The 143482-nt window shown below is 39.2% G+C and overlaps 6 protein-coding genes across 8 annotated transcripts; 4 read left to right on the forward strand and 2 right to left on the reverse strand.

Moving 5' to 3' along the window:
* Nucleotides 1–474: 474 nt before the first annotated feature.
* DNAAF4 (dynein axonemal assembly factor 4) lies at nt 475–8415 on the forward strand. Its single transcript, XM_059823988.1, has 9 exons — nt 475–597; nt 1174–1321; nt 1735–1868; nt 2882–3119; nt 3864–4009; nt 4670–4779; nt 5481–5634; nt 6807–6912; nt 8300–8415. Exons 1-9 carry the CDS (start codon nt 475–477, stop codon nt 8407–8409), a joined length of 1269 nt encoding a protein of 422 aa, XP_059679971.1. The 3' UTR covers nt 8410–8415.
* A 2235-nt stretch (nt 8416–10650) lies between these two features.
* On the reverse strand, nt 10651–11025 carry PIERCE2 (piercer of microtubule wall 2). The gene has a single exon (XM_009808218.2). It carries the CDS (start codon nt 11002–11004, stop codon nt 10651–10653), a length of 354 nt encoding a protein of 117 aa, XP_009806520.1. The 5' UTR covers nt 11005–11025.
* A 1712-nt stretch (nt 11026–12737) lies between these two features.
* Nucleotides 12738–37557, forward strand: CCPG1 (cell cycle progression 1). Of its 2 annotated transcripts, XM_059824181.1 has the most exons (10): nt 12738–12774; nt 17460–17531; nt 23076–23190; nt 24177–24256; nt 24445–24652; nt 28852–29106; nt 29982–29993; nt 32591–32712; nt 33999–35395; nt 37361–37557. In XM_059824181.1, exons 2-10 carry the CDS (start codon nt 17472–17474, stop codon nt 37539–37541), a joined length of 2430 nt encoding a protein of 809 aa, XP_059680164.1. In that variant the 5' UTR covers nt 12738–12774; nt 17460–17471; the 3' UTR covers nt 37542–37557. The 2 variants fall into 2 exon arrangements, with proteins under 2 accessions (XP_059680164.1, XP_059680165.1); XM_059824182.1 differs by lacking the exon at nt 29982–29993.
* Nucleotides 37558–38440: 883 nt separating this feature from the next.
* Nucleotides 38441–47591, reverse strand: PIGB (phosphatidylinositol glycan anchor biosynthesis class B). Its single transcript, XM_059824183.1, is given in 12 exon segments — nt 38441–38584; nt 39147–39327; nt 40093–40303; nt 42603–42667; nt 43894–44105; nt 44539–44590; nt 45022–45162; nt 45780–45910; nt 46088–46192; nt 46825–46945; nt 47273–47420; nt 47477–47591. Coding segments are annotated over 12 exon segments (1626 nt in total).
* A 2335-nt stretch (nt 47592–49926) lies between these two features.
* On the forward strand, nt 49927–84480 carry RAB27A (RAB27A, member RAS oncogene family). 2 transcript variants are annotated; one of them, XM_059823732.1, is made up of 7 exons: nt 49927–50008; nt 61291–61407; nt 75961–76133; nt 77827–77912; nt 78686–78789; nt 79548–79671; nt 82094–84480. In XM_059823732.1, the coding sequence occupies exons 3-7, from the start codon at nt 75981–75983 to the stop codon at nt 82290–82292; spliced, it is 666 nt and encodes a 221-aa protein (XP_059679715.1). In that variant the 5' UTR covers nt 49927–50008; nt 61291–61407; nt 75961–75980; the 3' UTR covers nt 82293–84480. The 2 variants fall into 2 exon arrangements, with proteins under 2 accessions (XP_059679715.1, XP_059679716.1); XM_059823733.1 differs by lacking the exons at nt 49927–50008; nt 61291–61407 and adding an exon at nt 73109–73129.
* A 5092-nt stretch (nt 84481–89572) lies between these two features.
* On the forward strand, nt 89573–96442 carry RSL24D1 (ribosomal L24 domain containing 1). The gene is made up of 6 exons (XM_059824008.1): nt 89573–89670; nt 91809–91922; nt 92996–93068; nt 93806–93869; nt 94353–94438; nt 96047–96442. Exons 1-6 carry the CDS (start codon nt 89590–89592, stop codon nt 96118–96120), a joined length of 492 nt encoding a protein of 163 aa, XP_059679991.1. The 5' UTR covers nt 89573–89589; the 3' UTR covers nt 96121–96442.
* Nucleotides 96443–143482: the final 47040 nt, after the last annotated feature.

The following is a 143482-nucleotide window of genomic DNA, read 5'->3' on the forward strand; positions in this document are numbered from 1 at the left end:
CCCGCGCCGGGCAGGGCCGGCGGCAGGCTCGGTGGGAGCCGCGGCTGCCCTTTGCCGCCGTCGCTAGCAGGTGGGCTGGCTGCGGCGGGGCTGGCTCCTGCTCCCGGGGCTCCCGCGGCGCCTCCAGGCCGCCGCTCTCCCGCACCGCCTGGCGCCCGGCGCGTTGCGGATCGCGCCGCTGCCGCCGTGTTCCTCGGCAGCAGCGGGGAAGGGGAACCGCGGGGTCCCGGGAGGGGGCGAGGGGCCCGGGCCTGCGGTGCCCCCGAGAACCCGCCGCCTCGGGGACCACAACTCCCAGCGCGCGCCGCGGCCCGCCCCGCTCTGCACGGGGCGCCATTGGCTAAGGCCGGGGGGTTGGGCCGGCAGGCGCCTTCCGGGGCAGCGCCGACGGGGCCCGGAAGTGTTCTCGAGAGCACCGGAAGCTCTCCTGGCCCTAGCAACGGCGGCGGAGCGCCCGTAGCAACAGGCGCAGCCATGCCGGTGTGGCTGCGGGAGTACAGCTGGCGGCAGACCGGCTCCGCCGTGTACCTCTCGCTGCCGTTGCGCGGCGTTCGGGTCACCCCCGCCAACATCTTCTGCACTGACCAGTACTTGAAGGTGGGGCGGCCGCGCACCGCGCTCTCGCTCGTCTCATGGGCCTTCCGTCCTGCGGTACCGCCGCTTTGAAATGGGATGCGCCTGTGGCTTGGCGTTACTTTATAGCTCTGTTAACAAGCACATACTTAATACACCATTGCAGCGCTGTCAAGTTTATAGTCTTTTATAATATTTAATCTGTAATCTCCCTTTCTGTGCTGCAGGCTGTTAAATACCTATCCCACTAGAGATAATGACCTTACCACTGTTCTTCTCTGCACTAGTGCTCTTGCTGCTTAATAGGTGCCAGCTGCCTTTTCTCTCATAAATGGCCTGAATTATAGGCATCTGCTTTTATTATGAATAATTCTAAATTTGAGGTCCACGGCTTCTGCTGCAGTGCTGAAGAACTAAATTTTTCAATCTCTTTTCTGGTCTAATAAAATATATAACTTCCGTACTGGATACTAAGCAAATTAGTTTTGTCAATAGCATGTATTTCTTGAGGTTTACTGTATGCTTGTACCGAGTATTTTGAATAGCTGAGATTTACTTAAAAATTGTAAATATTAGTACAAATTAATTATGCTTTTCTAGGTAAGCATCCCTCCCTTTTTATTTGAAGCCATTTTATATGCACCTATTGATGACACAAATAGCACAGCAAAGATTGGAAATGGAATAATTTTCTTCACTTTGTATAAAAAAGAAGTGGCCATGTGGGATTCCCTAACTCTAGCAAATGGTAAGTTCTCTATTGTGAAAAGCAGATTGCATGTAAGAAACCCAAAAAGTTTGTGCCAAAACTACAAGCTACAATAAGCAATGTGAAACTTCTGCTGCTGGATGTCTGCTAAGTTAAACCTTGTTGTTTATTGTTAAAAATAGAAAGTATATGAAAACAGATGGAGAACATCTACTGGCTCTAGTGCACACAAAAAACCCCAATGTTTCTTGGAGAACTTACGTTTTGTGTGTAAGCAAATGTTAGTTTTTCTTTTTTAGACCCGGGCTTGATAGAGGCTGCTTTGTGGAATTTGAACCATGTTGCATTTTCCCAGACAAAGTAGCAAAAGGAATCCTGGTTTTATGAATATGGTACACAACAGTAGAACTTCAGGCCTAAATTACTAAAATAATTTTGATTTGTTTTTTAAGCTAACAAGGAGAAACTGCAATATCTAAGAGAGAATGCTGTTTTAAAAGCCCATGAAAAGGCAAAAGAGGGGACAGAGGCAAAAAAAATTATGAAACAGGAACACAAAAAATACGCTTTGGAGGCGACAATGAAGGTAAGCTTAGAAGGAACTCTACAAGATATGTATATGTAAACAATTACCAAGTAATCTGGCAGCTGCTTGGTTAAATGTACCTTAAAAATATGAAAAGTACTCATTTTTATTACAGTAGTGGAGAACCTTCTTACTTCTTTGTACTTAAAACATATCTATTACCAACTATGAAAATGATACAGAAAAAATACTTAGAAGTTGCCATTTTTCATTTGTAATACTAATGAAAATTTTTGTTGAGGAGCTCAGATTTTTGTGAGTTGAAAGGAGACTACAGTAATGTGGCAAAACTGTAATCTTTTGTGGTCTTCGCATCAGCGCAAGTGTTTAGTCATTTAGCACTGTCAAAATACTGAGTTTTTAAAAAATCTTTTGTATGCATTGTTATATTTTATATCAGACTTGCCGTGCATCGCCTTTTGTGTGTATGTATCTGTCGTTCTGCGTTTTATGTGTATTTTCTTTCTTCAAAATTTTCATGTATATAAAAAGTCTGGTCACTTCATTTGTGTTTAAAAGGATTTTTTAAAGTATACAATGAAATTTTGAGATTGCATATGCAATTTGGACCAAAATGAACTGCAATTAGTGACTTTGTTAGTAGCGACATTGTACCTATTCTGCCCATGTAATAATCTCAAAGAGAAAAGGAGAAATAAGAAATAGTGTATTAAAATGAAACCTTATCTTTTACAATTCTGTATATTCCAGAGATCTGCTTTGAAATATGGCTGGGATTTTCACTGTTTAAAAGTAAAACTTATTTCTGAATGTTTCTGGATCATACCCTAGTAGAGGTAGTGAAATAGTTAAAAAAAGGACTTCTAAAAGCTAATCAGAAATCTTTACTCTCCCAATCATTTTTAAGCATCTTTCATAACTCTGCTTGTACGATCACATTAATGATGACACTATGTTTGGGATATGAAACTGGGAAAATAATGGTAACTTTTACATACTTGTCTTAACTATTGTCAGATGTTACATACCTCAGAGGTTTATCATTCAAACAGCTAGAAGAAGCAGAAAGAAAAAGAATTGAAGATCTGAAAGAAAAGGAGCGGCAGAAGGTCACTGAGGAGTTAGAGTTATGGAAAAAACAGCAAAAAGATGCTGAGAACCAGAAGAGGGTACAAAAAGAAGGGGAACTACATCAAGAAGTAAAGCAATTAAAGAAGAAAAAGGAAAAAATGAACAAAACTAGGATTCCTAATGAAGGAACTTCTAAGACCAGACTCAAACCTACTAAAGGTTGTATTATTGAAGTGTATTTTATCATTCTTTAAAGTGTGGATATAACTTTATTCCTAGATGTCTCTAATTCTTCATTTATCTTTGTCTCCACCACATGAACCAATTCTTTTAGTTTGCGGTAATTTTAGCGTCTTTATGTTCAGGCAATTTGTTCAGCTGAAGCGTGTGAGTTCTTAGCTCTTGTTTAAGTCTTTGGAAATACAAAGGCAGGTTTTGTTCTAAGCTTTAGAAAAGTAAACCAGAAAGCCTTTTTGACAGTGTAATACAGACTTCCTGAGGGTGGAGTTCATGTTACCCTAAGTTACCTAACTGCTGGTTTTCATAGAAATAGGCAATCTCCTTTCACTCTCTCTGTCCCATGTCTTGGCCCCACAGAGGGCCAATTCAGGGAACTAAAACAACAGAAAATATTTTATTTTTATTTTGTTTGTTTTGGTGAGGTTAGTTTTAGCTCTTGTAGTTGTCCTGTCAGAGAATCATATAAGTGACAGAGATAGTGGTGTAAGAGGCATTTAAGTTCATTTGTGACAGGTAATGTAGCCAGTAAATGTATGGCATGGTACAGCAAAAACATACGTTTTTTGAACCTTCCCTTCAAAAGAACAAGTCTAAACCTTTCTCAAGCTATTAGAGGTTTAGTTCTAATGTGCAGAATTTCTGAATTAGACGGACTTTGGTAGAAAACCAGAAAAATCCCTTTTGCTTCATCTTTCATTTCCAGTACTCCATTTCTCTTCATAGGTCATGGTTCCTATAGTATGTTTTCAGAAAATTTAAAGGAAGAGCAGTTACCAGCTCCTCGATCTGCTGCTACAATTAAAATCAACTTTACATCACGAGTTTTTCCTACTGCTCTGCGAGAATCTCGCATCGCAGAAGAGCAGGAGGTAAGGATTGCTCTCTGTTTTAGTATGATGCTTCTACTGTCTTCCAAGGTGGTGAATTATTTACTGTTTATTCAGTAAGTTGAGAAAAATGTTACCTGTGCCAAAGAATGTTACCTGTGCAATATTCTTATATTCCAAGGAAGGCAGTCTTATTTAAATTGAGATTTAAAGAAACACTTCTATGTAAAAATTATTTTCACCAAGCATGTGATTGTGAAGATTAATAAATAGCATGTTCCTTTTTTGGGGAGGAAAAAAAAAAGGCAGCAATATTAATTTAATTCCTTGAAGTACAAAATTTGAAATCTCTTTACTCTCATACTTAAGATTCTTTAAGTTCTGCCTTCTTAAAAAGAAGCTCACAGTTAGCTCTTTTGACCTCTGTTGAATGAACACAAAGTGTTATTTTGGAAGTTCCAAAACAAACAAGCAAACAAAAATATATTAGTGATGCAGTAACCTTACTTCTCACATAGTAATAACACATTTGGGGAAACTTGGAAGTTTTTCATATATGACGTTATTAAATATTTTTCTCTGTCCAAAATATGTGGCAAATAGAATTCTTTTGATCGTAGTGAGTGAATAGATGAAAGCAAAATCCTTTTTTAGATTTGAATTTTCCTTCAGAAATAATATTTGCACGTGGTATATTTACAGTGGCTATGTAAACAAGCAGAAGCTCGAAGAACAATAAGAGCTGATTTGTCTGAGCTGGAAGATTTAAAAGAAGAGGAGAAGAATCCAGACTGGTTAAAGGACAAAGGAAAGTAAGCTAGGTTCCATTTGAAGGTGTATTTAAAATGAAATATTAGTTGTATAGTGTGTGTCTATTGTTTAGTTTTGGTATTTTCTATTTATCCTAGACACAGATGGTAAATGTCTACATAGTAGAGAATTTATTGACAGCTTATGGGGTTTGAATCTGGTAAAGTCATGAGATGCAGTTGCTGAAGCTCATAATGAACAAAATTATTGTGAACATATAATGCATATTCTTCTATGAGGACAGTTAAGTCAGTGCAATATTATACTTAGGTGGATTTTCTTTCATTTGTACTTTTTATTGAGAGGTTAAACATCTGTCTGAGACAAACTTTAGGAATTTGATAAAAATATTGGTATGTTTATATAGCTGTGTTATACAGAAAGGCAATCATAATCAGATACATAGCTTTCAAAATTAGTCCTGTGTGGTGCATATATATGTCCACCTCTTACTGTTCTTAATTGCTTTTTAAACAGTGACTATTTTTTTTAAGTTATGTGTCTATTTGCTATATCATCAGCATTGAGTTTGACTGAACTTCAGCTATGTTGTTCTCAGGAAAGGCTATAAATGGCCATTTCTGAGGAAAAGCTGCTAAAACTTCAAAATTTTGAAAATGAATTGTTAGCAATAAGTAGGTATTTATTTTGTGATGTATCACCTTGTTTAAAGTGCATGTTTCACTTTTTGTTTTATACTTAGCAAAATGTTTGCAACGGGAAACTATCTTGCAGCGGTAAATGCATATAGCCTCGCAGTGCGGCTAAACAATAAGCTTCCCCTACTGTATCTGAATCGTGCTGCTTGCCACCTTAAACTGAGAAATTTACATAAAGCTATTGAAGATTCCTCTAAGGTATAAATATATATGTTCTCAGACTGCCATCTTATACATGATTGTGATTTATTACTGTGATGCTTCTGTTTCAAGCAGATCTGTAAATACTTATTAGTGCGATTCAAAATTTTTAAATTTAAAAATTGATATAATGAAGCCATGGTGAAATATTAAAATTTGATAGTGATTGATTAATGAACTTTCAGAAATTTAAAACAAAACAACAACAAAAAACCCCCCAAACCATGCTTCCACACATTTGAGCTGCATGGCCATATGTTGATTCAGTACGTGATTCTTTACAGGTAAAATATTGTAGCAATACGTACACTAGAAAAAAAGACAACTTTGAGCAGAAAAAAATGAAAATATCCACAGATACCTTTGGTATTATGTTGTGTTGTTCTTCATTTGTTGGGAAGAAAAAAAAAAGGTGGTGGATGAGGAGGATACCTTAAAAAAAACCCCAACAAACCAGACATTTTTAAAGAAGGGCTGTATCATCTTGATGTTTTAGCCACCATTATTTGTGTAATGAGAGAGGAGTGATCTCATATGGCACCTGAATAATTTGGAGAAAGTTGTCCCAGAATTATTTTTTTTAACAAGTAAGTAATTGAGGCTTGAAACTTGTTTTTTCTAGTAACTACTGCTACAGCACATGTGCTTCCTGAGGGCTGCTTTTTCTCTTCTCTTCTCTTCTCTTCTCTTCTCTTCTCTTCTCTTCTCTTCTCTTCTCTTCTCTTCTCTTCTCTTCTCTTCTCTTCTCTTCTCTTCTCTTCTCTTTTTTCTCTTTTTTCTCTTTTTTCTCTTTTTTCTCTTTTTTCTCTTTTTTCTCTTTTTTCTCTTTTTTCTCTTTTCTTTTCTCTTTTCTTGCATGGTATATCATATCATATATGAAAATAGAATACATTATTTGACTGTAATAAACATCTAACACAGTATTTGTTACTTTTTAGCCATGGCAATGAAACTGTATTTAGCAAACTGTGGGGTGACAGATACAAATCTTAATGACTAGATTCACAAGCCATATAGTTGAATTTGAATAGTTATTTTTCTATTTGAATAGTTATTTTGTTACTGTGTAATAATAATAATTAGGTGAGAGAAGTGTGTGTAAGTTAGAAAAACCCCACAAATTATAGAAAATCTACCTCTAAATATTTTGGGTGTTTGCATTTGTAAAGGCACTAGAACTGCTGACACCACCTGTTCCTGATAATGAGAATGCTCGAATAAAAGCATATGTGAGACGTGGAACAGCGTTTTGTCAGCTGGAATTATATACCGAAGGTGAGACCTTGATTTTGTGAAAACATGCACATGGATTTATAGTGACATGCAGGTAATTCTGTTTAGCTCAGTGAGACTGCTCACACCTTTCTTTTTTCAGGAGGGATGTTAAAGGAGGCCTATACAATCTATGTCTCTTTTTGTTATGAAATGTTATACCACATTGCTTAATATTTTTATTTTTTTTAAATTTACTGGCTAATTGCAATTCCACTTGAAACATCTTTACGAGTTTTAAGAAAATTGATTGTACTCCTAATTTTATAAGTACATTTCCTCCATTGAGAAAGAGGCTTTAGCAAGTTGTGTATCCTGTTTGGTCTCTTGGGTAATCAGTCTTTCTGTGCATAATGGCCAGCTACTGCCCATAGCAGCTTGGTGGCCATGGAAGGTATTGGTGAGGAACGAATGACAGGCGAGAGATGAGGTATTTGCATTGAGAAGCATACAAATGTAGCATACAAACTGATATGAAACTAGGTTGCACTAGTTTTGCTGTTCATGAAGCAATGTTTTATTGGTTTTGAGATTATATTTACAGTATTTCCAACTATAGAACAAATTAACTTAAAATAACTGGAAATATTTCTGAAATATTTGCTTGTGAAGTGCTTAGTAACATATCTTTGTAAAATGTTGTATGAAACCCATATTGATGAGCAAAATGTTTCGTCGAGTATGTGTGATTTGTGTGAAAATACCTGAAATAAGTGTCCCTACTGAGTTCTTTGAAGAGTATCTGTTTAGTTTTGTAAGGCAAATTTACAAGTGAGTCGATAATAGAAAGTGAAGAATATTCAAAATGTCAGTGTTGAAATACTAAGCTTTTCACATTGGTTACCTTTTTCTATCTATGAGAATGCCGTTGTTGTTCCTTTACAGCTTCATTTGCATTTGGAAACCTTGTAAAAAAGACCATAAAACAAAATTTTATTTTACTTCCTGTACTCATGGTTTGCTTTTTTCCCCACCCCCAAGCTCTAGTATTCACAGTTCATGTATTTTTTCTTTTTTTTTATGCACTTTCATTCTGTCATTTGATTTTTCTCTCTTCTGCAGAACACTTTTGAACATTCCCCTCATGCACACGCATGTATATATCTATATGTGTGTGAATGAAGAGGTTCTGTTTTCATGTTTCAATACCTGAAAATGTTTATATAGTAGAGTGTTTCCACTAAAATGTTTTGTAAAATAATATAAGCAAAATATAAATTTATTTACTGACAAAAGTTAAACCTAATGTCATTCTGATTCCATCTTGCTCAGCAGCAAAACTCAAGGTCAATACTTCATGCGTGACTAGGGAGCAGTTATTTCCAGTTAGTTGCTAAAGACGATGCTCTTGCATTATTGATTGACATTCATATTACTGTGTCTATATTAGGTCTCCAGGATTATGAAGCAGCTCTCAGGATTGATCCTAAAAATAAAACTATAGAAAAAGATGCTGAGAAGATTCGACACCTAATTCAAGGAACAACGCAAGATTCTTAACAAAAAAAAAAAGAACTTTTTGAGAGGGATGCCTTTTGAGAGCATCAGAAAGAATCTCAGTTCTCTTCAGTATGTTGTTAACTAGACATTTTTCTGTTTCACTCAGAACACCTACAGAATTGGTAAAAGATTGGATATATGAATTCCTGTTTTTGGAAAGTATAGTATTATAACAAATATGATTAGATATATTTTATATCATTTTGATACGAAGTTGTCATTTTTGCTTTCTGTGAAATATTGGTGGGCCGAATATTAAAACATGCTTTTGGTACTTGATTTAAAGTTACTCATAACTAAATGAAATATTTGTTTGGAAATATCTACTGAATCTAGACAATGGGTTTTCAAACAAGTTCAGTAGCTCCATATAGTCAACGCCTGTTAACTTCTTATCTTTCTGTTCTGCACCAAAGGTGAAACAGTTATGTGTTACATGGTTGTGCTTATATGCTTTCCTCTTATTGTTCATAGTGTTTGGCGCATCTGAAACTAACACAGTGAATTTAGATACTCTAATTTAGGCATCCAGTTTGGAAGACCTCCACTTGGAAGCATAAAGGTAGATCTTATGTTGTGCAGAACATTCTTTTTAACGTTAAGTAATGTACATTGGATAGTTTCAGGCTATTTTGAAACATTTGTTTGGGCTGAACAAACAAGGTAATTGGAAAAATTATAAACTTGTAGTGTGGTATTACAGTGTAGTGGTAAATTAATCCTGTGTTAAATTGTTCTATCAATGAATATGACTTACTTCTTCCATCCTACTACAATTAGTAATCTTACAGTGTAGCTGTAAAGCATATTCTAAATCAAGAACATTGTTATTTATATGAAAATATACATTTTTCTTGAGCTGGTATTTTAATTTGTACTCTGTTGACTTTGACTCAGGAATACTGGTTTGATTGATTCTCAAAAAAGGAACCATCCTGGTGAGGTTACAAGTGTTGTAAAATGACATGAAGCATGACACTGTGCTTTCAAGTCCTGCACCTGTTGTTTTGGATAGTGGAAGAATGTAATACAGAATTGATTGCCTGGAACACTGGACTTGAAGTGGTTCTGTTTAGTTAGGCATTCTATCCAAATTGTGACCATTTTAACTACACTCCTTTCAGTAGCAGTTTTAGCAGACTTCGGAATTATCCACATCAGTCTGTTTCCTGAATACTGTTTATGACTGATTTCTGTCTTTAGAAGAAAATATTTATTATGCAGATACATGTTATTCTGTGTAAATTTTATACTCTTGGAACAGGGAGAAGGTGGAAGGGGTTGCTTCCAGTTGCTTTACTTAGAGCCTTGAGAGGAGGGCTGAGGTGAGTCAGAAATGTCTGGGGTAGCCGCTGTTCCTTCTTTCCCACAGATACCTGCTGCATTGCAATGGAAGGGGGTGAGAATACTTTATTTATAGCAGTTGGAAGGAGAGCACTGCAGGAGCTTTAGTGCCTCCATGGACTGTAATGGTGTACTTGCCAAAATATGGCTATTTTCTGAGGGGAAGTGGGGGCTAAGGAGGAGAGACAGTGGCAATGGGAAAAAGAAAATGCAAAGAAGTAGACACTGGTTCCAAGTTCCTCATTTTCTGTTTTGGGTCCAGAGCCTATTAGAACAATCTATATACACCTGTATAGGCTATTTGTATTGTAGTGTAGCTACTCAAGGCTATTTCTGATGCAGACGGGCACCTTTTTCTACTGCTGTGACACAGAAACAGCGCCCTCTTTAAAGGTTAGGGAAACCACGTGCTTGGTGGCACAAACAATATCTGCCTGTTTCCTCTGATTATATTGGGAGCAAATGGATGTTAAACTTCTGACTTAATACCTGAGCTGACGGTGGGTACACTGTATCAGTCACATGCCTTATGTTGGTATTAGCGTCCTGAGATGTAGGCATGTGGAGACTGACTTTAAGTTTTAAAACCAGAAAATACTTTAAGTAAAACAAATAAACCTTCAGGTCAATGTGTCTTGCACTTAACTCCTATAAAATTGGAGTTCTACATTTACGATACCAGTTTTGAAAATTTTTTCTAATGGGTTTAGGTCTGATTGAGAGAAGTGTATCACCAAATGGGCTGCATCCTTTTTTGAGACATCTTATTCACCCCAGCAAAACCCAAGTAGATCAGATATTGACAGTTACTCCCAGAATGACTGAAATAAGTCAGATTTGTTTTCTTAAAGCTAAGTGTCTAGTCTAAGTCTATGACAAAAAGATGGATATGCATTTTTACAGAGTATGCTGTAAATTGGGGTAGTCATATACCCTACTTCTGTCAATGGCAGTGTTTAAATAACTATCTTGAAATGACCCACGAGTGAGTAAGTGTTTTGAAAAGGTTTGATCCACTGGGTGGTAAGTACGGGGTACCATCTGTGAGATAGGGGTTATAGCACCGTATTCACTTGAAGTTGTTCTAAACAGTAAAACCTGAGGCTTTGTCAAAGAACCGTTGGTCCCGAGTGTTTTGGGGTCCAGCATACAGGAAAACACCGGATTGCCAGGATTTGCGCAGAGAGGCAGATGAGGAGATTGGTTTTGCTCAGTGTTCGGACTTGATGGCAGTTTCTTGGCAGAAGTCATCTTCTTTCCTTACTAAGGAGACAGATTTTAATTCAGTCCTTCAAATAACACGGCAAAGCATTTAAAATTTTTTATATGTTTGTGGTCAGAGCAGATGTTGCTCAAGATGTGCATTGAAATACATGCATGGCAGAGAGTGAGGAACTTAACACTGCTGACTTTTGACCTTATTTAGTAAACTGTGGACAGCGATAAATGGACTCACGTTGACAATGAAGTACAGGAAAAATTGGAATTTGCATCGGTTTCTGCATTAGTGACAATCTTGAGCATAGAAAATATCTTAATATGTGTGGCAGAAATAATTAGTATGTATAATAAAAATATGAATGAGAGTAAGAATATAGTGAGGCTTTGTGGATGGTTTGTTTTGGTTTTCACTTTTCTAATATGCAGAAATATGTATGCTAAAATAGAGCCCTAAACAAACCTCCAAATGACTGTACTTCCTCGCTCATGTTCACATGCATGCAATTTTTTTTTCCTCTGTAGGGAGCAAATTAACATATGACAGATACTTCCTAGTACGTTCATGGAAAGTGCTCTAATACTGTATTGATGAGCATGTGGTAAAACTGCACCGAATAAGGTACCTCCCTTAGTTCTGCTGAGCAAGCCATTCCAACCTGCTGTTCTTCAGAGGTGCAATGAAATCTTTTTTTGTTTCACTACCACGTAAGAGACGAAGAAAACCTGTAAGTTGCTAGCTTAGATAAAGCTCAAGTAAGAAATTCTGACTTTTCCTTTACTTTGTTTATTAATGAGGCCTCTTGTTGTCTCCCATTTATCTTTTGCACCAGTATTAGAGCAGTGGTGGGGCCTAAATCTCCGGGCTTTAAGATCTACTCCGTACTGTGCCTGTTGATGAGCTGTGGTCTGGGAGCGTGGTGGGCGTAGGAGCTGCCTTACCCCCAGTTGCGAGTGGCTCTCGGGAAAGGACAGCTTCTCCTGAAGCAGTGCGGCCGCAGGCGTCTGATTCCCAGCCTGTGCTGTTGGGAAACTTTCCAAATTAGTTAATTCACAGTCCTCAGAGTTCTCCCACCTGTCCAAGACTAGAAGGATCAAATAGTTCTAGTCCGTATACTGCTCTTCTTTTTTTTTTGGTTGGGGGTTGGGGTGTTCTTTGGTGGGGCTTTTTGTTTTTGTTTTGGGGTTGGTTTTTGTTTGTTTTCTTTCCCTTAGTACAAGCGTTACTCGCAGGTAGCGGACTGCGTCCCTTCGGCGCGCGTTGTCCCTTTGCCTCGCTGTCTTGGGATTACATCTGAAAAACGTCCCCCGCGCTGCAGGGGCCTCGGGGCGGCCCGCAGGCCCGGCTGCTGCCCTCGCCCCTCCCGAGCCGCCCCCGCGCCTCCTCCGCACGAAGCTCCCTCCCTCCCTCCCTCCCTCCGCGGTCCCGCCGCGCCGGCCCTGGCTCAGGCCCGGCCCAGGCCTACCCGCTGCCGCTGTCCGGGGGCGCCGCCGCTGCTCGGCCCTGAGCTCAACGGCGCGGCTCCGCCACTTGCGCGCGGCGCGGTGTTGCCATAGCAGCGGGGGCCCGGCGGGGGCGGGGCGGAGCGCTCGCCGCGGTGCACGCTGGGCGCTGTAGTTCGCGAGGCGCGCGGGCCGACGGGCCGTGGCGGGGCGCGGACTACGCTCGCCAGGGTGCTGCGGGGCGCCGCCGCCGTGCGCAGGCGCGGCCCGGGCGGGTCGGTGTTGTTTTTGACGGCGTCACTGGCGGCTGGAGCCGGCGGCCCCTCGTCTGTGCCGGGCCCCGCTCGGGGCCGCGCTCAGGTAGGCGGCGGGACCGGCCCGCGGGGGGCTGTCGCCTTCCGGCCTGGCCGTGGAGCGCAGCCTTCCGGGGAGCGCGGCGGCCGGGGGTGCGGAGGGGCTGCCGGGAGCGGGGCAAAGCCCGGGGCGCTGGGGCCGGGGCAGCCGCTGCTGGTCGCAGGGAGCGAGTAACCGGGGCGCTGCGGGGCGGCCGCGCCTCTCTGTGGCGGCCGAGCGGGCTCCGCGGGCGGCGTGCCCCGCCGTGGCCGCCCTGGCCCTGGCCCCGGCCCCGGCCGCTGGCGTTTGCCAACTTCCTTCTCTTTCATCATCTGCCTGTGTCTCCCCGGCTGATGCAAGGTGTTCTGTTTCATAAATCGCGTTATTGTTGCTTTAACTGTGCTGGCACCGTGCCGCCTCCTGTTGCAGGGGTGATACCCCACCTGTGAGAGAGAAGCAGTGGGTGCTGAGCAGGGAGAGCCCGGCTCTGGGGAGGGTTGGCTTTGAGAAGCCACATCTGCCTTGCTGGAAGTCACAGCAAGGAAATAGTCTTTATGGGTTGCTAAATATATTCGTAAAGAAGAGCGTTACTTTGGGGAAGAAATCTTACCGTTTAGTAGAAATAATAAACTTGCATGAAACCCCTGAAGCATACCGCTGTAACGTGTTTATTTCTGCTGTGCAGTAAAGAAGCTACTGTAGAAGAGAACTGTGAGTTTTTACTTGGAATGACAGCACAGCAAACTCTAAAGAACGCTGATTCCTATGGGTGCCTGGTTCATCTTTGTCAATGCTTATTGAGGTTTTTTTAGTCTAGGAAATCCTCTTCTAAGATGGAAGAACGTAGGGGTTTGTTTAGACTTGAATAGTTATTCTTTCTGAGACTGGTATTTATTGATTCTGCTTCACAGTGGACAAGTAGGATGTGGAATCTCATATTTGTTTTTATATAGCCACATGGGATAACTTGGTATTATGTTATCAACAATACATACGTCTGTAAACTTTTACACCTTATGCTTCTGGTTTGCATTTCACTAAGGTTAGGAAAGTAGGTCACATTTCTGATTCCTGCCCCCCCCCCCCAAATACATAGAGGTTGAACTCTGACTATAACAGGTGTTTATTTTGTCTGAATAGAAATTTAAAAGGCGATGTCACTGAGAGCGTAGGACATTTGTGGGCCTAGAATCAGCTTTGCAGTTTAAACTGGAGTATGGAAGAACTTGAACTGTAGCTTTCTTTTGAAAAATAGTGGCAGTGAAGGTACATAGTGAGGAGCCAAACCAGTGAAGCTTTTGGGGGGGGGGGGGGGGGGAGTGTTTTTCTTTTTTTCAATCTTTCCTTTTGGCTTGGCCTGACATACAGGAGATCCTCCAGTTGTCCCTGCTGTTATTGGACTAGAACCCCATTAGTACCATCTTGATGCGTTAGGAAGCTTGCAGTCCTCATGTCTGTTTAGTTCTTGCCCAAAGCAACTTTTTTTTTAACAGTTTGCATTCAGGAAGACAGTGTCAACCGTATCCAGCACCTTTGGGCGGGTAGGAAGAGCCTCCTGGTTCTTAGTGGGTCTTTGTCATTTGGTGGGAGAGAATACAAGCTGGTGAAGATTTTGTGAGTAGGCCAGTTTAGCCACTGGGCTCAGATAGTCTCTGTATTTCATTTTACTTAAGGGACTGGATTTGACATCAGATTTAGTTATGACTCACTTTTACAGAAATAAGCTGTTTACTCTAGCTGATGATTGAAGTTTAGGAACACTGTACATAGGTATTTTTTTATTAAAGCTTTTTAGGCTGTTTTGCTCTTTTAGAGCTAACTAATAATCAATAAAACGCTTTACTTTTGGTAACTGTTTTACACATGTATGTTTGCTGAATGTGCTTGTGAGCTATAGCGACCCTAGAGATGCCCTTCAGTCTAATGCCATGCTGCCTATCTGTCACCTTTGATAAATTTAGCAGCTCTTCCCGTAAAACGCAATGATTTTGAATTCTTGTTTTATTCCGTTCTTTTTCTTTATATTAAAAACTTTTTTATTTTAGAGATTGATCGCCTGTATGCAGTTAAATATGCAGTATTAGAATAATATTCTGGTAGAATTTAAGATAAGTAACTTTTAACTCAAGGCCAGCAAGTAATAGAAAATAATGATTGATTGATTGTCTGCTTGTTCCTCTTGTTTTTTTTTTTAATTATTTTTTGATTATGCCGATATCCACATAGTTAGGTCCTGAAGCTTTCGTTTTGGAAGGGAAGACATGTTTAATGCTCCATGGAGCCTGAGGCCATGGTTGTGTATTCAGTAGAACTGGTTTTATGCAGTGCTCAATTACCTGTCAGTCTGTGATCTGGATGGAGAAGGAGAACACGATAGCGTTTATGTTGAGTTACCAGGGCCCACGATGAAATGCTGAGTTAGCTAGAGGAAGACAGACATTACAATGTCCAGCACAGAGTCTGCTGTTAAAACTTGTCCTTTCAAAATTTTTAAATGCAGTTGTATCAACAGATCCTTTTTTTTCTTTTTTTTTTTTTTTTTCCTATTAAAGGATTTGCGTTATGTGACTTTGTTGTTTTTCGTCCAGCATTGCCCTAAAACTGGCATTGCCATGTTGTGAAACCACAGCCTGAATTTCTTCCACGGTGGAGATCAGACTTGCTAGTAAGGACTGTGTAGCCGCCTGTACTATATTTGCCCCGAACTGTATTTTTTGTGGTTTTGCAAAAGGCTTGGTTTTCAGTGACAATACATTTGGTACTCTTAGGATCATTCTATTCACTGAACTGTAGAGTAATTAAATGGGAATGTTTTTATACTGAAGAGAATTCTTAAAAGATAATTTTGGCTCACCGGTACAGTTTTTGCAACGTAGCCAGCAATGTTTCCGATAGGTGGCAAGTTCTGGTGCTGGTATTTACCTTTCTCTGAAAGGAATGCTGCTGCTGAATGCCTGGTCAAACTCAAAATAATTTAATGACAGCAAGCAGATGTTACTGTCTCATGAGAACTCTAGAATGCAGCCTTTGCCATTTGGGCATTTGTTATTTTGATGACTGAATACAGTATGATTAAAAAAAAAAAACAAAACAAACGCCACAACCCCAACTCGAAACAAAACACGGCCCCTGCGCACCTCCCCCTGCCCCGACGTTCTCTAGCTGAGATTCCAGGAAAAGCACTAATGACGGAAGAAAAAGTTCTAAAGGAAAATGACAACCATATTCAAAGTAGGGCTTTATAATAAATGGAGATCCAGTTTCTCTGTAAGTTTGCCACCTAAGTTGATTGTTAGTGAATATTTTTGCTGTATAAACTGTGGTTGTGATTGCCACCATTGCCTTTTTTACAGAGGAACCCCAGATATATAAGTTGAAATTGATGAGGAAAAAGGGTTAAATTAGAAAAACATGTGATAACTACCATAATGCAGAGATATGAGACAAATGTTCACTGTATTTTTTTTTTTAAGAAGCCTAAATGGAATTGGAAGTTTCATATTTTGTTGTGCAAATTTCTAGCCACACTGGCATATTTAGATATTCTAAATCTAGGTTTGTGTGTATTTTCTGTATTAACAAACTGGGAGTAAAGACAGGATTGATAATAAAGTAGAGGGTAAATAAATTCAAACAAATAGGTGCTTTTCTCTGTAGTAACTGAAGTAACTTTGTGTGGGAAATAAAGAAGATGTCTGAAGTTCTCAGAACTCTCTGCTTTTCTGTAAAATGAGGATTATATTGACAGCTTTATTGAACTATGATTTCTTTTGCTGCTTTATTACATTGGATGCATAACGTAATACATATTTGATTGGAAATTGTTCTATTTTGGGGAAGTTTTTTTTTCCCCAAGATAAATCTATATTAAATTTTATTTAACAACTTGTTATATTTTTATTTTAAGGAACAAGAAATGCATTAAATGTCTTTCTGTTAGTTAAGAACTTTAAAAAATAACCCGAATGTGTAACAATGATGAATACTTTGTATTCCTGGTACAGGAGAAAAAATAAACAGGCAGCTGCAGCCAGACAGCGCTCTGCTGTCGCATCAGCGAAAATAACTACCAAAGTCATCTGGTAGTATTGTAACAAGTAAAATTTGTACTGAAGTTTTTTTCATTCTGTTTTTGTACTCTCCAGGTACTCTCTCAATTTTCTTCAGAATCAGTATTTTTAAGAGTACCTGAAAGGAGTGAAAGAAACATGAAACATTGTTTTGCCCAGTAGTTGAAGAGAATTAGTTCCAAAAGATCCTGCGTTGTGCCTTCTCCAAAAAAAGGTGTTTTTCTTGAATAAACTGTAGTTCCTGTGCATGTAACAATTCAGAAATTACTTCACCTACTGAAACATGCCTTAAACTATGATGCTACAGAGAAACTTTAATTATTGATTTATGGGCTAGCTGTGTGTGTGTGTGTGTTTTAGCTGGTCTAAAAGTGTTTTGGCTGGCTAAGATAGGTATGTACCTAGCAAAGCCATATTTGCTCCAAGTATAAAAAAAGATAATAGGAAATATATACAAAAGAATATATGTTCTTTCTAAACTTTTATTCTATCTTTTTTTTTCAATTCCAGAATAACAGTTTGTGAGTTAGTGTAGTGTTGTGTAACATCATGATTTGGATTCTTCTGTTTTCTTTATTTTTTTCAAGAGAGCAGTGAAATTATGTTATCTTGTGTGTTAAAAGAATCTACTTTTACTTGTAGGGTGCTGTGAAAATGTCTGAAAATTCCAGTGACAGTGATTCATCTTGTGGCTGGACTGTCATCAATCATGAGGTACCCAATCTCAAATTAATAAAGTTCTGTCAGCTTAAGACTAGCCATATACAGTAAAATATTATTTCAACTTTGTAGTTTTTGTTTTGTGTGGATCTTGCATATCAACAGAGAATATAGAAGAGATATTTATAAATAAGAAAACATAAAACTGCTGTTTAAAAATGTGTATCCTTTACTATAGCTGATGTAACTTCTGTTATTTAAAAGAATAATTTTTTTTTTTCAAAGGTTTTACTTGAAGAATAGCTAGAATTTTAGTGGAATGTTCTCCTTTGTTCCATCTTTCCTGAAAACATCGACTTTCTATGTTACTTGTCTGTTGTTGCTAATATATTTCTTCTTTTCCTTCCAAATCCCTTTCCAACACCCTCCCCCAAAAAATCCCCCAAAATGGTTAGGAATAATGGGCAGGAAGAATATCTCATGCAGAAGGAAATGATTCCATGATTTCTCCAAGTGTTTTCTACCACTAAGCTAGCTGATCCTAGCTTCAACAGTTGCTGTTTAGGAACAGCCCTCTGTCCTTACATTCTGTCTTTCTTACTATGAAAAATAGTAGAAAGACAAGTTTATGCTCGGTGACTAGAATATTAGTAGAAGTCATTTTCAAGGCTTATGCAAATGCTATAGCCATTATCTTTCTATTTCTATTTGTGCATGACCCACTGCTTTTGTTCCTGACTGGAACAGTCTCTATGTTTGAGCTGAGCCTCTGAGCTCAGGGGGTTGAGGACTGGCGTAAAGATATCTGTGAGATGCGCTGTCTCTAACCCTTTGTATTGCCTCACTCTGCTTACAGAATGCTTAGACAGTTTGGAGAAAGATGTGCATAGGCCTTTTGAGTCTTATTTGCATGCTTTTAAGCGCTTTCATTTGTGTGGAATGCTGTTCTGCATTGAGAAGGAAAGGTATGGGGAGTTGAGAGGGCCTGGGGTCTCCAGAAATCAACAGTGTTGCAAAGACTGGTTGGAAATCCCTTGGAGAGGGTTATGTTGCCGAGAGTACGTAGTTATGTATTCCATACTCAAGATGCTGAAGTCTTCCCAGGCTTTCTTCCCCCAAGTGGAATCTGGGGGTAGCTACAGTGAGTAAGGGAATGCCAACAATTTATTAGGTTTATTGGAAATGAAGGTGATGGGAGGGCAGGGCACCTCTCCTTACATCTGTGGTGTAAGGTCAGGAATGAGAAGAATAGCATTCTCGGAGCTTAAAATGATGATTGGTGAGGGCTTGCCATACTCAGGCTTGGAGGGTCTTGAAAACTGTAACAGCCTGAAAGAACCTTGGAGGTGGTAAGAGATTCTTCTGTGAGAAGGGTTGAGTTTTGAAGTGATTTTCTTTTGTGTTTTCCAGGGACTTGCAGCAGTTTTTAGCACAAGTTCTTTGCAATTCACACTGGAATTCTGGGTTTCCTTGGCCCCTATTCTATTGTTCAGGCAGGAGAGCGTAAGGCATAAAACGTGTAGAAATAACCTGGATGTTGGCGCCTTGCGGAGGAGGAATTCATATGGCAGTGCAGGACTGAGCTAGTGGCAGCAACTAAGAGAATGACAGTTTGTCTAATAGAAAAAAAATACTGAAGCGGTATCTTCCATAAGGAAATATAGACAAGCAATCTAATTATTGTGTAAGGAAGTTGTGATGGTAGATTGTGTGGCAGCAGATGGAAAGAGGTAACAGACTGTGTGCATGGCAAAAAAACTGTTCTTGGTTCAAAATACTTGTTGCCTTTTAAAACCTATTCATTTGATGTGTGGACCCCTATCAAATTTGTATGGTTTCAGTTGTGTTTCTGTCCATCTTTTGATTTCCACTATAGCTTCATTTATTAGGCATTCTTTTATCTGGGATGAAATGCTAGAATTGCCTCATTCTTTGGTCAAGTCTTGGGGTAAAGCTCTTTGTAAAGTCACTATTATGTCTGTGTAGCCCTGGTTTAATTTGTGTTTGTTTCCTATCTTCCGATGTTTGACTACTTGTATAAAGTGACAATGGCTTTATTAAAACAAAAGTAATTTTTAATTCCTAGTAGAATAAAGCTTGAGACAAAAGAAAAAAAAAAGTGAAGCAATTAATGGTCTGTTGGGATGGGATTCGTTGTTGCCTAGGTGTCTACAGGGTAGGCGTCTGAATCTGATGTTGGTTTCTAAGTTCACATTGTACAGATTAAATCAAGACAATCAATGGAGTCTAGAGAGCGGTAATTCTTATGCTAAGGTCGACACTTATATTTGATCAAATGACTTGCTGTCTTGATTCCACGGACTCTAAAGGTGCCTTCAACAATTTGCTTGAGGTGTAGACACTTGAAGTTAGGCAAGATTAATGTTTTATCTTACTTTCTCCTAGCAGCGAACGAGGCAGGCCTAAGTTGCTCAAACTCTGAGGGGCCCTATTAGTGTGCATCTCCAATATACTTTTCTCCTTGAGTCCCGAGGATTTTTGTATCTCTTCAGACCTTGGCTGATGTGTGGGTGTAGTATGGGTTTTTTTTTTTTTGGTTTGTTTTGTTTTTTAAGTATTTAACATTGTCTTGTAAACTGAGCTGGTTATTGAGCCAGAATCCTCGGAGCAAACAGGCTAACTATTGTCCTGGAATGACACTTGCATAGTGGCTGTCTGTATCTTCTTGTTGCCTGTGCCAAAACATTTTCAAGGAACAGTACTCAAGATAGTTCATTCGTAGGAGGAAAATAGGAAATCATGGGAAGAAATCATGGGTAGTGATCAGCTGTTTATCTTTCCCTGCACACTCCCCTATTTGCAGCCTATAACAAAAATCTAGATAATTTGAAAGGCAAGTCATCACAAGCTTGTGATTGTACTTGAGTTTTGAAAGCTCGGTTCAGTTTCAAAAGCAAGAGATATGGTTTGAGGCTTATAAATGTTGGGCCGTGGTTTCATTTCTGTTGGCAACAAGGTGGTGTTTAAGAGATGCTTCAAACTTCTTTTCCTTGTTTTGGGTTGGGTGACAAGTTGGGAATCCTGTCACCAAAAGAGAAACAGAAAGCCCGCTCACTTCAGTCCCAAAGACCGAGCAGGATACAGGAGTGTCTAATAGAAGACAGATGGCTAATAAAAGTGAAAAGATTTAGGACACAAAAGAAAAAGATTTAAAGTGAAAAGATTTAGAACACAGTTGTGTTACTCAGATGTGAATTGCAGGCTTTATTTTCATACTTGAGATGGTTATTTTACACTGTAACTGAAAATGTATTATGCAGTCTGAATAAATTAACATAATACAGGATTATAGGAAGGCAGGGATTTGTGTAGCCAAAGCAGAACAGATTGCTATTGTGTAGAGACTTTTCTGTTCCCGGTTATTCGTCCCTAATTAAAAGAAATGAAATAATTCTGTTCGGGGTGGGAAACGACTGGTGTATAAGAGCTTCCGTTATTGGCGTTCTCCTGGCAAGACAGCCTTGAATCTGAGCATGAAGAAAGTAGAATGAATGTGATGACTAGTTACCCTTCACACGCTTGTAATCTGGGGAAGGGGTGATGTGGACTACTGTGTACTTTGGGGAAATGATTTGGATATTTAAGAAAGGGATAGAGCTAAGGATTAGACAAATTTGGCAAACTACAGTATTACTTTCTTACATATTATTGCGACCTGTATTGATGATGACAAAACGGAATCAGTTTCTGCATTTCTTTTGCCATTTACAGAGGCACCAAGTTAAGAGGGGCAGGAAATGGCAGTTGGCTAGATGGTGATTGCAGAGAACTGACAGCAGTGTATGCTGAATTTAATATCTGCTTTGAACAGAGGAGTGATGGTGTGTATTGTTGGACTGCTCTTAAGAAAGGACTTGCTAATTTTGCGTAGGAGTGTAGGAAATGGAGTGTAGTGAGGAGGCAATATCCTTTCTCAACTTCTTTGCTGTTGATGAAATGGAATGGTGATGGAGTTCTAGCAACAGATAAAGTGAATCGGAGAGTTCAGACATGCAAACTATACTGCACGTGTTTAAAAAGGATGGCTTACCTTGTACTCAGCTAGCCCAGTTTCTTGGCATTTTAGCTAAAATTTTAATCTGTTTTAAGGTATATTCCTGATGTTTGCCTTTTTGTGGAGCCTGGGCAAACTAAATTGTTCTTATTCTTTTTCTTCTTCACAACTTAGAAATGAAAGTAATGGTTCTATTACACCAGAGAACAACTGTCACATAATAAATCTATATACCTATCTATAAAACCCAACCAAGCCAAAACCCCCAAATAATTTTGTGTTTTCTTTCCTGAGACTTCATTCAGATTTTAGTAAGTTACTTATAGTTGAGTGGCGAATTTCTGCAAAACATTTGAGATTAAGTGTGATACTTTTGTAGTCAAAAGAAAAAAATACAAAGTATTTGTCAAATTACTAAAGCAGTTAATTTTTGAAGCCTTTTAAAAAGGAACATAACTTTGTAATGTGGTTGTAGGATGTATTTTATGCAACTCTTCTTGAGGTATCTAACCTTCCTGAAGTACAGTCTCCTCTTAAAAACAAAAACATACATGTTTGCTTGAGTCCTGAAATGAGGCATCTAGGGAAACTGATCTGGAAGTATTACTATGACTGTAATTTCACACCTGCTGTTGCAAAAATAAATGTGTTTACAAAAACAGCTCAAGTTATTTAGGGATCAGAGTGACTTAGTATTTCTCAGTTGTGTTTTGCCTGTTTATAGTTTTCTAATAACCTTACTTGTGTTCCATCAGTTCTTTTATACAAAAATTACAATGTGAAGATTAAATATTTAGAGTTGTCAACCATACTGCTTGCCTTTAGTGCCCTGCAGTCTCTGAGCGTTGTTTATCTTCAGCTCATGTTTTGCTCTGAGGTTGTTGCTGACTGGCAGCTGACTAATAACTAAGACTCCTTTCTGGATTAAAGACCGAAATCCAATTTAGAGATTTTATAAATATTTGTTTTCCTGGTGTCAGAGATGTACTATTAAAACAGCCATTCAAATTTGCTGGGAGGAGTTGAGATGGAGCAGTTTTATACGTATTTTTTTCCTGGTACTAGTACTTTAGAGTTCATGGTGGTACTCTTGAAGTTCCACTTTTGGGGGGGTGGGGGGTGGTGTATTTACATACACTACATGGACATGTGTGCAGGAATTAGAACCCATATTCAAAACTCATTCGACAACCTCTGTTTCTCTAAATTCTATTTAATAAATAGGTCTAATAAATCTAGTAGAAAATAGTTATTTGAAATACTTAGCGTAGTTGTTAATTGGTGCCTAAATTTTTTTTATTTATTTTTCCTAGAACTGTTGTCCTCTGTCTCTTTTCTGTCGTGGTCAGAAGTATTACACACTGACAGTTGTTTCCCTCTAGTTAATTACTTGGTATTTCTCTTGCTTTTCTTTGCTTAAAATCTTCTTCGGTTTTAAAGGTTATTATTCTTCTCTTCTGTTGTTGTTATTATTAATGTCTTGTTTTCTTTGTAACCCTTTCCTTCTGCTCTACTGGTGGAAACCCATTATTAACATTGCAGTTATTGAACTGTAATGTTCATTTAAAACTCTTCAATTCCAGGGTTCTGACATAGAGACAGTGACTTCAGAAAATGGAAGCACAAATGATAACCATGAGTTTGTTTCAGAAGAATATGTTTCTTTGCAAGAAGAGGAGCAGCCAATTGATTTGCAAGGTAAGATATTAAAAGAGGAGCAGTTCCATAAAATAGGTAAGTGTCTGTTGTAGCATTGGCACAAAATTAGTATTTTTAATAGAGTTTGTATACTTTGTAGGCCTCTGTCAAAGTACTTGCTTCATCAGTGTTATGGAAAATATTCAGTCATCAACTTTTATAAAAAAGTATTTTTTCTTGAAATAGATGGAATTAGTAGAATGTCTTGCATTCTGTCAATACCTTAGATGTGTTATAGAATAGTGTGCACTGGTGTTGCTGGAAAATAGTTTATAGAAGTGTTATTGATAAAAGAAATTTACTATATTAAGCATTCCTTAATAATGTCATAGATCAAATAAGAGTAATTTGGAAGGAACCATCAATGCTTTTACACCTAAAAAATAACATTGTGGCATGGTGTTAGCATTTCTTGAGTTGGAAGTCTGGTGCATATTAATATGATGAAAATCCTTCCACTTAATTACTAAATTTAATCCTCAGTTTGTTAATATTGGTATAAGAACACAGACTGACAAGTTCAGTGTGCAGTTGAGTAAATTGGAGCTTGGCCATGTTTCCAAATTCATAACCTCTCCTTGTAGAAACAGAACTAGACACTCAAACTCCAATGACTATCTGGAAAATATTTTAATTATCCTAGCATACAACTGTACTGTGGTATCAACTTAGAGTATGGTGCTGGTTTTTATCTAACTGTGCTTTTCACTTATAGGTTACTTGCATTATGATCAGTATGAGCATTTGAATTTAAGTATCCTCCAAAACATTGTATTACATAATGACAAATTGGATTCTGGTGTTAGTTAGAGAGATATTAAAAATGAGACTTAGTGTATTTTTAGAAAACCTTCCCTGATACGAGTAGATAATAGAAATATGTCACAATTACACATATTTTAATATTATATGGGAGTGGGCATAATTTACGGAGTTACTGGTTTTAATCCCATGTTTGTTTGTTTTTTCTCTTTTTATTTATATAGCTCAGTGCAACAATGATGGAGAGATACCAGTGGTAGATAGTACTCTCTCTGCTTTTGAGGAAACTCAGACAGTTCCAGAGGTAAATTATGTTATGTTATTTAGAAGCTTCTGTAAGCCCCACCTGACAATGCCAAGTGATGTTTTGAAGGTATTAAAATAAAGATACTGATCTTTCCTTTCTTTAAAGCATTAAGAATTCTTGCTGTTTTTTAAAATTACTTTATATTGTATGTATCCGATTAATTTTTACATTGTCCATTTCTCTAGGGAAAGAAAGAAAAAGTCCCTGATGATGCGTCCTGCATTGGAACTATTAGCGATGATTCTGACATTGTTACACTTGAAGCTCCAAAACCAGAAGAAACTCAAAGTCAGGAGGAAGCTCCAGCTGATGGGGAAGAAGCTCAAAGTTCAGAGGATTTTAACATGGGTTCCTCCTCTAGCAGTCAATATGCATTTTCCCATCTAGAAACTGGTAAGAGCAATAAATTACTAAGTAACTGTGTGCAAAAATGTCACCAGGGGATAAAAAAATAAAAGACCTTTGCTTAGGGAACCTTCTTTGTGTGGAGAAGGGAAAAAAATGGTCTTGTTGAGTACATGTCCAAGTATTTGCAGTCTCTAGGACAACTCTAGTTGCCTTAACTCTAAATCTTTGTCCAAATGTATGTCTGTGATCTTATTTGAAAGCGTCCTCTCCCATTAAGTGTTCTCTATTTTAAATTGAGAGTAAATTTCTAGCATATTTTGGAGAATTAAAATGACTTCTAGTTCATAGAATAATTGCAGGTTTTCTCTTGGCAATTTTTTTTGCTTTTATAGAGTTGGCTTAAATAACTAGCAATCGGGAGAGAATTGATTTTTGGGGCCATGAGGACTAATAGCAGCATGACTACAAAAACTTTTTGCTTACCTTCATAGCTACATAGAATATATATATATGATTTTTTTTTTTAAGATACTCCCAGTACTTGGCAGAAATGCAATGCATGATATTCAGGAGGAAGGATATGAAAATTTGGCCAATTAAAAACAAACAAATGAAAAACCAACAAACCCAAACAAAAAAACTTACTGTTGTGTTACTCTTCTCTAGTTCTCTAGTTTTCCTTTTTAATTCTGTTTGGCTGCTTATTTGTAATCTTTTCTGTTCTCTTTGTGTTACTGACTTTCACCTTTCAAAGTGAGTTTATTACAAGAGCAGGATTTTTCTTAAAATACTGTTTTATCTTAGAAGTACAATAAAGCATCATTAAAGGTTCATGTATCAGTATAGTATCCATTTGAAACAGAAAATGACAGCTTGGCATCTAATTGTGACCGGTGACGACTTGTAACAAAGCTGTCGCTTTCTTTAAGTCTTCTGGGTGACTTGACTTAATTTTTAATTTAAAATTTAGTTGACTTTCTAGGGCTGAGTTCTAAAAATGTTTTGTTTCCCCCCCCCCCATGTTTTTGTACACAAAAGTCAGTTGGCTGGAGAAGCTGAGGAAGATTCCTGATTGTGTGAGGGGATGGGGAGGTGAGGTGAAAGAGCATGTGTCTCGCAGTCTTCCTTTCCAAGGTGGTGTGATTAAATTTGATCAGCTTGTGTAAAGCTGATTGCTTATGGCGTGCATGGAGTGTTCTTAAAATTATCAGTAGCAATCTGACTTGATCTTATACTAGTGATATTCCAAACAGATGCTGAAAGCCAGTCCTTACTGAAGAATTTGGCTAAGCTGTCAGTGTTTTATTTGCTTTTTTGAAAAATGTTAAACTTACATGTAAATTTGGAATGGGCGTCAGTAAGCTTTGTACTACATTTTAGGATGTATACTTGACCATTTAAATGAATGGTTCTTGCTGGATTCGAAATCTCTGTGTTACTGGCAAAAATAATTTCTTCCTTCTAACAAGCTGATTTTAGCATGGTCTTTAGTGCTGTGCATTTGATTGACCAAGTATTATAGAAAATGTCTGGAGTGCTTTGGTATTTATTTTAAATGCCAAAGTTTTAGCAGTCAGAATTTTCATGCCACTTTGTGGGAATGGAAATCTTTGCCATCCACTTCTTGTTGAGTTTTCTCTTGTATTGGAAAAGGATGAGCTTCAGATTTTCCTAATGTAGATACGAAAATGTTCTACAAGGATTTTCTGCCACTTCTACTTGCAAACCAATTCCTGTTTAGGCTGTCTTCACCATGCAAACAGAAATGCTTTAATACTGCTTCATGAATGAAGTTAACTCGCAGAAGTGCTCATGTACTGAAATAAACTGCATCTAGGCTTGAGACGTGTCTGTGCAGAAACGTCGAAGAAAATCACATTCTTAACTAACGTTTTTACTTCATCTGGTTTCTAGTGTAGATCTGACACTTCAAAATCATAGCAGAAGCTAGAATTTTGGACTGCCGCTGTGGTCGCACTTTGTTTCATTTAGACTCCTTTTCATCCTGTGAATGTCAGAATACAGCTTTGTACTGAATTCTTAGAGCAGCTGTAAGGCAATGCCATTCTTGCCTGAAAGTGTAATGCTGTTGACAACTTGCCAGAAAGTGCTTATGAATGGCTCTAAGTGTCTTACAGCTTTTTCTCTTTGCTTTCTGATTGTCTGTTTTATGTTTTTGGTTTGTTTTTTTTTCCTTTCCTATTATTTGCTGTCCAGTGTATATCAAAGAATTTCCCATTTGGCTAGAAGCAGCTTTTTCCTTAACCACTTTTGTATTCCATATGTGTAAGCTTCTTTGGTTGTTGAAAAAACCCTGAAAAACCAAATAAGCAATAATAACACTTGTCTTATAAAGGATTTTACAGGTCATATTTAATAATGTCTGACCTCTGCATTCTAGTAAAACTGCCTCTCCCCTGTCTGATTTTTTGAATGCTTGTCTTTATTGTCCAGGATTGGGGAAGTATGCATCTGCTTAAATGACTGATTCTAAAATAGTGTCCTTTTCTACCGAGCTATATAAATTCATTTAAGAATCTGCATGTCAAGTAGCTGTTTAAGTGATTTGTCTTTATTGCAGTGTCTGCTTGGTCAGTCTGGTTTGACTAATTGACTAAAATGGATTTTTTTTTTTAGTAAGAAGGGAAGTTATCTTTCATTATCTGATCTGTCCACGGAGTTAGAAATTAGACATGTATTCCAGATACTAATTGGTAATCTTTTCTGGGGTTGATGCAATCACTTCTATGAAGTTGGAATTTATTTTCAGTGAAGAATCTTGATTGGTAATGCTTTTCATAGATAATGGCTAGCACTGCTTGGCATTCTTGTCTGTTCAGTGATGTGTGCATGGTTTTGCTCAAACAAATGATTTTCAGTTGTGAAATGTTCAAGGACAGTAACTCTGTATTTATTTTTTTACATTTGAGTGATGATCTCTGATACGAGAATGAGCAATCATATTTCTAGAAGGGGCATTAGCATTAATTGCAGGCATCAAGTTTAGAACTACCCAAGCAGGAACACTTTGTCATGTGCTTGGAGGCTTCATTGATCACATTGAGTCTATTTCAGGCATGTGAATTAGATACATGAACATAGATATTTGAAAGCTTCTTTTTCACCCTGCTACTGCTTCCCCTTGATATTTGCTGTCAAGTGATGCTGTCAAAGGAGGGAGATTAAATAATCATTACTTACATTAAATTTATTTACAGTATATATAATACACAGGTTTATATAAACTTATTTACAGCACATGCAGCAAGCATTTGTACCACTAACAGCAACAAGCAGTTAGAGCTCTGTTGTTGTTTTCCCAGTTAGAATACATGGCTTTTGGACCATGGGAACATGAACATACAAATGGTATTACAAATACCATTTTACAAAAATGATATAAAAGATATTTTTTATAGTTAGAATGTGTTCTTATCTCAAATCTTGGCTGATCGAATCTTCCAAAACATCAGTCAGGTAATAGAAGCCTTTTGGATTCAGAGTGTTAGGGAGGGACAAACACAGAAGCACCTGGGTGGTTCTTTTCCTGTGCAGTAGTGGTTGAAAATGGCTTTTTTGAAAGGTGGGTGAAGATGTTAATAGGTAGTACATGGTAGATATTAAAAATAAACAAAATTACATATTTCAATAAATTTGCAATGTAAAGCTTTGTTTGGATATTTACAATACCTACATTAATGGCACTTTAATGGCATTTTGTCTGCAGCTGCATGTAGATCACAGAATGAATGAGAATATAATAAAACCATGTCTGTCTTTTAGGAGGCTTTCTTTTAGCAAGCCTTTTTGTTGCTCTTTTGTTGTTAAGTAGTTCAGTCTCAATAGTTGTAAGATAAGGAAAACAATTCTTAACCTTTCTACTTCACAAGAATTTGCAGAGGCAGTACATGTAGGTGCTTTAAGAGGCAGGATTGTCTGAAAAAAGCACTTTCTAATGAGTGAATGATAAGGTACGGGGAAGTGCCATACAGTGTTTTGCTGATGATTTCTTGATTCGCTATCTTTTCCTTTTAAAAAATGGATTTTTAATTTTGGAGATCAAGTATTCCTTGCCTAATATCCAGCATAAATTATCACACTGAGAATTTTTATTTTGTTTTATTAATGTTCTCTAAGATAAATGCCAAATACATTTTGCATAAATATGATGGATTTGGGGACTCAAATTGATTTTTAAAGCAACAATTAATGCATTTTAAAGACTGTTCTGTGTTGGCTTTCAGTTTTTTCATCTCAGGCTAGCAATGATGAATCAAGTAGTGATGAAACTAGCAATCAGTCCAGTCCCACAGTACGAAAACGTCGGGCTAAGAAGAGGCTGATCTCTAGCTCCGAGGCTGAGGGTGGGTCACCTGCTGAACCGGAGTCTGAACCTCCCAGAGAAGAGCGGCACAACCGCCAGTTCAGTAGTGGCCTGAACAGATGCATCATACTAGCTTTGGTGATTGCAATCAGCATGGGCTTTGGACACTTCTATGGTGAGTTTATAGAAACCAAAATAAATAGCCTCAACATCTTGCATAACAAGTACCATTTTATTGTGACTCTGATTTTTTTTTTCTTGTTCTCTGCTAACAATCTAAACCTAAAAATGAGAAAAAGCAACTGCTAATGTATGCATAATATAGGGAGGCCCTTCAGCGGTGCAGTTGTATTTAATGTACACTACTTTAAAGTAAATAAAAAGAAATAAATTTTGATTGCCCTTCCAGATAGCTATTTCTTGTTGTTCTCGTAATGCAGTGTGTACCCTTCATTTTTCACATCTTTTCTTTTGAAATATATTTATGGTAGTGCTTATCATTCCTTTCAGCATTCACAGAGTTGTTTCAGGCTTTTGTTCCATATGTACTCATCTGGTAAATGTAAGAGCAAGGCATGCTTTTTACAGGAGTTCATAGTATCGATATTTTTCTCTCTCCAGTGGAGAAAAATATGCTGTTCTTGTCCTTGCAATTCTAGAGTGGTTTAGGGAATCAAGGATAGCAGCAATTTTTCTGTGTTTGGTGCATTGCCAAAAGTTAAGCATAACACAGATTGTTACTATATTAACAAAACAGCAGAACTCATTACAGATCTAAATTACGTAGTGCAATCCTGATCTTCTAAGATCCATGTGTTATGATAAAAATGATAGAGGGCATTTACTCTTAATAGTAATTTTTCCTGAGTAGTTTTAGTTTTATTTGAAAATGTGCCTTCATAGGAAGACTTGTGATTCAATTTGAGACTGGGAATATGATTCTAATTGGGTTTGATTTTGAGTAATTATTAGGGGTCTAAATTTTGACATTTATTTTGAGATTTATACTAATTTTCACTCGACCCTGATTTTTTTTTTTTTTGTTCTTAGGTAAACCTGAAGGTAAGAGTCATGAGTGATGTATTGTGGATGCTGTGCTTGCATTCAGATTTCCTTTTTAAATTGTGCGTCCGTATGTGTACACACACATCCATATATGTATGCATACTTACATTAAAAAAAATAAATCAAGTCTTGAGAATTACTAGTTTATGTGGGATTATAGGAATGACTAATCCAATCGTGTAAAATACTTTTTATTTAGCAGCTGCAGCTAGTAGTAGCTGGTGTAAAAACTGATTGGTGTATATTGGCGTGTGAGAAGCAGAGAGGAGCCCAATGGCTAGACCAGTCTTTGATAGTGCTTTGTGGTGGTAACTTGAGGTTTCACTTCTGTTAATCATTTTACTATGTTTAAATTGGGGTTAATGATAAATACTATCCTTTCAAAGAACTTTGAGATCTATGGATGAGAATTAGATCTTGGAAATGTCCTCAGGGTCATATCTTTATTAAGGGATTCACTTTGACTTGTTCATTCATTGAATCTAAATAAAAATTGTCATCACTTACGACAGTGCTGACAGCATTCTTAGCAGAAAGAAGGCAACTCTGTGTGGTTTTAGTTTCTGCTTCTTCAAGTGAAAGTTCTTCATGGTTATATGATAACTAATCTTTCTACCACTAGAAAGGAAATCAAACCCTGCTTTCCATCTTCCTGGGTTTTGTTTGTCTTATTTTAAACACAAACTTGCAAAGAGAAATCCATCTCCCTAGGGGATTACTTTGCATTTTTGGGATTCAGCTTGGAGTGAATGTCTTGCACAGCAGTCTTTCAATGCTAGGCTAATTGTCGTGTAAAAGGATTGAAAAGGGTTACTTTTTATGAAATGACTTTTTTATTTTTGGGTCAGTAACAGGATAGTGTTTTCCCTTTAGCTAGAGCTCCAGGACCCCTTTAAGACTTTTCAAAGATGTAGAAAGCAACTAGGATTAGGTTTTAATCAATAACTTTATCCTAATCAGTATTAAACTTAGTTGGCTTTATGATGCCCTGGGAAGGAGATCTGAAAGAGGGCAAGCTTTCCAGGAAAACAGATAACTAGAAAAGCTGAAGTTATGAAGCCCTTGCCAGGAGAGTGTCTCCTTATGGACATTCATATATTTTTTTTCTTTAACCAGAATCTGCAAAAGGGAATATTGCTGTAATGCTAGGGATTTGGGTAGGTTACTTAAAGAATCTGAAGAAACCAATTACTGGGGAATGGTACCTCATTACGTGCATTTTCAGTGTCTTTGCCATCCTTTCTGTGTTGCTAAGTGTCATTTTTGCTTACTGTACCTAAATTATGATTCTTGATAAGGAGAGAAACAGAGTTTAAGTGTTTTTCTGCAATTCAGGTTCCTCGTAACATGAACCCTTTACACTAAATGATGATTTTTTCAGAGGCAGCCTTCAGATTCTTAGGATCAATGGACTTCTTCAAAAGTATCTATAAGACATAAATATGAAAAACAAATTCACTGTCAGTGTACTTAAATCCACTTATGCAAGGATCTATGCTTCCGTTAAGTGTTTATTAGGACTCTGCAAGCTTAAAATCATTGCTGTAAAAGCATTGTTTTCCCTTAGCTGAATCGAACTGTTGAGGTTCAACTTGGTTTAATAAAGCATTGTCTGTTTTTAAGTTCATACTTGACAATACATTAAATAGAAATTAAGAGAGTACAAAAAATTCCTCAGTATAATAGAATTTCTTCTGTTTAATAATACACCCTCCCTTTAAATACAGAAATAGAACTCTGCATATGCTGCATTGGTTTTAAAAGAAATACCTAAAACTTTGTATTGCCGTGTGCTTGTAAGGTCAATTCAAGAGAATCTTAAAAGCACAGAAATAAAAGCTACATCAGTGTTGGGATTTATAGAATGCGTATAGGTAGGGAAGTACCAGTAAAGAAGTTTTACTTGATGGAAAAAATTGGTGGCTAGTACAATAAAGATATATTTTTTTCAGAAAAATAGTGTGTCTCAGCCTTTATCTGACAATTGAAAGATAGGATATTTGCTTACTCTTCAGCCTTCACTCATGGATAAGAATGACAAGACAGGCCCTGCAAATACTTGCTGCTTTGCGAGCAGTGTGTAATAATTGTGTTTCTGCATGGAAGTTTAAATACTGTTTTAAGATCCTCTTATTCATGTAACTTTACTTAACAGTAAAAGTTGTAGTTCTGAACTGGATAATGCATGGACTAATGGTCTCCTTTTTATCCTATTGGCTTGCATGTTACTAAAAAAAAAAGACAAAAAAATCACACACATCCTTTCCTGTGTAACTTTTGTTGTTTTGTATCTACCTTACTTCTACGTAGTGTTCCAAAATTCCTTCATTTGTTATCAAATAAAAGACAGTGAATTTTTGGGTCTGTTTGAGAAATTGTTTATCATTGGAAGAAACAGCATCAGTATGTAACAATCTGGTTTTATAATCTTTATTTTGTTACAGCTAGACATTATTAGTAAGTATGGGGCAGAAATTGCAAGGTGAGAATGCTTCTGAATTTGCAGAGAAAATGAATATGATGTTTAGGTTCATATGTTCCTCTAACTACTTAATGTAAGTCAGACTATCAAAAGAAAGTTTTTGTCTTTGTAGGTACAATACAGGTCCAGAAACGGCAGCAGCTGGTGACAAAGATACGTGAACTAAAGGATATGAAAGATGACCTTTACCAGTGCCAACAAGAGCAAGGAGATAAAGTGCATCATAAAGTGGGGGTAGGTGTGAGTTTAGCTGGAAGTCATTGGGTTATTCTGTCATTATGTGTGTAATTTACACAAAGTGAAATTCATCACACAAATCCATTACATTTTTTTCTTTAGTAAGTTCTTTCTGAGAATATAATTTTTCTTTCCTCTGAATTCTTGACAAAGATTTTGTATTTTGGTCAAATTTGCTATTGGGACGTGTTTAAACATACTGGTTTTTATATATGTAGTCTAGGAGTTGTCTGGGCACAGAGACTGTCTCTTTCCCTATGACATATTGCCAGATTGTCATTAATGAAGACAGCTGAAGTAGAACATGCTGGTAAAAACCTATTACAGGTTGAATCATAGAATCATAGAGTGATTTGGGTTGGAAGGGACCTTAAAGATCATCTAGTTCCAACCCCCCTGCCATGGGCAGGGACACCTTCCAGTAGACCAGGTCACTCAAAGCCCCATCCAACCTGACCTTGAACACTTCCAAGGTTGGGGCATCCACAGCTTCTCTGGGCAACCTGTTCCAGTGCCTCACCACCCTCATAGTGAAGAAATGAGGGTGAACCTACAGGTTTTGTGAATTTGCTTTATAAATTGTCAATGTTTATTAATTTTTAAAATACTTAACTGTTATTTTAGTTTTTTACTGTTAGATCATTCAGAGAGAAGATTATGGATTGCTTTGTGTGTGCGTGTGTCTTTTTTTTAAAGTTTTCTTTTATGTTGCTGATGGCAGCATTTATACATAATTCAATATGTTTAGTTCTAGAGTTTGTCAAGGATGCCAAGAGACTGGGAGATCCTTTTGTGTTAGGATATAGTTACATGAACATGTATTTTCAGCAGCAAATTCAGTTCAAAATCAGCTCCTGAATTTCTGCCCCAACTGTTGAATGCCCTTGCTTCTGCTAATGTGTTTGGTTTTGTAATCTGTAAACCCAGTTTGCTGAACACAAATCAACAGCAAATATGCACATTTTAATTTCATTTTAAGGTGGATCAATTAATGTACCCAGTTTGCTATCCTTCAGCTAGTTAAAGCAATACAAGCAAGGGGTTATGACCTCTGGTTGGAAGGGGGAACCTCTCAGCTGGTCTTTGTTGCCAAGAAAGTGTTTGTGTATGTATCTGAGATAAACAAACTAGCTCTGTTTTTGCATCTTTCTGCAACGTGTGTCACTGCATCCAAAATTATAAGGAAACTCAGTCTGGGCTACCTTGGTCTTTCATCTTTCTAGCTAAAGTTGTAACAATTCTAATTGTAGTATTTTTGCTTGCGTTCTTTTTGTTTGTATTAGTCACTCAAGGGGGATCTTGCCACGTGTTTGACCTCTACTGAGGTGGAGAAGAAATCCTTTGAATCTCAAAAAAAAAGTCTTGCTGCAGAAAATCAGCACTTAAGAGAATCTCTAGAGAAGGAAGAAAAAGCTTTGGCCTCACTTCAGGAAGAATTAAGGAAGCTAAGACAACAAATTAGAAACTTAGAAGATAAAGGTACGAGCACTGAGTCTATTGTAATGGAAAATCAGAAACTAAGGGAACATTTGGAAGAGGAAAAGCAAAGAAACCACAACTTTCTTAAGCAAAAGGAAACACTCTTTGCAGAGGCACAGATGTTAAGGAGAGAACTGGACAAAGAACGTCATGTTACAGAAGCTCTAAAAAAAGAACTGGAACAGTTAAGTTCTCGTCAAACACCTGACAATGCTGATGATGATACTTTAAGAGAAAATCAAGAAATAGAAACTCTGCGAGGAAGACTAGTAGAACTAGAAAAAAAGCTAAACTTTGAGCAACAGCGCTCTGACTTATGGGAGAAGCTGTATGTTGAAGCGAAAGACCAAACTGAAAAACAAGAAATGAATGAAAAGGGACAAAAGAAAGGTGCTAAAGGGCAAAGTAAGACTAAAAAGAAATCAAAGGAGTCATTTTTTGGTTCAGTTAAAGAAACTTTTGATGCTATGAAGAATTCCACAAAAGAGTTTGTAAGACACCATAAAGAAAAGATTAAGCAGGCTAAAGAAGCAGTGAAAGAAAACCTGAAAAAATTCTCTGATTCTGTAAAGTCTACATTCAGACACTTCAAAGATACCACAAAAAACATCTTTGATGAAAAGAAGTCAAATGATAAAAGACACGAGGGAAACAAGAAAGCTCGAACTTTTTACCGAGAACATAACTCTTATGAGAACCTGAAGCACATGCATTACAGGGGACCTAACATGCCAAAAGAATTCAAAGAAGGAAGAAAACATCAATTTACAACATTTGAAAAAGATACAGATTCACAGAAATGTCTCAGTGATCCTTTGTGTAATAGAAAACATCAGTTTGTCCTAAAGGGCTGCTCTGGTATTTTTGAATGTGCTCATCAAGAATTCATTAGTCTCTTTAACAGAGTATCGGATCCTATCAGGGTGGATGAATTTAATCGGCTAATGAAAAAGTATTTGCAACAAGTTGTACATAACTTTCATCACTGGAGAGAACTAGAAAATTTCATCAATAAGTTTTTTCATAATGGGGTATTTATACATGACCAGATGCTGTTCACTGATTTTGTTAATGATGTCAAGGATTACCTGGAAGAGATGAAGGAATACCAAAATAATAATGAAAAGGTTTTTGAGGATTTGGACAAATACATCTACAGATACTACTTTCGTTATGATAATTTACCCCAATATGGACCCAGGTTTGTTGCCATGTTTCCTGAACTTGTAAACACAATGAAGTAGTCTTTGTAAAGACAGCTAGTGTCCTTGTTCTAATAGGTGATCTTCTAGCATGCGTATATATGCGTATATACATATACCCACAATAGAAGACTTTCTGAAGGACTTGGTGGAGATACTAGATTGTGTTATATAAAGTGGATCTGTAGTACCTTATATGTATTTTGTGTGTGTGCTATGTTAGTTTGGGAGGCACTACAGATCCACTGTATATAGCACAATCCTAATTTCTACGGAGTTCTTTAGAAAACTGTAACTGCAAGTAGGATTACTTTAGACTGAACAGCTATGATTGCCTATCTGATGGAATGAATAGCTAGCTCAGGAGAGAAGCATGAACTAGGACTTCTGTTGTCCTTCCCTGAATGAGAAGGGTTTTGGATACGTTTGAGCAGTCTCAATGGGCTGTTCTGGCAGGTATACTCCCTGCTGGCTTTTCAGGAATTTCACTACTCTCTTGTAGCTTAGTATAATACTGAGTTAGTCTGTATGCCCAGAGCAGAGCTACTCAAATGGTAGGCTTTAGTTCAGATCCTGACCCTGACTACATTTTGTTCAGACCTGCTTACAAAGGTCCTTGGCATGAATTGTTTCCTACATTACTTTCCTGTATCTAATGGTATTCTCAGGGCTTCTACAGAGCGGTTGCGGTATGCTGCCTTGCTGGCCCAGTGGAGCTAGATATGGTGGACTGTTTCAACTGGATAGACTTTGGTGAAAGAAAATTAAGCAAGCAGCCTTAATATATTGTGTGGAACTTGCTCTTTCTGGAAGAGTTATGTATCTATTTTATGTGGCTTTTAATATCATTGCTATTACAAAATTGGCTGTATAGTCTCTTTTACTAATGTTTATTCTCATCAGGTAAGAAAAAATGTGATATATTAACTAATTTATAATACACAACAAGTTGTCCTTGTAGACATAACAGAACTTTTCCCTGTGCTGGTATTCAGTGCAAAGCATATTTAGTATTTAGATCAAGGTGCAGTTCTTCAGTCAGGTTTCTCTTTTGGACTTGTATTGTTTATTATTTCACATGTTTTATTGCAGCAGGAAGACTGAATACTTAACTACTTTGGGGTTACTAAATATTACATGAGGTAGTACTTTCTCTTATGAAAAGTTGAAGGACCAAAAAGGCTACCAAGTAGCCTTTTTAATGTGTAGTTTTGGCAAACACATGACAAAAATTTTGTTTCTATTTATAGTCCAAGTATGTCTTACTAATTTATTAGTAAAATTAATTAAAAATTAAAGTTACTTAAATTTTTGAGTACATTAATTCAGTTTGCAGAAAATCAGAATTTCAAATTAGTTGATAGTTATTATACAGAAGTTTGTATGATACTGAGTATGAAAATAGCCTTAACTCAGCTTAGCAGAAGGCTAGAGATGCTAGTCATGTGGTATCAGCATGTAGTATAATGGGACCGTTTTCATCAAAAACTGCAACAGTTGAGCAAGTGTTTTGTTAGTGCCCCCTCTCTCTGTATAAATGTACTTACTGTACATGAAAACCTCTGAAGTGCCTATGTTTACATGAAGCATGTTTTCCTAAAGGTCTGTAAAGTTTTCACTGTTTTTATAGAGCAGAATGTAACAGAGTAACTGAAAAATAGATTGAGACCTCACTCAGGCATCACAGTAGGGATAATCAAACAGCTGTAAGAACTTGGGGCAGAGTGTTTTTATTTTTAGAAATAATGTATTTCAAATATACCAACTTACTGATGATTTAAACAAACAAATAAACCCCACCCCCATTTTGCTTACAAGAGAAACGACTACTTCTTAATACTAATTTTGTTTTCTTTTCAGTCAACCTCAGCATGTTAAAAGCAGTTCTTGACGATTTGTTTCAAAATGCTTTTAGAGAGATGCTTTCGTAAGAGTAGTAATAAACTTCTGTTTACTCCTTGCAGTCGACCTAAAAGGCCTTCTTTTACACAAACTGAAAATTCCAGACATGAAAAACAAGCTCAGAAGTACCACCACCGTAATAAAAGAGAAGGTAAATGGCATAAACATGGTCGCACTAATGGAAGACACATGGCAAATCTTGAAATAGAATTGGGGCAATTACCCTTTGATCCAAAATATTGAGTAATTTATGATAAAAATAAGATTAGAATTAATAATTCACATCCTCTCCGGAAACTAATCGTTTTTCAACAAAGCAGCAAGATGCAAGTTTTTTCTCCAAATAATTTGATTTTTACACATTTTTGTTAAAAGGCAGAAGTCAAGCTTTCTAATTTGCATATTTTGTACTGTTGCTATAACTGTTCTTTGGAAGTGATGATGGTTTGGGTGCCCGCAGTATTGTTGCAGAAACCAGGCATGCAATGACTTGTATATGAAAAATATGCTTAATTGCATTCCATTAGTGTAGTTCAAGCTTGAGTCATGCATAATGTACCAATAATTAACTCCAATGTTTGATATACTAACTTCATCTCATCCTTCAAAAAATAGGTCTACATTATGGTAATGTATTTGTTAGCGTTTTGTAATCTTAGGCTTGCTTCTTGTCTTTGGGGGGGTTCAAGAGCCTGTTGAATTGTGAAGAATTTGCTGTGCCGCATTCTAATCAGCTTGCTGATTTAAGCACTTGAAATGTCTTGCATATCTGCATATTGTAGAAGAAAAATAAAGAGACATTGTGGGTAAAAGTCTTTATTTATAAAACAAACCTAGCAGACTGTACAGTTCTATAAAAATGGTCCAGTCTTGTCCAATTTCTTATTAAGCAGTCATGGTAACTTTGGTCTTCCTGATGTTTTCTAGTGTTGTAAGGTAGGTCAACACCCCCACCCTCCCATACTGCTACTGGAATTGCCTTCAGAAAGAGGTTTAGGTGTTTCCAGACATGCAATGGCTGCCCAGTCTGACTTCCCCATTTGACTTACCCTGTTTCAGACTCACTACTCTCTCCGTTCTGCAGTACAAGATCATCTAAGCATAGTACTACTATGCAAAACTTATCTCATTAGCTCCTAAGTCTAGAAACTGATCTTCAGGTGTGATTCATTTCAGTTTTTTCTGTAGACATAGATGTGGCTTCCAACTCGTCCTTGAGGTACGTGAGTATGAAAGACAGTGGCTGTTTTCTCATAGCCCCTTAAAGCTAGAAATGATGATATTTCCTGTAAATGAACATACATTAGTTTCCACAGTCAGAAAGTGTAGTTGGGAGCATCAGAACAGTGTTCCAAAGTCTTCTGAAAACCATCAATTCAACTGTCCCCTGGAAGTTTTATCCTTTATTTTAGTAAAGACTGCTAGAAAAAGAGGTACCTCTCCTGTTTGATCCTGTCGAGTGGATATTCACCTGACAGTGTTGTTTGAGTACGTGAACTTCATAAAAGAATTGAGGGGAAAAGGTACTCTGACTGCAGGCATTTGTGCTTGTCATTGTTGCTTACTTAGGTGTATGGTTCTGGGAACAGACTGTGCATTTGTTTTAATAAAACATTACTTTATGGCATGTAGAATTTGCACAGAGGAGAGGGAATATATGAATGTTAAGTATATATCACTAGAATGGTATCTATACTATATTATGGACTAGAGGGTTCAATTCTCATTTAAGCTGTGTTTTAAGAAGTTGTGGACAACAATTTTCAAAAATCTTAACTGTAACTCTCCCTTAATTTATTTTGTAACTTGACCTCAAAAGTAGTTTGTTTCATCCTACAGTTACCATACCTGTTCTAGCACACTGAAGAATATCAAGTGACTGGGTAATAACGTATCATTGTAAAACTCCTTATTAAGCCAGCCAAGTGGATTAGAGTAAAATACATCTGCTTCATCAATATAGCTCTCATTTCCGGTTAGGTCTGGGGGACACTGAAGGAATCTCATTTTTAGAGGACAGTGAACGTGACTAGGGAGAAAAACAAAACAAACGCTTCAGGATAAACTGATCAGTATCTAAGATTTGAAATGACTCATCACTTAAAGATGCCTCAGTCAAAACCAAAAACGAATAATTACTTTTTTTCACCCAGAGTAATATTTTCTTCCCTTCTGTACTTCATACGAAAGCAAAAGTAGAAGTGGATTTCGCTCCAAACTGCTGTGACTATGTTGTTAGTAGTTCATAGAAAGCAGACTGATCTTGATAAAAACACCATCTGTAACATCAGTTTCTTAAAAAGGTACTTTTCCATATCAGCTTCATTATTTATATCTGCTTTAATGTTTTCTTTACTTGCCAGGATCTATTGCAAACTTTTTGGAATACTGACTTCAGTCACTGTATGTGTAATTATGTTTCCTTACTCTCTAGCAGCAAAAGTAAAGGTAAAATGAATACATTTTGACTGTAACAATTAGTCTTTAGTTTTTCTACAAAAGTTACCATAATGAAGCAGTATGAATTACTTTCAGAAGTCCTAAGACTTACTGCATATCCTCATACAAAGCTATTTTACAAAACCTGAATAAAGCTTAGGTGCTGAATTTTATTCTGTGGTATAAGCATTTGGCTTATTTCCCCTACTTAATCTGTATTAACTGTATGAAAAACCAGAACTCTTCCTGTATACATCTATCCATCCCAATTTATTAAGCTTAGGAAAAAAAATTATCTTAATTTCTGCTTAAGTATATGGATTTTAACGTAGTACACTGTTAAGTATTTTAATACCTGTAAAATGGAGTAGAGTGGCATGGCATCATGATGAAGACAAAAGCTTGTGACTGGTAAGAGTTATTACAGAGTTGTTGTATGTGACTCATAACATCAAGAGAGCCTCGCTGGTGAATCAAGCCTGTATACAGGGCTGGAAGTAGGTTTGATAAAAGCAGGAAAGTTGCTGCAGATTTCTTCCATGCTTTCAGGTGTTTCAAAGAATATCCTAGAGAAACATTTGAGAAAGTTTTAGAGATGAACAAATACTAACAGTTCCACACAGTATTTTTGAAAGTACCATAACTTACTGGAAAACCATTACTCGGTTGATAACAATACCTTGCTTTGAGGTATTTTAATACAGTGTTCTTTCAGTCTTTACTCTTTAAATGGAAATTCCAAGGTTAGATTTTGCCCTTATTAACTCTTGGATTTGACGTGTGATGTTGTGTAAATGTTAAACCCATACTTGTCTTTTGAAGTACAGAAGTACTATTTCAGAGCCAGTGCTTTGTCTCTTTAGAGCTTAAGTTTAATTTCTTGTGGGGGGAAAATAGTCCATTCGCTAGTTTGGATGAGTGATATGTGGCAACTTACTGATGTGTTCTGATTCACACATGTTCAAGTAGAGCCAGAATAAATGGTAACTACATGTGCTTTGGTATGGCTGTGGTATTCTTTTTCTCCAACATGCTGAAAGCTACAGCATTCCCTTATTGTTACTCATATTTGAGCTACTATCCTTGGAAAAGCTTACTCCTCCATCTTTTCCCATCTCCCATCCCTGCATTTCTTGAAGGAGCTAATAATAGGAAGGTACATTTCTCCTGGTGGGAGATAACTGTATAAACCTGTTTCTCACAACCACAACTTAGATGAACCTGGCACAGAAGACAGCTTCACGTTGCAACCAGTCTGGAAACCCTTATTAAGTCATGTGCTTGTCAGTAATTAGGACATACTTTACGCAGCCTAACTCTGTGACCACCTTTACTGAATCACAAGAAACAAGTTAGAATAGGCCTGTTTCAGAAGTCAGTAACAAGTAAGTTAAATTAGTCTTCAGCTGGTCTTTTCTGACAAATTGCAGATCTTTATCTCAGATGAAAACAAAGTCTGCTAATTAGTCTCTGGTTTAAACATGAGTGGAAACATTCTATTATAGGCATTTTTTACTGTTTTTGTGAAATGCTCTTAGCCTATCCTTAAGTGTGCTTGGAAAGGACTTTGAAATTCATGTGGAGTTTTTTCTACTTTTATTTATAATGTTTTGAGCAATTTAAAGACCTCTTTGTAACCACTGAGTTATCAAAAATAACTTCTGTTATTTTTTTTCTTTACTAAAGTATCCAAACAGATGATAATTAGCTCTTGATAAATTGAGGAGATGACCTCCTTCCCTTATAGACATGACAGTTAAGACGGATATTAACAAAAAATAGTGGTCTGATTGGAGTTTTTCCTGCATGTGAGGTAGAACTGGTTCATCTTAAATCTGCTACTGAACTGAACACTGAACTAAGCCAAGACATACTACATATTTGATCTCAGCAGAGAGCAAAATTATTGAAATAAGATTTACTTTTGTTTAGACTAGCAAAACAAGTTAAAGAAAATTATAATTTTCATTGATTCATCTGTTTTAAACTTGTATTTAAACTAAAGCTATACAGCTTCATGTTCCAGAAGTTTTAATCTTCCCTTTGTAACTTTTCAGCATACTAGACTTTACGTTATGACTTACTTTTCCTATAGATACACGAGTGTAGTTAATACCTAGTTTTGTAAAATATAAAATACTTCCTTATTAGGCTCTTTTTTGTGTTTAAAAGAAAAAACGCAGGAAAAAAATGAAATTAAAGTATCAGAAAAGTCTTTGTTAGCAAAAGCAACATGCTTTCCAGTTTAAACTGTGGACAAGTTTTCTTTCATTAATTTTTAAGTTAACCACATCAGTTTAGGGACCTTATTCCTGTTTTAACAAATTCACCTTACTATGCCTGAAGGAAAAAGCTATCACATTAACTGCTCTAGAACTTCTGTGGGAAGTAGCCTCCAGCTCGTGGCTGGTCAAGAATAGACAGAACACTAGCATCATCTACAAACACACCTGATTCTAGAAAAGGATAATTTTAGGTTTTGAATACTTCAGGTTTTTTTGTTGCATACTCAAAGGCATTTGTCAGGCATATTTGAGAGAAGCGGGTGGAAAAATACTACAAAGGACTCAAGGAACAAAATTCAACGTAAGGGTGGCATTGTTAAAAGTTAGGAGTCACTAAGGCAATTTTCATATTTTTTGCAGGAAGTACTTCTATCCATGCTAAGGATTCTCCATCTGTATTTCAGTCACTTGCTGTTCCTCATAGTTTTTTCTTTTTTTGTTCCCCCCCCCCAGCTGTAAGAAAAGGTTAGGCTGGTTCTAAGAATCCTTTGTTAAATACCTACATTGACTATTAACAGTCTCCCTTTAGTTAAAAATTATATACCGGGAAGGTTGCAAGACATGTGAAACCAATGCTTACCACAAAAAAACATGCAAAATGGTAGTACTGGATAGATGAACCTGAATTCTTTATGGCTCAGCGTGCTGTAATAAAAGATATAATACTACAGCGAGAAAGTTAGATGCATCAGTTCTGTTGACAAAATACGTTTTAGAGCATGGAGGAATGGAAGAAAAGCACTTGCATGTACTAAAAAGGTTTTGGCATTGAAGCAGTTTAGAGTAAAAATGCAAATTGTCAACCTTTAAAGAGCATAATGAGTACACTGAAATTTAAGATTATTTGGTCAGTTTAAACCAAGCGCTAATAAAAGTACCTGGCTACTACTCTAGCAGTTAAGCGGTCTGGTTCTTTGACTACTAAATATAGCTTAGGCAGTAGTTCACCAATTTGCTTTCTGTAATAAAATGCAATAAAAAGTGTGGATAGTAAGCTAAGATTCAAGTACACGTTTGTATCTAACAAAGTAGCATTGACTTCTGCTAACATAACTTTATACAGTTTCCCATGCCAACTTTTGGGGATTATTGCAAGACTTGTGTCATGGGAACCAAACAGGTTATAACAAGACTGAGTGAGACAAAAAAGGCCTAAAACCAATAGAGCTACATCCAGTTTTGAGTTGGACTGAAAGAAGAGATGGCTTTTGTGGTCTTGCTACTGTTTTGCTATATTCAGTTACTACTGTTGTCCAACACTATTTATTACTTTTTATTTATTAATTTGTCATATCTTTTCTTGCCTGAAAGTGTCTCTCTTGTTTAATCTAAAGTTAATTCTGATGCTTTAGAAACAGCTTACCTTCTCTTCTACTTCTCAACTTAAAATGAGACATACAGTCCTCTATGATAAATGTTAAGAGCTGTGTGTAGACTTTTGAATGGAGTAAGTTTTAGAGGCCTAAGAACCTCTTGTCTTACTGGGGATGTATTAAAGAACCAAATGAAATGGTATTTTCATTAACAGGCATCTAGTAAACACAGTTTTATAACTAGTTCTATTGTTGCTTAAACACCTGTAAGGTGATTGAGTGTGTTTTTTTTCATTTTCGATTGAATTTTGTGCTTAATTATTTTATTCTTTAAGGGTCTAATCAATTCTAAAAATACATGTTTGGTAATGATACAAGAAGTAGTATTACATAAAATTCTAGAAACTTGTGTAATTGACTGCATTTCTTGGAGTATTTGAATAGTTTAAAGTTTTTATCACTTAATCTGAGTATTATGCTTTTTTGTTCTAGAGAGGACATGAGCTTTGAAAAGAATACAACTAGTGAAAGATAGTAGCTACACTTAGGAGAAATTACCTGTATACCAACACTGTCCAGATCACTGCCATTAGAAAGATGCGATACCTTTTTGGTGCCAGCACACAGCCATGAATAAAGAAAGGCAGATGGGTACCCAAGATGACTGGTAGTCCCTGAGTGAAGTACCAATGCCAAGGATGAGATCCGTAAAATGTTCCCAAATTCTGCAGCACGTTGAATTTCAAGAAGTTCAGCTGAACCAGTACCCACTGGGATATTTAGGGGAGGGGGGGAGAAAAAGTTAAATACAAACCCAAAGTGAAAACCAACAGCTAAATTGAATTACAGAGTCATCACTGGCCTTAAATGATACAGCATTCTCATTCATACTTATGTTTTTTCTGCTAAGACTCATCACAGACTTCCTATATTTAGCAATTAAACACTGAAGTGTGTAAGTTTTGTCATTTGTTGATAACCATTGATTTATTGAGAGCTGAGCATACTGATTTTAAGTGACAGTCTGTCATTTAAAATAACTGAGAAGTCAGTGTCTAAGGGTATATGGCTCAGGATATATTTAGAGATCATAGGCCAGACATGGTCACAGAAATAACAAGTTAGAGAAGGCTAAAACATCCGTCCATGTTAAAATGCTGAAAACCAACCTTTTTCTTGTAAGTCAAGTTTGAAACAACTTACCTCACCAAAAAACACACGGTCAATTATTAAAGAGGTTCCTACTGTGACCAATCTGCAAAAAGGGAAAGTTGGTTGCACTGATATTGCCTGAATTACTTTTGTATCAGATTCTACTCTTCTCCAAATAGCTGTCAAAACTCCCTGAACAGATATTTCTAATCTTTTTTTGAGATTATCCATACTCATGGCCATTTTACAGTGGCCAGTTGCCATCACCTGGTATCCTTGGCACAATCCCAGATTAAGCTGGAATGCTGTTCATGTCTCATCCTTATGAAATTTCTCCTAGTGTTTTTTTTTGCAGCATATCCATTAATCTAAAGGAAGCATGCCCCTTCTTCAAACTTGCGCAGAAGGACCCTATTTTTTTCATTGTTTTTTTACACGAAATCAGCTTTTTTGGGTTGTCTGCCTTTGTAGTGGTAAAATCAATCTTAAGATATAGCTATGCACAGTCATACTTTAAATTCAGAAAGAACTTACCCAACTGGAATGCAGTTGTGTAGGATAAAGTCTGCTTTCCTCTGTTCTTTCAAAAAATGACTGAAGACCAAAGGTATCCATGGGATAACAGCAGTGGGACGAATAACAATTGCAAGTGCTATCAAAGCTAAGTATTTGCAACTAGAATGAGGGAACGTAAGAAAACCAGAAGTTTATCAATAGGTTTGGTCAATTCTTTTGCAGACAGTGACATTTCAACAATTTAAATACTGTCATGTCTCTGACCAAAAGTTTTTCATCGTGCACATAACTTTGATTCTCTCTGTGCAGATACTGTTTTGCTTGAAAGACTGCCAACTATATTAATTGCTTTATTAGCAACGGAGTTGCTAACTAGAAACGCATAACTTGCTTTAAAATAGATAGCCGATAAAGAAAGTTTTGACCACAAATTCACCTATGTCTGAACCCAAACAAGCATTTGTTATCTTTTTTCCAAGTTACCACAAATTCTAGTCCTTTAAAGTTTAAATTAAAGTTTCCCATAAAGTGATACTTCGCGTAAGGGAACTGGAGAATAGTCATTTTATATACAGCTATTATCATAGCTTCAAAAAAACGTTTAGAGGAAATACCACAATGCTGTTCCCACCAAGATCTGGAGTTCTTGCTACATGAATGAGGTGTTTCTAGTTGCCTTATATTTTAAGACAAAAGTTAGCATTTTAAACAGTATCAATAGATTGGTGTTTTCCCAAGCCAAAAATTATCAGTACTGTTAGTAGAAAGTTTCTCACCTGCTCCCCATCTTGGAACCTTTTATCGGATAGTAGGAAAGAGCAAAAATGGTAAGAAGCGTTTCCATGGTGTTTGTTAGAGTTCTGGTACAGGAATACCATGTAAACCAGGAACACAGCTGGCAGAAGTACTGAAAATGATTACGAACAACAGGATGCACAGGGAAAAACGTTAAAACAAATTCTGTAATTTTAAATGAAGGTGGTAATTCTTCAAGGTGTGACTTACTATCATTTTGCTGTTGTTTACACTGCAACAGACAGTGTTTATTAACATGCGTAAAATTTTTTCAAAGGCTGAGACTCACCACGCACTTTGCTGTTTCTGCATTTTCAAGGTGTCGCACTAAAGAGTAAAGCTTCACATCAGCAAAAGCCGCCAGCGCTGCCTGTGCAAGTCTAGGGACCCATATCTGTGTAAGCAGAGAAAATTTTACTTGCAACAAACCTGTTAAATTCCAAGTTCAAAGAGAGGACTACTGATTTAGTGAATGACTGTTCAGACATGAAAACAGTAAGTAAGTGAATTAGTGAATATTCTCTACAGCTTTTTACTATTTTTTTTTTTTAAATAGTAAGATACTTTGGTAAGACTAATATTTCTGCCAAAACAAAGAAACTCTGTAGTTCAACTGAAAGTGTTCAGAAATTGAAAGTAGCATTATTTGCCATTTATCTCCAATAGAAGTCAAAAGGGGCTGTTGTTACGGAGTTTAGTACAACTATATATTATTAAACACTCTGGAAAGCTGAACCACTGAGCAATTACAATGTAGCGGCAAGCAGTATCAGTATGACACTCAAGGAGATTGGAGGCCAAGAATAATCCCTCCCCAGTCACAGGCATCAGTACCGTGACTGGAGATCTACGCATGTTCTCCACCCATGCAAAACACTTCACTGAGGTCTCGGTGCTCGTACATCTCTAACTGCCAGATTCAAGGCTTTGTATTTTACCTGGACAACGATAAAAATACGCTGGATTTAAATACAATGCTTTTAAATTGAGTTTTAGTAGCAGATGAGTTCTTTTGATTATACTCACCAGCAGCTGAACATCATCCTTAGCCAGCAGCTGTAAAGCTTTGTAGATGCTTGCAAAGATCAGTGGGTATGAGTAGCCCCTTAAGCCATTTGCCCATTCCCAAGTCAGGTGGCCATAATTATTAATATTAAGGACAGATCATGAACAACTGAGACAAAAAGTTCTGTTCGAGCTGCGTTATCCTCAGCCTCGTCCGGGCCGCGACATTGGCCCTTGTGGCCGTACAGCGGTGGATTTCCGTCCCTGGGTAAGCTGGCGCCTCGCGGCCGCGCACATCTCCTCCCGAGCGCTGCTCCCACGCGCGACATTGCGGCCGCGACTCTCGGGTCGCGCCGGGGCGGTACAGAACGCGGGAAGCGGGGCCCGCTCCCCTCCGGCCCGCAGAAAGCGGTGGCGCGAGCGCGGGGGCCGTGGGGCACGGCGGAGCGCGCACGGCGAAGGATATTTGAAGACCATGCGGTGCGCCACCTCCAGCGACTGCCAGTACTCGTCCGGGACGAAGCTGGTCTGGACGAGGAAGCAGTTGAGCGTCCGCAGCACCACCGCGAGCGCCAGCGGCGGCGCCGGCCCGCCGGCAGCGCCTGCGGAAGGGAAGGCTGTCCGTCAAGGGCCCCTCCGAGGGGCACCCCCCGCCCCGCCCCGCCCCGCTTACCGGCGGCTCCGCCGGGGGCGCTGTACAGCACCGACCGCCGCTTGCGGAGCCGCACCGCCTCCGGTCTCCGCGCCCGCGCCCGGGCTCGCGCCAGCAGCCCGCCGGCCGCCTCCATCCGCGGGGGCGGGCCTCCGGAGGCGGCGGCGCATGCGCGACCTCACGGCCGCGGGGACACCGCCGGCACTTCCTTCCGGTCACTCTAGCGAACGGGAGGTCTCCGCTCTGTAGTTTCCCGTCTCTCAGGTGAGGGGTGCCGGTCCTGGCACGGCGCTGCTTGGGGCCGTGGGGCGAACTGGTCCCGGGGCGGGGAGCGCCGAGCTTCCGGCTTCCGTCCCCGTTCCCCGTCTGGGGGCGAAGGTGCCGCCGAGGAGCGCGGAGAGGCCGCGGCGCCTCGCGCGTGCCTGTGGGCGCAGGTGCGGCAGCGCCGTCTGCCGGCATGAGGGGGCGGCTGCCGCAGGTGGCGCTGGCCGTGGCGCTCGGCGTGGCCAGCGGGTTCTATATCTACCGGCCCATCTTCCAGCCGCCCGGGCCCCCCCAGCCCCCCGAGGGCACGGCGGGGCCGCCGGCGGACGCCGCGCCGGAGAAGAGGCCCTGAGGGAGTCGTGGAAGCCGCGCCGCTGCCCTGGCGCCGTTCCCCGGTACCGCCTCGCGGCCCGGACCTCCGCGCCTCCCGTCAGAGGAAATGGCGCCCAAGCCTCTCACGAAGTCGGAGCGTTCGTCGCCTGCCGGGGAGCGTCCCTTCTGCGCCGTGCGCCAGCCGCGGCCGTCCCGAGCGGCCTCCTCTGCAGCCCGGCCCTGCTCTGAAGCGATCCGCCATCAGAAGATGAAACTGCGTGCGTGTGTGTTTGGTACCAGCCTGTAGAGACATGTTGAAATATGTATAAAATTCTGAATGTTTAAAGGTACGTCTTCACATCTAAGCTTAAATAACCACCAGGGAACTGGAAAAAGAAAGTCACTGTTGTAAGTTACACTTCGTGGATTGTTTTGGATTGCCTCCGATCTGATCCTCCAAGTGATAAATACCATTTTTATCTACTTGTCACGGTTTCAGTTCTTAATGCTTCAGTTCTGTTGGGAATGCAGTTGTACTGATGGCTGAGAAGGGAACTGCACCCAACTTTGGTGTCCTTGGCTTATATTCATACCTGTGTGTGTATACGTATGTACACACATAGACATATGTACACACATGCACATACACATCTTTCATTCCTGAAGGAATGAGGCTTCAGTGACTATTTAATAGATAAGGTCGCCTGAAAGTCAGGTTGTACTTGGAGAAGTGCTTCAGCATGTAGCTCAGTAGGACGGCATTAGTCCTGTAATAGGTGTGGATCAGTCTGACAAAGAGAATGGAATCTGAGACTCAAGGAAAGCAGATCAGTAGATATTTCAAGACTTCAGTAAAGCCAAAAAGAATCCAAAACCTGCAGATCTTGGGAGGAACTTAATTCACATTTTGGGTTTAACACAGAATCTTGTTTGGACAGCATGAGGGAAGAAATCCTTTCCCTGGATGTGCTTTTATTTAAAGCCAGGAATGACATGACAGCTGGTGGCAGTGGATGGACTACAGGAGCCAAGACGAGAGGAGAGCAGTAGAAGGTGGACTGGGAGGTGCAGTTGAGTGCGCGATAAATCTAGTTTGGACATGAAATGCCACAAGTCTGTGATGAGTGCAAACACAGAAGAACTGCTGTGGTGACTCCAGCAGTTTCCTTTGTAAACAAAGACCATTATATATTGAAAAGGCTATTTTAAAAAGGTGTAACTGAAGTCTAGTAGGCACTTCCTTTGTAAGCATAATGGCTGGAAGTCTGTCCGTAAAGCTGGCAGTTGATTTTGAAAAGTCTCAAGAAGGGGGATGTCTGAACTGATGCAGACAGATGCAACGGAGCTTAAGACTGTGCTTGCTGAATTCTGGGGGCTGCTGGGTTGAAAGTGGGTGTATTGAGCAGCTGTAGAGGGAGCAAAGAGGAGGTACTTTCCCCTTGCCAGGGAGGGTAGCCAGCAGGCGGCAGAACCAACTCCCTGAATCCACAGTGGTGGACGTTACCTGGCACCGCCTATTTTCTCTTCAAAACCCGTTTTGTCTCTCATGAATTTTTATTAAACGGCCTGTGATCTTTCAGGAAAGTGAGGAGGAGTCCGACAGAAGAGCCTGCCTGTTGAATTAAAAATGGCCTTCTGAATTTGAGCAAGGGCAGTAGCAGGAGGCAGTGCCTGAGCAATCGCGTCGTAGCGGCGCGGCGCTGCCCTCGGGCACTCGGCGCTCGCCGCAGCGGACGCCCGTTTCGGTGGACGGAGGGGGGCCGAGCCCAGCCACGCCGGGGCGGTGCTGCCCGCCCTGCCCAGCCCAGCCCTGCCCGCGGCTGCCCCGCGGCCGGGAGGGGCCGTTCCCGCCCCTACCTCGGGCCTTACGGGAAGTGATGTTGCCTTGACGGAAAAGGCACGCTTGCAGCCCAAAAAAGGACAGGTGCGGAGGGACGCGGCGCTGCGGGAGCCCCGGTGGCTGGGGGAGGCGAGCAGGTAGGAGGGCAGCGAGCCGGGCTGGGGGGCGGCGGGGCGCGGGTCTCCTTCTGCCCTGTCACCCTCCGAGGGGGCCGCTGCAGGAGGCACGGGGCGGGGGGGGTGCTTCCGAGAAACGCCTCGGCTGCAAAAGGAGTTAATAGATAATCTCAGGACAAGTGTTTTGGGCAGGGAGCTCGAAATACTGGGGAAGAGGCTGATTTGCCCGCGCTGCAGAGCCTGGGGAGCGGGCCAGTGCCACAGCCCGCCGGCTGCGGGACCCCCCTCTGACACAGCGGGAGTTCAGAGGGCGCACCTGCACAGCTCCGCAGCCGCCGCCTCCCCGGCCGGCGGGGCGGGCCGCTGCTCCGGCTAACGGCGTGGGGTTTTTAACGAGGGGGCCTCGTTCGGGGCATCAAAGGAAAAAGCCTGAAGCCTCGGCCTTTCGACTGCCCGTGCATGTGCTTAACTTTACAGCTGCTGCCGTGAACACGGCTGCACAAATAACCCCTCTCAGGCCTTCACATGTAGCAGCTGTAAGACCGGCAAGTTTCCCACAGCTCAAGACATGCATTTCTTTCGTAAAAAAGAGAAGTGGATTGCGTGTCTGATTTAAAAAAAAAAAAAAAAAGGCCTTTAAAAACGGTAAATTGTTGAGGGAGCAATATAAGTGTGTTTTATCTGTTTAGCCAGAACTTAAATCTTGTATTTGAGTATCAGCAGATCTGTTGCTTCTTTCTGAACACTGCGTGTTTGTCTGACAGAGTCTGCTTGCTGAGGGGGTTCAGGAGGTCCCTTCAACCTGATTCTCAATGCTTGGGCTAAACTAACGCTTTGATGATCTTGGATCTAAAGAAAGCTAAATCCGTCAGAAAAATGTCTTGGTTTTTCTAGCTCTGTAAGTAACTAGATTATATTAATACATAAGTAGTATTTTTTATGGTGCTAGCAAAGTATAAAGGACATGCCTAGAACTGTCAGAAACACCCAACTTTAATTTTATCTCTCCTTAGAGATGCATCAGGTGTATTTTGAGCTTTCTGATCCTGTGACTCCTCAAACACTTTCCCTAATGATTAGTGCTTATGAGTTTTTCATCAGGATAACACATATGTGTGTTTGGAGTTGGGAGTTCTGCAAGGTATTATTGGCAAGGTGATGTTTCTCTATGCCCATAGTTTTTATTGAAACTCTACAAAACATTTATTGATTTCCGTGTGTAAAATGCATTAGTGGCACTAATTCGTTTCCAGAAACTATTCTGCCTGCCTTTTCTTGGAAATTTATTCTTACATAGACTTGTCTTCTCAGCCCTTGTTTCTTTTCAGAGACTTATCCTACTTTTGTGACTGTTCCAAATATTTTCCAGCCAGGGAAAAGCATATAATAATATGCATTTCAAATGTTGATACGTAATTGTAGGAATAGTATTTGTGATGCTAAACGGGTGTCTCAAAAGCATGGTTAAAAAGATGGAAAATGTACAGCAAGTTCCTGTGTTTCTAGTTCAGGGTTCTAATTTTACCTCTATGTAATCTCTTGCACTAAGGAGTTCTCGGTGGGGAGAATGTGCTACAATTTACACTGTCTTATTTTTGCAGTTAATAAAATTCCTCATCTGCAACCAGATATCTAAAACCAGACTGTAAGTTTGTTTTCATCACTATCGTTAAACATGGGAACACATTATTTTATCACTTGACTACACATTTCCTTTTCTTTCAAAGAGAAGATTGGTGAGATAAAAAAAAAATTTAAGCAGCTTTTGGTATTTACAGAAACAAGTATTATGAGCAGTAATCCTTGTGTGTCTTCTTGTCGTGATAGTTAATCATCAAATACTCTCTTCTGTACTCCATTGCACATATGATCTGATCCTGCAGATAGTTAAGTTTGTTCTTCAGTAATTTCGAAGGGTTACTTACATATTTATAGCTAAGCATTTGCTGGGCTGGGCATGTCAAGTGCTCAAGGACTTGCTTTCGCTCCTCTTGTCTTGCAGATACCACTCATGCTGGAGATACAATCATGTTTACAGAACTGACTTCAAACATGGCTGAAAAGTTGTTTAAGTGCAGCATGGTTTAAGAAATACTTACCTAAAAGGCAGCTTTTTATAGCAGAAACACATTTTTTTTCTATTTATACAAATACATTCCCAACCAGTCTCCCTCTGGGAATAACATCTGGTTATGAGATTTCTTTTCCTCACTTCTTTTTTGGTCGTCTTAGTCTGAAAAGTGCATCCCTCTCAGGAGGCAGGACTGACTTGAACCACATTAAATCAGCTGAGATCATACCCTTTTATCTCCAGTGGAGGTAAAACCATAGTGAATGAGAAGTCCTAGCCCCTAATTTCTTTCCTGGAACATCCTTATATTGTTTTGTTTTCATACATAATATAACAGAATTTACTTTTGATTATCGTAATAAGTAGTCTCAAGGTCTGTGATTTATTTTCCAATCTAATAAGCTTTGAAGATTAAATTTTGGCATCTAGATTAAAATATGACATATAACCAGCATAATTTTTTCCTGTGATGTTGCTGTGGGGTTGAAAATACTCTGATATTTGTGTAACAGTTTTGCATAGAACTGGGTGTTGGAATCCTTTTCACATACTGGCCAGCACTTTGGAGCTGACCTGACAAGTTCTTCCATATTTTAAACTACTGCAGGGATAAAAAAACCCTATAAATGTCCTTGCTTTTATGGCTCTGAAGATGGTATCAAAGTGTAAACCAATGCAGTGCTGTTTTCCTGAGTTTGCAAACCCATTTCCCATAGCTGTTCCCTTTCTCTGTGTCTGATACTTTTACTGATGAGAAATGGGCAAGACTAAACTGTATTAGATAAAGGCACTTCTGGAAGACAATGTAAAGACTGGTAGTAAGGTAGGAAAGGGGCAGGAAGCAGCAATGAAGATGCAAGCTTAGTAGGAGAAGTACAGCTTTTCTAGAAATTTGTGGTTTGCAGTGGAAAAAAAGGAGTTGGTAGATATATGAGCAGTGTTTTTAAATTTAAATTTGTGGGCACTTGCAAATAGTATTTTGAAAATCACTCTACACTTCTGCAGTGATTCTTTGTGTAAAAGAGTTATGTGAATGAAAGGACTGTAAGGAGTATATCTAGCTGAAATATTTTATATGCAAATAAAAGACTGGATGGGGTATAAGGTCAACTGCTATACAAATCAGGTAGCTGATTCCAGATTAACTTTGGAGTTTGTGATTGCAGTTTTGCATCTGGCCGTCTTGCTGCTTGTGTGTACAGCTATCAGTTGAAAAGGTAATAAAAGGATAAAGGAATAAATAGCAAAATAGTTAAGTATTACTCAAGATTCAGTTTTTTTCCTTTCAGGTAAGGTGAGCTCCATGGGTAAAAGTAATGCCTTTTATTAGACCAACTTATGTTGTTGGAAAGGGTAGGTGAGTTTTCAGGTATGTAAGTCCCTTTCAGGTTTGAATTAGAAACAGCAGAATACAAAACAAATTTGAAAACAATTGATACATGATTTTTATAGTACTTTCGTTAAGCATATTAACCCATGGGGCAGCATATGTCATTAGATGGTGATGAAGGTTCTCTTTTAGAAGTACTACTGTTTTAAAGGCATCCTCCCATTTCTAATTAAACACTTTAAAATGGCAGTGCTGTCACAGTAGCTGCTATACAACCATGAAAGTGAACAGCATGTGCTCTCCATAGTCAACCAAGTTTCACTCTGAGGGCCTATCTCATAATTTTCCTAACTGTTAGATACTTCATTTGGTTCTCTTAGCTGCTCAGTCAAAGAGCTGTAAGTAAAAAGGTTGCTCTATGAACTGAAAAGGGAGAAAAGAATTCTTTCCAATAACGTCCTTGGGGAACGGGAATATTTGGACTAGACTGAAGATGGCTATCAGTGATAAGGACTAATAAAGCATGTATGTTGGGTAGGAGGAAAAGAATAGTTGATTCATTTTTATCACAAAAAATGCAAGTTTTCCTGTTTTCTTGTGTGTCTTCACCAGTCTTGAAAGTATAATGTTTCATATTAGTACTTGCTGAGGGAAGTTATATTCCTCCTGCAAATCGTTTCTGATAATTGCATGACTAACATGGAATGTGATGCCTTTTGAAAACTTCAGGATATCACCCAAAGCTAGCAGTTGTCGGAGTTGCTGCTTGTGCTGTAAAACTGTTTTATGCAATGTTTGCATAAGAGATGAATTGCTGTTACAGTTACTGCCAATGGGTGGTGCTTTCCAAGTCTGCTTTGAAGCCTGGCTTACATTCAGAGTGTGGATTATAGTAAAAAGTTGGATAGTTTGGTTTGGGGTTTTTTTGTTTGTTTTTTTTTTTTTTTTTTTAAATTGCAGATGTTAACCATAATTCGTCTCCCCCAACTTGTTTGGTTCCAAACCAGACTTCATGCATTCATGCATGACCAAATGTGACCCAAAATACAGATACCAGGTTAGGTTCTAGCCCTGCTGGTATCACCCATTTGCAACAGAGTGTTTCTCATCCAGCACTTTAAGATCCTGTGCACGTAACAGCACATGCTCCGCTGACTTTCTCCTCTAACAATGATTCAACTTGACAGGTCTTTTCTGCTGGGGCATGAACTGTCTGGCTATACTTAATTTTTCCATATTCTTTCTTGCATCAGAATAGTGTCAGGATAGACATCTCTGTACAGAGATGGTGTCATCCAAGTTTGAAGATGGTACTGTCTGAATTGCGTTGTATTTCTTCTGAATTTGATAGCAAAACTCCCATAATTTTAGTTTGGATAAATGTAGCCCTAAGTTGGAGTTGTTGAAGTAGTAGTTTTTAAATGTTCTTTAGCTATGAAGTAGAAGACGTGACTATAAATCTTTATTTGACAGTTTTCTAGAATTGTCAGTTTGGATATAGCACGCAATGCACAGGACAGGGCCTGAGATCCTGCTGTGTGTCAGTAGAAGCAGGCTTTGGAAGACCTATGAAAAGAGCATGCTGCAAAAGTAGAATCATGCTTTCTAGCAGGTTTAAAAACAAAACAAAACACAAAACCCCCCAAAATTTGAACTGCTGATACAGTGAATCTCAACTAGTTTTTATTCTATTAACTATTTATTTTTAATAATAGATGTGCTTAAATTTAATTTGCTTTTAAATAGAAAATGTCTTTAAATCCAAATTGAAAGTAAATGTAAAATTGAATGATTGTGGCAGTATGTGCTGTGGCTAGCCTGGAGCAATGCGTGTACAACTTGGCCAGCTAGTGGGTGCCCCTTTTAGAACTGAAAAACTGTAACTGCCAGCTTTCAGCGGAGGCGTGCATCTGACTCTTTCCTTTATCCCGCGGCCAATTTTTCACAATGTGGGACCTTCTTATCTTTGTGGCTTCTTCCCCTCTGTGAAGGAGGGTTAAAACCGATCAACAGGCTCAAATGTTCGGGGAGAAGGCAGAAATGAGAGAAATCCAATGCCGCTGCCCCTCTCTCTAATAAACAACTTTGTTTCCTTTAGGAAATGAGGCTAAAAGGCATGTCCTCATTTCAGCTTTGTTTTTTGCATTGCAATTTTTGAGTTTTGCTCCAAGAAGTCCTTATTGCATTTGCAATCTCCAGTGTGATGTGTTGAGCCTTACGGAATTTTTCTTCAGCCTAGCATCCTGAGGGATCACAAGGGAGCAGTAACATTTTTCTTAATTGGGAGTCACACAGGATGTGGAATAGGGCCAATGGAACTGAAAGACCTACTTTGCTAATGTACTCTGGAGCCACCACCTTTACAAGCCCACCCATTCCTCTTGCACACTTTGAAGGACATAAGATCAACCAGTCAGGTTAGTCATAACCTAGGGAGTCACTGAATAAATGTGGAAATGAAGGAACTCCGATGTTAATGATGTTCATGATTTAAGAAATGGTAGAAGGGAAAAATAGGCATCACAGGTGTTTAATTAGGTTTCATATGCTTCATTGCATGAAAGATCGAACAATAATATAGGACAAAAGGAATACTTTTCTGTAGCTCAGAAGAGGCATGCTTCTATATCTGTCAAATAGTACAAATAACTACCCTTTCAATTTTTCCTCCTGAGAGCAAATTTAAACTGGAAAAGACACTGTTACCAGCTTACAGGGGGAATGAATGACCACTTGTCCAATTAAGTAGATTTACAAAAGATGTGAACAGGGTCTTCTTGTGCTGGGAAGGAAGCCCAGCTGTGTCCAAATTGGAACTCTGCTGAGATCAGTTTTAAAAAGCAGTGTCTTTTACTTAGCAATGACATACTGGATCAGGTAGTGCAAAGAACAAATGCATATCGATTAAGCTTAAGCATGAATAAAAATATCAAAGCAACATTCAAAACTATTAATATTATAGGATTGTGAAACAATGAAAATCCTTTCTGAGGAAGCTGTAGTGCATATGTTCCTTTACAGTGGTACAACAGCTTCCTGTAAAGCTACTACAGTTTTTAATTAAAAAAAAATACACTTAGTCATCAACCCTTTTAATACATAGATAAAGATCATTGATCTAAAATGAGATTTGTAACTCTTCAGACTGAAGATAGAGACATCAGATTATTAGCGTGCTTTTATAGCTTCTTACCAAAATGCAGAGACACTTCTGTCTGCATGCATTACTGTTCTAGGTGCTCTCTTCATGCAATCAGGCACCCACTTCATAAGTTTTACAAAACGTGGAACCAGCATAAATGTCACAGAAGAGCTGTAGCATGTCGAGTAATTAATCCATCTTTAGGTTAAATATTCCTCTTTTGAGTACAGATGATGTAATTTGAATAGTATGAATGTTGCCAAAGTATCGTTTCCTATATGCAAAAGGATCAAATTTGGTCATTTCAGTAAAAATGAATAATCATGTTTGTTTTTACCCTAATACATTTTATTACCGTTTTAAATATAGAACTTTTTATTCACCGTTTCTTGGTGTCTTAACACCTTGTACATGGACGCTGTACGTTTTTGTGTTATTTTCTTTCTAATATTTCAGAACTGTAGTAAGAGAGAGAGAACTTGATTCAGGAATTAAATTTTTTTTCCTTTTTCATTCAGATCTGGATCAAGCACCTACACTCTTGGCTTTGCCTCAGGATAAACTGTGCCTACACTGACGTTAATAGAAAGTGATGTGGGGGCAGTAAACTTGTAGTTCAACAGAATTGACAAATCAATTAGATTCGCTTGTTTGGGATAATTTTACTAGTCTTTTCTGAGATATTAACAGGTTCTTCAAATATAAGCAAATTTTATTTTGGGAACCAATCTTTTGACGTTTTTCCTATGAAAAAGATGACAAGAGTTTTCCAAAGTGCTGGTGTTGAAAGCCTAATTGCTGGGAAGGATTTTTGTCTTTAGGCAGTATGATGATCCATGAAAACAAAATTGATGCTTTTAATTTGTCAATTATTTTAGTGTTAATAAAGAGACCCTGATAACTCTCAGAAGTTAGTCATCTAGAGCCTCTGTTGGAGGGGACTATTTTTAAGAAGCTCTTTTCTGTGTAAAACACTACTGACCTTAAACATACCAATACTTTATCTCTTGCAATGCTGAAAGAAAGCTCTGCCACCATTACTAGAAACTGCCTAGATTGGCTTATAGTTGAAAGAAAAAAACATGAAAGTTTTACTTTAATCTACAGCATTACTAAATATTTAGCAGATGTGTCTTTTGGGTAGCAGGAAGGCCTGCCTGACCTACTTTCATTTTAATCACTGAAGGGGTATTTAATAATTTGATGCTGGCAAAGTTCAGCTATTACATTTCTGGTGTGAAAGCTGATCTGAGTGTGGGTTGTCTTTTCTTTCTTTTTTTCTTGGAGGGGTATTGGTGAGAGGAAAGCAGAAAAAAAATCAATATAAAGGATTTTGTCTCCGCCTTTCAGGTCTTTTTAGTTCTGTCTTGAGGTATTGGCGTGTTACTGCATTTATGGACTGTTGTGGCAGTAAGTAGCAAGCTCATTCACATGACAGCTGGTCAATTTTCCTTTGCAGCACATCCCATCAGCCCCTCTAATTTTTTCCAGAGTGTCTTTTCGTGAGAAGCTGACTTTCTTCCAAGGAAACAACTATAATTCTGTCTTACAGTTGTGGGAATCTGCCCGTACCAATTAATATGTTCATATTTTGCCTATTTACTTTTTTCTCACTTCTTTTTGTATTTTGTAGGGTATTTCTCTCACTGTGAAATAATAGCTGTATAGCATGTGCTCTGGCTCTTCTTGAATTTTGCCAGTGCATATATGAATCAGTTCATAGGCAGTGTGTCCCAGTGGCTGCTTTTCCTCCTCTTGCCTTTTTTAAGTTTCCTCTTTGATTGCCAGTGGAGGTTTTGTGGCACAGATAAGATTTGTGGACTCTAACAAATAACATTACCCTTGGCTGCCTGCTGGTTGGTTTTCATTTCATAGTCTTGCAGGTCATCTGTTGAATGCATGTGTAAAAACTATGGCTGTTGGTAAGGGCATGGTGAGTTTTTAGTGTGTGTTGGAAAAAGCCGTTAACTGGTCAGAGTGCTGAAGAGGAGACCTCCAACAGAATTGGGTAATTGAGGGGTGGCGAGAGTGGAGGCGGTTGACACTGATGTTAGGCAAGTTCATGGCTTTTGGCTTTGAAAACAGAGATGAGTTGTTCTGGAGCATGATCTGAAATGGGCTGTTGCCAGATCCTCTTCTTCCCCTATTTCTGTCTCCAGTGGCAAATGTCTTAATTCCTGCATGAACCATGGTCAGACAGGTAACAATCCAGCATTTTCTTCTGGAGGAAACACCTGCTACAGGACAGTTTGGACACTTGCAGCTTGTCCCGACAGCATGGAATGTATGAAGGCAAATATTCTGATGCTTGTGGTGAAGAATGCTCACAGTTTCAGAACTTCACTGGTGTAATTTTGATCCCCTACATAAACTTGGAAAATGTCCAAGCTCTTATAACCCCCTAAGACTTGGGTAGCAGCAAGAGGAAGGCTTACCTTGGGCTGGCTGCAGTGGTTCCTGTTCCAGCTGCTGCCATACTGTTTGCATGCACTTCCTGCCACTGCAGTAGGGTTGGCTCAGCTGTTTGTGCAGCATTTGCTGAGATGCTGCAAATGTGTTTATTTAAAAACAGATACTGTAAATAATGAAACACTGGTGTCCTCCCAGTTGGTAAACTGGGGCCCTCTGTTTTGGTACTAACTCTGCAGTTTGAAATCAACCTAACTTCACCCTTAGAAAATAAGCTTTATTTCAGCTGTACCTTCCTAGCAAAGTCTTACTGTTCCAGATAAAACCCTTTCCTGCAACAGGGAAGTGGAAATTGGTTGGTATTCCTCACACCAGGTTGGTAAGAGGAAAGTTAAGAAGCCTCATTTTGTACTGAAATCAAAAGTTGAAGTCTGGAAGTTATTTATGAATTGCTTTCCCCTCAAAGATGGCAAAAATCTTACAGTGTGGAAGAGCTTGAACTCTGTTTACATTGCTTGTTGAGACTTCCAGACAGGCAGTTTGTGTTCAGTGTGTGTAGCCACCCCCCAGGGCTGTTTGCAACATGGCAAGAGAGATGTTGCTTTGTCTGTCAACACTTCTTATCCTGTTCCTCCTTCTGCGCTCTGGAGCAGTTACCAGAAATTCTTGGGTGCTTGTGGTCTGAATATTTCCTCACAGTAAGCAAATGTGCTGGTATTGATCAGGGAAGCAGTTAAAGATTAAAAATGTTCACATTGCTGAAAATTGAACACAAACTTTTATATTGTGTGTGGGAGCACAAAAAGGGACTTCTATATTCTTCTGAAACTGGTGGAATTTATAGAAGATTGGAATGAGCCAAGAATGGGTACAGTTTTAGTAACTATAACCTGTAGCAAAATGTCAAAGAAATGGATTTTAGTTAAATCTGGAAAAATGCTAAGGCAGGGCATGAAAAAGTGTTCCACCACAGAGAGTTGTTTGCCAGCTCTGTTTAACAGAACTTAGATGTTCACTGGGGAATGGGCAATAAAAATTGCCTTGATTTGCAAGGAAGGAGGTGAGACAGTTGAGACAAGTGAATTAAGGAGCTTGTGGAGTTGTTACTGGTAGATGAATGCATTAAGGATAGATTAAATGTTGTGGCAGGCTGTCTGCAGCACTTCTTAAATTATAAGACTGGGGAGTAGTCTTAGAAATCTTCTTAATTTGCTTTCTTACTTCTCTGCTCTTGAAATGCTATGAGGAAAGAAACTGAGACAAGAAAGGGTTGTGCAAATCAACCCGTCTTCTGTAAAAGCTCACATCTGCTAAATCTTACATGGTGAGTGCAAAACTCGCTTTGTCTACACCTTTCAGTCCTCTACTGTTAGCATCTGTAATGTCAAGAGTGTTTGTGAGAGGGGATGAGGCCTCGTGGTGACCACAGGCAGCTGTGTGGTTCCTCTCTTACCCCTTGGACCCAGCGCAGGGACCTCTGTCCAGCAAGCGCCTTGTGCAGATGCCAGTGCCGTAACGTGGCCAGACACGTGAATCTGGCTTGTTGGGTGTCTGTGTTAACAGGCCCTGATGAATGAACTCGTTCTTGAGGAAGAGTTGGTTTACATGTTAAATCAGTAACTTTATTTCCTTGAAATTATTTAGGTATGTAAAATGTATGCGTATGTCTTTTAGGATTGAGGGAGGGGCTTGCAGATTTAGCTGGAGTGGTTCAGAAAGTTTCTGGCAACATCTTAACTCTGGTCTTTTGTTGGAGCTCGTTGCCATCAGAAGTGGTTCAGCAGAAGGGGCTGGGTGTGGATGCCCTCAAAGCCCTGGGTACTGTTGCTGCTGCCCACCCAAATCCAGTTCCTTCTCACCTGGTCTCACTCAGGTGTCTTTGTCAATTTTGTTATTGGTAACTTTTTTCTGCCATCTGTACAAGCATAAAATAAAACCATGCTCAAAACTGAAATTCTCCATTAGGTTTTGCGAGCATTTGGTTCTCACTGTGTTTCATTATAATAGACTACTGTGTTTGCTGTATTTTATTCTATTTTTTTGTAATGAAACATACTGCAACTTCCTCCCCCTATGACAAGAAGTGGAAGGGTCAGTATTTTAAGCAAAGGCTCAATGTTTGTTACCTAGTTTAGGGAGATCTAGTTAACTACGTTGCTCAGTTTTAAAAGGAGGCAAAGAGATCACTTGATCGGTCAGCAAGACCACATGACAAGCAGCTGAATGTAATTAGGTGGGTAGGGTGGTTGTGTGGGGCTGACAGCTTTGCGTGTCAGTGCGAATTTTAGAGCTATTATTCTGTACTACACGATTTTGTTTTTATTTTCTTTCTCTGCTGATACTACCTGTAGATGAGAAACGGCTCTCTTGGCGTGACTATGGTATTCAAGAGATCTGAACTGTGTCAAGAAACTCATCAGTGAAGTACCCTTGGAAAACTACAGATCCATTTGCGCTGTTAAGCTTAGGTATGTAAACACTTTCTCTTTTTTATTTATTTTCGTAAGATTTATTACATTGTTTTCCTTCAGCTGACAGTTATTGTATGCCCACTGTTCCTCTGTTAAGAACTTGGAAACAATGTTGCTGTACTTTTGACAAACTGCCTGAAATATTTTGATTTTGAGAGACAGTTCAGCATTGCTGCATCTGCATGTTCTAGAGGGAAAGGTAAACTTAAAACTGGGAAGTATACTGTTTTATGTAAAACATGGGCTTTGGGTTTAAATGACAAAACCGCAGCTCTTTGGTACATCTTTGGTCATCGCTTTTCACAAAGATATCGGTCAGATTTAAAGACAAACCTGGGTAAGTTTATCAATAAAATTAAAATAAATGACTGCAGTGACCAGCATCTGGCTTCAGTAACCGTAAGATGCCCTTTCTGGTCCCAAGTCATCAACCTACATTTCCTTCTGTGTTAAGTCAAACTTGTTCTACAGTTAGAAGGTGGAATTAGACCTTTGATAGTAAAGTGTACCGCACAAATAACGTTTCATAATACAGAACAAAGTGACTCAGTATTTTTAAATGTTGTACCGCTTGAACTTTTCCCCCTCTATTTATTCCTGTGTTCTCATTAATATATAAAGATAAATCACACTTAATAAAACAGTCCTTTAGAATGGTGGGGGTTTTAACTGGGTTGCACACCAATGTGTTTGTTCTCACGTATACTAAATGTATTGATGATAAAAGGAATAAAAATGGTGTGTTGCACAGTCTGTTGTTTTTAATTAGCGAAAGAAATTGAACTGCAAGGAACCATGAGAGCTCATCTAGTTCACATTCATTGTTCATCATATGGTAATGGTTTCAATCTTAAAATTAATTATGGTAAAGGCAATATGGGGGTGGGATGTTATTACTGTGTTTTGTATCTTCTCTGGAAGAAACTTAAAACGTATGTTCCCATCTAACTAGGTCATTCCTTGCCACCCCAAGCATGAGTTTGTAATCGGGCATCCTTTCTAGCCCACGTGTTTGCCAGCATTTTTCTAATCATGGACCAAAACTCCAGTTTTTGTAGACTGTATGTAACCAAGGAGGAGTTGTTCAGAGAACAGAAAACAGTGTTCTCCACTTCTGTGGGAAGGTCACAAGGTTTTCCCAGGGTTTTAATTGATGTCTAGCATAGAGTATCTTAAGATGACTTTTCTAGTCCTGATCATCACACCTTGACCTGTGTTTTTGAGAAAGTGACAAATTCATAAATGTAGTTAAATTGATATATTTTCTTGCTGTTTCTTTATAGGCATCCTCAGCGTATGAAAAAGCTTATATAAAATAACTGGGAGGAACTAGTTTTGTAGACATTGATGCTTGATTTAGTGGGGGTTTTTTTCGGTGCTGTGCTGGCTGGGTTGATTGTCATAGTTGCTTCATTGTAATTTACTGTTATATAATGCTTTTCAATTACTTTGCATTTTGAATTTGTGTCACAGAAACAATTTCTAGCACATTTTAGGGTAGTGATTTCTAATAGCCTACGTTATTTGAGGATTAAATTTTGATAATGGTGGGATTCTGTTGTATAGAGCAAAACAACATTACAGCATGTGGTGCTGCTCCCCTTTCCCTCAACATACTCCCAGTGGGTTTCAGTATATTTACTCTTTTCCAGCATGTTTTTTGTTTACAACACTATCTTAAACAAAACACCCTTAGTAATTAAGCCTGGTAAAGACAAGCTAGGAATCTAATTCAGCTGGAATTCTTTAAACATGTCACTAAGAATGGCATCAAAGAGCAACTGTGGGGTTTTTGCCTTTAAAAAAAAAAGAAAAAAAGATGACCAACAAAAATTCTGAAACTACACAAAATTTAAAGAATGAACTCAAAAAATCTTAAAAGCAGTTAATGGAAAAAGACCTGGAACATATCCTAGTGGAATGAGGTAAATAAGCTCTAGTCAAAGGGAAGTAGAAATAATATTTTAAGGGGAAAAATTTAAGAGTAACTTTTCTTTGATCTAAAATGTTTGGCTTCATAACTAGGAAATAATATAGCTCCCGCTTCTGAACTTTGTTTGAACACTGTGTCATGGGAATACAGTTTCTTTACAGAAATTCAGTTTTGATGCATTATGGTCCAACTGTTGGTATCAACAGAAGTAGAACTGGGATCTTAGTGAGGTGAGAATTCTGTGGGAGTGAGTGATGTATGTTAGCATAGCTCTACTATAGGCACTGCAGCTGTACTGATTAGTGCGAACTGAGATTTTCTTCCTTCACATACTGAATTTGTTTGTACTGGAATCTCATTACTGGATTTTTATTTGCTTCTGTAGGAAATCATATGCACTGGTTTAAAATCAAACCAAACACTGCAAGCTAAAGTCAGTCTTTTAATAGAAGATGAAACAGCAGCGCCTACTTTAATGAGCCATTTCAAATAGAAGCTCTTGTTGGGCAGTACCACTGCATACTCCCAGTTTCTTGTGACTTGTGCACAGAAGTCTGTAGCTGAATAGATTCTGTCATATTTACTTACCCTTTATATCCTGTTTTTCATTTCAGAGGTTTGATGCCTTTCTCAGTCATAATGTAGAATGTAAAAAATTGCAAATCATTATATGAAGTTGGTTTGTCAGTTTCCGTGAGATTTTTGGATTCTTCATAAGTATGCAAAGTTTTATGTTTAGTGTTAAGTCAAGAAAGTCTGGATCCACTGTGGTATGAAAACTACGTATGCCTTTTCTTGACGCAGTCTTCTACAGGGAACTTGCACTGCTTGGATCAATTAGAGCAGCCTGACCAGCAATTTATTTTCTTAGAATAACTTTGTATACTTTTTCTGGAACTTGGGTTATAGAGGTGGTTGGTCCGTAAGCTCGCTGCTGCTAAGCTGTTTCTTAGCTAGAGCAGAAACATTCTGAATAATAATTTTGATTGAAGACTTCTGGGGGGAGAGGTGGGAAATTGCCTGTTATTCTAGGTCAGTTAAAGTGAAATTTGAGGGCACTGTGTATCTGCATGAAACCGTGGCATTAGACTTGTGATTCTTTTTGCTTTCCTTGCAAGGCTCATGCATACCTCCATGACAAGAAGTAATATAAGAAATCATAGTTTGCTGTGCCATTTAGCTGAGCAGTCTTTGCTGTATATCAAGATTTAACTATAATTCATGCTGTAATACGGGATTCTGATCAGAGTAGCAAGATAAATAGCGTTGGCAACTCAGGTTGAAAAACAGCAGGCTTTTTGAATGGAAGCTTTGTGTTGTGCAGTTCAGCCTGCTTAATCGGTGCTTCTTTTGAATTATCCCTTCCCTGAGGCTCTAGAAAAGAAGCCGTGCTAGGATACGAATTCAAGGAAACATTTTGCCAAAGTCCTGTCTGAATATTTTGGCAGACTGCAGAGCCTCAGTAGAAAGCCTGGGCAGTGTTAATACATGCTGCGGTTCTAGAGCTGTTAAAGTGGAAGTTTCAGTGACTTGTTGAAGTATGGGTTTATTTTTCAATTCTTGCAGAAAAAAACCCCAACCCTGTAGTTTTAGCTTTGCTTTGTTAGAAGAGTTTTAAGAGTGATACTTCTGAGCCGCAAGCATGCTCCAAAATGACTGTCTTGCTGTCACAGATCAAGATTTCTGCTTTGCTGTTGCACGTTAGTAACTTCCTGAAGACAACTGGTCGTGGCCTATTGAATACTGCCTGGCTCGATTTCAGGCAGAAGCGGTGTTTCATTACGTAATGGACAAGTTAAATTATACCCAGAGTATTCTCAGCAAGTTATTTCTAACCTATTCATAGCATTTATGAAACATGAAAGCATCACATATGCTTACTATTTCCAGACATGTTTACTAAAAAATCGTGCCTAATACTGGCTGAAAGTCTCTCTTTCAGACTGTAGCTATTACAGACTCTGAAATCAAAGGCTCAGTCTCTTTTTGAGACCTCTTAAGAGGAGGTTATTCATGACTGACCTATCTCTCCATTTCTTTGAAGTGTCATGCTGCCAGCCTGCAGTGCTCTGACTGTCTCCACATTGCAGTGGTTGCTAGCATGTTCTCAAGTAGACCCACTGAGCTTGGCACCTGCAAGGATGCTTCTGTCAAGATTTTATGATTTTTAAAAGTTTGGGAGAGGTGAATACTAGCTGTGAGCCTCAGTTTTATCCATCTAGATACATCGTTTCATCTCCATCCATGTGCACCACTTCTCTGCTTAGCATCTCTGACTGTCCCTTGTATTTCAAGTCCAATCACATTGGATTTGAGATTTAGGAGTAGAAGGAATAACCTTTTCTAGTTACTAGACATGGTTTTTCTCAACTGACAGTTTCCCTTGTTTTCCCACAGATAACTATAAATTTATTTTGCTCTTTTCGCTAGATGCATTTAAGAAACCCTTCTGGTTAAATAGTCCCACAAATAACTACTTCTTATTCCTAATGTCATGCCTGATATTCATAGATAATAGAGATTTTTCCAGTTCATTAGAAATGGATATTGATTAGTTGTTCAGTCAATAACTTTGATAACCAGTAAGTTTTCTGAGGAACAGGATGTTTTCACTGGTGGCTGGAAGTGTGTCTGACACATCGGTCCCTGCTCCAGAAGGCTACGATGCCTTGTGGTTAGCTGTTTTCATTTGGCAGGTGTAGACAGACTAACTTCTGACGGACTTAAAAATCTTTGGATATTTCAGTGTCATCTAAGTAATGAGAAAACTTTTAACTTCCTGAGGAATAAATAGCCAGAATAAAATGTAGGAAATGCTGTATACTGTGTCCCGCTGTTATTTATTGTTGAACTAAATCAAGTAACTTGCACCAAAAATAAGGACAGATCACAGTATTACAGAAGAGCAATAATGCTAAAGAATGGTAGCAGCTGCAAAAAAGAGTAATTTCTGTTGCATCTTCCAATCAAAAAACAGAGTTAGCAAGGAACAGAGTTTACCTCCTGTGAAAAACAAGAGAAGCAGGTATTTCCCAATCCAAAGGACAAAAAGGTGGATTAAATTCTGCACTGAAATTCTTCCCTGCCTCACCCCTTTGTACACTTGCCCACATCATGTTAGATGAATGATGCAGTTTTGTTTTATAGGCCCATTGGTCTCATATTTGTGTGGGTTTCACTTTTATCTGACAGTGACTAGGAGGTATCTTCAGGTTGTCTGTTGCCTGACCTTCTCCATAGACTTTTAATTGACCTAATCATGATAATTTATTTTTGCCAGATTATTTCCCTCAAATGCAGCATGTATCTTGTATCCTTTATGAGCTTGGCAGCGTGACCTTTTGGAGAAGCATTATCTGTATTCCAGATATCCTACAAAACAAGGTGGAAGGCAGCTGAGAACTTTTGTGTCCTGGAGGACAAAAAAAAAATTTTTTTTTAAAGAAGCTGCAAATATTTTCCTCTGGCTGTTTACAGTATGTGCTTTAACAGGCTTAAACAAAGAATCTGGCCTGACTAATGTGTATTGCAGCCTACTGAATTGCCCACATAGGCAGAGCATAAAATTTAATACTAGCATGAGTACATGCACATGCTTTCCCTGAGATGTTGTTTCATTCATATTCTAACTGGATGTATGGAATTGCTTCCTTTTTAATTTTTTAGATTTTTTTGCCTTATTCCTCTTGTTCTGCTTTTTCATGTGTCTGCTTATTCTAGCTGTGTGCTGGAGATTCTTGCTATCCCCAGGACAACCCAACCACTCCTTAAATAAATGCTCAATTCTTACGATCCTGTGTGATTCTTATTATCTTCTCCTTTATCTTTCAGTGGCTATTTCTGAGGGCAGAAATAGAAGCGTACTCTTTTTCCTTGCCCTTCTGTAGTTGGAAGTGTTGCTGAATGTGTGGGTGCACAAACTTCTGGATATTTCCCTCCTTCTGACCAGCTTTGTGGGTGAAATCCTGGTGGCTCCTGTGTTGATTGAAAGAGTTGGAAACTGTGTAAATCTATGTAAGACTGTCATTCATAATGCCTTGATACTGTCAAGAGCAGGTACAGTGTAGTGGTGTGGTACAAATTCAGGTTAGGCTGTGGGTAAGCTATGAGCTGGGTCCCAAAGCGGTCAGAATTGTCACATCAAGGAAGGATGCTGGGCATCGCTCTGAATTTCCTGTTTATAAGTTAGTGAAAAAGCATGGCACGTTAACTTGTAACGCATTGTGGCTTAATGTATTTGTTAGAGGAACAGTTGAATGGTTGAGGAGGGAGTAAGTAGTATGGACCTGTTTTAAAAAAAAGATAAAAAATTCTTTGCTTTATTTTTCCCAGTCTACTCTGGAGTTTATTCACGTGGTACAGATGATTGCTTCACTGCTACAACTTGAAAGGAAGTTCTGTTGAGTGTTCAAAGAGGTAACTTGGGAGGCAAAAGCTCTTGTTCCCAGGAGGAAGACAGGTCCTCTCAGGGAGTTCAACTGTCTTCATCAGATACTGTTGCAAATCTTTATTTATCCCCAGTATTTTCTTGCCATGAAGCATGAATATGCTAGAAACTGATGAGGGAACAGAGATGGTGCTGTGCTTTTTGCAGAGAAGTTGAGACTGCACAGAGATCCTTCTGTATGGGTGATGTTGGAGTATCACCTGCAACATTCCTGGTTTTATTTAACATTTTCTTCCAGTTCCATTCTGCCTTTCATTCCTTTATGTAACTGAGCCATTCTTTGGGATTCAGCCTCCTTTTTGTTGGTTTGGTTATGCTGAAATGCAGGTGTAGTTGCAAAACTAACTGTTATTTCCTTTCCTGGCTTCTCCATTCCCAGTTTCCCCTGGCTGTCTAGAAACGAAATCCAGAATCTGCTGTTCCCTTGCATGGCCTGTTGTGCAAATTTCTCGCCACATCTGCAGATCTGTTGCTTCACTTACCCTTTTGTGCCCCCTCCTAGGTAGGATCATGATTTTATGCCTGTCATATCACATTATAACTTATTCTCAGAGTGCTTTGTGTGCCTTGTCAATTCCTCTTGCTCTGCAAAATTCTGCAGTTCTATCAATGCTGACAGCTGAGAAAGTGTCCTAGAGCATCTTCAGCTGAGGTAGAAGTGACATCAGCATTTGGAAGCTGAAGCCTTGCAGCCTATTTGTTTGCATGTACTTTTGCAGACTTCTATACATATCCTGAGCACCCTTAAAATTACTTAGATCCTTCCAAGAAAGAGACAATCCTTAGACATTGAGCCTACAATTCCTTAGAATTCCTTTATAGTTGAAACTAGAGGTCATAACAGTGAAATGTCAAGTAAAGCAATTGAGAGTAACCAAAAGATAAATGCTCAGAGCAACTGAATCTCTTCCTCTCATTTGTGAGAGGAATGGGTATTTTCCTTCTTGTAATTTGTGTTACATAAAAGCCCCAGAAGTCGCAGAAAGTGTCATTTTGGCAAAAATTAAAGCAAGCCAGGTCATATTTTCCTAAGAAAAAAATAGTGCATCTCAGAATATTTCAGTAAAGTGCTTATTTATTAACTCTCTTCCCCCAGCATAGCAGTTACCTGAGTTTATAAAAAAATGTTGTCGTAATTTGTTTATATTACATTTGTACGTATCTGGCAGCTTTTAACCAAAGGCATTTCTAATAAAACGTTGACTAAGTAGGAACATTGTTTAACTCTGTCCCTTGTTTCGACAGAGCTGGCAAGTGTCTGACGGTGACCAGTTTTGCAAGCATTAAGGTGCTACTGAAGCCTTGGAGCAGGGTGAGGCTGTTCGCCACGCTTCACCCATGCTAGACAAGAATGTGGTTATTGCTTTGCTGTAGTGTGATGGGAGTGCTGGTACAACAGGATTAGTGAACATATTTCTTTGAGGTCCAGTTCACTTTCTCAGTGCTTCTGCTGTAACAGATTAGGTGAGGTATAAAACAGCTATTGAAGTTGTTTAAGTCTGTGTAGTGCCCTGGTGAGAAGCTTTTTTAGTATGAATTTACTTGCACTTGCAGTATGATCAAACCTGTACAAACACATTATTACCATGTACTTGCATTTACACATTGTCCATTGAGAGACCTGCAATATTTTCCTTCTCTGTCTATGTGGGATTTGGACTTCTCTTCCCTGAATGCCCATGTCAACTCTTTAATCATAAGCATGCAGCCTCAACTGCTTTTTAAGAATAAAGCTATATTTGGGGAAACCTTCATTTGCAAAGCATTTTTTAACTCTAAACAGCATTTATTTTTTTCAATGTATATTTACAATTATGGCTCGATTATATATGAATACAGTGGAACGTTGTTAAGCAGACTCCAGCTTTTTAACCTATTGCACACTGCTCTTGCTGTGATAGATGCCAAGGGATGTAAGCCTTCGCTGTGCTCCCTCCGTCCATGGAGGGCTGGATCTCCACTGCAGGGGGAATATGCAGACTTCACTGCAGTTTGGCTCCAACCTCTAGGACACAGCCTAGTGAATGTCCCACTATTCCAGTAGGGTCTGGTTCTCCTGAGCAAAGGTGGCAAGGCCAAGACACCACTCATCTGTCTGTAAGATCTACCTGAAAGTTGAGTGACACTTGCAGAAGGTGGACACTGTTAAAAGTCAGCTGTAACTCTTGAGTGTCTGCTGTCTATCCCCAAAAGGATAATGTGATGAAATCCTGTGGTATCATAAAATATGAATTAATTATTGGTCTAATATCTGTGTTTTGGCAAATTCAAATTAGTTTGTCATTTTATAATTGTGTGGTATATCCTACCATGTTAGTCACTGGCTTTATGGCTGACTGCACTGCAGATCTTGGATGCTGGGGTGATGTCTGAGTTTGTGTAGAGAGAGTCATTTCACTTGGTATGAGGGGGAAGAGTGGGCTGAGTCAAACAAATGGTTTTATTTGAGTAGTTTCATACAGAATAGTGGCTTTTTTGCTCTTGGGAGGGCTGGCTAGGTGCTGTAATGTGGGGAGGACTCCCCTACCCGCAGAAAGCTTCCCCTGTTAAATATGTATTGCTTGTCTGCAAAATGGGATGGGGTTGCAGGTGTGGTCTGAAGTCATGTCAGACGTTAATACCTTATCTTTCAGTCTTTGCCAAAGAATAATTTTTCTCTTCCTTGGTAAAGATGGCTTTCACCATGGTATCCATGGGGCAGCGCTGTACAAGACAGAAAGAAAGAAAACAGCAGTTTGCATTAGAGACTGCTGTATCCTCCTTGCACCTGAGAGAGAAGGATGTAAAGTTATGAATGCAACTGAACAGCTGTGATCCATATACTCTATTGTTAATGCATTTTTGTATGAAAACACTTGTTAGGAACAATGTAATTGTATTAAGGTGTGTGGGTGATTTAGCAGGTACTTTACATCTGCTCCTAGGTAGTTCATGCACAAATCTCTTCTGAAATGCTGTTTGCCTCTAGGAATAAATGGGACATGTGAACTGTGTGATTGCTTCCCAGCCATGCTGTCAGGCAGCACCCTCCTTAGACATGGAGACATGAGGCACACCTCTTTATCTCTGAGCACCCATCAACATGAATGCAAACAGGTGACACGTAGGCCTCTTGGCTGCGTGCTAAGGAGGTGGTGCTAGAAAAATACTCCTTCTGGAAGTACTATCTCCAGTGTGCCCTAACTATTCCTTTAGCAGAGTTTGGGGTAAGTGGTATACTTTACTTTAAATTGATGTGCTTGAGGACTGTCTGATTAAGGGCATGTTCAGATTTCCTGAATTTTACACTCTGTGTGTGTGGACACATTTTCATTTGCAGCTTAATGCTTTTTTTTTTTTTTTTTTTGGCTTGTGTTTTCCTTTACTCATCTCTTTGTGCCTTCTTCCTTCTCCCCTCCATCAGCTCTGTAGCAGCACAGGAGTTGCATGTTTTGTGCAAGGCCATTTTGTTCAGAAAGCATATTCCCTGTCCCGATACTGCACAGGGGAAATCTTGCATGCCAAGCCAATTTCCTTAATTTGTTCAGGAACAACACTGCCATAGTCTTGAATGTTTTATCACACAAAAGGGTTGTGATAGTTGCGTCCTGGAGGCAAAAATATGAGCCTGTTAACATTGATGCCTGTTGATGTGAAAGTACCTTGGACTAGGAAATCCACTGAACAAAAGCAGCGCTTGCTTTGCAGAGCATCCCTTCTTGGCAAACCATGATCTGCATGTGTGTGTACGTGGCAGCCGTACAGGCAGAGCTTAAGTGATGGCTGTGGGGGTCCTGTCAGCAATGGAAAAGGCCAGTGGAGTTTCCCAGCACTTTTTCAGAGCCCCTGTCCCTCTGCATGCTAGGTGAAGTGCAAAGCTAGGGCTGAATGGGATTCAAAGAGGGGTTTACAAAAGGCAAAAACCCTGGAGGGCTTGATGTGGAGCCTAAAACTGTGTCCATCAGTGAATTTTTTCAGTCAAGGAGTTCTTACTCTTAGAAGCAAGATTTGGGAATGATCATTCTCAAATGACATCATTTTTTTTTCTTCTTTTGGTGACCTGATGAATTCTAACTGTATCATCAATTTTTTCTGATTCTTCCTTTTCTATCTCCCACTTTCCTGAAATACAAGGTATAGAAATATGGAAGGTGTGAAGCTATAAAGGCTAATTTTAAAAAAAGCAAAACTGGAAGGAAAAAAATGGGATACGTTTATAGTAACAGGGCCATGACTTTTAAAACCTCCACAGCATTTTTTGCTATGAATATACTTTGCTGTGAATATATTCTTATTTCTGTTGTATGGACCTGGATGTTTCTGGGCCCTCGGACTGCAGGTCTCAGAAGCAGAGGGTGGAGATCACTTTTTAAATATTTGTACAGGGAGGAGGACAAGGCTTGAAACTGCTATGAAAATAGCTCTTTGCATGTCTCCAAGGATAGGTTACCTGTGCAGGGTTTCACAAGAACCACTCCCTGGAGATATTTGAATAATAGATTGACATTATGGGGTGCAGTGAAAGGTGTGTGCATTTCAAAAGGCTACGGAGAAAATTTCCTTCTCAAATCCTTTAGAAGGCATTTTTATATCCTTCCTGTGAAGGGCTCCTAGTCCTCTATCAGTCATTTGCAAATTGTATTTGTTACCAGCCATACGGAGAATTGAGATTTAAGTGGTCCAAATGATGTGGCATGTTTGTCCGAACAGATACTCTACAAATCAGATACAACACTAGGAATGCCTTTAGGTTTTACTTCCCCAAGGTCTAACCTTGACCTTTCTGTTTTAACCAGAACTTTCACCCAGCTCTGTCCAGTGGAAGGGTGCAGCTGAACTGTAACAGTTTCTTATAGCTCCAAGTAAGAGCCGTAGCGCCCATTCTTCCTCTGTAAGGTCTTGCACAGGGTGCAAGATAAATTAACTTTCTTACAACATAAATTAGCAGTGATTAGGTGGCACTACCATTTGTATCTTTTAATAAAAGTATATTCTATATAGCTAGCTAACAAAATACCAATAAGACAAGGCAAATACTTCTGTGCAAGTGGGATAGTAAAAGACATGAGGCTAGCCTGTCTTTGTATAATATACTGGCCCTAAGATTTGCATTTAGGCCTTTTTAAGGAACAATTAATTTAGGGGTATTGAAGCTGCAAAGAACATGTACTTGAGTAGAGGGGGAGCTTACACAGCCCTTTGCCCTTGGACAACATCTGAGGGCAAAAGAAATGCCATATAAGGGATGGAAGTCTAAATCAAATCCAGTCTTTAGTAAAAACCTCCTTGTTTGCTTTTTAAAATATTTTTCCCTTTCTTCTAGTGCATTTCAATGAAAAGACCCTTTGTAGAGCTACAAGGTAGGCGATCTGATTTTACTTTTTTTTTTCACTTCCCTAGCAATGGGGAGGATTTAAAAAATGAAACAAAAGCCCCAAAAAGCCTTTTGCTGGTATGTGTGAGTGTGTCTAATGGATCAGGGCCTTCAATTTCTTCTGAAAATCTTCTTATGTTAGTGTGTGGCTGCCTGTTCCACTTGCTCGCTCAAATATACCACTCCTTCAGACCTGCCTGTTGGATGCAGGCCTGCAGTTTTGGTGTATTTATGTATAAAGCTCACTGGTAACTATTACTGCGGGATTCTTTGTTTCAATCTTTTAGTCTACTGCAAAACTTCATATTAAAACACAACAGTGGAAAGTGAATTAGCTGTCTGTGGTGTGGTAGTGAGTGTGAACTCTGTCACCTAAAACCCCTTTCCTGCAAGGTTTTACTGTCATTGAGGGCATAATGTAAAATATGCCTTGGCTGGGGAAAGGGAGACTTCAAAAATGGAAATGGCAAAAAAGTGTCAGATGCTGTCCATTGACTCTTCAGTTGGTGAGTATCCGGGTGTAAATCTGACCATTGTCTGCATGTGATCGTTGTAAGTCCAGTCATGGCTAAGTCGACTAATCACAGTTCTGTCTTGTAACCAAGAGTAGTACTGACATAAAGTTGAAGCTTTAAAGATAGTTATGGTTTTAGCTTAGTGGTGGTGATTGACACCCACATACTTGAGATGTGGAGTTTGTTCCAAACCTCAATCTGTGAGTTACTATTCAAGTAATCACAGAATCATAGAAAGGTTTGGGTTGGAATGGACCTTAAAGATCATCTAGTTCCAACCTCCCTGCTATGGGCAGGGACACCTTCCACTAGACCAGGTCACTCAAAGCCCCATCCAACCTGACCTTGAACACTTCCAAGGTTGGGGCATCCACAGCTTCTCTGGGCAACCTGTTCCAGTGCCTCACCACCCTCATGGTGAAGAATTTCTTCCTAGTATCTAATCTAAATCTACCCTCTTCCAGTTTAAAGCCATTACCCCTGGTTCTGTCACTACATGCCCTTCTAAAAAGTCCCTCTCCAGCTTTCTTGTAGGCCCCCTTCAGGTACTGGAAGGCTGCTCTAAGGTCTCCTCGGAGCCTTCTCTTCTCCAGGCTGAACAACCCCACCTCTCTCAGCCTGTCCTCATAGGAGAGGTGCTCCAGCCCCCTGATCATCTTCGTGGCCCTCCTCTGGACTCGCTCCAACAGGGCCATGTCCTTCTTATGTTGGGGGCCCCAGAGCTGAACGCAGTACTCCAGGTGGGGTCTCACGAGAGCAGAGTGGAGGGGGAGAATCACCTCCCTCGACCTGCTGGTCACGCTTCTTTTGATGCGGCCCAGGATACGGTTGGCTTTCTGGGCTGCAAGCACACATTGCTGAGTCATGTTGAGCTTCTCATCTACCAACACCCCCAAGTCCTTCTTCTCAGGGCTGCTCCCAATCCATTCTCCGCCCAGCCTGTATTTGTGTTTGGGATTGCCCCGACCCATGTGCATGACCTTGCAGTTGGCCTTGTTGAACTTCATGATGTTTGCACGGGCCCACCTCTCGAGCCTGTCAGGGTCCCTCTGGATGGCATCCCTTCCCTCCAGCGTGTCAACTGCACCACACAGCTTGGTGTCGTCGGCATGAATTGGTGTTTTGCCATTGATGCAAACTACTGCAGTGTTTGACTTGAATAATTTTATCTAGTTCAAGCTACAAATAGTTCAAAAAATACTTATTTACAGTTGAAACGGCAGATTTTACTTTTTTTTGTATTTTATTTCATCATCTAGCTTACTTTTTGTATTTTGGTATCTATTTCCCTCCTTCATAAGAAGCAATTAAATGCCAGTTTCATGTTGCTTTTAGAATGGTTATTTTAGGCTTATGTTTTCATGTTCATTTCATTGAAAACAACATAAGGCAGCTCTCTAGTATTTGTTTTGGGGGAAGAGAGGCTCAGTAGCTACTCAACAGGAAAGTATTAGTGCACTTACATCATTCTTTCTAGTATAGATGAAGTTTGCCAGTGATTTTTGTTAGGCATTCTAGCTGTTACTGCACTTTGATCAGACTGTATCTAATATGGTTATTTTTTCAAAGGCACAAAAAGAATAGAGAGAAATTTCTTAAATGCGTATGGGCCACAGGAAAATGTGTGTGTTGTTTAATGGCAATTGAAAATCAAGATTTAGTTTAAATGATTAACTAGCATCATGATAAAAACTTTTGAAAATCGGTTCTCTAAACAAAACAAAAGAAACCCCAACAAAAACAATGACAACAACAAAATGTTGCTTGGTTATTTTTCCTCCTGGTATGAAAAAACTTTTTCAAGATTGAAAAATAGCTATTAATAGAAAATGATTGTAATTTTTTTTTAAATATATGGGCAGTCTGGAAAAAAATAATTTTTTTTGCATATGTTAATAATGTCACAGTGAATGTGAGGTCAGAATTGCATTGCTGGTACTTTTAAGTAGCTTTTGCCAGCCTCCATGCAGATTAAAAACAGTTCTGCAGTTCATGTTCCAGATATCTTGAATACTTTGACCCTGATTTTTTTAGTCTTTCCTGAAGAAGTTAAAATTATGCTGCCTTCTCTTTGTAATAAGAGGAATGTGATAAAATTAACTATGCATTTTTTTCAGTGACAGTTGAATTTGATAATTGGCATAATTGAGAGTTTAAGGTGAAACCAGTATAAAAGGGTACAGAACTGGTCCCACTGCCAGATGCTTTGTAGTTCAAATAATGATTTGTGTTTTAAACATTTGTCAGAAGAAGCCTTAGCAGAGTTGTTTACCAACTAATCCTTTTTGCTTTGCTTTTTAAGGTGTCTCCTGAATTCTCACTATGTCTGATGGGGACTATGATTACCTCATAAAATTTCTAGCACTCGGTGATTCTGGAGTAGGAAAGACCAGCCTTCTTTACCAATATACGGATGGCAAATTTAATTCCAAATTTATCACAACGGTGGGCATTGACTTTCGGGAAAAGAGAGTGGTGAGTTTTCACAAACCATGTGCTACTTTAAAATGGTACCTGCCTTGGTGACAGCTAGAATCTATTTTTTAAAAATCTAACCTTCTGGTCCTTATGTGTAGGCATGCAATTAGTAGTTACTGTGTACTTAATCTTGTAACAAGGAAATGATCTCATTTTACCTGGTTATTTTTGTTGTTGTTGTGTGTTGTCCCCCCCATTTCCCCCAAAGTTAAAGTAAGAAGAGCCAATTCTAAGCAACCACTTCTTACTTACACTCATCAACACTTGCTGAGCAGTGTCTGTTCTGTGAGTTGTGCACATAGTACCCGGAGTAGCACTTTTATTGTTGAACTCCCTTCACGAAGAAGGATTGGGCTGTAGTAAAAATGTTTTTGCTGTTTGTGAACTGAAATGCCTAGTGAACAAAGACTGCAATGTTGATTTTAAAACTGTTTTAAAAGATGTGAATGAAATGGGATGACATGATACATGGAGCTGATTTCGCTTCTTAAGGAGTTACCACTACCAGAGAATTGTGAAAAATATGGTAGTTTGGTTTTTTTTTTTAACCCCTGAATTGTTACTAAACTAGGCAAATGTACTTTTGACATGAAGCTGAGCACTGCATTATGATAACCAATTGGATGCTAGTCCTTACTGCACTGAGAAATTTAGTTGGCACAAGTTTTTTTCATTCTTGCGTAGAAGTATTAAATGCCTTTCAGTGTAGTCTAATGATTTCCCAAGCATCCAGAATTCTGGATGGTGTAATGAGCATTGTGCAGACTGGCTTCTGATGGGTGACATGCATCTCAGAAGTGGAAGGAGTAAATATCTTGGCGAAATGCAAAACTGGTCTCTTGAATAAGTTAGCATTCCTTTTGTGGGATAGTAAACGTGGTGGGTTTACTTGATCAGCATATTTGATAACTCAGGAAAAGATTTAGGTTTCACAACCTGAATCACGTAATCCACAAATGCAGGAAGTTTATGTGTTTCTAAAGATAATGTTTTTAACTCTGGTAATACTAGGTACAATGACAGTTGAAGGTAAAGAAGATGACCTAACATGAAGTGTTCTAAACAAGAAATGAATCTGTTTTTATCTGATCCTTCCAAAGCTAACAGATGCCCTTATTTATATTTTCATGCTGAGTAAACTCTTCAGCTTTTATTATTATCATCCAATTTCTGCTTTTTAAGCTGTGATGTGATAAGATCTACCCTCAGCTCTTTTTCAGCAATCTTTTGGCAGCTAAGAAGAGATGTCTTTATGAGTATATTCTGTTTGCTAATGAGGTTTTGTTAGTGGTACAAATTTATTGCCAGATTGCATGATCCGATTGTTGCTTTCTTATAATTTGAACACGATACAAGATAGTAGCAAAAAAGAGAAAATCAAAATACTAAAACTAAGCTTGCCTAATGAAATCTAGTGGCCGCTCTAAATATCTTTTGGAGTCTATAGTTTATTGGATACTGTTTTTCCAGGTTCACTTTTACCCTCATTTTTAAATATTAAATTGGATGCAAAATTAAAATGCAACCCGTATTACTTTTGTCTTATAAAGCAGAGGGATTGCGTTGTAGTTGGGATGTTTGAATCGGCAATGCTAGTTGTGCTGCATTTAATGACTTTAAATGTCAGTTATTTTGGGTTCTATATAGGCTGGACTGCTAACACTCACTCTTGCAAATTTACCTTTTACAGGTGTATAGACCCAATGGGCCAGATGGCGTTGGTGGCAGAGGACAGAGGATACATCTTCAGCTCTGGGATACTGCAGGGCAGGAAAGGTATGTTCCACCCCCCAATCTAGCAAGTAAGGCAGTGGTCATTAAGCTAGATGCAAATGGAACCAAGTACATGAATTCTATTTATTGATTGTTACATTTTAATTGTATGATTCAAGATGGGAAGATGCACTTACTTTAATTTTAAGTGATGGAAAGTTTCCTATGAAATAGGATACCCATTAAATTACAACTATAATTTACAAATGTTGAACACTAAAACTGTAATTGTTGCTTTTTGTCTTTTGGAAACTTTCAGTTTCTTTTTTCATGGCTAATGCATATAGATGTTTTTAAAGCTTTTCTTTTTTCAGTTTTCCTTAAATTTCTGTAAATATGTTGAGGTCTTGGGAAAGTCAGGTGAAATCACCTCAAAGGATTCTTCTCTATTTGTCTATCAAAAGACTAGCATCCTAGTGGTTGATAGTCTTAAAACCAAGAACTGATGTGTATAGGGGACAAATTTCTGTTCCAAGTTTGAACTTCATTCTTATTTTTATTTCTGAATCTTGATCAAGTCACGCTTTATAGTAGAAGACACTATATAAGGCTCTCACGCTTGAGTGAAATGTCTTCTTGACTTCCTTAGGTCTTGATTAGGCCGTCGTAATGTTAGCAATTCTTGTTATCCAGTCCCTACATCAGAAAAGCAATTATGATGAATACTTCATTCTAGTTAATTTAGTCTTAAGTTACCTCAGTTTTATGACTGTTTGCAATTATATTTTCAAAGTAACTTGTCAGATGAGCCAGTTAATTTCACTTTGCTGGTCTAGGTTTCGTAGCTTGACAACGGCTTTCTTCAGAGATGCCATGGGGTTTCTTCTACTCTTTGATCTGACAAATGAGCAAAGCTTTCTGAATGTCAGGAACTGGATAAGTATGGCATTCTTTTTTCTTTCTTCCTTTGCACGGGTGGGGAGGGGGCTGTGTTTGTAAATATGGAGTCTCACTGAGAAATAGAACTGAAAATACTGGGTTTTTTATAGCTTTCTCAGTAAAAGAAAGTCAATGTTGCATTCATAACTGTAATAGCTGCTAGTGGTGGCTTTTAGCGCTTACCTGAAATTCAGCTTTACCTACTGAACTTGAATCTTAACCTATGTAAAACCAAACAGAGAGAACATCATATCCCTGACTTTGGTGTTATTCAGTAATTTAAGTGTGTGGAAAGCCTATGCAAAACTCTATTTTGACCCACCTGAAGCTTTGTCAGCAAAACTTAATGGAAGGCAAATGTTACTAGGCTGGTGTATCTAGGTGAAGGAGTTCCCAAACTGCATCATCCGTCAGGAGAGGGAAGTATATCCTTTCCTGGCTACTCACTGAAGATGCTTGGTGAGCATAACTCCTTAAGCTACAAATACACAGTTTCTGTGCTAACTTTGTCAGGCTTCTGCTCTCCTGGCTTGTTCCCTGGCTTTTTGAGTGGGTACATGATAGTGGACATCCACCTGCTCTCTGGCTCCTTAGTGCAATAGCAGAAGTCCTGTGAGATAGCAAAGAACACACTTGTTTTCTGTCTTTCAAAGAGTCGTTTTCCTGAAGGACTTTGTGTCCCCTGAAATGTGGCAGTGTTCTTAATGACCTTTATGTGTGACAGTAAGTTGTGACCCCTATTCATGTTGTTGCTGTTAGGTCAGCTACAAATGCATGCATATTGTGAAAACCCTGACATTGTGTTATGTGGAAACAAGAGTGATCTGGAAGACCAAAGAATGGTGAAAGAAGAAGAGGCTAAGGAACTTGCAGAAAAATATGGGTAAGTAACTTCCTTCCAGTTATTGCTGTGTTTAAAGCAGAATGAAATGTTTTCTCTAATGCCTTTTCTGTAGACTGAAAGGTTATTGTAAGAGTATTTTAGAATGCTTAACTGGCTGGTATTACATCTTTTTTTCTGTCAGGGATTAATGTTTTCTTCATTGCCTAAAAATTCATACTTAGTATTGCAATAATTTTGCACTGGAGATTGGTTAATCTTCTTCTTTCCTTGGTAGTAAACAAAGTAAATTTTCACAAACATTCTGGAAAAGAGACAGAATTTAGCTGGAGAGGCAGGTGAATGATGGGGGTCTAATTCTATGCTCTTGCCTGTGCTGAGGCTTTCTATGGGGCACAGAAAACCCAGATCTCTTACAAAGTGAAATCCAAAAGAGCATTTTCTGAGGTGATGAGTGTCACATCAGATTTTAGGGAAAACAAAAATAATACCAAGCAATGATATCCTAATTTACAAGCTGAGTTGTTTTACAAAAGGTTGTTATAGGGTAGCCGTTGTCTCTGGCATGGCCATGGAAACATGCGGCCACAGTTTCTTTGAGAGCCTTTCACCAGCGTTTGGACAGTCTGCTTACGGAGCGCTGGGTTCCCACAGAAGAGCAGTTCTGGTCCAGACCACGGTTCCCCTATTCTCTGCCTCCTCCCCATTCAATCTTCCCTCAACTGTTCAAGCAATTTTGTTAGGACTGTACCTTACGTGAATTCTTCGTGACTTAGCCTCAAAGGGGTCAGCAGTGTTTTCTTGCAGGCATCTGCATTCTCAGAGACTCCCAGGGAGTCTGAAAACCAAGTCAGACCAGCAGGAAGACAGGGTAGCCCTGCCCTCCCCCTTCCCTACAGGCACAGGTCATGTGTCCCTAAAGAAACTAGGTAAAATCTTTGTTCCTGTCAGATACTAAGTAATCCCATAGTACTCTTACACTCCCTTAACTCTTCCATGGGCCTCATCTCTAGATTACATTTGCATTTCAGTGTAGATGAGAAGTGCACTTTTGAAGCAAATCTTCTGATGCGTTTATTGTGGTTTGATTCACATAGTGGAGCAGCTTTCTAGCATGTGCACTGGATTCCTTCCCAGTTGAAAACTAAACTAGATGATGTGCTCCAATCAGTAATCTGCATTCAGTCTGAGGGACTAGATTAGAGCTGGTACAAAGTAAAGCCCACAAAACATGCATAGTGTGAACACTAGCTCCTCAGCGTTAACTGCCTTGTTCGGCAGGTCTAGTCCTGTTGTGTTTCCTATCACATAGTCACAAATTAACTTTCCTTGACCTTGAAGGCAAATCAGAAGCAAACTGTCTATTAGAGACAAATGGGTTTAGTGCAATATTACCTTCTTTCTTTCTCCTTTTCCTGGGAAAATGCTTGGTTGAAGTCCATGTCTCTCACACAACAGCAAGTGCATTTGGTACTTTAACCAGCTGCTTGTGAAGGAGCAAAAACTTCTAAACAGCAGCAGATGGCATGTAGCCATTTCTTAAAGATTTGAAAGAGATCTCTTTACAGAAGGTGAAGTCTCATGCAAATAATTTATGAAACGTTTATCTTTGTGGCTGAAAATGCCAACTTTAATTTAGGAATAGGGATCTAAAAGTCAAAGTAGTAGATCGCATCCAATCTTTAGGCAGTTACAAAGTTCTCTGCCCTGTAGAAGTGAGACAGGATAGCTGCTAGGAGTCACTTTCCCAAATGCTCCTGAGGGGAAGCAAGATAAATCCTGCTGCAGCAAACAGTCTTCTGGTAACAAAACTTGAGATAGTGAATATCCTCTTTCTTGTGGAAAGGCCTTGTACTGGTAAGTGATTTTGAAAACGACTGCAGGAGACCTACACACTGAGACAGTAATATAGTATTTTTGGCCACTCATTGAATCTTGCAAGTTAAGTAAGAAATACTTAAACTTAGGAAGCGATTGTTTCAGCCGTTATTGGGGAGTAAGACTAATGTAGGCGCTCTAGCACCACCCTGTGGGGAGCGCTGAGCACAGGCGGTCAGAAGCCTGCAGACCCGCCAGTGAAACATCCTGGCCCGCAACGGTAAAGAAAACTAGCGATGTATTTTCAAGTAAGGATAACGCTTACGCACACAAGGCCATATAAAGTAACTGCCTCTCTTGTGGGGAATGGAACTGGAAAAAATAGACCTCGGGAGCATAACTTTGGGAACTCATACTGCCCAGTGCCTCTGTAAACTGTGGACTCCATGATGCCCTACCTACAGAGTCAGCCATTTCATTAATTTCTTTTGCATTTCAGATCACTGACCACTTAGTGTCTTTCTGCTATGGAGTAGCAATAACAGCATTTGTGTGATTTCTAAGTATGTGGCAGTAGTCATGTATTAAAGTTGCTCCTATGAATATAAATTGTGTGCTGCAAGTTTGTGGTTTTTGTCTTCTGCAGAATACCGTATTTTGAAACCAGTGCAGCTAATGGGAATAACGTAAGCAAAGCCATTGAAACTCTGCTTGACCTCATTATGAAGCGCATGGAACGGTGTGTGGATAAATCCTGGATCCCAGAAGGGGTAGTGCGCTCCAATGGGCACAGCTCTACAGAACAGCTGAATGAGGAGCAAGAAAAAGGCAAATGTGGCTGTTAACTCAGTTACAATTAAGTTTAATGTATATGCTAAAGTATAGTACAGTTGCAGCTTAACTGTTTAACTTATGGACACATCCCATCTTGTAGTTATTTAATGAGCTATATTCTTGATACTAAATTTTGGTTTTTTTCCCTCTCGAACAACATTGACCTTTGCTTGCAAGGTAGGTAGTTTATTAGTGATGGGAGAGAGGTTTAGTTTGGTGTAGCACTGGATAGTCCTCTAATTTGGTAGGCTTCTGAACTGAAGGATTTTCAATTGCCCTTTGAAAGCTCCATTAACTACACAGACTAGGCATTTACATTAAATACTATGACAGCTCTTAGTCTCTAACAGCAAGCTTAACAACATGGTTCTTGGTTTTGAACAGAAACGTATAATCATTTCATCAATCAATAACAATCTTAAAGAGCAAATTCTGTGTTTTCCACAAAAGCCTGCAAATACCTTTTCCTTGCTGTCTCAAACCATCATTTTTTAGTGATGAAAACCAAAAGAAAGCTATTCTATATAGAATAAAAAAACTACAGAAAAGCATAGGGGTGCCTATGTAGAGCACTTTGGATAAGTCATGAAATTGAACATGTAACCTACAACTGTACTATATAAAACATATCCAACACAGCCTATGAGACCTCCTGACATCATTTGAATTTCTAGAACATGCATATGCGTAACTGTACATTTGTTGTTATGTTTCATTTATGTTACCACGCATGTTTTAACAGGAACGTAGGGCAACCTAGATGCCAGCAAAATTTCATCAGAGCTAGTGCTTTGCACTGAATTTGTTTTACCAAACACAGATTTGGAATGTTTCTTCAAATTTGGATTGAAAAATGAATGATGATTGTCTTCTGGTGAGATGCAGCTAAAATACCAGTTCTGTCTAGATCAGTATTTCTATAAATTTATAATGCTCATTTTATTCTGCCGACCTTTGTGTCCTGTACATCTTGGTTATCATATATTCATTTATGGCTTGTTCATTTCCTTTAGGTTGTATTTAAAAAAAAATAGAGTTGCTTTTTTTCTTTTTCCCCCTATGAGTCACATAAATGTCAATTTTGGTTTCAGTGGATCATGTTAGTCTCTGATCATTTTTATTTATTCATGCAGTCTAAGGAACAATCAGTGTTTTTAAGGTCTTTTTTCCAGACTGATTTATAAGGTGTGCCTACCAAACTGTTTTGTACCCTGGTAGAGATTGTGTAACTCTAAAGTATTGCCAATTAAAGTCATAACATGCCAAATTGAGTCTTTTTACAGACTTTCCACAGCAGTTTGTTTACAAAACTCCAAAGCTATTACTTCTTTAGAAATTATGTATTTATTTATTTAACTATGATAACTACTGCAATTTCAGGCAATCATTGATACCGGTTGTGAACATGAATTGCAGCATAACAAATTCTTTCAAGGACCAAAAATGTTTCTAGAATAGAAGCTAATAAAAAAAAAAATGTATTTGGTGTAGCCTCTGGTTATATTAATAATGCAAGAATAAGTGTTAAAACATGGTTCTTAAAATACTTTACAAAGTAATGCATTGTTCTTTAACAAACACAACATGTAAATACTAGATTTTTATTACAGCCTACACAGAATATTTTAAAAGTGCAATACAATTTGACTGCTCTGGGGCTAGGACAGAGATTAAAGCAATTTATATTGAATAAATATAGGTTTTTTTCCTACTCTACAATACCAAGATTCTAAAATGCTTATGGACCGGAGTTACTGTAGTTTAACTCAGTGCCTTTTGAAGTTACTATCATGTTTCTTACCAGTATCAAAGTCTGCTGTAGGACACAACACATTTCAATGTACTTCAGTGTCTTAATGTCTTTTAATGTAACTCTTTGCTTTTCAGAGGGTTGCAGTGGAACTTTGTCATGCATTAACTTTAATGGGAGTTTTTGTGCTTATAGCTCCACCAAGTTCCTGAGAACAGTAAGGATTATTGCAACCAACTACTGAGCTAAGTGACTACTGAAATGGTGTAACAATACTTCCTTTTATACTTATGTTTAGATTGGATATTGAATACTGAAACTGTCATATTTTTGTCATGCATATTATATGTAACTATTTACTATATAAAGAGAGTCTACATAAAATTGCTTTGATGTCAGCCTTTGAAATGTGCCATAAGATTTATCTGTTGGAATTATTCTGTGACAAAACTTTTGTTCCCTTTTTAGCTCTCATGAGAAATCGCGGTAAATGTTTCTTGACAGTGAATTACACTATTCTTACTAGTCTAGCACTGGTTTAAAAAAGCAAACAAAGAAAAATTTTCATGTGATGAGAAACTGTTATTTCAAGAAAAGTTGTTTCCATCCAGCGTCAGATGAAAACATTGATCTGTAATGGATCAAGGTTTTGGAAAGGATTTCCATTATAATGCTTTGTCCCAGGATTTCTTATTAATATAAAATAGTTAAACATGCCTGATCTGAACCTTGTCAGCATTTGTTTAACTGAATTGTAACATTTCCTATTGTCTCAGTTCAGTATCAGTCTGTGTCTTTCTGCACAGTCCCTATGTGTTATGGGTTTTTTAGTTCAAATGTGTCTAAGTTCTCTTCTGTGGCATAGTTACTTCTTCATGTTATGCTCTGGCACTGACCGAACCAGTCGGATGGGGGGCTGATGCATCCTGGGTGATGACAGAAGGAGCTCAAACCCACAGAAGACAATAGAGGCAACACTTCTGTATTCATAAGACATTCAGAAAGCTGCTAATGTGAGCATGTAGCATGTTCAGAGCAAAGGGAATCAAGAAATACACTTTGTAAAATCTACTGCTTCTACAAAGGTAAGGAGCCTGATTTTTCAGAGTAGTTGCTTCCATCAAGAGCAGTGTAGATTACCGGGTAGGTTATGATACGCTGGAGGGCACAGCTGCTATTCAGAGGTTCCTTGGCAGGCTAGAGAAATGAGCTGAACTAAACCTCATTAAGTTTAGCAAGGGCAAGTGTGACTGGGTATTCCGATGGGTTGGAATAACCCCATGCAGTAGTACTGGCTGAAAAAACATTTTGCAGAAAAAGGGGATGGGCAGTCTCTTCAAAAGCAGGTTGAGCAGGAGCCAGAAGTGTGCCCTTGTGGCAAAGGCCAACTGCAACTGGGGCTGCGTTAGTAGAATGAAGCCAGCACGCTGAGGCAGTAAGTGGTCTCTTATATTCAGTAATTATAAGACCCCATCTGGAGTTTTGTGTCCTGTTTTGGACACCCCAGTAGAAGAAAGAGATTGACACACTGGAGTGAGTCCAGCAGATGACACCAAGATTGGGGGGCTGCAGCACAAGGGGTAGGAGGAGAGAGAACTGGGTTTGCTTAGCTTTAAGAAGAGAAAGCTAAGGGAGGCCTTTCTGCTGTCTTGAACTATCTAATGGGAGGGTATACAGAAGATGGGGTCAGACCCTTCTCAGAGGGCAGAGGGACAGGAAAGAAGCAACAGAGAAAAGTTGGTGTATAGAAAATTCTGATTAGATGTTAGGAAAAAATCACTATACAAGTTGTCAGAAATTGGAACAGGAGCTGAGGGAGGTTATGGAATCTCCATCCTTGAGGACACTAAAAACTCAACTGGATGTGGCCCTGAGCCACCTGGTGTAATTTGTCCTGCTTTGAGCACAAATTTTGTCTAGATGACCTCCAGAAGTGTCTTCCAACTGACATGATTATATGGTCTCTGAACTTGATCCTACAAGTGCACATGCCTGACAGTTGTCAGTTCTTTTATATGACTGTATATGACAGTTCTTTTACTTCTATTAGGAAACTTGGACGAGTACATAAATATTTGCAGACCAGAGCTTTGTTACGAGTTTAAGGTATTGAGTTGAGATGTTTGGTGAAACAATTCTTGTTGTGGTAATCTGCATCAAAAATCAAACAAATGAGCCACTCGCTTTGCTGCAAAACCTCTTCTTCCAGTGAGGCTGTTTTTCAGCTGGATGCTTAATTCTGTCTGTGAGTAACTGTTACTGGAGTAGAAGCACATATTCTTTTTTGATAATTAATTTGGATTCTGGCTTCAGCAACCTTCAATCCCTATTGCCTTTTAGATCAGGAATAAGCGCTTCCAATCCACAACATAATGGCTTGTACTTGAAAAGGAGATTAGTGCCGTGATATGAAAAAAGGAGAGGGGTAAAAATTCTGTTCTAAGTGCTTGTAGTATCACTGTGCTCTCATGTCCCATCTGTCTGCTGGAGGCATTGGTGACAGCCTGTAATCCACAGTGTTTAAATTGCAGAACCCACCAAAGACTTCACAATGCAGTACTCTGCCAGGAAAAAGCTGCCTTCAGTGAAATAAATACAGCCCATGGGGGAAAAAAAGTCACATGGGCAGGAAACTCAAAGTAATCAAACTGAAAAAGAGGGATTACAATTGCATATGCCAAAGCACAGCAGCCCTAGACCTAAGCAAACTTGTTTACTATTTGGTTTTGCCTCTAGCTGTAAACTTGGTGTCTTCATAGCTTCCCTCATAAAATTGCTTTGTGTACGTGTCTCTACTATTTCCTCTTATCAGCTGGGTTGCCATCTTCTGTCACAGCCACGGAGCCTTCCCTCTGGCGTGCAGCCTGAGACTAACTAATATCCTGTACAGTCCTATCTTGCTCTCTGTCTCTGAGTCAGATTGGAGCTATTGTTCCTTAGTGCTGGGGGTGAGTACTACTCACCAGTCATATGCTCTAGCCTGTCTCCTGCAATAGGATGTGGCTGAGGTCTGGTTTTCAAAAAGATTGGAGACAAGTTCTGTGCTGATAAGGTTAGTGACACTACTGTGCTAAAGCGATGGGTTTTTTTTCATCCTTCCATCTTTCTTAATATAGCCCGAAGCTGACTGCCTTTTTTGCTGTTCTAGAAACCAGAAAGCAAAAACTGCCCTGAAGGCACATGCAATTCAACACATGGATTTTTTACCAAATACTCGGATAGTTAATTTCTTTCAAACGGAGAAGCGGGAATTGTGGTGGTAAAGCCTTACGTGATGAGGAAGATTTCAGACTCTGATCTGGGACAGCATCCTAAGACTGAAGAACAGAGAGAAGACCCTCTCCAATTCCAAACAATTTAGGAAGGTACAGGGCCTAGCATCTAGGTCCTTTCACAATAAACAGGTAACTGTAGGAGCGGGAACAGAAGGAGTAATAGGTTCCTCAGAGTAATGTGTGCAGAGCCATCGGTTTTAGACAGTACTTCAAATTTTGCTTTAAAAATTAATTCCCCTGTAGAATACTTGGATCTTACAAATACGGAAATGGAGCAGAAAGTGATTTTCCTGAATTCTAGAGTAAATCAACTGTAGATTTAAAAATCTGTGTCGGACTCCCTTTCCTTTCCTTGGGTTACTGGCTCTATCCTTATGGTAATACTGAGCCATTTCAGCTTCATTCATTTTTCACACTTAGAACAAAATTTTGTATTTATAATGAGACACCAGAGGGGATCAAACACAAGCTGATCACAAAATCTTTTAATTCGTATTTAATTTCCATACTAAGATATGAATGTATGTTTCAGGGAAGTACAGAGTCATCTGGGAAAGAGAAAAGTCAGCTTACTCTTGAAGATGCAGTATTGTCTAATAGTTCATCCCAACTTTGTTTCTGTGTATGGGTTGGTTTTTTGGGGTTTTTTAATACTTTCATGAGCATGAGTATCTCTCAGCTTTCAACAGGATTCTCTCTGGTGAAATCAAAGGATGGACCACGCTCTTGCTATAATGGACTGCAGTTAGTATGCATGTGGTGATGTATATATCTGGTGAATGAATGGGGTGTGTTTGTGTTTTTTGCCATATTGCTGCTTTTGTAGATACACCCTTTTCCCCCCAGTAACCTGTTTGTGTGATGATTTAGAAATTGTGGCTCCAATCAGCCAATAAATGGTGCTTTCTTATACCTTCAAGGAAAAGCACAGTAATGAGAACTTCTGCACAAACTATAGTTTCAGCATGGTTCATGTGGGGGCCTCGTGGCCAAGTTTCTCATTTTTGGAGCAATAATCTCTTCCACATTTTATATATGAATGATCTGTTTTATTTTTATTAAGAGATCTTGCTAGGACATATAGTAAGTCTCATGGTCCTCCTTGTATTTCACAATGGTGAAAGCCCACCAGAGAAATGAAGACCAATTGGAAAAGCTTACGCTACTCTACTACTCAAAGTTAAAACCAAACCAAAATCCTCGAATTAAAAAATGACACATTCTTACAGAATGGCTTTCCTTGGGAGGGAATGTGGTCTGAAGCAGGCTCGTTTTGGTGAGGTGAAGGGCTAGTCCTATGTTATGCTGTAAAGGGATCTACGTGCAACAGGAGCTGCCATTCCTATTTCCTGTTCAGGCTGGCAGAGACCACATCAGAAACAGCAGCTGTGTCTGGTCTCTTCAACCATGCTCAGGAAAAGGAGCTCTTTGTTTTTCAGGTTGGCTTTATGGAATTCAATTCACATGACTCCCGGGCGTATCGCTTTATTTCGGGCCGCTGGTTTCTTCACAGAGTAGGTCACTCAGATGCCTATAGCATGCGGCAGAGGAGCATTACTGCTGTTGTGTTGCAAGGCTGTTCATTGTGGGTGTAAAGAGCGGCTTCCACGTCCCCATACAATTGGAAGGGCTGTTTTCCAGCGAGCAGCTGTGAAGAAATACGGCACTGATGTGTTGTACTTCTTGGTGCAACATGAGCTATTCAGGGCCCTGGCACTGGGCTGGCTGCTGGCTCTTGTGCCGCACCACCAACTACCCATCAGCAGAGTGCGTTTGCTAATACCCAGTACGCTGCTGGTGCAATAGTGATAGGACGCGGAATGCTCTGGCAGCTCTGTGGGCGGTTGTGCCCCTGCCCGCTGAGGGAGCAGTTCACGGTTGTCCTTGCCGCCCCCAGTAACTCCTGTCGGGTTGGCTCGGCCAGAAACCCAGAGCGAGCACCTGCTTGTTTCCAGCCAGGTGCCTGTCTCGGGGCTGGTAAAGCTCCTGATTAGCAGGGGCGGCCTTGTCTCATGACCGCAGTACGCCACCGCAAACAAAGCGCCGCTCCTGCTCCACGAGGCCTGTGCGGGGCCCGGGGAGGCGGCTCCAGCCGCGGCAGCGGCGGGCGGGCCGGCCGGGGAGCGTCTGCGCCTGCGCCCCCTCTCGCGGCGCTTTGGCGCCCAGCCGCCGGCAGGGGGTGCCGTGGCTGCTCTCCCGGGCGGCGCCCCGCCGCCTCCGGTCAGCTGAGCGCACCCTTCCGGCGGGGCCTGCGGAGCGGCGCGGCGCGGCGGGGGCCCGGCCATGCGGATCGAGAAGTGCTACTTCTGCTCGGGGCCCATCTACCCCGGCCACGGCGTCATGTTCGTGCGCAACGACTGCAAGGTACCGCCCGCCGGGGAGAGCGCGGCTGGCGCCTGACAGCGGCGGCGCCCGGGGCCCGGGCCCGCTCCTCCTCGCAGCCTGCGCGGCTGGGCCTGGCCCAGCGGCTGGGCGGCCTCGGCCTCTCCTGCGCCGGCCCGGGCCTGTGCTGGGGGGGGGGGGGGGGGGGGGGCTCTCGCCCCCCCACACGCGGTATCCGCTTCTCATGCGGTTCGGTTACAGCCGTTGCCAAGGCCCCGGCCCGCTGCCCCCTGGGACTGGTGCCCCTGTTCCGGGCCGAGGTGCAGCTGCTTACGCCTTTTCCAGGCGTCGTTTGGCATGTGGAGGGCTCGGGCCGCGGCGGGAGCGGCAGGCAGCGTTTCCCTCGTCGTGCCGGAGCCCCCGTAGTCTGTCCACGGCAGTTTGGAAGCAACGCACCAGCCGTGCTGGCGTTCCTGAGGTGGTGCTGGGTGGTGTCATCCACCGCGCAGATTTACTTGCTATGTGGGAGCCGTTACGTGGAGTGATAGTGTAATTTGGCAGCTGTTGCGGCTGTCAGAAAGAGTGTGGGCTAAATTACTTGTTTTCAGTTTTTACTAAGAAATACGCTTCGCAGAGCAATACAAAATCTTCATCCTTTGATTTCCTGATTTTGGACAAGTGGAGGCTTCAGATAAATAGCAGGTGATTCTAAAGCTTTGAGCAATCTGGATTGCAGACACTGTATGCTAAAGCTAGTGGTTTGTGTCTCTCTCATGGTACTCTAGTAAAGCTGTAACTCACTCAGATATCTGATGTGACTTACCCAATTGAGGCTGTCATAACAGGATGTGCATAGTGCTTTGGGCTTTACATTATGGTGACAATCTTGTACATAAGATGTTGTGTATAGTTTCCCAGCCTCTGCTGTACTCCTTATCACTTTTATAGGGCATTGGAGACCCCAGTGTGAAATGAAGCTTACACAAATAGCTTCCTTCCCATGCTCAGACATCAGAACAAATACTGGCTCAATTGCATTGCTTATCTGAGTCACAGCTTTTGGGAATTTAGAGGTAGATGGAGAACGACACAGTTCCATTTGCTAGAAAATGGCCACAAGGTGCATGTTTCTTTTTTTAAAAAAAAAAGGCATAATGGCAGGTTAGTTGTGAACAGGTAATCTATGAAAGAGCAAAACATAATGGCACATTTGTCTGGGTTAGGGTGAAAAAATGTGGTAGAACATGAAAAAAAAATATTTGAAGGTGATTACTAGAGGTTTCATATTTTCTGTTATTTTTCTTTAGAAGTGACCATTAGATAGTCTTTTTGACTGGAAAATGTCTGTTGGATTTGGGACAGTTTGGGATAGAGGGTTGTTCTTTAGATTGGCTGCTAGGTACATAATTTCAATACTAATAAAAGAGAAATTTCAAGTATGAATAGTGAAGTTTCTTTTATGCATCTTTAATGGGCATGAAAACATCACCTGGATGAACATAAGGCACTTCCATGGCTAGCAGTGGCAGCAGCCTAAAATGAGTCTAGCATTCTGTAGAATATGTAGAAAAATGAAAGGGGGGGGAGGGGGGAAGGTCAGTTAGAATGTTTTGGCATATGCTTTAGCAGCTTTCAGTAAATTCAGTCCAGGACTTAAATAATATGCTTAGGACTCCTGCTGCAGGGTAATCTTTAAGGCTTAAAGCTACATTCCAGAAGATAGACTTTTTTTGTGTGTGTATGTGTATTGCATTCAGAAACGTTATATGAGAGATGTGAGAATTTTTTGTTGTTGTCAGGATGGCACTGTATCTAAAAAGTGCTGACAGGTATAGAAAATTGTTTATTCATAGTACAGGTTTGGTTTTATTGTTATTTTTGCAGATGATAGTTCTCACAACTCTAGTATATTTTATTTATAATCAGCTTAACTGTAAGTAATTGTGCATGTCCCTGACAGCTGTGAAAATGACTTTATAATGAAAAACCAAGAATAGTACTTGAACTTCTTTTTGTTAGTAGCGATATTTGAACTAAAAATATTGAAACTTGAAAGATGAATGATGTTTTCAATGAGCAGTATTGTTAGAGAAACTTCAATGTGTGGTATTATGCTTGCAATGGGGTGGGAATAACGTGATTTGACTGTCAGTGCCTTCCCCCCCCCCTTCTTCTTTAAGATATTTAGATTCTGCAAATCAAAATGCCACAGGAACTTTAAAAAGAAGCGAAATCCCAGAAAGATGAGATGGACCAAAGCATTCCGGAAAGCAGCTGGCAAAGAATTGACAGTGGTAAGAAGTTGAACTGGTTCACACTTTACATTAGCTCACTAGAATGGCAGAAATCTAGCCTCGTCCACGAGCAGACAGGTTAGGTTAGCTAGCTTAATGCGTTATTATTTAATTAGATGAGCATGAGGGATGGAGTAAGTGGAGAAAAGAGGGACTGTGGAAGAGGATGTCAGAGTTTTCTTGAGAGTGAGCTATTCATTTAGCTTGACTGTAACTTGGAACTTCCCATTTCAGCTTCAGTGTGGAAGCCAGTGTATCAGGTGTCTATGTCAGTAATACGTGGCGGTTCCCAAGTCCAAGGCATTTTTTTTCCATCTATAAATCTTCTACTCTCTGTACATTTGCATTTGGTAGTCCTGTTTCTGCACAGTCAGATAATCTGGGTTACAGCTACAAAAAAGAGCCATTGGGCAGGGAAAAGTCCTCAGGTAAAGTTGGTATAAAGCTAAGTATGCCTAGCAAAAAAAATCAGGAAACTGGTTTTCCATCTTAAACTCTTGGGGGGGAAAAAAAAAAAACACAACAAGAAAAAAAACCCAGTTGCCCCAAACACCACAATATCATCAATTGAAGTATTTCACAATTTCAAATTATTTTATATTGTTTCAATATTCTTAAAATGAAATAGTGGTGGTGGGTGTTTTTTTTTTTTAACCTTCTCAAAATTACATGCTGTTGAGTAGAATTTATGTGACCTGCATTAAATGCTTTTGACTCTACATGTTTTCAATTTTGCCTTCCACCTGTCTAGTCTAATCTGTATTTCCTACTCCACATTGGTCTTCCCTGTTCCTTTCGTCTTGCTAAAAATAAAATAGCTGAGGGAGATGTTTTGGTAAACAGTTCTCTTCAGACAAATCACTGTGGCTTTTGACACTTTGAGGTCAAACACGCCACTCTATTTCCTTCTAGTTTAGTAATCTTTAAAGGTTGTTAAAGTATAGGAACTGAGATTCGGAAAGGGAGAAAAAGTATAATGTAAAATATGCTTATATGAGTGAGTGCTATAGTAAAAATGTATTGATCTAAATGTGTTTCTGTATATAATCTATATTTACTTTTTCTTAATATAGGATAATTCATTTGAGTTTGAAAAACGTAGAAATGAACCAGTGAAATACCAGAGAGAGTTGTGGAACAAGACTGGTGAGTCATTTTAGAAAAAACAGAAAATGAACTATGGGGAGTGAACTTTTACTCTACATGAATATGTTTTCAGAAGACTTCTTAGAGTATTGACACCTCATAGTGATTGTGTTTGAAATTACTGGAATCGCGACCAGATTGTTACGTGTGGAGGAGGTTTGAGTTGTGAACAGGTGTGGAGTTTCACTTGATTTTATTTTTTTTCAGAAATTGTTTAGAAAATAAGGTGTAGCATTCTCCTATTTTGAATTATTATCTTCAAAAAACCTTAGTGGTTCTCCAGCTTTTTAAGAGGCTCCCAGTGTAAGCCTTTTATACTGATGCAGCTGTTTCTTTGTTCCTGCTCATTCTACTCCAGTTTGTTTAATAAATCAATTGCTATAAAATGGAAGAGTTACTTATGTCATGAATGAATGCCACAAAGGAGAAGGTGGTAACTTGCATCTGATTTCAAGTAGAGTAAGTTTTTTTTGTAGTGATGGTTAATTGTAGGAGGTATGTGTAGGCACAAAAGTGGAAGCATAAGTAAGTTTTAAAATACAAATCATCATAGTTGGTACACAGAATATTCCCCTATCCTGCTCCTTGAAGAAGTCATATCTTCCTCTAGATAGTGTAAGAGTTGCATCTGATATAGAGGTATTATGGAATACTGGTAGTGTTGCTCTGCAAAATAGCATGTATTTTCAACTGTAAGTATGTAAAGCACATTTAAAACAACTTCTGCTTTATTTCAGTTGATGCAATGAAAAGAGTGGAGGAAATAAAGCAAAAACGCCAAGCTAGATTTATTATGAACAGGTGAGGAGAAGTATTTGTATTATGGGTGCTCTCACAAATCTATATGAGACAGTCAATCTTTCCAGAGGAATGATAATCAAAAGTTTTAAATGGTTATTTGCTTTGTACGTACAGTCACTCGCGTGATGGGATAAAATATTTTGGGTGGGCTCTACTATGCTACCAAACTACTACACTTTATTGGCTGACCAATGAAATGTAACTTTTGGACACTTGATGATAATAGTTGTATTTCCTTGTTTGTAATATGGAGTCTTAGATTTAAACAAATTTCTGGTAAGAGTTGATACAATGCTGGCTTTTTTTCTGGTTTTGTATCCTGTATATGCTTGAATTGGTTTTCAAATACTTTTAAGCTTTATTTCCTCAGAATCATAGTTATTTATAGTTTACATACCTTTAGCTAAAGATGTGTCATGCATGAAAATGAAAACATACATCTCCTCTTTGAAGGTAATTAAATTTCACTTTCCCCCTCCACAGATTAAAGAAGAGTAAAGAGTTGCAGAAGGCAGAAGACATCAAAGAAGTCAAACAGAATATCCACCTTCTTCGTGCTCCACATGCAGGTAAGAACGTGCTTTACCTGGTTTGCTTAGGTTAACTTCTGTATACAATTTTAGGATGAATACTGATTTTTTTTTTTTTATATGACTAATTCTACAGATCAATAATGCTGTGCATTTTTCTTACAACTAATTTGTCTATTGAATATGGAGAATAGCTCTTGCCACTAAATGTAAGCAGTCTCTTTGTTCTGAATGAAACATACCTTTTTATTTATCTAGTCCTGCATTCATCCTTTCTTTTCCTTATTTGAGTATTTTAAACTGCACTCCATACCCAGTACTCTATGAACTGCGTGTTTGTTAACCAATACATTTCTTCCCTTTGTTGAGTTCAAATAATCAATTCAGACTATACCACTGATTGATATAAAATACAGTAGTTAAACTCTGCTTTTTGAATGTTAGCTGATTGTGAGAGTAGGGGTTTTTTGTAGTTCACTGCGTATAATGAAACTTAGATGAAAATACTGTTTCTTCAGTGTAAACATAAAATTTTTTTAAATAGCATGGTAATTTTGCAAATTTTCACTAAAATCTGTGCCCAGTTCAGATATAATAATGTATATTCTTTGTTAGTGAACTGAGATTTTCAGATGGAGAAAGCTGTTTCCCCTAAATAATTTTCTGGTTCCTAAACTATTGCAAGTACTAGCTTGTGTTAATAATGTTGATAAAAATGGATTGTAAAGGTGATTTATTTTTTAAAATGCAGGTAATGGAGAGAAGTTAAAAACGTTTCCATTAGTTATTGTTTTATAAAAATTACCAGTGATTTTTGTCTCCGTGGTTGTAGGTGTGACATATTATTAGATGTTAACTAGAAGTCTGTTCTATGTTTTTTCTTCCAGTTTGCATTAATTATAGTCTAAGATTGTATATATGTTAAACAAGGTTTTGTCAGGATATATTTAAACTTTGGTTTAATCTGTCCCTTGTTTTTTGAGGGAAGAAAAAGAAAAAAGATCTGAATTCAAAATAATAAACCTGAGTGTTTATTTCTTTTGTTTGGCTTTGTTTATGTTAAATGAATGATGCGCAATAGCATGTAGTACATCCGTATGTCAAACAACAGCTGCCTTTTCAGTGTTTTACAGTTCCTGCTGGGCCTTAAAGAGAGCAGAATCAAATGTCAATCCTGGATTTTTTTTTTTTTTTTTTTTTTTTTTTTTGTAGTAGTATTGAGAGTTAACACTATTGCCATCCAACACAGCATTGAGGAGGGCTTAAATCTTTATCTAAAAACTGATGTGTGAAGGCCATTGATCTGTTAAAAGCAACGCATTTTTATAGTCCTTTGATAGGTTCTGCTAGGTATTGCCAGCTGCATCAAAGTTCATCATACTAGCTGAAAACATAGGTTTGACTGCATTTTAGATTTTGCATAAAAACAGCATCAGCTTTTCTGTTAAAACAATTCTTCAGTAGTTTTAGGTGGTGATGGAAGTTAGCCATAAATACTTGTAAGCTCGATGGGTTTAGTCCTAAACAACTCTTTAAGCAATATATTTAGGCTGTTTCACCTAGAATGGACACATAAATTGTTCAAAGAAGAACAGTTACTTGGGTTTAGAGAGACATCTTGAATTTAATTTTTTCTTTGCTTTGAAGGCACACCAAAACAGCTGGAGGACAAAATGGTGCAGAAGCTACAAGAGGATGTGGCTATGGAAGAAGACTCTTAAAATGCTTTTATTTTCTATTTATATCTCTTCAGCAGACAACAGTTCCTTACTGCCTCACCTGACAACATTCAGAACTGTGCTTACAGATGAAGAAAAACAGATTTTAATGAATAGTGGTCATTTACAGTTTGAATGATTTTTGGTTTTATAAAAAATAATAAGATGGATACTGGTTTGGGCAGTACTTACAATTATGTAATTTGAGAAAACCTTGTCAGCAGGATGGAGAATAAAGCATATTGCTTGAGATACTATGTGCTTCCTGGAAAGTTACACTTTTTTTTCTGGATAACTTTTTCCTGATAATCCAAGGAATAAAAGATGCTGGCTCTGAGCTTTTCTTATTTTGTCTGTTGTTCTTTGGTAGTGGTAAAAGCAGATAAAAATCTATCTTAATGGTTACAAGGTGGGGCAGGACGTATTATTTTTCATCAGTCCAGCGCAGTCCAGACTTATTTTCACGCCTGTCACTGGGAACATTTTTCAGTTTGTTATGAATGCATGTAGTGTTTGTTTTATCTCCTTTTTAAGTCAGCTTCCTCAGCATTACATTGCAGTTGACACCTAAGGCTGGCAAAGCTAACATTGAGGTAGGACTTACTGCTGTTTGGAAAATAGTAATGGTGATAGCATCCAGTCTGAAGTTGGACCTGCCATCCTCCTGACCTACTGAAATTCAGATCTGACATAATCATGCTGATTGAGATGCTCAATAAATCATACTTTTGGCTGTTTTTACCTAACACTCGGGATTATTTTGATAGAAAAGAAGATCGTGTTGAAGTGTAGGTATTTTGCATATTGTGATGGTATTTATTCAGTGAGTCATCAGTACTGAGATAAATAAACTGCTGGCAGTTTAAAAAAGCAGAGTATCTACAACAGTGTGGTCAGAGAAGCCTTTCAAAGGCATTTAAAATAGTATTTACTTTCTTGTCAGTGCAAGTTATCCTGAAAAATAGTAATTTATAATTCTATTCCAAACTTGAATATGTGCTATATCAAGCACTGGAAAACTTCCTCATACATACTACCTACATGTGTATTGTGTAGTTCAGAAAAGAGTCATATTTGAATATATGAAAAGGGGCAATGGGGAGTCTGTGAAATAAACAGGCTTCGACTCAGTTTTTCATATCTGGATTTATGAATTATGTTTAGATATTTAGAAAACTTTGATGTACTTTAGTGAGATAAAAATAACTGAATTCTAGTAATAAAAATACATCATTCCTTCATATTTTCATGAAATAAAAATTTTGCTATAATTTTAAATTTGCTGGTAAGGTGACAGCTGTTAAGTATTTTAGATGTACAATATTAGTATTTCCTCTGTAAACTGTAATAGAAATAACATCTCAAAAGCATATGGTAAGTTGGTCAGAAAACATATGTCAGTGGGGTGAAATCGCTAAGATGCTACAGTATAATCCCTGGACATAGTGAAGGGAGACCTTCACAGAATATTAATTCGTATGTTTATGTGTGACTAGACAAGTTAACTGAGTATTTCAGCACAGGAAATGTGTTTTTTTGTGTGGCCTCTTTTACCGTAGTATTTGATGTCCTTAATCCTTGAAGTGGGATGCTTTAGATAAAGATCTTACTACAGATTTTTTTTTTAAACTGAGTTTTAAAGATACAAGTTCAGTGAATGCGAAGTTTTAATTTTCTCAAAAAATAGTAAAGTAAATCTGCAAAGCAGAGAAAGGTGATGAATCCCATTGGATGTTATATATTAATAAAACACAATCTCTTACTTCATGTGCGTTTTTTTAGCATTAAATAATTTATATTACATAATATATGTAGTTTTTCTCTACACCTATCTTTAAATGAACTGCAATACTTAACTTGTTTGTGTGCTCTATAAAAGTGTCTCTATGGGATTGTTAACCCTTTCCTAGAAAAGTCTGTAAGTGGTCATTGTGCAGCAGCTGAGAAGAGCCATTTGGGGAGTACACTACAACTATAAATCCTAAATGTCCTGCCAGTTGTATGAGTTGCTTAACTTGTGTTCCTCATTACAGCCTGGGTAATAGTATAATTGCAAGCAAGGGCTTTGAAAGTTAGTACTGAAGTTGTCCATTGTCGTGCAGGTGTGCTATTTCCCTGAGAAGCAGAGATTTGTAGTAGCCTGCTGTGTATACCTTGTGAGTACATAGGAGGTAGTTGAGTTTAAAAATTTGTCATGAGTAAAATGCTTCCAGCACCTGTTCTGAAGGTTCAGATGCTGGCTTGCGGAGGAGTGTGGTGACGTGCAAATGGGGAGCTCTTGTCTGCGTCCTGCCTGTGGGGCTGAGCAGTGCACAAGCCTTTGGGGCGGCAGGACCTGCCATCAGTTCCCCCAAGTTGGAGAGATGGTATTTTATGAGCAGGACATAGTTATTCATTAGAGGTCTCTGGTTTAGTGTCATATGTCCAAACCACTGATACTGGCTGTGTTGAGATCTAGTAGGAGTGAGCACAAGATGCCGCGAGTACAAGACAGATGATGACGATGTGTCCATTTGATTAAATATTTAATCAGAAAAATTATTTATTTATGAATAACTGGTAGCGCTTAATTCCAGCGTGCAGTCTGTCTTGCTTGGCATTTGCTAGATCCAACAAACTCTTGCCGTGTTGTGTTTGTACTTGATGCCGTTGGGAGCTTTTCTTCAAAATGAAGTCTGATGGGCTCAATCAGAACAAATGTGATATTGTTTTTAAGAAATGCTTTTTAGCTTCAGTTGCCGTCATCTTCTCTTACAAAACAAAACCAGATGTATGTTTTTCTTTTTTTACAGACTGACTGTGCAAAAGGTGGAAATGTAGATTTTAATAGTGATTTATGAAGTGTCTTTTTCTCGTATTCCCCCTTTTCCTTTTCAATCCATCACTTTCATGATTTCAAGTTGAACGCTGGCCTTGTTTTCAGGAGAAGGTTAACCTCGTGCTAACACATTTTGGCTACTGCCTCACCTTCCCATGCTGCGGAGCCCTGAGCGGGCCCGCGGCCCCTGCGGGGTTTACAGCACTGCCCTGAGACCCCAGAGATGCCGTTTAGATTTATCAAGTTTGATTATTTTTCGGTATGTGATTGTCGTCATAACGATCTGAAACCCCACTGCTCAGCGGTGCTGTGTGGGGAACCATTTCTGTCACGCCTGGGAAGCCTGTGGCCCACGCTCAATGGTGCCATCTTGGAAATAACATTTGCTTTAGGATTCGTAGGATGCGAAGTTAATAAGGGAGGGAAAGAAGTATTTATTTCTGCGTATCGAGCTGTGAATCAAACACGCGTCTGTTGCCAAAGGTGGAGGAGCAGCGAAGCGGCGGCAGCACCGGGCGGGCGGGCGGGTGGGGCGCCTTCCTGAGGTAAAAAAGCCCCCGAGGCTGCCCCGAAACAGCCGCTGTGCCCCACAGAGAGCTCGGGTGTCCTCCGCGGGCCTGCACTTTTGCTGAGGTAATGTCCATGTTTTCATACGAAGTTAAGACCTGGAGATACTTCTTTTTGACTTTGGTCACAGGTAGGTTTCGCATTCCATCGCTTGTTGCTTTGGTTGTCTGTGAAGTCTCTTGTTTTCTTGTGAAATTGTGATCCTAAGAGAACGACTGGAAACAATGAAGTGGTGGGTGATGGTGGGGTTTTTTGTTTTGCTTTTTTGTTTTTGTTTTTTAAGGCAAAACCAAAAACATTCTCAGGCTTCCCTTTCAATCTGTCCTTTGCAACTGCTGACAAATACAGCGTGGAAAAAGTGAAAACTACTACTTTCTGTGTAATTGAATTGTGCTGAACTGGTGCAGATTTTCTTCAGAGGAAATTGGGCCTTCCCATATTTTTGAAAGTACTTGGCAAGGGAAAAATCTTTGAGTTTCTGTGGATAATGATAATTTTGCAAACTAGCTGAGAAACAAAAGGTGTTAGATACAGTAAACACATTTTGGAAATAAGATCCCACCCCCACCCCCCCACCCCCGTAACTATACTGTAAAAGCTTACAGCTTAAAAGCTTTGTCAACTTTTCTTTTTCTTTTTGTAACCTCCTAAATATTAGATTTGCTTGGATGCCTTTTAAATATTGAAAAACAGTTCCTGAGAGAAACTTGATGGTGACTGGAAGCTTTTGGTTTGCAGGAAAATGTTGGCACGTGTTGTAATTTACGTAGCTAAATGAATTGAAGTGTTCTTTCTCTTAGAGCAACAGCGCGATGGAGCCCAGAACACATCTGAGATCTGTCCTTTTGCGACACAAAGAAACATAAATCAGTTCAATATGTTGACATGGTCGTATGTGTCAATGGCTGGAAAAGCAATATAGACAGCTGCTAATAGGTCCAAAGGCTTATGTCCCAGGAGATGGTATTTCAACCTCCAGGCTATTCAATTCCTCAATTACTGTTCTGGCCTCAAAAATTCAATCTCCTTCACCAGCCTAACTTATTTATGGGTTGCACTGAACTGTGACCAGGGAGAGCAGAAAGCTGAAATAAATCAACCACTGATAAAATTGTTTAAGTCTGCTTGTTGTCTGTCTACCTATTTTTAGATCTCAATTTAAAAAAGCCTTATGCAGAGAACTGCCTAGAATAATTTTGGTTTTTATTGGTATCAGTAGTAGTTAGTCTTTGGTGTTGTTTGCTAAATACAAGGAAGTTTTTTTCCTAATTGTGACCTAATTGACCTGATTATAGCCATAGTGTTTTGAACAAGCAGTGTTACTTGAGACCAGGTAGGAACAGAGGGAGAAATAAGGATTTGCGGAGATAGCCGACTTGGAAGACATTCTTTGCTGGTTTTGGTTGTTTGGTTTTGTTTTGTTTTTTTTCCCCACTTAGGTTTTTCATACTATATTTAGTTTGGTAAAGTCACTCTTGTTTCTTAAACTGCTGTTGCTTCACCTTTAGAAAGTATTCAGAGAACCTTTTACTTGCACATATATATGTATATATATGGCAGTAAAGATGTGTACTGAGTAAAGGGGGATATCGGCTCTAGCTCTACAAGCAGCGTAATTTATTAGTGACATTGTTTCAGTACAGGGAACTGACTCCTGAATGGAAATAGCTGTGTTATTTATAAGGCAATAATATTGTGCATCCACAACTTATCACCTGGAATCAAGGCAGGAGTCTCTGCATAATTGAAAAGAAATTCTTGTTTACAGTTGTATAAGCTGTTTTCTGTAAAGCTCCACTGTGCGCTGAACTTGCTGATGAAGAGAGTTGGTTTGGTAATCCACTTTGACTGAAGTGATTCCTGAGTAGAGAATTTGAGAGATTTCTTAGTACTTGACAAAATAAAAAGCTGTCAGAAATTCTCTGGTGTTGAAGCTCGCATTGGTTACGGTATCTCTCTTTATTTGGCAAGATGTTGCCAAAGGTAGTGTTTTCATTCTTTTAGCCTCACTGCAGAAATTGACTCTGAAAATCAGTATTGGGTAAGGTGAGTAGTGGAAAGATCAAACGATTTTCTCTCCTACAGCAACAATTGGCTGCCATCCCAGTGCTGAGCAAGTTCAGATTGCACTTCAAATCCCCATGTATTCAGGCTTCATGTGCTCCCTGACACAAAACTTGGGGACAGAGTAGTACAGGCCATACAGGTTTAGCTTGATTCGTAAGGGGGTGGCAGACCTGAACCCAGCAGTCTTCAGACACAGCTGTGAAGAAAGCTTTTTCTTCTAACAAGCCTAACAAATGGATGGTGGGTTTGGAAGTCATGAAGAACCAGCCAGGCTGGCTACCTCGGCTGCTCCTGCCTTCTCTGTTTGGTTAGTTGTGCCTGGGTACAGATGGAAAGTCATTCAAGTTTAATTTGATTAGCTGTACCCAGCTTGTGAATGATCTGGGGAAAAATCTTTCTTCTGAAATAGAAGATACAGATATCATAATGTGATCCTAATTCACGTGTGATACTTAGAAATAGTATTTATCCTTGAGTTAGGAATAAATTTAGAATGATCTATGCACAAAGCACGCTCTAATCCAGATTTCTTTAGGGCATGGCCTTGCTACTGTGTGGGATGCTTCATATAGAGGATCCCCAGGATATCTGGGGAATACTGTGATGCTGCTTTTAAAGAACTTGTGCTTTTTCTCCATAGATGTCTACCTCCATGTCTAGTGTTGACTTGGGAGGAGATTGTGTGCCAGATTTTGTCACTGGTGCTGTCAGAAAGCTGTGATACAAAGGTGACAGGAAGCATTCTTCACTTTTCACAGCTGATGTAGAGTCATTTGTTTTGAAAGGGAAGGAGATGGCTCTCTGAAAATTGCTTTTACTAGCTGTTGAAGGCTTTTCTACAGCAGATACAGAGAATTCAGGTTCTGCTTAAAAACATACAGCTGTGAACACAGGAGGCATTCTTAGGTCAAACTAAAGGTGCTTGAGCAGGGTAAAAACCTGTAGGCCTCTGAGAACAAATGTATCCACTTCCTCTGATAGAAAAATAGTGTCTGTAGGCAGCAATATTGCAAGCTTTTCCAGTGATCATCATGGTCTGCAGTACACTCAGTTCAATTTATTTTCTTACTGTATCATATGTAATGATCTACATGAAGCTGGTCATATGAGGAACTTCTAAACCGTAGTCACCCTGTTTTCTAAGGATATGCCAGCTTTTGCTGAACTACTTCTCCCAGATTGTGTAGGTTTTTTTGGCAGTCATTTAAATCGGCCTTAATTACATGAGTTTCATCTGTTTGTCCAAGATTTGTTAATAGTTTTTCACTTTTTATGACAATCATGTTGAGTCCAATTTTGGAAATCTTTAAAGCCTTCAGACTGAAAATAGAGGACTTTTCATGCTGGTTCATATCTAAAGTCCATTTAAGCTAGTACTACCCGTGGTGGCCGGTATCACAGACCCTTTCAGAGAAGCATGCATCTGAATGACCTTTTCCATGGTTTGTCTTCCCAAATTCAAACAGTCACTAATTTAGGGATTTCTTTGGGAATTGCTGGTGATCCAGTCTTCTATGACTGTATCTAACCTAATTTTGAACCCCTCTACACTTTCATTTCTTAAATGTAATGTGATGATGAATACTCCTGTTTAATTACTTATTGAGAGAAAGAACTTATTTGTGATTTGGGTTTGATACCACTGGGTTTTCTGTAGTTCTGGTATTGCAAGAAGCTGAATAATCATTCTCTTGTCGCCCTCTCTGCAGTGCTTTCAGTGTTGTGGACCTCCAGTTACCTATTTTCTAAACCTAAGGGACCTAATCTGTTACCCTGTTCTGTAGGAAGGCATACTCTGAGCATTTTTGTTGCTCTTTCTTACATCTACTCTTCTTGTCTGGTTTATGGGGTGGAATGATGAGAAATTCTTGCAATATTCAAGATATGGATGTGCCCTGGATGTCTACACTGTCTGCCCTTTGTTCTTTGTTTCTTTTGTAACTGTCTTTTCAACTGATACCCCTAGCTTTTTCCTGCATGTTTTGCAGAAAGAAAATAACTTTCACTGTTCACATTTCTTTTGATTTAGAATTTGTCAGGTCATTCACTATGTTTTTTCTTTCTAAATCTTTAGTGAACAGACAAGTCCATGGCTACCTGAATGCATCAGACATCATGGTTAGGATTTTGCTTTTAAGAGAAGTGAGATAGACAACATGATAAAACAATAAAGAGACACACAAAAAAAAATGCAAAGGGATTAAATTCTGTCAAAACAGATCTCAACAGATGGGCATTTGCTGCTCTTAACAAGCCAAGAATATCACCTTGAATGCTCTTTGTTCATGAGAACTGTTACTTGGAAGTGAGTGGTGCTGTTGTCTTAAGTGCTTGAGCATAGTTGATCATATATGCAGGGAAGCGTTCACTGGTATGGAGTTTTATGAATCATTTACCTTTTTAGAAGTAAATTCTGACATCCTGAATACAGTATGCTGTTTCTCTTCCCACACATCACATGCAATAGCTGAGTGGTGAGTAGACAGCTACAAGTCAGCAGACCTGAATTTTATTCCTGGCTCTGCATTCCTTAGTAATTTTATTCAAGTTGCTCAGCTTTTCTGAGTTCGGTCTAAAATGGTCTACCTGATACCAAGGAGTATGTTCCCTCTCTTACAACTTTTCCATGCATAATAAGGGACTGAAGTGGGACTTCCCCTGCAATTAATCTTACCTTAGAAGCCTACAGGACATTTTTTATGTCATTTCAATCTTACTTTCCCAGCTCTGAAACAAACAGAGTTCCTTTCATTCATCCTTTCCATCTTTTTTTTGATAGGTTTGTGTCACTGACTGGGCCTGTAGGGCCAGGTTCAGTCATGAGACAGTTTTACTGGTTGCTGTGGAAGTCAGGTGGGACTGTTAATGTGTACACCTGATACAAATCAGTATAATACAAATCAGACACGGTGCCATTCAGTAATGACTCTGTTGGTCTGACCCCGAACACCTGACTGGGAATAAAGAAGCTCCCATGCAAACAAGAAGTTGACTGTTGTTTTACTGGGTGAATGCCTAGCGTGTGGGACATGTTACTTATTTCTGCTGCTTCTGCTGAAGGTAAATAACTGGAAATTCTAGTATTTCTTATATCTAGGTAACACTTTGTGTTCTATATGTTTTTTTTTCCCTTAAGCCGTGTTTCAGAAACTCTCTCTGCTTATGTAATTTGGAAATCCTAATATACCAGCTTAAGTCTAGTAAGCAACCAAATTTAGCACTGAAATCTCTGTATTTATTATCACTAGGGAGACAGGACAAAAGAGCTGAAATATTCCTTAACTATTCATTGAGGATATAGTCGCATGTATTTTGTGATTCTGAAGTTGCAGATTGTATGATTTATAGCATGAAAATGTAGTCCAGTGTTTTAAAATGTAATTTAAAACTTTTTTCCATAGCCCTCAAGCTTATGAAGAATGTTTCTCAGCCAAGAATGAATGCCTTAAAGAAGTGATGTCTTACTCAGTCTGCAGACAAACAAAACAGATAGATAAAAGGTGAGACAGATTTCTGCTATTCTAAATCCAGTTTTAATTCTGAAACTTGGGTTAATCAAAATATAAACTGGCAACTCTTCAGCTTGTTGATCACAGCAGCATTTGATTTCATCTCACTGTCCAGAAGTCACTCTTACTACCTGACGACCCTGAAAGTTTTTAAGCTGAAGTTGTTGTTGATGATCAAAATCTTTCTGGCATATTGAAAATTAAAGAAGGCCCCGTTAATCGGCATCAGAAAACAGTGGAAAACTATGAGGGAGAATAAAGCCCTTGGCTGAAATCAGATTTGTATGGCCTGTGTTGTAGAAACTTGATCTGCTTGAGCCATTGCAGCCTGAAGGAAACAAGTATCTTTCTTGAAAACTTCATGATGGAATCCCAGATAATCAGTAACCTAGGGCATACTCCTAAGGATGCAGAAAATACAATCAGAAAAGGTTTCCTTTCTTGGGCAATAAAAACTTGAAATGAGTCTCAACATCCAGTCGTTAGCATTCAAAGCTCTATCCAGGCATGGAAATGTCTTTTTGCTCTTGTTTCCTCAGCTTTATATTTATTAGATGGTAAGAATTTGATACAGAAGCCAGAACCTGAAGAAGGTGTTCGGTGTATTGTGATTTGGCTGCCTGGCAAAAGATCTTGCTTTGGCAGTCCCCAGACTGATCTTGTGAAGTATTCCTGAGGGAAGATTTCTTTCCAGAACTGTCCTCCTTTGGTGTGACCATCTGTCTCTATACAGTCATTCTGGCAAAAATATGAATTACAAACAGGAAATTGCCCTGTTGCCAGATTAGCTGCAGAATATGCACTGACGCTCTACTCACTCATGAGGATTTAGTGCAAGGGTTCTTTGCTAGGGATAAAACACTGTATCATATTTTCCCTTCCTGTTGGTGTTGGATTATAAACTAAATCCTGCTTGTTTTACTTTCAGAAGTAGTCCCAAAGGATTTTGGTGGGATTAATTGCATATGAACAGCAAGCAGGATTTGGCATTCTGTGTACTTTGAAAATGAAGTAGAGGTAAATACTATCAAAAGGTTGAACTTAAGGAGGCTATTTCAGCTTGTCTTGTGATCTGAATCTTTTCTGCTGAATGCTTATTTAAAGATGCTCACGTAACTTAAGAAAAATCACTTAAAGTTCTGAAAGGGAAAAGGAAGAAATCTGTGTAGGACCTCAGTTCAGCAAAGACTTGAAATAACTACTCAAGTCCCTCTTCCTAAAGTTAGGCACATGTTTAGGCACTTTGCTGAATTTGGAAGTTAACAAAGAAGTCTACTCCTTTTTTTTTTTTTTGTCAGATGCACATTTATTTTTTGCTGTAGTTTTTCCTCTGTAATATTCTAAAGCTTCTGCTGGGGAGAGGATGTGAAACACCTTTATGATACATTGGGGATAATGCTCTGAAAAAGCTTTTGTTCTATGGATTTAGAGTTTGCAGAACAAATTTTAATTCTGGAGATAGTGTGGGTAGATGTAGGGATGAAGAGCTCCAAAAAGAAAAAGTCAATACCTGATGAACTTGAGACAGTTATAGAATCAACTGTTCCAGATATTATGCGATGCGGGGGTAGAAATTCTGTCACGACAGGCCTAAACCACATTTTTTTACCCTTCTAATCTTTTGTAATCCATTTTTATGGCTTGTCGGTGGGGCTACTTCACCTGCCTCAGTCTCTGACTTTTTTGAGGTTGCCAATTTGTAATTAAGGATTGATTTTTGAATGCTGTGCGGAATCTGTTTCAATTACTTGTTCTCCTGCAGTTTAACTGAGTACTTCAGCTGCATTTTGAAAGCTCCTTATAAAAAGTGTTCAAGTGAAACCCAAGTCCATGATTCCTGACCTGAGTTTTTTGTTGCAAGGAAGCATATTAACTTCCTGAATGAACTAAAGTGACCTAAAGTGGCAGGATGTGTGTTTCCCTTGGGGCAAGAACAGAGTGTTCTACTTGTCTGTCTCTCTACGTTTGCCATCTTACCCAGTTACCTTACATATTAGCAGCCCAGAAATCTTTATGGGGGCATGGGTAATAAATCCTGCATGATAACTTTCTTACTGTTGTTGCTTGATCTGGGTGATTTAATGCTGCTCTCAGATGGTGACAGACGGCAGCAGAAAACACTAGGCCCCAAGAGTTAGATGTGAAATAATTGCTGTGGTGCTCTTTGCCTCTAAATCCAGACAGAGGGGAGACCTGATACATGGTTTGAGTGCTGAAACATGTAATGTATTTTTAGTGTTTTTATGGGAATCTTTCACATCGTGTTTAGGTACTCGTCCCTCATGTTTCATACTGGTTATCTATCAAAAAGTTCAAGAACCAAAAGCATAATTTCATGTAGGTTGATATGAAGGAAGCACAGTGTTTGTGAGATGCTGGTATTTAAAACACTCTTGACTAAAAGTTAACAAACTCATAAGTAAGAGAAGAAATTCTTGACATTGTTTTTCACATCCATTTTGAGCATTTCTTTTGAGTTACCCTGATTTGATCCCAGATGTTCCCTAGTCTTTGTTTCAGCCTGTCTTCTCTGAATATTGATTGTGATAGATGAAAACAGAAAATCTAATTACTTAATCTTTTTCCACATACTTTCACTTTTAGCAAAGCAGCAAGGTGTGAAATCAGAGCATGTTTAAGAGAGTTTCAGTCCTCATTTCCAGTTGTGGTACATTACCTCTATAAGAAACAGCTGATGCTATGTACAGCATAACTACTTGAGTGAAATCTATGTCCTACATCTTTTAATTCTCAGTGCCTGGGTGTTTAGTATGAAAGCTATTTTATGGGTTAATATTGCTTTGCATCATCATTAGTAGGGAAATGGGAAACATATAAAGAGGTTCTACAGGTACTGCAACATACTAGAGAAGCAAGATTGTTATTTTTATCTTTCAACAAATTACACCTACTCCCTACTGTATAAGAGATGCATTTAATTTATTTTTTCATCTGTGTCTTACTGATCCCACAGTTGTCATGCTTTTCATTTTGTTTGTTACCAAATCTGCACCAGTCTGATCTTGAGGTATCACATTTAGATTTTGAACTGTGTCATTGTCTTGCCATCTGTTAAAGCCCTATGTCTGCTGAGCACTATTGTGAGAGATCTGCCAATTGCTAGCCAAGTCAGAGAAGGTAACAGATTTTTAATTACGCAGACAGGATGGGAGTGGCAGGGGACTGAACAGTGAGTGATTATTGCTTGGACGGTGGTTGTGTGTCTCAAACAGCCTGCTAACAGCATGCAGTCTGCCAGAAGTGGCTAATGTTGTGCGTGCGTAACTGATCTTTGGGGATAAGCTGAGGGAAGTGGACTTCCTGGGGTGGGTGGGTGGGGTGTGATTGATGGGTGCCCAGCTGCATGAGAAAAGTGGGCACAGAATTCATTTCATCACAAGTTTGGTAGGTGGAAGAAGCTCCCTGTAGTCTGCCTTCTGACCTAATGTGTGTTGAACCTATAGCTTCTTGCTTTGATAAATGAGAAGGCCCATATGAATAATTGCTTCCTCTATTTTCCATTGATTAGCATTCAGGATAGGCTACTTTGGAACTGAAAATGAAGAGATTAGGTGTACATAACCTCTGTCGGTTGGATGCATACAATCTTCAGACCATTTTGCACAAACAGGTTGCTGGGTGCTCACTCAGCCAGTCTCCACATATGGATCTCCATTTCCTCAGAGGAGACAGGAGGGAAGAGGCCCCAGCAGCCCAAAGCAGATCTGCTATGTGATTGGGACAAAAATCCCCTAAGCTTTAACGGGAACTTGTTCTGCTTATTCTCCTTTCCATGCCTTTATGAGTGTACTTGGAAAAAGGAAGGGATTAAGAACATCTATGATCTTCAGTTTAGTGCTGCCAAAGACCAGAGCCTGTTTGAAAGGGTTGTGACTGCATAATTAAAGGCTAGTCTGGAGGTGGACTATGGGGAACTTACTGTTCCCTTAGAATGCGTAGGTGTAGAATGAATTTATTTAGAACTTATTGTTCATTTACTAGAATGAATTTATATAGGCATAGAATGAATTTATTCAGGATATACGAAGGAGGGGATGCCATCTCTAGGCAGCAAGGCTGCCTGCCAGCAGTCATGCTGTGTTTGGGTCCTCTGAGAGTGTTGCTAACTCTGCCCGTTGTCAGGACCCTGGGACTGGGGCAGGACCAGGAGTCTTAAATTGCAGGAAGGTGATAGATACATCCCCACCACCATGCACTGGCGTTGGGGAAGAGGGATCGCTCTTGCTTCTGACTTTTGAAGCATAACTATTACTCAGTTGGGGCTGACATTACAGCAAGAGATTAGCTTTATGGCTGAAGCCTTTCACAAGTCCTAAACTGTCCTGGCTGGTGTTTTTCATTTCAACCTTGGTTCTCCTAACTGAAGTGTTCTTAATCAGGGGTTTCTTTTCCTAAAGAACTTGCACTTGTACACTGACATCATGGAAGAAATTTAAAAAATGGCAAGAAAGTCTGAGTTTGTGTTTCCCTTTCATCTCAGTTCTGCCTTTCTGCCACCTCTGGTGCTGAATGAAGCTGTAAATTAACTTTCTCCGCTGCCTGGGCTGCGGGATGGCTGCGGGTGCTCTCTGCGTGCCTGGTGGGTGCTGCCTGCCCTGGGCTTCCCCAAAGAGGAGGGAGAAGCCTGGTTTCTCACACACTGAGACAGCTGCTGGAGGTATGGGGGTAGGCCCTGGTCCCAAAGCATGATCAGTGCCCTGCATTTGTCGGTGCAACCTGTAAAGGGCCTGGATGCTGCCCAGATGTTGGCTTCTGCGTTGTGGGGCTTCCTGCTCCATGGCAGTTCCTGCGTGTGCACCCAATGCAAAATACTTCATCCTGGAGGTTTTTACCAAGAATGCTGTTGACTCGTGGATTAATCAAATGACTGGTTTAAATAAGGGAAATCGAAGGTATGCTATTGACTTGATTTCCCCTCTGCTGTGCGCTTCATTAGACTACACTGATCCGCATTATGACTTCTGAGATTTTCTCTTCTGTTGATATAAATATAGTCAATGAAATCAAAACCTTATGGAAATTTAATTTGTTGAGTCATCAGATCTCTAGTCTTGCTTGATTACAGCCCTGTTGTCAGAGACAGGCTTCATGTGCTTCAAATTCCCAGATTGTTACCAAACTGTTTAGTGTGTAGCTGAGTGCATCTTTGCAGTGTTACTGAGATAGGAATTTACTTGCTAATTCTCAGTGAAAACACCATTCTTGGCTGATCCAAGGGTAGCTTCTTGGAGGAATTTCAATAAAATTGTTGGGGTTGATTATTTTGGGGCTTTTTCTGGTTTTCGATGCAGGACACATTTTCAGCATAGTACCAGTTGGGAAAGGCATTGCAAATGCAAGCTTCTGAGTCAGCAAAGAGCCATCAAGGTTAGGAATTGGAATGAACGGTACAAATTGTTTTGACAAAAACAAATGAATCTATAAATGTACCTGTTTAAGCTAATAAATCTTTTCATAAGTATTCATGCCATGTCCTGGTGTGATGCTAGTAAATACCTTTTCTGTTGAAGAAAAAATAGAGGAGAATATGTGTAGCTGCTAGTGATGCACAGTATAAACAATTTAGGTTAAATGAAGGTGGGGGAGGAGAATTTAAGGGTGTCTTGAAATAATTCGTAATTCTGATGAATTGTGACTTGTAGCCAAAATAAGTGGTGCACTTCTAGAAGTGGGGAAGTATAAATTTCATGCGATAATATGCCAGGTATCACTAATTCAGTCCCCTCCCTAGATATATCCAGTATTAATATTACTGGCACAGCATACTCATCCAAGCTATGGGCATATTAATGATATGCTTTTATACATCACTAAAACTTGCCTACGTTTGTGAGTATGCTCCCTATGAACCTCACTAATTCTTGCTATGTAATCTTGAGCTTTGTATCCCAAGCTTCAAGAATACACACAGAATTACAGCTTTCAGCTCCTGTTGGCACATTCTTAAATCACAACTGGTAGTGAGTTGCTACAAAAGCAGATCACCCGCTTACATAAAGTGTTTTTTGCCTGGAAGATCAGATGCCTCTGTTCATCACGTGTATGTGTGTATAGCTACTGGGCTGGCCTTCCAGGGCCATCCCAGTGCAGGGGCCAGACCCAGCGGGGTGCCCTGGGGGGCTGCTTTTACCTGCCCTCCTGCCATGGTGCCTGGTAGGTTTGCTCAGTACCAAGCTCTTCAGAGCTGCCCTCAGATGTTAAAATGCTGAAGTGCAAAGTTTACCAAAGGGATAGGCAAAGAAAGCAAGCGTGGCAGAAAGGGCATTGATGGATGGTGCTGGTGGATGGGGAGAAATGATGCATTTCTTTTGGCTGACACAGCAGGGACAACTTGGATGGAAGTCATGGACACTGAAAGTAATGAGGTGATTATTTTGGTTTGGGATCCTCTACATCCCTATGACAGTGACAGAAAGAAGATCAGGAAATATTTATAATTAAGAGGAGCTTGTAGGAGAAGAAAAATACAGTTTGTATAGAATTTTAATTAAAATGAGTCAGGGGGAATAGCAACCTTTAAGAAAAAAATCTTAAGATGTGAACACATTTCTAGAGCTAAGCCAGGATTCATTTCTTTTAACAACACCTTTTTAATTTGTTGGACAGCCAAAAGCTATTTTGGAGCAAATCCAAGGAAATAAACCTTGTACAATAAATAACATAGAGGTTATAAAACATCAGCATTCTAGTGACTGCAAAAATGTCATTAGTACTGAATTATTTGACAGGAGGCCTTTTAAAAAAAATTTCTGAACATATGCTCTCTCACTGCTTACAATCTGAATTTTAAAGTTGAAATATTTAATACAGAATTGTAGAAATAATGACTATGCTTGTCCTCATTAAGGTCCTTATTTAGAAAAATAAGAATGGATAATAAGTGTAAGTAGGTATCTAGACAGCAGAGTCGGTAATAAGAGTAACAATTGCCATCTGGTAATGACTGGGAGCTATTCTTATGGAAAGAGAAATTAAACAGAGAAGCAATGGCTTCTAATTACACAGCTAAAAAAAGCCCTGGCTGGCTGTTTACAAAACACTGCTGAAAGTATATTGCAGCTAGGGCATAAGAAAAGATAACCAGTCCTCTGATAAATGGAAACTGGGAATGTGCAATAAAGAAATACCACTCACGTTGATATATTGTCTTTAGTGATGCCTGGTTTCATACGCTCTGTAAAATCTTCTATTGACCCTGGGAATTCTGCCCACGTAAGAAGTGATCTCACCTGCCAAGGAGGCAAGTAGCTAGCGAAAAAAGCAATTTCTCCTGTGTCTTGAGAGAAAATACTGATGTAACTTGATGGTAAATATGGAAAATGTGAGCGAATAATCTTTCGCATCTTGATCCTGCTGGCCAAAACTATCCAGTGTTATGCCCTCATGACTATATTGGTGGGTGATTTGCCTACCTTTGAGTTAGCAAAGTTCCTTTGGTTTTTAATATTACTGCAGCTGCAAATCAGGCCTAAAAATCTTGACACCATGTCTCTCAGTTTTGAGAGGGGAAAAATAATATTTTTAGCTTTTAGCATTACATTTCTAAGGACTAGGGAGTAGACTGTATGATTAATATTCAGAAAAGGTCCTGACTTGTGTCAAGTTGTCAATTACAAGCATATCAGCCAAAATCAGCTGCAGGGAAAACCTCGATAAAAATAATAGAAAGAGGTTTATCAAAGAAAAGTGCAATTTCATTAGAAACACACATTGGTTAACTGGTGATTTTGATTAAAAAGATAGTGTTATTGCTGGTGGACCTTCTCTAGGACAGAGCAGTCCGTCTCATTTATCTTGCCTTAGAAAAAGATGCCAATAATCTTGTTGAAAGAAGAGTAAAATTAAAGCACAATCAGAAGAGTATAAAAAGGGAAAGGAATGTGCATTTTCATAGAGAGGTGTTTGAAAGTGATGGAAACTGCAGTTCTGTGGGCAGTTTCGTGTTCAAACTGCCTTATTCTCATGTATAGCTGAGATACATTTTTAAAGCGAGTTTGATTGCAGAGCAGAACTTAGCATTGTGATAAATTTCGGAAGATGTTTGCATTTTTTGTGCAGTGATGCAGCTCTGTTGAAGCAAATATATACTTCATCACACGCTTTTGTTTTGCTTTTCCCCAGGTTAAAGTTAAGATACTTGATAGTAGAATTCCTTTACTGAATTGCAAATCTCATTAGAGCAAGAGGATAAATGCCAGCAGTAGGAAAAAAGGAAAGAGTGTTCTTGATGCCAAGAGACAGCATCTTGTCTGCACTCAGCTTGTTTGTGACAGGAAAAAGTCATGCAGGTGAAATCTCCAGTGAGGCACCTACATCTCACTTCACAAATCAAGTCCTGGATATCACCCTGAGGATTTGCACTCTAGCCCTGCACAGACACACCAACATAAGTGAAAAAATGCACTAGACTTAATTCTGCTGTCTCCAGACCATGCCTATAGATTTGTACCATTCCACATTTCTCATGTAGACTTCTACAAGATGAATGTTCCCCATGTTTCCCTGTTTTTCAGGTTCTCAGCAGTTATTAGAACACGTGGCTCTCATTGATTAGTGTGCCTGTCATCAGCCCTTTGATGGATCACATGCCTGGTGGCATTGTTAGCACAAGTTTGGTGGTGTTACTCGCAAGAGTTAACTGGTGTGAACTGGATTTGAAACAAAGGGAATTGTACTAATCAACACCAGAAAGGGTATGTCCCATTATCTCTAGACTTGCGATGATTTTGCTCTAGTTCCCTAGCTGATGTAAACTGTATTTTACAGAATGCTTTATTTTTGTTAATTGGCTCATATGATATGCTATTAGCAGCTGGTGATTTGGAAAAAAATTTTCTTGTTTTTCTTGAGTGAAAATAGCAGCCTCTGTTCTGAAAGTGACTTTTAGTGTTTCCCATGTTATCCACCACACTGGCAACCATTCTGTTATTGCACCTTGTTATTATATCTTAACCCAACTTGCTGCTTCACCTGCATGTCTGTTACCTCTGCTGACACTAGCAAATTCTTCTCAGCCAACAGTACAATAAGAGAGCCGGGGGTTCTGATCTGGAAAAACCTGCTCTCAAACGTGTGCACTGCTTTTACAGGGCACGCAGCTTTTATTCCTCTGTAAGGTGGCCTCTGCCACGGTTGAACACTCAGCGCTTCTGGTGTGTTCCGTCTTCTTTCTTCTCCTTCCTCCCTTTCCTCATCACATTCTTGGTTTCCTGCTCCAACAAAATGAAAAACCTCTCTGGTCTGTGTGCTTGACAGTTGGATTTTTTCATTCCTAGACTTTTTCTTTCTGTTTGAAAGCTTGGTGTGCTTGTTGCTGGCTGTCATGATTAGAGTGTGCACATCTCAAACAATTTTGAATGGCTTCCTGCAGAGCTTGTAGTGCACAGATGACGAACTCGGGCAGAGGAGAGTGACAGGGTCACAGAGGATTCGTTGTCAGAACGAGGAACTAAGTTGTGGTTTAGCCATGAGGCCATTTTGCTCACTTCATCAAGGAATAAATTTTTAATTCTCATAATAACATTTTTAAAATTTTCTTGAATGATTTTGGGGTTTGAACTGAATTAATCAATTTCTTTTACAGCAGTGATGATTTTGAGGGTAGGTTTGTTCTCTGTGCCTGTTTCACAACAGGGTTCCTACTGACTGCTGTCCCAAAAGACCAGGTGAGGGAGCCTGGGATAGGGATGAGCAGCAGCCAGAATGGAAATGGTGGTAGGAGCTGCTTATGCTAGAGCTGCTGCTGAAAGAAATGTAATCGTGCTCAGCACCTATGCAGTAACAGAACCTTCCCTTTTGTTCCTTTTAAAATGATAACCAATCTCTTACAGTCTTGGCAAAACAAAGTTTTGTTTTCTGAATTTTGAGACCTCTTAAAATACAACCTTCTTCCTGCAAAAAAATGGCTTTGTTCTCTAGCAATTGCAAAGGTTCTCTTCCCCACTACACACAGGAACGAGGAAAATCAGTGTGTGTGTGGCTCTGTGGAACGAAGGAGTCTCAGCTCTCTTTTTGCAATTGTCCCTCAGCTTGTTTCAACAGCATGCAAAGTTTCCTGTTCCCTTTGCCACCTGTGAGGCCTGCAATCTCAAGCTACACAGCTGCCAAAACCAGTTCAGCTTTGTAAGCAATTATTCTGTAAATGAACTGGCTGCAAAAGAAATCAGGAATCTTTTCTGACTCATCCTCTTTGTTTATAAAGTCACTTTTCTTTCTTTTCAAGTCCCCATCCTGGTCTTCCATGTTCTTTTCTTTGCTACTCTTCTATTGCTTTCCTCCCCCTCATTTTTTCCTCATTGTTATTTGTACAAGTCCCAGTTCTCCTGTTTCCTTTCTGTGTTCTTCCCATGTATATTCTTTTCTCTCCTCCATCACTGGCGTGCTATCTCCTTCCTTTTTCCAGGATACCTTCTACTGATCTGTCCATACAGACTGGCAGACTCCATTCATGACGTTTGTTAAGGCCAGGAACTATGTGCAGCATGTAGCTAGTCTCAGCTTCTTGCCTTCTGTCTCTCCTTTTGCCTCTGATGGTTTAGTTCCTGCAGCATGGCTTTTTACTGAACACAATGTGACTGAGAGGATGGCTTTTCTCCTAGACTGAAAGATGCAGCAGGCAAATGTCACACCAGATGGGTGTTGCCAGAGGGACATATAGGTACACACCACTGTTTCAACCCCCTGATGCATTATGGCATTATTGTCAATTGAAACAGCTGCTAAAGGATTTCAAAATCTGGCATGCAGGCTTCAGCTTGTATAATGTATCGTCTGTATTTGTGAAAGCGCAAATGGCAGACAATGATGGAATACAGCATAACATAACTGAAATAACTGTATTATACTTCAGAGGTCTGGCAGAATTGGATTGCAGTGAGGTCTCCTTCCAGCTGAGCTGTGTTGCTCTTGCATTTCCAGTGTTGTGGGGACATGGAAGATGTGCCTGCTGGCACCCACCACAAACCTTTCTGGCTATTGCCCTGTGGGGCTGGCTACTGTCCAGAAACAACCATCTTGCAAAATCAATAGTTGATTAGAAAGGAATTTATTATTGTAACCCACACCAGTTTTTTTTCTGTTGATAAACCAACGAAGAAATGAACTAATGGCCAAGTCCCACAGGAAACACAGAATATGACTGGTTTTGATTTCTGCACTGCAGCAGCCCAGGGCAAGTATGAGACATCAGTGTGATGGAGTCATAAACATATGCAGAGATGTTTCGGGAGGGGCATGCAGCTGACCCTCTGTTACTCATGGGTGAATAACCTCAGCTGCAGGTGGATGGGGTCACACTGTCAGAGGTACCTGGCTTAGCACTGCATGGATCCAGCTTGGCTGTGGAGGATCTGTCAGCTGTGGCCCTGCATTGTTGGGATTTGGCTGTACAGCTCCTGTGGCAGGTTTGAGCGAAGTGAACTGGTCAGACGTGAGTGATTTAGTTTTATGCCCAGTGTCAGCCCTGCTGGATGCAGGCTGGCTCAGTGCCCAGCTGGTGCTGGATGGGTGCACTAGCATGGGTGGGATGCTCTAACAGCACAGAGTGCCAGCAGTGCCCTGCTGATGTCAATGCTGGGGCTGTGCTGTGGCGGGTCTGCAGAGCTAGTGGGGCCCCAGGTGTGGGACACTGGCCTGCTTCTCTTGTGCTGCCCAAGCATCCCACAGGCTGGCATTACACCACTGCTGCTGCTTCTCCTCTCACCCTGGGTGAGGGCAAGCGACGCTGAGGGCCATTGCTCAAGGCCCTGGGAAGCCCTTAGCAGTGCAAGTGTGTACAGCCCTTTTGGTGCAGGCTGGAGCAGGTGCAGAAGGAATTGCGAGGCTCATCAGGGAACAGAGAATATATATTGTGAGAAAGATTTGGTTGGCTCAGGACAGCAAAGGCTGAGAATGGATGTGTTACTACATAAATATGCCTAAAGAACAAACTCCAGGGAAAGAGTTTTGCAAGATGAAAGTTGGCACAAGTCATGGGCGTAAACTGGCAGTCAATAAATTTGGATTGGAAGTAAAGTTCCTAACTGTCAGAAGAATAAAACTCTTGGACAATGTATCTATAGCAGAAGCAAAAGGGGAGTTCAAGAGCAACTCTTCTAGTTTAAGAAATGATTATCTGAAGTGGGCATGGTAGCAAGTTGTTGGAATTGATATCGGGACGCACCTTAGTCTTGTGCACTTCATTTGCAAACTATTCAGGGTCATTTTTGTGAGCTCAGGCTGGATAAATGTGATACTAGAGAGAGAAGGAAGCAAAAAGTAACTATGAAACAACAATTTGTACTGTTAGTGTAATGATTTTGCTTTGTGATGTAGTGAATATAGAAAAACTCCAGGGAGAATAACTAAACACCTTTTTAAAGATGAACTTAAAAATTAGAATGTCATTAAAAAATGTAGAAACACTTCCAACTTTCTGTTCTGAATTTGTGGTGCTTTGTGAGGCTGTGTGAAGGTCAGTTATTCAAATAATCTGCATTATCTGATGATTGTGCAGAATGTATTGGAAAATACAGATGATCTGGCTGAACAGCTGAGCAATAACATAACACAGGCAGCTGAGAGAAAAAGCTCATCTTCGGATGGTGTTTAGTTATGCTGCAAACCACGACCGGCTAAAGCCTTTTTCAACCAAAGGGCGGCTGTACTCCTACGATCCCTGGGGATGTGTCACTGTTATGACTATTCTTAATAAAGAGGCAACATTAAAATGCTGTTGCCACAGCAGCAAAAATTGCTTGGGCAAGGAGAGAAGACATTTTTCTACGATTGCTTTTACAGCAACCTGCTGGTGACATGCTTGGAATTAGTGGTAGAAAAATAGATATTCTGTAAGTTGTCTATGGGAAAGTCTTTAATTTTCTCATGACCAAACAACAGAATCAAGCATGTGAGGCTACTGCAGACCATCACCATGGTACCAATACCTAACTCTTCTCACTTGCGTCACTCCTGGTTTTAGTCATTCGATGAAGTTTCTATCTATCTTGCAAATTTTAATTTTCTCAGAGTTTATTTTCCTCCCACAAATTTATTGCTGTTGTTTATTAAATGCTCAGTGGATACCTACCTTCAACCTGGTGTTCAGAAATTCAAGCTTCCTTTAATTTCTGGTAATTTTTAATATATTGTGAAAATGAGTACATATGGAACTGCTAAAATGACAGGAATAACAGAGGAACTAAAGCCATTTTCTACTGAAATCTGCATAAAACATTCAAAAGTCCCATCAGATTCTGACTGTTGTCGCCACAAGAGACATTATGATGGAAGACGTAGGCTCTTCAAGGTTTAAGCTCTCCTATTTTATGAAATGTAAATTTTGAAGTTATTATGGTTGTATGGAAGCCATTAGCAATTAATATATGTCTATCCCTTCTTGCTAGTTAGTGCACCAGAAATCTGCAGCAGGAATTATTTGCCTGATTAAAATATCTTTTTTTTTTTTTTTTTTTTTTTTGGAGGGGAATGTACAATTTTCATTAGCCCTTTTTCACTGACTGGTGAAATACCTACTTTTTAATCTGTTGGAAAACCTTGAAGATGAGCTGTGGCATTTAAAATAAATATTTATAGTTAGAGGTAAAATCTTGATGTAGACCTAGGTATTTTCATCTGAGAAGTATTCAAATCTGGATTTTGAGTCTGTCTTGTCATTCAAAGAGCTAGGAGCCTGTATACTGGCTGAACTCCTGTTTTTGTTGCTTTTTCTCTCCGGTGTTGCAGTAGAGTTTTGTCTGTGATAACACCCTAAAGAGTGATTTATTTAAATTCTAAATGCTGTTCTCATTAAGTCCGGAGACTATGTTAACTGGTATACATTACAACGAAAAACGAGGGTTTATGAAACAACTTCTCACAAGAGAGTATAAATTGTGTTCAACCACCTGGGGAAGACAGGCTAGTGGCTCTTCTGTGCACTAGTGATCTTAGCCTTAAAAATAGATTTGCCTTTGCTTACAACTTGGGTTTAATTTGTAATTAAAGCTGCAGAAGGAAATCTGATTTTTTAAAATTAAATGAAGTTTTGTACGTGAGAAAATATTGTGAGTTTCTGAAAAAAGATATTTAAATAAACTCCTCATGAGTCACTCTACTGACCTTCAGGCCTCAGGTAGGATAAATAACACTTGAATATAAACCATTCATGATTCTCTAAAGCATCTCTAAAACTATAGTTAGTGTGATATTGCTATATTTGCTAAAATAATTGGAGTAAATATTACCCTAAGTATGGCCTTTATAGCCCTACCTATATATAAACTTGCTTTGATTTATTTCATTTGGTTGAAACTCCTTTGTTCGATACTCTCATTTTCGGTTTAGCATCAGCATATTCCTAACTGACTTCAAAAATCGAATTGCATCTGAATTAAACTCAACTCTTTTTAACCTTCTATACTGAAATAATTAACTTGGTTAAAAAATAATTAGACTTACCTTAGAATAGTGTGATTCATTTTGTGGATAAGCCATTAGCCTGAATAATCAGTCATATTTAGGCTCAGAGATGGTTACTGGTGAACAGTACATGCAAAATATTACTTTGTGCCAGGGCAAAACAGATTTTCATCAGTAACTACAAAAATGGTGCTTCTCAAGAGGGCACTTGGATTTGCTTTCCTGTCAGTGGATGCTGTTAGCATCCAACTGCAAAGTCAGGCTTCAAAATCTGGTGTTTACTGCACCCAAAGGAAAGCATAAACATAGACTCTGAAGAAGAGTCCACTGGTTTTGGTTGGAAACTGCAGCAGTTGCTTTATGCTGCCATTTGTGGAATTCCTGTATTTCAAGCACTGAGTGCCTGGAGACATTCGGCTCTTGGCTTCTTGAAGCACAGAAGTGTTATGAGTAATTGTGGTATATGAGAGCCTAGAATGGCCAGACAGGATTCTGGGAGTGAGTTATCTATTTTCTGTCTCCTTAGAGCTGTAGACACAAGCAAGCTGTCTTTTATTTCGTCTCGCTTTTCTGAGTTACTGTGACTTGCTTTTTGTATTTATGTGTCAGCTGCTGTTTGACTGCCTGTTGCATTCTGACACAAAGAAGAAACTGTGAGTCAACTTACCAAAAGTGTAATTCCAGAGATCAGCTCTTTATGGTTGTCCCTATCCACATCCAGATTCAGCAGGCACATGTGAGGCAGCAAATATCCATAGACACAAAAAAAATTCAGAAGTTCCAGATCTCAGCCTGGATTTTCCTTTGCTTGGGAGGTTGTAGAAATGAGATCAGCTCTGCCTTAGAGTAGTGTAGATTTTAAGATCATTATTCCTGTAAATATTGGGCTTAACTAATATTCCATAATGTCCATATTCACTAGTGAATAAGACACAACTGACATCCTTTGCTGCTGTATTGCTTTATGATCATTAGTTTTCTGGATTTTAATAACTGTGGTGTAGTTTGTGCGTCCCTACTGCACTCCTTGGAGAGGCTGCTAACCAAAGCTCACTGTGCTCAAGGATATTGCAGGAAGCTTCTCCCTCTCCTTACCTACATTTCTACAATCTCCAGATCAAAGTCTCCATACTCTCCTTTCCTCTGATACCATAATTTCCTTTGCTCTTCTTGATTTAGTCTACTTGTAATAGCTACCTCTGCCCTTCCCATTCTAGGCATCCCACTCACTCTCTTCAGTCAGCCCTGCCATATTTGCTCCCTTCCAGCATGATACCAGTTTCACTTATTAGCTTGCTTACTACGAGATTCCTCTTCGCTCTTCTCTTTTTAGTGTAAACTATGCTGGCATATTTAGTTGGATAATTTGGAGAGGGCTGGGGATGACAGAGGAAAGTAAGGGCATTTAAGTAGGTGGGATTGTCATAATATGAGTATTGCTTAGACAAGAATGATCTCTTAGATAAACTCTGATTTGTAGTTCTGTCAGTTGCATTTTCTGTAGCTCGGTACCATGTATATAAAAAAAAAAAGTTTGAAATTAGCTTTTTTCCCAAGTAAAAAAATGCTCGTAGCTCTGAAGGCTGCAGACTATCCAAGCTATTGATATAACAGCAGCGTTGGTCTTGTGATTAGGTGAGGATTAAAGCCTGGTGGCTTCATTCTTGTTGGGGCCGTTTGGGCAAACATCTGAGCTCTAGTGGAGTCCTGATGACTTCTTTGAGACCTCATGTATGTTCAGAGGACAGCTAATGGATCAGGAAATAGATAGTTTTAAATCAGTTATGAAATTCCATGTAGTATTGCCTTGTATTTCCAGGTACTTTGCATATTTTCTGTTTTTCTGACTGTTTCAGATTCACAATATTCTTTTTTTACTTAAAAAGTTGTTTGCTGTGATGGAGGGAAGGAACTCTGAAAATAACTAAATACGTCCTGTAAAGATAAAATAGGCTTTATAGAAAATACTTGTGACTGCACAAAACCTGAAGGTGAAAACTAGGAGAAATATTTTTTCCTTTCAATCTTTCGGACGCTTCTTAAGTTACAGCAACACTGGAGTAAAAAACCCCACTTAGATATGCGAGTTAGATATGTGGGTCTCATTTGCATCAAGACTAAATGGTTGGCTTCTCAAGTCCTATATAACATGTTAATTGAACTCTTTATCTCGTACATGGTAACAACAAATTTTGCATGAGGCACAGCTGTATTCTGTCTGTGTCCCTGTAAAGTCAAAGAATGGTGCCCTAAATGAAACACTTCCAGCAACTGCCTGCTATGTAATTGCGTTAAGTTATGAAGCCAGTAAGGAGAATACAAGCAGCTGTAACCGAAGCCTTTTTTAATCAGTCTCCTTTATTTTGATTTTTTAAAAAAATTATTTTTAATGAGGTGTATCTACACACAACAATGGATCAGCTCATTATATTCTCTTCGAAAGCTGGTCTTAAACTTATGATTACATTCTCAGCATGATGTATCATATACTTAATGCTGGTGGGCACTGCAGAAGTCATGTCAACTGGCCTTATGGCTTTTCTAATGAGCACTTTTTTAATCCTAAATTCTGCAGGAAAATCTGTAATCTGTGTGCTTAAATTTGGTGTGAATTTGGCTAAGAGTCACGGGGCGGGAGGGGAGTGAAGGGTAAGTAGAATGGAGAAAACTTAAAAACCAAAACAAAGAAAAGAAACAAATAGAGCTGTATGGAGTCTTTGAACAGAATTGTGGTGCTGTGTGTGATGCCCAGACTGAATTATTGACAGGACCATTTGTCGCCATGCCCATGAGGTTTTCAGCAACTCTAGAACAGTCTTGAGATCTCTTCCTGGCATGCTGCCTTGCTCTGGGTGCTCAGTGCTGGTGGAAAGTCACCTTCTCTTTCCCTGTTGGTAAAATGAGAATGGTAATACTCATCTTGCTCTCAAGGAGACAGAAGTGAGTTTTTTGTATATCAGGATGCCTCAGTGAAAACTGGCCTTACTATGATAAAAGAATTTCTGTCAAATGCATTACATTGGTGTGTGAATGCTGGCGGTTGTGTTCCTCTGTCAGGTCCTGCTTGTTTTGAGGAAGTGTTCAGCTCTTGTCTGTTGTGAGGAGGAAAAAGGAGGAGAAGGGCAACACTGGGAGAGGCACTCAAAGTCTGTGCTGTGACAAACGGACCGAGGTGCTCTGCAGCTCACCTGGTTTCAGCCAGGGTTCGTGTACAGAGTGTGGGCCACAGGAAACAGTAACATCTCTGTCGTATCTGTGGCAGCTGCACTGAGGTTGTACATCTCTGTGCCCAAGTAATGATGCAGAGATCATCTAAGATGCGTATAAAAAAATATCTAAATCTGCAGTTCCACCAGAATACTGTATATTTCACCGATTATCAGGAATGAAAGTGTGCATTTCATTTCCAAATGGTTTTGGGTCTGTTTTCTAACACATGGCTAATTCCTGATGAACTTCTTTAATTGGAAGCCAACTAATTGTAATTTTTTGGCTGCTGCCTGATCACCCATTTTGGAATTCGTCCTGTGACCAGGGACTTGGCTGGGAATATTAGTCGGTTGCAATGGACAAATCGACTTTGAGTGGTTCACTTGGTAAATTACAGGCTGTGCTCCTAATTATAGACACACACTTGTGGGAACATAATCATACGGTTCCCTGAGGTATATCTGGATTGCTGTGTCCGGATTTTGAAAGCTAGAGGGTAAGATACTGGGTTTTCTTTAACGTTAAATTATGAAGTGAAAGCCAGGGACCTGAGGCCACATGGCTCAATACATACTGTGCTAACAAAATAATGAAAGCCTGCTTTGAAGTAAAGCAGGAAAATCTGCCTTCCCTATAAATATCAGCCTGAGCATCAGAGCAGTTGTTTAATTCTTGAATCTTACTCCTTGTCACAGGGCAAGAGTCCCTGGAGGATATCAGCCCTGCAGTAAACTGTAATCACAGAAGACAGCTACTACCCTGAAATAACCTGGTGAAGGCTCTCATTGCCAGGAAGCAGCAATGGCAACACAGAGGGAAGGCTGAACTGTGTCAGTGTTTCATTTATGTAATGGATAACCTCCTTGCTTAATGAATATCTGAAATCAAAACATGCCATTTTATACTGGTAGGTTTTGGGTGAAACATCACTCACTTTTCTACTGTAATGCAGTGTGTAAGCCTGCTCCTCCTCAGCAGCATTGCAGACATGTCACTCTGTGCAACCTGTGTTTATTTTGCTGTTGGAGCTGAATTCTCTTAGAGCTGCAGTCAAGGAGCCAGTCTGTGCTGCAGCCCCTTCTCAAGGGGATGTGCCACATGACCAGTGTATCCTCTCACATGAGCTAGCGATTTGCTTCTCATTCCTTGCTTCCTAACATAATTTTATCCAGTGGGACAATGAGTCTGATTCTGCTTTTTCTCAACAAATCTTTTTTTTTCTGGCTTTGTGCAGCGGAGTGCTATTGCTCCTCTGATTTAATCTCAGGGGAGATGGCAGTCATGGACATGACTTATCCTTCTCATGCTGATACTGGATATGTGAGGACAGCCATCAGAAAAGTGTTACAGTTCTCATAACCCACTCTTGCGTGGCTCTCTGTCCTCTCAAAAGACACCGAATAGTCAGATTTCAGCTTCCTACTAGTGATCAGTGATAACCTCCTGGTCTACCTTGGGGTCTTGGGGCATTGACATCTTCTAGACTTTTATGCTCAAAGCAGTTTGCAGCACCCAGCTGGTGATGAGATCTGCTGGGATAACAACATGTATCCAGTCTCCTGCCTCTAGGATTTCTTGCTTGTTCTTCCCATCACATTGGCAAAGGCAACGGAGAGAAACCATGGATTGCTGGAGACCCAGGATTGCTGGGGGCATTTAAGCATTTTGTGAAAAGTAGAAAAATCAGAAGTTTTCTCTTAGGAGAAAATGCTATTGTGTATTAGGAAAAAAATCTAGATGGCTAAAATATTAATGGAATGTTGCTTCTATTAGTGTTGAAACTGTCAAAAGGCTGCATATTAATAAGGACAGTATTTCCTTTAATCTTGTCTGAAAAGCCAGAGTCTGCTGGTATTCTTGGGAGGTTATGAACAGATTCACCAGGTTTGCTTTTGGAGCACTGCCACTTGGGTTATTAACTCCATTTGGCTCTGCGGCTTATGGTTACATCTGATGAGCTAGCAGGTGTTTGCTGTGCTCTTCCCGAGTCGTGAAATTCTAGTGAAATGGTTTGGGTACATATCTAGAACTTTCCTTTTCAGTAGCTTACAAAGAATTGCTGCATAAAGCAAACTGACCATCACGTGTTTTTTTTATTACACATGCATACACAAATGTGTATAAAATCCGTATCTATTTGCCATGCTTCTGATGCAGGGCATAGCTATTGCGACAAAAAATACTTTTTGTAGTCTTAAAACTTTTATTGCGATGACATTTCTCCTTGCTCAGTGATATATTTAAAGGGGTTTTCTTGCCACTGAATCATACTGTATACAAAGGAAGGAAAATGACAACATTATTAATGATTTTCCTTGCATCCTCAGATAAAAACTTCTGGTTTTCTGTCTGGGTTTTACACATTCAGAAAGAAAGTAACTCCCGTCACTGTCATCAATCTGTTTGCTGGCAAAACTTTCTGTGGTATATTACTGCAACACAGCTCAATTCAAGTACTGTAGTTGAGTAAGTTTCACCTTTGCACTGAGTAGAATTTGATGTACTTTCGTAAATCCCTTAAAAAGATGCTGAATTAACTTCTCATGAATACTTAATTTTTTCATTTTTTGTAATGCAGCTAATGAAAAATAATTCATATCTGTGTCTTCTCTATTATGTGAAAAAGCAGGCCAAGAAACAAGTTTTGTCATGCTATATCTGAACTGCTTCGTGCATTACCCCCTCTGAGTTCATGGCTGTGTCTTTAAGTGTTATGGCCAAAGTGGTTACGGCTTTAAGTGTTTAGCTTGTATGTGTCCAGGTAGTAGGGAAGGAAAAGCTTTGTACAAATTGGTATGATGGGATTTAATCTCCTTGCTGACATTCTAAGTGCTAATTGAGTTTGTAATGGTACTTGCTCCTGCTAAAAGTAATGACAATTAAACCAAGTGGAATTCCTGTAAAAACTATTAGCAGACTTTTCTTGAGAATACGTGCTTAGGCAGCAGTTATAAATTTTCTATGCTTTCATTCAATTTCATCACTTAAGTATCAAATAATTTAAAACGGTCTATTATCATCTATTATAATTCCAAGTTTTTTAGATAAATTAACAGCATTACTATTACTTTTAAAAGAGACTATTTATATTTAGTTTATGTCTTCCTTTCAGCTTACAGTACTTACAGTGTTATTTCAAAGACTAGCAGACGGAGTTTTACGATAAATATTCAGTTTATTTTTCCATTGTGAAGATACTCCAAGACATCGACTTCCTGGAGTTGTAATATAAGAGGAAAACCTGCAGAGGGCACTGTATTGTCTTAGATGAATTTGAAAGACTTCAGACTCAATGAGGACGTAGGATTTTCCAGGTTTCTGCATTGTGGTAAAATTACGAGTAGAAATTTTTTTTTTGGTAAGTGGAGTTACATCCTTAGACATAACGATGACATTCTCTGTTTCTTATATCTTTGAGATGAAAGGGTATAAACCAGAAATATCATGCCATGTTTTCAACGTAATTCTTGCCCTCACCTTCCTTTCTTCAGCAATGATTGTCTGAACGTTTTGCTGTGCAAGTGCTTGGGAAATTAAAGTTGTAACTTAATAGGCTAAATCCTGAAACTGCCACGTGTCAGAACAGGAGATCTGAGAAACACTAAGTGTGCAAAATTCACTTCCATCCATCTAAAGTAAGGCTCAGATTTCAGATACGAGCTCTCCCTCCCCATCAGGAGAATAGTACAGTACTGTAGAAAGTCATTCAGGAATGGAAATTTTTGTTGATTGTGGTCTTCCAGAGATTAAAAATTGCTCAACTCCGTTTATACAGACAAAGCATTTTTGATGGGTATAGAAAAGTGATCAAAGTGTTGTGTCCCACTGTGTGCTTGCAAAATGGTTTTAAGTAAAATTTTAGCGATTTTAAAATGCAGACCACAAGTTAATGCATATCTTTTCAAGTCTTCTTGACATCTTTGTTTAGATTAAGGGTTTTCTCTGTAAGCCAGCTGGTGCCCCAGTATTGCAACAGTCTGCCTTACTTTTCTTCTCCAGAAAATTCTAATAGAATTTGCTTTCTAGTTTCATTTTCACTAGTGTTTAGATTTGTGTCTGAAATACAGTCATGTCTTTTAGGTATTACTGCATGCTTAAACTGGTGTTAGTCCTTTCACATGCACCATTTACAAAAGGGCTTGTTGCTTTAAAATACTTTTTTGTTTTGAGAGCTGAACTACAAAACAGACCTCAAGATCAGCCCTTGTTACAAAGTGATGCTTTATAGAAAACAGTGAACAATGACAAAGACTTCCACAGCTTGTGAAGTACTCGGCTAAAAAAAATACAGATGATGATCTGCCCTGATTTTTATCTTGGGTCTTCTAGTTTTTCATATTTTGAACAATCTGTCTTCTAGTTCTGTAATTGGAGGATATTGTGTGATAATGTGAGATAAGTATTCCAGAGGCTCTGTATCTGGCTATCTAGTATTTCCACTGCAGTTTTTCCTACCTGTAAAATCAGGCAAAGGTAGGGCCCTACAGGAAAAAAAAAAAACCAGACTGAGAAGAGCTAAGTAATCTTGATTCAGATCTTGCTTTAGAAGGAGTTACAAATGATCTTCACCTTTCAGGCTTGTGGCCAAACTTTCATCCTTCACTACTTAGCCCCAATCTGACAATCCCTCCTACTGTGCAGGAGAAAAGCTGATACTTGCCATGTGATCACAACTTCCTGCAAGTCAGCATTTAAAAAACGCTACTGTCCTTATGCATTTCCATCAAGGGGACTCAAGACAGGTGAACAGATTCCTGTTCCTTGATAAAGCAGAATTATTCAGCCATCAAGGAAATTTATTTGGCAAAGGGTAGCTCCTGTTCGAGTCTAAGGTTCATTGGACTGGCACTTCCTGGTGAAGGAGAGTTTGCTTTTCTGACTGGACCTGCAGACTGGCACCTGAAAATTGTATTAGAAAACATGTTAATCATTGTATGGCAGAGATACAGGAGCCACCTGTATGTGAATGCTTTTACTGAACAACAGAGACTCGATACCAAGTCTGTAGTTTGGTTCTCTGCTTCCAGGCATGGACACCTGTATTGGGACTTTAGTGGTTTCCTTAGTACCATGTGGCCAGACCTCTCAGAACAGGGGGTAATTGTCACAAAAATTGGATTTGAAAAACTGAAAAATCAGTTTTTGCCTGTGATGCAAAATGATGTTATCTATCTATTCATCTTGATCTGTAGAATTAAGTTAGAGCAGGGTGAGCTGTAAAGTCATGGAAAAGGCTAAAAGTCCTGCCAGCACCCAAATGTCATTTCAGCATTGTAGAAGTGGTAGGTATGACAGCAAAGAAAGTGGAAAAAAATCCTGTGTTTGTTCCTGTTTGCGGAGCCTGTCTCCTTGATGCCTGCCTTATGTCTGCAAGTTCCTGCTAGGTATGGTGAGAGGGAAAGGTATTAACAGCTCTGCAGAATGGTGACTAAGAACTCTGCACAGCTTTATATTTTCCTTGCAAAAGAGCACGTTTAATTCACATCCTGTCGAAGGCAAGGCAATACTAAAGCATTTGGAGAAGATAGATTTGTTCAGATCACTCAGAAGACGACCCAGAGCTTTCAATAGCCCTTTCTTGAAAGCACCTACTGACTATTGCCTGAAAGTAATTATTCTCTGAGAGCTGAATGGCAATAATGTGTATTTGGTTTTGCTTTGTGCAAAGTCTGGAGAGCATGTCACCCTGATACCAGGGTGAGTGGGGAGTTGGGAAAAAAAAAAAAATCTATAAAAATCTATCAGACAGTTGCTGTGGTTTGCTATCTTGGCTGACAAAGACAGCACAGATACTGAAGATTAAATTAACTGGACACTCTGTACTGCTGTTGGCCCTCTCAAGTCAAGGTTCAGGTGTGCTCTTATTTTTGAACATTCTTTCCCTTGAACTGGGAATTCTGGATACACACTGGTTGAAGTGGAGATACACAGGCAAGTTTTAAGAGCATCAGACTCACTTGAAAAGAAAGTACTTGCTTTCTTCTGAAACTGTTCTTGCAAACTTTCTAGTTAAACTTTCCTACACCAAATAAACAGGAATATAGGTAGCCTGTGCTACAGTGCCCCAGATCTAGCAGCACTTGAGGACTCCTGTAAACCTTAGCACAAGTCTTTGCCTGCCCACCTCTTCCCTGAAGTTGTACTCCAGGTGAATGGCAGTCAGCTGCTGTGTGGTATGCACAGCCTCTGTGTGCAGTGTTCTTATCTGAATGTAGAAACAGGAAAGGTCAGAGCCATTTGCCATAGGTCTTTCTAAAAATAATCACATATAAAAATAATTTAACTTGCTAATGAGCAGCTGTCTCTGGAGTGCACCACAGTGGCTTATTAATAAAGTCCACAATACTATAGATTGGATTACAGCAAGGATGAGCTCTCTGCCCAAATGAAACTGTCCAGAAAGATTATATGAGCAGGATATAATCTCTTTGATCAGAACTAGGGCATGTCACTGTCATGAACACCTCTTAACCATAATAAAACATGCCACAGAATCTGTAATGATCATGAATACTCTGGATTGCTGATCTTGTCTGAAATATGAAAGTCCATAAAGTCAGAACACACTGATCTGTTCCCATGCTGTTTCTGTTTGGCATCTGATATGGGAATTAAGGAGCAAGATTATTTCCCCTGCCTCTCTTTTTTTTTCTCCTTATTTTAAGCCCCTAAAAACCACATGTGAAACTTTTTATGCTATATTGCGGCCTGAAGACAATTTCTGTCACGTAGTTATAAACCTCTGCAAAGGTTTCTCTAGTGAACTAGCTGACATGTTCATAACTGTAGTACTGCAAATAGTCTCCTAATAAGTAGGAATGGGGCTACTGTGCATCCATTGTTATGTATACATTAAGGTAAAAAACAGTTATTGTCTGTTTGGGTGTGTTGATTTATGTAACTGACTACATGGCAATTTAAAGCAGATCAGAGGAAAGTGAAAATGTTTGTCTCTTCTTGCTGATTCATGTGGGAGACTGTCTCAGCAAACAGTGATTATTATTTCACTGAAAAGGCTTTTAATATAGTAAGTTTCACCTAGTGACAATATAATGTGACTCTTTGAAATAGCAAACTGTATAGAAACCTGCTGGGACTATTGGTAGCATAGCACCAAATTAGAGGTGTTATGCAGTAGTCTGTCAACTATTTTTCTGCTAACTGACATGAAAAGAAATGCAGAGCAACCAAATTCTGTAAGACTGGTTTTCTATGTTCTGTTTGCATTCTTCCTCAGGTTGCCCTTAAACCAGCTGAGTGTGCACCCAGGGATCCCATTTTCTTCTAGGAACAGAAAAAACATTGAACTTTTTACAATGTTGCTTTAAATATTATTTTATCTCCTTGAGATTTGGCTCATTTAATCTTGTCTGAGGCCACTCCCTCCTTGTGTGTTTGCTTGTTCTGTCACTCCAAATGCTTTGACTGATAATTGTATCTGGAGAGTATAGAAAGAAACTATATTTATCCAATATTTTCATATAGTTCAGCTAAGACTGATTCACAAAAATATTCACAATTTATTTTACTGAATAGTTTCAATTTGATATGATGACCGTTTCCCTTTCAGTCCTTCTATGGATTCTGTGATTAGGAATGTGCTTTATAAAACACTGTGTGTAGGCTGATGCTGGCATGGACGGTGCTGGAATGACCATCACGACAAAACTAGGAGGAACTAGAACTTCATTTTCAACTAGAAAAATAGAATCAAGAACAACTTAATTTTCTGGAAGTTTTAGTCACTGTTTTAAAACAAGCATTTTATTAAGGATTTTTGTTCTAGCCATGTGGCTTGATAGATTTCCTCATAACTGCAATAATTGACATTTCAATTACTCCTTTTCATTTTTTGAGGAAAGTGCCTCAGTTTGAAGATTGCGAATCATCTCAGATAATAAAACTATTTTCAGACATTTATGTTGTGGCTGTATTGTTTCTAGGGACTAAACTGAAACACAGTTTGATCAATGATGCATAAGTATCTGGGACTCTATATACAAACAAAACCCCCAAGGAGTGGTACTTAAACATTACCAATGTGTTGTAAATAGGGATTAAAGTAAGAAAATATTCTAGTTTAAGCAGCTTAATCACTTGCATGTGTTGACAAAGAATATTAGAAAATGACTGTTTAAACAGTTCTGTTGTAATGGCCTGCATCTTTGATCTGTTTTTTGCTCACCTCTGTTTATTTCTTTCGAAGCTGACATAGGATAACCTTTGAGGTTGTGGAGGCTTGTTGGTCCTTCTATCGGGGAAGAAGTGGCTTTAGAGACTGCAGAGCAGCTGAGGTAGGCATGGCAGGGAGCTGGGTGTCTGCACCTTGTGCAAAGAACCTGCAAGGAGAAGGAGGGAGCAACCTGCCAAGTCTAGGACAAGGACGGACAGAACTGCCTGGGGAGTTTGCTGTAGCTCAGAAACTGGTGAAGTGGCAAGCCCGGAAACAAAGACCACTTGCCAGGACAGGGGACAGGAGCAGTCCAGTCTGCAAATCTTGTCTCTGTCTTCTCTTCTGAGTTGAGTTCCATCTGTTAGTATAAGGGTCTTCTGGGTTTTTATTTTTCTTTTTTGCTTTTTTAAAGGTCTAACCAGATCCAGCAGAAAGGTCTGGCCAACTTGATCTCTTCTCGGATTTCTATTTCCAAAAGCCCAGCACAGATTGCTACTGCTGCATTTACAAAGCAGTGACAATCTGGACAGGACTGGTAACTGGTGTATCTGACAGATTTTACTGTGGAGAAGTTTCTGCATTCTATTTTCTAGTGTATGACATCCTTGAGATTTTATATCCATAAAACATAGAAAAGAAAAACCTCTGTCTTGGAGTCTTGCAGTTTTGGTGGTTTGTTTAATTTTTTTTTTTTTTAAACCCTTAAGAGATAAAAAGCAGCAGATACTTTTGCATGTAATTTTCCATCTTCTCTCGATACAAGTTCCAAATTTTTTCTTGTACCATTATACTGAAGTTTCCTTCAGTGTTCTGTAGTGGTCAATGTCTTTTATTCTGAAAGATATTGAATTGTAAGTCCAATCAGCAGGACAGTGTCAGAGTCTTTGCAAGATTCAGTTGTCTAACATAATTTAATCCATGGTGGCATATGTACTCTTAGCTTTTACTGTCCCTTGGGCAAAACATTTTCTATCAGGATAAACAGAATCTGTGTGTAGTTTATCACGAAAAGTATTACATTTCCCGATGCTTATAAGTATTTTCATTGGAGAGAAAAGAATTTTGTCTTACACTGAAATTCATGTTGAAAAAAGAGTTTACAACGGTGATCTTGGGAGCTACATCAAGAGTAGCCTTATAAAGAGGTATTTGAGGATGGAAACAACAGTAAGAAATGATCTACCTAGAATGGGCTTCTTCACTGATCTCTGCTGTCCCAAATCCTATGCTAGGGAGATGCCAGCTTTTTGGAGAAGGCAAAATGGCTGGCACTTTATTCATTGCAACTATATTAATAATTAGCTAGTTAGTAATTTGCTCTATACTATAATATAAAGGAATGCATTCCGGGCTGTAGTTTGCTTTTACACTTCTGTTGTGCATTAAACAAATGAAAATTAACTAAAGTTTTTTTGGCTGCTATGTGGTGCAGGCTGGCTCATATTATTGAGAAGAAATCTTTTCACTGTAGACTGAGCGTGACTTGGTAAGGTGTAGGAAAAGACTTCTACTCGATCATATGAAAACTTTTCAAATGCACACAAAATGTTAGGCTGTTTGCTTACCTTCATTCTCCCCTTCCTTTCTGTGGCTGTATTTTGAAAGATTCAAGGTGTTTCTGAGGTCTATGTATTCATCAATGGGGTTTCCACACTAAACCCCAAATTATTCAAGACTGACAACACTTATATTCATCTCCAGTAATCTTTCCACCTCCAGGAAAGATTAAAGAATATAATACAGCTTCAGATTCAGGAGGAAAGCTTTTCTGAAACCATATAGATCTGATCTGAAGAGAATGAAGCTTGTATCAGTACTTTATTTAAAAAAAAAAAAAAGAAATCATGGGGAATGACTAGGGCAAATATTGCACCCCAGAGTTTTATGGACAGTAAGATTTGCCTAAATAACCTTCTGAGATTATTTTTTTCAGTGTTTCTGTTATGATATTAAAAGCAAGTTCAGAGGCTCTGCTGCAGATTCTTAGAAGTTCCTGACATTTTCTCAGGTGTACTTCTGTTTTGTCAATTCTATGCATAGAGAAGTCATTAAATACTTTTTCTGATATCTGCTTTTTAGTTCAGTTTACAATCAGAATAAGGAAGCTAACACCATATAATCTATAATGTCTCAGTAGACACCAGTAACTTCTCTACAGTCTAGCATTTCTCTCTGGCATTTTCCCAAGCCCAGTGCTTGGGAAGCTCTTTTTCACCTTGTTCAAAGTGTGCATTTGAGAAAAATTCCACATAAAGCATAATATAAGCATAGAAATTTGGCATGCCAAACACCTAAATAAGTCTTTTTTGTTCACTTCCCAGTCAACTAGAATTGCTCTCCATTTAACAATTTTTAGGGACAATGTTTAGCTCAGCTGAAGTTTTCTCTCGATTTTATGCTATACTCCTACTTATAACCTTTGGTTACCTCTAAATAATGTCTTCATTCCACTGTTACTGTAATGGATTGAAGTAATGAGTCATGCCAGAAGAAAGCCCAGACTAGTGCTGGAATTCATTTGGCCTATGAAAAATGGGGGTTTGGCCAATGGTGCAGTAATTATAACATCTCCTCAAGCTTTTGAATAGCTGCAGACAGACATGTGTTACACTGCCTGGAAGGCAGACAGTCAATGAATCCGTCTTTCTGATGGAGCACTGGAAGTAAGTATTGACTAATACTTCGTTTTTCTTAGGTGCTTTTTCTCCAACTGGGCATTGTATGCATGAAAGTGAGATCAGTCTGATTGGATACACATCCTCAGTGATGAAGTATTTTGCACTTTGTGTAACAGTGTATTATAGTCCACTCCTATGTAAAAGGCTATGGCAGTCTAGCAGTCTAACTAAAGGGTGGAGACAGAGGCACTCAAACCCATTTATAAATTTTTTCCTTTTGTCTTTCCATAGTTTCAATGTGTTGTGACAGGTTTGTTCACATTTTGTTAAATGCTGAAGTCTTAAACCTTGAGCTTTTTCTAGATCTCACCCTCTCCATCCTTCCCCCCCTTTGCAAAAGAGAGGAAAACTTATGCTGCCAAGTCAAGGAAGTTTTATATTTTCTCTCAAAAATAGAGGGTTTTTTTGTGAGGTGTCCTTTATTCTGTAGCTGTTCTGAGCAGTGAAAAAAAATTTTCTACTCCAGGAAAGGTATTGTATCACAAATGCTCTTTACTTAGTTTGCACTCCAGGGAGTTCCTAATGCTCAGTCACAATACAAATTGCACCTATTAGTTTGCAATTTTGCCAAATTACTTCAGTTAAAAATAATCTAACTTTAAGCAATCTTGTAGGACTCCATAACCCAAACAAATAAAACCAGTTAGGAATTTAAAATTATTTTTCTGGTGAAGCAGAAGATAAAAGTAAATGGAATCAAAGAACATGATATATGTTTTGGTTTTGGATTAATTGAATGACAGACAAGAGAGAGGTTTTTTCCCCCCACCCCAAACACTTCAAATTTAAATTCTGAAACAATGCTCTACAATATTTTTCAAGCTTATGACTGTCTCTAGTAGGGCTAAAATGTAGCTAGTGACAGTTATAAATAATGCAGGCGATATTAATGCTGCGTACTGTGGTATGATTTGTGCTTTAAGGAAGACGAAACTCAGCTTTGGCAGGGAGGTGATTTTGAATGAAAGGTTCTAGAAAGCCGTGATTTTTTTTTTTCTAATATTAAATATCTGACATTATTCTTGCCTAAACATAAAGATTCAGTGCTGAAAATTGTAAGCTGATATAAAAACTCATTCAGGGAAAAGTCAGTGTTTGTGACAGATTCTTGGTCAATATTTTAGTGTCACTTTCTGAATGCTTAGAGCAGCTGCTGTGATTGCAATTCACACAGCCTGATCTACTCCCAAACAGCAGTATTAGGAGAAAGGGTGGGTGCTCACAGCAAGTAACAATTAGCAAAGTGGCTTTGGGCCAGGCTAAGTTAAACAAATCCAATACTTTTCTGTGACCTACTGCAGCACTGAGTTCTCCTTCAGTAATTTGCCTTGCTTTCTGACTTCCATCAATACCACTTTACAGCAGCAAGGCCAATTCCTTTACGTGTACCCTGTCGGTCTGACTGTCATCTTCCATCTAACACTTTTTCTGGCTGCAAACTATTCTCACCAGTTTGTAACTGCCACACTAAAAGGGCTATATTTTGGGAGCATGAGGGTCAAGAAGAAAGGACTTTGTGAGGAACAATTAAAAATTGACATACTGACAAAATTGATGTTCCTTGCTTGCATCTACTAACAGATACACATTCAAATGATAAAAAAGATAATTTCTTGATTTAATTTTTGCTGTGATGGGGCTCCAAGGCAGACAGAGCTTTGAAGTGGACCTGCCTAGACAGTCTGCTAAGTGAGGTGCCCAGAAGGCCCAAAAGGCTTTAAACCATGCTCTTCTAAAACCTTTTATTAGAACTAAACTCAATGTTTTAATGTTTAAAACAAAAAATCCAAAAAGCCCAGAAAAGGTGGAGCAGGAGTTAGAGCTTATACATGGTTCTCCAGCCCACTGTCCTTGCAGGTGAGTCTATGTACTAAAGCTTTCTATTGGCTAACTCAACAAATTTTGGTGCCAGCTCAGTTCCTGTTAGAGCTGCTCAGGGCAGAACTTCCCAGGGACTTTCTTCCCTGTTTCCTTCTGTATTTCTTCTTGGGCCTCTGACCTCTTCCCCTGCCCCACACATCACTGTGCTTATCCCTGGGTCCTGTCTGCCCTTTCCTCCAGAGCGCTCCACCAGGCCCTGCTCCTTCCCAGGGGACCATGCCTTTCACTGAGACCACATGAATACAACAACAAATAACTTGCCTCCTTTTTTTTTTTCTTTTTTAAAAAGTTTATTGTGGTAAGGAGAAACATATTTGTCTAAAAAGCCTATTATGGAATGGTCCTGTGCAATTCCAGATGGGGGAAAAAATGCTTTTACTTTTTAAGAGGATACAGATAAAATCCAGAGAAGACTGAATGGTTCTACCTCTTGCAGAACTTATTGTTTTGAGTCTTTTTTTTTTTTTTTTTGAGTTTTATGTATGTATATACATATCTGCTGAGCTAAGCTCTATGTTGTACAAATTTTAGTTGTCCTTGTCTGTGCAGCATACACTAGCTTTTCATCTTCCACTGAAGCTTCTTTGTTGTACTTCTGAAATGATGTAACTGCAAGGAACTGTGACTGAACAAAGTTTAAAAAGTGTTGGAACATTTATGGAGATTCCCTCCATTTCTGCTAAGGATTGAATTGAATATTTGCACTGAATATTTTATATTTAGCTGTTTCTTTTTACTATAAATTCCTGGTTGTTCCTTGTCTGAGAGAAGAAGAAAAATAAAGCTCTGCAATTTGGATAACATGAAGAGCTTAAATTCAGATTCAGATATAAAGTACAGAGAAATGCAGTAAATTTTATTTTCCTTATTTGTTATAATTTAATAGCTATGAAAAAGCAGAATTTAAATTATATTAATTACTAGAAGTGAGAGAAGCCTAATAATAAAATAGGAGAAAAGCCTTCTTTTATGCTGAAGCAATAGTGCTTCAAATGATCTGTGTTAGATCTCAGCCCTTTCTGTTTTTACTTCTGACATTTTTGATGAATTCATAGCGCGTGTTTCTGAGATGATAATGAGACTCAACTTACAGAAGCATTGGGAAGATACTAAGCTTTGTAAACTGATTTCTCATCATCAGATGAAAAACTAGCTAAGTGAAAATTTATGCCATAAAGCTTCAAGTGGCTGGATTCAGAAAATGTTTAACATGTATTTGCAATTAAGCTAGGAGTTATTTTTGTGAAACTGGTATCAGGTAATTGATGGCTCTTTCGTGAGAGGTAAGATGACAGCATAGGTGCCCTATAAATCACCAAAATTAATGTTTGTCTTGCACTATTATAATAGCACTGTTCTTGATTAAATTGTCTGGGCTCTGCTCTTGCTCCTAGAGAAAACTTGGTGCTGATGCTGGTGAGGCTGTCAGCATCTCATTCACAGAACAAACAACCTGGCTACTCTCAAAGGGTTTGCAGCTCTTACAATGAAAATAGCCCTTTCAACATAAATCAATATCCCAAAGCCATGAAAAGTCTGTAGCAAGGCAAATAAATAGTTGCACTAGAATATCCTTAGGTCCTCTTTATACATTTTGTGCAATCACTGAAGCGCTATAAACATTAGCAGCTTAGAAATAAATGAGGTAGTAAGTGGCTCAGTTAATACAGTTATCTAATTAGGTTGGGTATAAAAGCATGCTTTAGTCTCCCTAATTACCTACCTACTGGAGGAAGAACAGTTAACAAAATGGTGTGAGTTTTTTTCAGGAGGAATACCAATGCAAGACCCTCCTTTCCTGGAAAAATCCTTCTTGGGAAAGCAACTACTCATAGCTGTGTGGGTGGGGAACAAACTTAGTATTCAAAGGGCAAGTTATGCAAACTGGGATCATTTAATTTGCATGAAAGTATGGATGTTCATGCTGGAATAGATGATCTTTAAGTATGCTTTGTTTAATTCCCCGCCCCATCCCCCTTCCTGACATTTTTGGGGACTTTATCCTTGCTATGTGTGCCAACGTGATTTAATGTATGTTAGTATCTCAGGAAAAACAAATCATTAATGCTAGCCCTGCTTTAAGCAAGAAAGTGAACTAGACCTGTAGAGCTTCCTTTCAAAATACATTTTTCTATAACAAAAAATCATACATTCTCAAAGGTCTTTCCTGCTGGAATTTAACAGCAACTGAATATTATTAGGGCTTATATTTTGCAGGGTGGTATTCAAATATTCTTCAGTTTTGATTTTTTGCAAGATGTACAGGAAGCCAGAATATCAGCTGTCAGTGTATCTCATCAGTGCAGAAAGGCATATACTGAGCCTGAAGAACTGGGTGAAAGCAAATATCTGTGCCTGTGATGAACCAAGTAACAACGAAAACCAGCGAAACAGGGGCTCACTGTCAAGCCAGCACCTCATCTAATAGTAAATTCATTTGGAAATATTTTCTGTTACACATCTAAAATACTCTTCTTTTAATCAGACAATCACCCCTGAAAATGATTTAGGAGTTCTATAAGCTGCTGCAGCCATCCTGAATGCTCTCTTCTGGTTGCCTTGCATCCTGATTCCCTGCTCTTATAGGAGGCACAGTGAGATTCTTAATTTCCTATAGCTAGTCGAAATCTTACTTAAAGTACACTGAAGTTAACATACACATTGTATGTGCAGTAAACCATGCCCTAAGTCTTGTGACAATAATAAAATTTATGGGGGAAAAGCTCTAATTTCTTTCTCTGAATTAAATCCTCTGCTTTCCCTTCCTTTTCTCTTAGTTGTGTTTCTCCCTCTCATCTTACTGGAAAAGAGTCTCTTTTCCATGAAATAAAATATTTAGGAATCACTATACAAAGCATCAGCGCGTCTTATTTTCTCTGTTTGACAGTGGTTAATGAAGTCCTGACAGTAGCTAATTAGGCTGCAAACACATCTTCTAATTGTAAACATGTGTCTAGTGAGGAAATGAATGATATTCTTGAGAGGACCCCTTCCCTTGACTGCTTATATTGGAGTTCTGGTCTTTAACGTAATGGGAGATAGAAGCATTACTGGACACTTGGATACTCAGCATGGTCTTCCAAACGTATGTTTCTGTTAATAACAACAATAATAATAAAAATACATGGGGACCTCTGATGCTTGCCCTCCTTGCAGCCTTGCAGGGATGACGCCCTGGAAATCTCAGCTGGGGGTGGCACTTCCAGGCTGCCAGTTTTATTGCAGGAAACCGGGAAATGCTATGAAGAGCTGGGACAGATGGAGTGGCAAGGAGGCAGGCGAGCGGGCAGGAAGCCAGAAAGCTTCACTCATTGGAGTTGACTAAACTGACTTGTCCTTGCAGAATTTTGCTGGATTGGCATTTTTCTGCTGGAAATTTTTTGTCTATGTCTGTTGTGGAACAGTACTGCTTTTGAATAAAGAGCACCTTCCCTGCCAGGCTGAATTTGCCACCTCACTTTCCGTGGTCCTTGGAGTAGGGTTGCAGGGCCAGGGCAGGTTGCTTCAGTGGGGCAGCACGGTGCTCTCTGACATGGACTCCTCGGTGAAGGGCACCTGGTGCCCTCCACTGAGACCCTGGGAGTCCATTTCAGGAAACTGGGGCAGTCACAGCATTTCCTGACTATAAAATCTAGAACTACTCTCACTCAGTTCTTAGCTAGACTAGACTAGAGACAGACTAGTCTGTTGGTCCATTTTGTTGAGCTCATATTTTCTGATTTCACTCTGAAAATGCATGGATTAAGCGAGCAGACTTTAAGGAATTAATTTTTTTTTTTTACTGCAATCTAACAGTACCCTGTGAAATTTCTGCAGTGTGTACATTGAAAGGTCCCTGAAAACACCCATCTTGTTTTTGTTTTGCAAGTACCCAAAAGGAATATTATCTACTGTTACTCTGTGTGACACTGTTGCCACCATTAATGAAGCCATCTCTTGCTTTGTAGGAACTTGTATCCAGTTTCTCAGAAAAGTTGCTTCTATTTATTTTTATTTATTTATTTTTAGCAGATCTAGTTATAGCAGCTGTCTTGCTTCTTTTGCCTTGCCTTTTAAGCATGGAATTTCGATTACATCCTTGTCACCTCTGAAGTATGAAAAGTCATTTACAGTATTGTTGACATGTCAAGTTATAATGCCTTCCCTTCTGCTCTTCAGAGACACTACCAAAGGGGATTGTATTTGAGGGAGATCATGTTTTTTTGATGATCACTTTTAATATAGACAGATGAACAGAATTTTTAAAACAACTTTACTGCTTGACCTCAGGGGAAAAAAGAACAACATATACCATGATGATTGAATACGACTAATCTTCATATACTTTGTTGTTGATTTTGTCTCTCCTTCCTTAATTTAATAAGAACTTTGCATAGTCATGTGAGGAAACTTACTGACAATATATTGGTTTCTGAAAATTTTCCAGTGCAAATTATTTTTTGTATTTACTTTACCTCAGATCATTTTCCAAGTTTTCTAATTGAAATTTGGGTTATTAACCAGATGAAAATATTTTTCTATGTTTTCTAACTTATGTGGCAATGCTTACTAACTGATAGTAGCAAACTAACAGGTAGAAAAATAAGATTTGAAAACTTTGCTTGGACAAGGCAGGAGAAGGCTAGGATGTTAGGAGAGTGTCCTCTGCTCATTTCTGAACCATTTGTGCTCCATACATCACAACAGGCTGCACAACCCACTGCCCTGCCAAAGTGGACTGCTCATCCATATGGGCCCAGCTAGCAAACACAGTATGTTTCAGAAACATTGGGTTTATTGCCCATGCACAGATCACCTGTGCCACATATTCACAGCAGGTTCCTGGGTCAGATTCCATTCTGGGGGATATGCAAATGGCTGAGTTTGGACATGAGGTGCAACTCTGAAGTTTATAGTTTTTTAAGCCTTTTCTTTAACAAAGATTTTCTGCTCCAGTCCATCTGAGGTTTGATTTATAACTTAGTCATGCCTTAATCACTGGACAGAAAATCTGCAATGTTTGCTTCACATATGGTACGACTGCTGCAGAGCCTGAACTAACAGAAAAGGAAATCTTCTAGCTTAAGTAGTAAAATGGAAAACCTTGGAGAATATTTGGTGTTAATACAAGTAGTGTTACAGTAGAATGAGGCATTTGCTGTCTTCCATATCATAGGAAAAAGTCAAATGAACAGTGATTGTCAGTAGGCAATTATCTGCTTGTTTTTCTTTAGAAAGATTGATTTTCTTCTGACGGATCAGAGAAAAAATCCAATATCTTCACACTAAGAGCTAATAGAAAACAAGGGAACAACAGAAAATAAAGTTGCCAGACTTTATGTCCTGTTGGGATCAAGGATCACTGAGTCATGCAAAGAGACATTGAAGCAGCAGAATGTAGAAGTTCTCTAGAAGAAAAATCAAATCCCAGAGATTTGTTTTCCTCCCATTCACAAGGTCAACACACACACTCTCCTCTGCTGCTTCAGTGTAATTTCTCCATGAGAGCTGCGTGATCAGGTACTGTGAAACAAAGTAGCATTAGCTGCAGTGCTATGAAAATATTTTTGCTTATGGAAACACGCATGTGTCATGTGTAAATGTAATGTAAATTGGCATAGCAGAATGATGCTTGTTGTAATTGAGACTGGGGGCTGTATTGCTTTCCATGCAATAATGCCTTTTATACAGCTTGTGTTAATTCCTCTGTGAACATGCGGCCTGTACAGAAACGGGTGTTGCATTCTTTCTTTTTCACCGTGGCATGTTTTCATGTGATCGTGCAGGTCTGGTCTCTTCCCTGGGCTACAGGTATGAGAGGTGCAGGGAGTAAGTTTAGCATTTCTCCTGGCATCTTAGCAGGGAGAGAGGGCTCTTCACTGGATGACTGGAGAATTTGCTGGTTCACAAAGGGCTATAGAGCCAGAAATAATCTTTTTGTAGGTGTGATTTACAGTGTGATAGTTTGTTCTGCTCAGGTGGCTTCAGCCGGGTGGTGGGGGGAAGGCAACCTGTCAGCCCCGTCGTGGCCCAGTGCTGAAGGGCGAGCAGGGCTGTGGGGAGAGGGGACTGTGTTTACACAGGGCAGTGGGGGAGGCAGCCCTGGTGAGCGGTACAGCCCACTGGAAACCTGCAGCTGGAGAGCAGCCCAAAGCCAGTCCTGTGGCTGAGAGAGAGGACACCTCCACAGGGGCTGTTTATGGGCCTGAGGAGTTTGTGGTAAATCAGGAAGAACTGAAAATTTCTGTATTAGAAATTGAAGAGCAGTGGACAGAAGCACTGTGCAAGGACGTGGTGGGAAGGGAAAAAGAGGTTTGTTCTCAGGTCATTTAATTTTAATCTGTCCATCCCAGCAGGTCTATGTTTTCTTGCTTTAAAAGTTTACCTTGGTCTAGTTTTCCATATGTTTCATTTTAATGAAACCTGGCTTTGCAGATTGGAAGCCTTTGGTGCCTTTTGGCTTTGAACTGGTGAAGCAGTTCCACCCTGAGGTACTGGCCAGTTCAGGTCTTGTAATATATGGCAATCAGAGAAGAATATATATCCTAATATGTCCAGCAATTTAGAAATTCACTCTTGAAAAAGGAATGCTAAAGAAGAAAAGCAGCCTCTGGTAAAAAGCCTCAAACAGCAAAAATATCTAACACCTTTCTAATTTTGTTTTTCTGGCATATGCTGGTGGGAGGGTCTAAGACACTCTTATTGCTTTAGTTCAGAAAAATAAGAAGTAGCACAATGCAAGAGATCTCAGAGGGGAAAATTTATGGAAACAGAGCTTTGGCATATGTAATTTTCTCTTTTGAAAGTTAAATATGTCTAAACACTATATCTGGGATAGTCAGTGAACACAGACTGTCAGATTACAGGAACGTTTTCTTGTAATCCTCCTAGCCCAGGTAAAATAAGCAGGCCCAGCATCCAGTTTACATGTTCCCCTCCTACAAAGTAGATTCCTCACTTCCTTCCTGGGCTTCATAAATATGTAAGGGTATAAATTGAAACAGAGAAGCACTGCCTCTGCAGAAAATGTATGATTTTTTTCAAGCTATGGCTATGATCCTCAGGGCATTGTCAATGTCACACAGTTTGGGTTTATGCTGAGATTACTTGGCTGTTTGGTTTTCATGTTCTCATTCCAATTCATAAGAAATTCCGATGTCTTTCAAAACAGTTATCTTCACAGCTGTGTGTTTTTAAATCGGAACTCATAAGAAAAGTAACTGTTGGGGATAATGCTAGCATCAGATTCACCAGATACTTCAGTTTCACCTCTGCGCACCCACATTTTAAACTTACAACCTCCCCTTCTGGATAATACACATTAACTTCCATGTTATTCTGATTAAGACCAAAGACAAATTTATCTGCTTCATATCAGAATTGTTTTGACTAATTATGTTACCTATCGACAATATTTAATCTCTTAGTATGGCATGAAAAGGCATGCCAATGACTTTTTCTAAATACATACTTTATTTTGCTCGAGTGCCTGTTAGAGCCTTTAGCTTTGCTTTGCATTCAAATAAATGTTATAAAAGTGGGAAGAATGTTGATGACATTGAACATTTTAGCTGCAGGGTTTGACACTCTAAATCTGGCTAAAATCTAGACTCTTTAATGCTTCTTTATCTGTACCGACAAAAATCAAGTAGTGTGGGCTGAAATTCTAAATGCTCACTGAAATGCAGAAGCAGAGTGATTTGCTTGCTTTAGCTATGATCCTTTGTGTTTCCCTGGCTGTTTAACTAAAATAATTTTTTGCAGGCTAGTGATTGAGAAGCTTTTGTAGAAACTGTGTAACACAGCAGGAGTTTATTCAGACCCTATCTTTAGTATTAATTTTTTAAGTCCTGTGGTTACAATTAATGACAAGTTTGGAGAAGGCTGATAGCTGCTTTGTAGTTTTCCCTTCTAGCAAGACCTGCAGTGTCAAAGCACTGCATGCCACTATCCTAATCACAGGGGCATGCTGCTGCAGAGCTGTTCTTACCATGTTTTCCTCCTGAGCTCCCATTCTAATAAGGAAAGTGCCAAGTGCCAGATTTCTCTATTGTAAACTAATGAT

Source organism: Gavia stellata, chromosome 13, assembly GCF_030936135.1.
Source record: "Gavia stellata isolate bGavSte3 chromosome 13, bGavSte3.hap2, whole genome shotgun sequence".
Lineage (NCBI taxonomy): Eukaryota > Metazoa > Chordata > Aves > Gaviiformes > Gaviidae > Gavia > Gavia stellata.

Coding starts and splice junctions, on each gene's coding strand:
- DNAAF4 (XM_059823988.1), top strand. CDS start 475: ATGCCGGTGTGGCTGCGGGAGTACAGCTGGCGGCAGACCGGCTCCGCC. Junction 5,635..6,806: donor CTATTGAAGATTCCTCTAAG/GTATAAATATAT, acceptor GCATTTGTAAAG/GCACTAGAACTGCTGACACC. Junction 6,913..8,299: donor GCTGGAATTATATACCGAAG/GTGAGACCTTGA, acceptor TGTCTATATTAG/GTCTCCAGGATTATGAAGCA.
- PIERCE2 (XM_009808218.2), bottom strand. CDS start 11,004: ATGACTTCTGCCAAGAAACTGCCATCAAGTCCGAACACTGAGCAAAAC.
- CCPG1 (XM_059824181.1), top strand. CDS start 17,472: ATGTCTGAAAATTCCAGTGACAGTGATTCATCTTGTGGCTGGACTGTC. Junction 17,532..23,075: donor GGACTGTCATCAATCATGAG/GTACCCAATCTC, acceptor CTTCAATTCCAG/GGTTCTGACATAGAGACAGT. Junction 32,713..33,998: donor AAGTGCATCATAAAGTGGGG/GTAGGTGTGAGT, acceptor TGTTTGTATTAG/TCACTCAAGGGGGATCTTGC.
- RAB27A (XM_059823732.1), top strand. CDS start 75,981: ATGTCTGATGGGGACTATGATTACCTCATAAAATTTCTAGCACTCGGT. Junction 76,134..77,826: donor ACTTTCGGGAAAAGAGAGTG/GTGAGTTTTCAC, acceptor TACCTTTTACAG/GTGTATAGACCCAATGGGCC. Junction 77,913..78,685: donor GATACTGCAGGGCAGGAAAG/GTATGTTCCACC, acceptor TTGCTGGTCTAG/GTTTCGTAGCTTGACAACGG.
- RSL24D1 (XM_059824008.1), top strand. CDS start 89,590: ATGCGGATCGAGAAGTGCTACTTCTGCTCGGGGCCCATCTACCCCGGC. Junction 93,069..93,805: donor AGAGTTGTGGAACAAGACTG/GTGAGTCATTTT, acceptor GCTTTATTTCAG/TTGATGCAATGAAAAGAGTG. Junction 94,439..96,046: donor TCTTCGTGCTCCACATGCAG/GTAAGAACGTGC, acceptor TTTGCTTTGAAG/GCACACCAAAACAGCTGGAG.